General features: G+C 38.5%; 5 protein-coding genes across 16 annotated transcripts; 1 reads left to right on the top strand and 4 right to left on the bottom strand.

Moving 5' to 3' along the window:
* Positions 1 to 37,271: 37,271 nt before the first annotated feature.
* Positions 37,272 to 59,877, bottom strand: suclg1 (succinate-CoA ligase GDP/ADP-forming subunit alph). Its single transcript, XM_040146201.1, has 9 exons — positions 59,752 to 59,877; positions 57,207 to 57,307; positions 53,904 to 54,020; positions 53,447 to 53,659; positions 52,972 to 53,029; positions 52,335 to 52,418; positions 49,329 to 49,480; positions 42,422 to 42,610; positions 37,272 to 37,699 (listed from the first exon to the last, which is right to left on the bottom strand). The coding sequence occupies exons 1-9, from the start codon at positions 59,783 to 59,785 to the stop codon at positions 37,673 to 37,675; spliced, it is 975 nt and encodes a 324-aa protein (XP_040002135.1). The 5' UTR covers positions 59,786 to 59,877; the 3' UTR covers positions 37,272 to 37,672.
* Positions 59,878 to 62,634: 2,757 nt separating this feature from the next.
* cisd2 (CDGSH iron sulfur domain 2) lies at positions 62,635 to 66,037 on the top strand. Of its 3 annotated transcripts, none has more exons than XM_040146204.1 (4): positions 62,635 to 62,881; positions 63,298 to 63,369; positions 65,382 to 65,596; positions 65,738 to 66,037. In XM_040146204.1, the coding sequence occupies exons 1-4, from the start codon at positions 62,779 to 62,781 to the stop codon at positions 65,825 to 65,827; spliced, it is 480 nt and encodes a 159-aa protein (XP_040002138.1). In that variant the 5' UTR covers positions 62,635 to 62,778; the 3' UTR covers positions 65,828 to 66,037. The 3 variants fall into 3 exon arrangements, with proteins under 3 accessions (XP_040002138.1, XP_040002139.1, XP_040002140.1); XM_040146206.1 differs by lacking the exon at positions 62,635 to 62,881 and adding an exon at positions 62,893 to 63,009; XM_040146205.1 differs by lacking the exon at positions 63,298 to 63,369.
* Positions 66,038 to 67,361: 1,324 nt separating this feature from the next.
* On the bottom strand, positions 67,362 to 79,953 carry si:dkey-162b23.4 (sodium/hydrogen exchanger 9B2). 9 transcript variants are annotated; one of them, XM_040146193.1, is made up of 14 exons: positions 78,830 to 79,717; positions 78,606 to 78,647; positions 78,215 to 78,494; positions 76,972 to 77,173; positions 76,213 to 76,383; positions 74,166 to 74,308; positions 73,657 to 73,784; positions 72,195 to 72,370; positions 71,690 to 71,796; positions 71,062 to 71,211; positions 70,691 to 70,799; positions 69,785 to 69,921; positions 69,286 to 69,508; positions 67,362 to 68,908 (listed from the first exon to the last, which is right to left on the bottom strand). In XM_040146193.1, the coding sequence occupies exons 3-14, from the start codon at positions 78,347 to 78,349 to the stop codon at positions 68,847 to 68,849; spliced, it is 1,743 nt and encodes a 580-aa protein (XP_040002127.1). In that variant the 5' UTR covers positions 78,350 to 78,494; positions 78,606 to 78,647; positions 78,830 to 79,717; the 3' UTR covers positions 67,362 to 68,846. The 9 variants fall into 9 exon arrangements, with proteins under 9 accessions (XP_040002127.1, XP_040002131.1, XP_040002130.1 ...); XM_040146197.1 differs by having other exon boundaries at positions 79,429 to 79,717; XM_040146196.1 differs by lacking the exons at positions 78,606 to 78,647; positions 78,830 to 79,717 and adding an exon at positions 79,825 to 79,953.
* A 51-nt stretch (positions 79,954 to 80,004) lies between these two features.
* bdh2 (3-hydroxybutyrate dehydrogenase, type 2) lies at positions 80,005 to 90,180 on the bottom strand. 2 transcript variants are annotated; one of them, XM_040146203.1, is made up of 10 exons: positions 90,071 to 90,180; positions 85,006 to 85,093; positions 83,852 to 83,930; positions 82,639 to 82,735; positions 82,040 to 82,148; positions 81,611 to 81,671; positions 81,322 to 81,435; positions 80,873 to 80,931; positions 80,620 to 80,712; positions 80,005 to 80,432 (listed from the first exon to the last, which is right to left on the bottom strand). In XM_040146203.1, the coding sequence occupies exons 1-10, from the start codon at positions 90,088 to 90,090 to the stop codon at positions 80,379 to 80,381; spliced, it is 774 nt and encodes a 257-aa protein (XP_040002137.1). In that variant the 5' UTR covers positions 90,091 to 90,180; the 3' UTR covers positions 80,005 to 80,378. The 2 variants fall into 2 exon arrangements, with proteins under 2 accessions (XP_040002137.1, XP_040002136.1); XM_040146202.1 differs by having other exon boundaries at positions 85,006 to 85,096; positions 90,071 to 90,156.
* Positions 90,181 to 109,676: 19,496 nt separating this feature from the next.
* Positions 109,677 to 137,212, bottom strand: tacr3a (tachykinin receptor 3a). The gene is made up of 5 exons (XM_040147236.1): positions 136,658 to 137,212; positions 132,366 to 132,554; positions 131,570 to 131,720; positions 115,622 to 115,818; positions 109,677 to 114,566 (listed from the first exon to the last, which is right to left on the bottom strand). The coding sequence occupies exons 1-5, from the start codon at positions 137,023 to 137,025 to the stop codon at positions 114,233 to 114,235; spliced, it is 1,239 nt and encodes a 412-aa protein (XP_040003170.1). The 5' UTR covers positions 137,026 to 137,212; the 3' UTR covers positions 109,677 to 114,232.
* Between the last annotated feature and the right edge of the window lie 6,967 nt (positions 137,213 to 144,179).

The raw sequence follows: 144,179 nt of genomic DNA, 5'->3' as shown, positions 1-144,179 counted from the left end.
AGTTTTGTCTTCAGAAAGTGAAAAGCATGCTCAAATGGGCTGAGGTCAGGTGACTGGCTGTTCACTGATGAATATTCAGTTTCTTTGCCTTGAGAAGCTCTTGGGTTGCTTTAGCAGTATGTTTTGGGTTATTATCCATCCGTACTGTGTATTGACATGGAACAGTGTGTTTGGTTGTCTGATAAAATTTGCATTTCCTGGATAAATATAACGGATATACACAGAGTAGTCAGTTTATTAGATGCACCTCTACACCTGATGAAAATGTCCCTACAATAAATCCTACCTTTGTAAAGAATATGATCTTATCATGAGTATTTTTTAGTCTCTCAGGGGTGGTGATTCAACACTATGGTAATTCTGCCATTAGTAGTGATGTTGGATTGCATAATAATACTGAGACGTTAATATTCTGTCCCTCTCATGTATGTAAATGAAGGTGGACCAAAAACTGCATCAGAGTCTACAAGTGTACTTACAGTATTATGTGGTATCTCTTGTTCTCCACAGCTCTAATGTTAGTTTTGGCCATTTTGGCATCTAGCTACCTGCCAGAAGGAACAATGTTGTACAATAATATCAGTATTTAAGCAGAGAACCTAGCACCTTTAACCTCACTCAGGTACAGTCCCACAGCTGGTAATGTTGCTAAAAGAAAATGTGTGTATTCAAACTAATATTATGTAAATAAAGCCACTTAATTGCAAGCATTAAAAAAAAAACATTTTTTTCCAACCGTACAACATGCCGCGTAACATAAACTTTTTGCTAATCCTGCTCGCTTAATCTGCCGATACATCATGGATATGAATACTTCTTTGTTGGGAGTAAGAAGTTTGAGTTGAAGTCTTTGTGACTTATCAGTTTAGCAAAGCCCTCTTTGGTGAAAATGAGCAGCTGAAATTCACAACTAGGAAATTCAACTTTGGCTAATGTGGTAACACGAAAATAAGCCATGTTGCCAAATGTTGCCATTTTGTGTGCCAGTCAATAAAAAGACTACCACACACCTCCGACACAGTGTCACCTCTCAAAAAGAGTTGGACAGGGCTGGCGGAGGGGAGCAAGTACAGCTGGACTTTACCCAAAAAGACATACCTTCAAGGGTGAATATCTCACAAGACAGGAGACCTTCTGCTTTCAGATATGCTGTATTTCTTGAAAACAAAGAAAATCTAAATTTGAGTATTAGAACAATTACATAAAATAATTTATAATAGAACTCACTTATGTTTATACTTAATTGAATTCTATTATATTTGCTGTGTTGGAGTAAAAATGTTGTTTGTTATAACCACATGTATTTTTTTTCAGCCAAAACACTAAATAAACCTTAAGGTCAATAATTCATTATTAAAAGATAGAAGTAATATTAAAACACAGTATATTGTGTAGGGCAAGATACGAGTTTCATTTTCTTTAATGGTCAAATAAGGAAGCTTGAAATACAGAGAGTTGGACTAACTACTGTATGTGTCAGTCACTAAAACAAGCCTCTCACTTTCCCTTTTACCAGCTTGGCAAATGACAAAAGGATGCTACAGAACGTCATATTAACACGACTAGGTCAATACAGAACACAGTACCCCACTACTGCTGCTACTGTCAAACAAAAATGTATAAGATGCAGCACACACGTCTCCATATTGAGTACCGACAGAAGGACACCCGGACTCACAATATATAAACGCAGCCATGCACCAGAGACTGGGTTTACATTAATTCTGCAAGCTAACAGCAGAAATCTGGCGCACATTTCCTCTCAGACCAGCTACAGAACATGCATCAGCAACAGCAGGCGAAACCACCCTAACCCTTCAAGGGCTTTCCCGTTGCAACGATTAGTATGGTTAAAGAAAATTAATTAATTAATAACTGATTAATCGTTTCCCTCACTTTTGAAGCTGAAATGTCAAACATTTGCTGATTTAAACTTCTCAAACGTGAGAATTTGCTCCTTTACATTGTCACGTGTGATAGTTTATGAAGTATCTTTGAGACTTGGACTGATGGACAGACATATCGAGCCATCTGAAGTATCACCGTAGGCTGTGGAAAAATGTTGACATTTAATAAAGTAAATGAGTAATTGATCAATGGAGAAAATAACTGGCAGGTTATTTTCTTTAACGAAAATAATCGGTTGTTGTAGCCCTACATTCCTTCGTAACAACAAAATTTATCAGACCACCCCCAATTCATGCAAATTCAGCATAAACTGACACTCAAATTAAGCAGTTTATGCTAAATCTATGAAATGCAAGCATCAAACTATAGCAATACCGGGAAAAATACTGAATGTTCTTACCCTCTGAAGTTATTCTGTCTTGTTTTCCTCTCAGAAAAGTCTTTAATTTTACAGTGGATAAATCCGTTTGTGCAGGAGATTACTTTTCAGGGGACATTAGTCACTGTTCATCTCAGTCGATTTCAATCAGTAGAAATCTGGAACAGAGTGCTGCCAGCGGATACAGTTAAGGAACAGTTGGAGGGCGACAGCAATATATTGGAAACACTGGCTGCAGTTTCTTACTGCTTACGGACTGTTGTTGAGACATCGTTGGTGTTCAACAGGCTAAATCCAAACTTCAGCCATTAACTTAGCTAAGTCCTGCTACCTTTAGCTTCTTGTTGCTTGGTCTGAGCGGGAGTTGCTGTGGTTGCGGCGCCGGGTTCCTGTACCCTGTTTTTGGCTGCGGTTATCGACTTCTATACCAATTCCCCTGCGGTAACAGGTGAAGGTTTGGCAGCGGCCTGGGTGGAGCCTAATAGGCTGGCTCTGCCTTTAACTGGTGGTTTTTCAATTTATTTACCCGTAGACGCTAGCTGGACATGGTCAGCTGGGGTGGTGCCTCCATATAAACAACAGCTATAACTTATTATCTTGTCGTAATGGTCGCACTAACCCTCGGGGTCCTCCTGTAGTGACTCCAAATTATCTGACCCCACGGACATCCACCAAATTTGAAACATCCCGCCAACGCAGGTACCCTCACTTCAGGTGGAAGTCGGGGCGGGGCTACTGCACCCTATCTAAAACCAGCAAATATTTTACATTTTTGCTTGAAACGTGACAGAAATTATTAATCGATTATCAAAATACTTCATGATGATTAATTGATTAATTTTCTTTCGATTGACTTATTGACTAACAAACTAATCGTTCTAGCTCTAAACACATCTATAGCTAAAATATTTACAAATATCTAAAGTATTCTCAGATCTTACTTTGATGCATCAAAATCACTGACCAGATCACATTAAGACCTAAACATTAACTTGTAACCATATCACTCTGTGATTAATATATAGTTGACAATAAAGAGATAGATCCAAATTGTGGGGAAAAATAATAATAATTAATTAATTAATAAGTTTAACTTCATTTGGGACTACAAATCTTCAAGTATGCTAATAGATAGCCTATTAGCTTCCTTTATTATGGTCAGGGTTGAAACAACATTTTTTTTACCATAGTGTTTGGTTATAAAAGTCAGTTGTAATGATCTAGTTTTCTACCTTCCACTGTGAGGAAATGCACCTCAGAACACTAAAGACCAAGATTAAATGTTTTAATCCTTTTTTTTATTTTGAACAAGAAATGGCAAAAGAGCATGTTTCAGTAAAATCAGTCAGTCATGACTGCATTACATTGCAAGTTGTTTATAGTATTTTGTCCATACTATTTGCATACATGAGAGCAAAACGTTTACTGATACAATACAATGCGGTCCGCTCCAATAACACCACAAACTAAAGTCATAAAAGTTGTCATAAAGATAGATCAACACCTCTCTGACAGTACCAGCAGTTATAAATTATTCATTTCATAAATGTGGCAATTACTGTAGGAGGTTTGTATTGGACTGCACTGCATTAAAAGGGGGTTTCTAGATATATATACATAGATATTACAGGTTCAATTGACTAAATGATGACTAGCTATGAAAAGCAGGAACATTTTTATCCTTATACCTTTGTAGCTGAGGATTGCGTTTGTGATTGAACTGATAACGGCCTTAAAACAAGATAAGGAACAGCTATCTGAACTCATGTTACTGTCGGCGCTTGCCCTGATCAATTGTGATGCAGTTAGCCAGCAATATCCAGCCTAATGTTTCTCATGAAAATGATGCAATGCCATCGTAAAGACTAATGATTCTGTTGCTAGTCACAGATTTCTTCTTCAGCCACTGCAGAAGCAACAGAATGGGAGAATTCAGTAGTGAAACACTTCCAGCTACTGTGTACAGGAGGATCTGCATCACCCTCACAACAAAAGATGCCAGTCATTCTTGCACTCACTCATTTCAATTTCTCAATCCCTGCATTTAAATAATTTTCTATTAATGTATTCAACATTATTTACGTCGATATTTGGGTTACATCTGGTTTTAGTTGTTCACCATAAAAATGTGAAATAACATAGTTCTCAAAGGCAATTAACCTCAAAATATTCAATTTGCGAATATGGAAACAGACTCATCTCCGTGTCAAGTTTACATTACCACTTGAGGACATGTGGGAAAGCAGGATAGGTGGAAAGTAACTAAGTACATTTACTCAAGTATGGTACTTAAGCATCAAGGTACTTGTACTTTACTTGTACTTTAGAAATATATATACTTTTTAATCCACTACATTTATCTGACAACTACAATTTCTTTTCAGTTTTTACATAGTATATTTTTGCTATTTGAAGTAAATTTTTGGAAAGTACATCTTGACCAGTAGGATTTTTTATGCATGACTTTTACTTGTAATAAAGTATTTTTACATTGTTGTATTGGTAATTAAACGGATGTGGATGCTTCCTCCACCACTGGCAACAAGGGCGTTCATGGTTTTGAATCTGCTGTCTGACTGGGATATTCCTGTGTGGAGTCTGCATGTTCTCCCCCTGTCTGTGTGTCACGGAAATCCTTTGGGTGCTCCGGTTTCTGCCAGCAAACCCTACTACTCACTCCAGATTCCAAATTGGTATGAACAGTGTGTCTCTGACCGCAGCTGTTAAATACTCTTTAGAGAGATCTCGAGGCATTTTAGAAAACATTTATTCCTCCATGGGATTTCAAAGATGCTGCAGATAATGTAATTGACGACCCACCTCCAGAAATCATAAAAATAAGTCAATTATAATGAAGCAATGCACTACTCATTTAGAAAATGCCAAAAGCTGCTTCTCTCACCACAACATTCCATCAAGTACACCTGAGTCTGCTGAGTCTGATCTCACCTTCATTTTCACCAAGTGGAATAAATCAGTAAGAGGTATTTATTCTTCCTGGCCTTCATTCACAAGAAGCAGCTGTCACTGGGAATAGTATAGTATAATTAAATCTGCTAAAACACACAAAAAGAGTGCCACCGTCCTTTACACACAAAGCAGATGAATGCTGGGCTGCTTTATCAATTTAAAAGTACCATATTTCCTTCTTCTACTACGGATATTGTATTTTGATATGGTAGTAGTAGTAGTAGTGTGGACTGCAGTTGTATCCATTAAAAACACAAAAGCAGAATTTTACGATTAGGTGTCTCACTTCTTTAGGGACTTGCTTGTCTCAAAGCAGCAAGGCATAGGCTTAGTTGCTTTTAGACAAGCAATAAAACACTGCAAAATAAGGAAATTAAACCACCACATTATGATGCCGGGGTTTTGTTGTGCTATTGTGAAAGCTCATCAGTGTCAGAAGCCAGAAAATGAATTATTTTAATGTTTCAGCATTTCCCCACTGCTCTCATCGATGCTAATATTCATGGCTACAAATGCTGTCCTCAGAATGTCAAAAATGAAAATAAACAAAACAAAAATAAACAAAACAACAAAGTGACTCACACTATTTCCCTTTTATTCCAAGTAATCTGGATGCCATTCTTCACAAAGTGGAAAGCTGCTGTGGGCTCACATTTAGATCATATGATTATATTCATGGATGGCAGATCATTTAAAGGGGCTATAATCAATATTGTTATTGTCATATTGTATCAAATCACAATGTGAAAAAAATGTCACAGTGTGAAAGGGGTTGCTCATGGTTATGATCCTACAGAGAATTTTCACCTGGATCTGCAGCTCCACTCAGCTTTACGGAGCCTTATAGTGATCTTCAGCTCATTGTTCAGCAATCTGGTCCTCCACTTTACTGTTTTGGTTCACTCTCACCACTGTCAAAGTGTTGATTTTCTCCACAGCAGGTGGCTGTTTTCACCTATAAATCTCAGCCAGTGAACACCGTCTGGCATTAAGCAACTAAAGAGGCAGCCATTTCCCCCAGAAAGTGGTAAAGACCAAAAACAGAGCTAAAAGATTAAATTCACCAGGTGGCCAGAAATACAACTCTGGCTCAGAGCTAGTGTCGCCCCATAACTGCCGGAAATAAGCAACTGTTTGACAGATCAAAGGGGATATGTCAGCGTTGTGTTCAGAATGTGTTTTCACTGCTAAGCAGGTTTAAGGAGAAGCCCATATTTACTCTGCCATGTTATTTCAAACTACACCAAGGCAGACTGAGGTAGCGAAAGTAATCTCCTACATGTGTGAATACTTCAATCCTGCAGACTCCGATTTTTCATGTAGCTGTCAGACAACATTGCAAAGCTTTTATGGTGCGGATTTGAATTTGGCATGAATCCTATGTCTTGTGTCTGGTTGACACATGACCACCCACTGCAGCACCAACAGCTCTCCAGCCAAGAGCACAGAAGTCATTAGAAATTCTGTGTATTATTCATGCACACACTTGCAGCATCTGGCCAAATACACATTATCCGGCGAGTGTTTTGAAAAACTGTCTGTCCACTAGATGCTTGGCGTGGAGCCTGATTTAAGATAGCATCGAGACTTAATTTAACATTCACAGTGGGACTCACAGCATCATCCAGGAACACTTACTGTAGGATTAAATCATCATTCGGGGCTCTGTATTCACATTTACTTAACGGGATTTACATTGATAATACAGCAGTAGAGACCATAGATGACAAAAAACGTTTCTGTCCAACTCAAACCAACCTTAAGTCAACGTAGCCCAAAACTATAAACTTTGTCCTGAGATCCCATTATGTCAGGTTAATTCACATGTGCCTCCTGACTGAATAAGTATGCAAACTCTTTTGAACCACTACACACTGTTTGTTGCATAATAAAAGATCTTCTGTAACGTCATTGTCAAGGATGTTGAACTGCTTTCAAATCAAACACCAAATTAGTTTGAAAACAGCTCTAGCTACTTACTTTTTTATGAACTACAGCCATTTCATTTTATACATATCCTTGTTTTTACTTACAAAAATGCTCTGATTGCCCTTTTGAAGCTGCAGTACACACATATTTGACAATCAATAGCAAGAAAAGTATCAGCAAAATTTAAAGATAAGCAGCCAAAGCCCCTGAAAAACATGGGAAAATACAGGAAATAAAATATGTATCATTCCACGTGCGCCTTGGCTTTTTTTAACATCTGTTGTTGTCTTTTGCAGATGCTGGTTACCTCAGCCCCAGGCTAAATGCTGTTACAAGGCAAGTCATCAAGATGAGTGGCAACGTAGGGATGCCTCACCAGAATAGGGAGTAGGAGGGAAGACCTAGTACCTTACAATAAAAAAATAACTTAAAGAAGATACTTATCTTTCTAAGAGTTCAATACATAAGTCAAATTTTAAATTATACAATATATTTGCCCAAATATAACCACAGATTTTTTTTTTTGTTTGTTTGTTTTTTCAGATGACTGGAAAAGGTTTGTCCATTTGCTTTGTTTTTGAGTTATAAAAGCTATTTCACGAGGCAAATAAGAAAAGGATGTTTAGAATAGAATAAGGGAAGAAAGCATCACAATGGAGCCGATTTAGGCAGCAAAAAAAACACTCTCAGAAAACTGCGTTCCACCCTCTGTGTGCAGATAGTCCAATAAAATTATTTTAAGGCTGCTATTGTGAGAGTTCTTGTGAATGTAACCAGCACCTTTGGGCTGTTATCAGTGGAGCCACGTGCCTTCACTGCAGTATTTCTCTGTAGTGCACTTATTCAGGCAGACTGGAAGTACATTTTCTCTGCTTAGCAGTTACACACATCCTCCTTTAAAATAAACAGTAAATAACTGCTAAGTAGTTATGCAGCAGTTGAATGCATGCAAATTGTGAGAATGCTGGGTGATACTTTTTTTTTTTCTATGATCAATATACAAACACAAAACAAAACTTTGATGCATAGCCACTGTAAGAAGTTAAAGTCTCACAATATGTCCCACTGACACGGATGGAAGGCAGAAAGGTTTCAGAATTTTCTAACTGTATGGGTGAGCCGACCTGCCAGGAGAGCGAGTCAGGCTTGGTGTTGACAGAACCTGGAATATAGGACAACATAAAGTTAAAGTGGTTGACTGCATGACCAGTCCAGTCCAGAGAAGTCTATTTATGCTGCTCGGGATGGCTGCCACATTTTATATAGGTGAGACAGGTGAAGGACTAGCAAATGGTCTCAGGCAGGCAGAGAAAAAAAGTTAAAGAGAGAAGACCCACATAAAGTATCTGACAAACTAACTGAGGAAACCAGCGTCTGTACGAATGGACAGCAAGTTGTTAGCATTTGAGGAACAAATCAGATATTTTAGCTGTCTCCCAATTCTTTTCTACATTCTAATTCTAAGCATGTTTTGAGCAGGGGGTGTATTTACACAAGGGCGTGAAAACTAAAAAGAGTGTGCTCTTGATGCACACTATTGTCCCACTATGCAGGTTTAATTCAAAAAGTAGTAAATTTTTGTAAAAGCATTCTGCCTTCTCTTTTTGAAGTTGAATTTGCGGAAACAGTATACCATAAAGATTAGTATATAATAGTTAGTATACAGTATGGAAATGGGAGAAAGCTTTTGATTTTGAGCTATACATCTATTCTGAAAAACCCCATGGGTAATTAGCTTGGTGTCACGATATTTTTTGAAGATCAAGCAGAAACACAAGCGATGTGTGAATTTGATATGTGCTTGGCTTCCTGTCGATACGAATGGAAACCTGCGTCCTGTGGTTTACTATGAGTGAATGTTATGTTGTTTGTTGTGTGCAGAAGCCGTCGATCTGTTTCAAATCCCAGTAGGTTTTCTTTGCTTAGAGAATGATACCCTCAGGCTACATGTCCCGCTTAATGCCTTATGTTTTCAGAGGAGCTGTCCTTGATTTGGCTTTCTCAAAACTTCCTGGACCACCTCACAATTCCACCCATTTGACCAATCAAAGCTGTTGCAAATATTGTGATTAAAAAAAAAAAAAAAAGACAACGTAAGAGAAACCCTGATTTGCAAGCTGACTTCAAGAGCAGTCGGGAAGCACATGCTAGTTTTGCAGCCTTGACACATGGTTCTAATTTCTAAGCATGTGGTGGGCACAAAGTAAACCCCCTTTGTGCCTTCTGCATAACCTAGCATTTGTAGGAGCAAACCTGTGTGGTGTCAATCACACAAACGCCCTGCATTAGATTAGATCTTGCCAGACATCAATCACAGGAGTACAACTGGAAGCAGCAACAGTATTCTCTCCAGGATTAAGCTGCTTTTAAATTGGCTGCAGTGAACAAGATGAGCTGTGGAGCAGAAAAGTAAAGTAAGCCAGAGGACGGTGGAGAAGAAAGGGAGGAGGAGAAAGCAGTGGATAATGAGCTTTGTTAGGGAGAGGGGGGAAACCTGTGACGCTGTGTATAACTTTGAGAATTATGGCCCTGGTTGTGTGAAATGAGGAAAACTTGAAGAAATTATTCACTGAGTGGTAATTAAATTCACTATGAAACTTTAAATCTACTAAATAAATTGCTTTTCTCAATTAGCTTCCCTTGATTCCTCCTTGAAGCAGCTTTCAGGATCTTATTATTTGTTTTCTCTAAATCAATTTAGCAAAATAGGATGTTGTACGTTACTTTCAGAAACTGTTTTCGCAAGCCATTGATTCTTTTTCGGGTGAAAAAGCATCTGCATCTAATAACTGGATATATTAAAGCATAATTAGATCATGTTTTAGGATATGTTATGTTTTTTTAATGCATGCTAACACTCGTGAGTTATTATGCTTAATCTACATAGACTACATTTAGGTGATAAGATTAAACATGTACAGTAGTATATAAGGTACATATCATGTACCTTATGACCAAGGTAAAGGATCGGCCAGATACAGAAAATACAGATCCAGATGTAAAGAGCATTGCCATATTTGCAATTAAGCTTCAGTGACTTCTTTTTTATTAATTTTCTGTAATATTTAAAGTTCTTCAAATCTATCATTTAAATGTATTTGTTTAATATTTTAAAACTGATCTGCTGTAATTTTGCCAAAAGATATATTAACATTTTCTCTCCGATTATATCTGAATATGTCAAAGTCGCATCTTGACTTAAAGATTTAAAGGGGCCCTTTGCTTTTATACAAACAACAGTTATGTTTGCATGCAGTGTTTGTCACCACAATGCACCACATCTAACCTTGAAGTTTAGCAGACTTGTTGAATTGCATTTCCTTCCTCATAAAACATCTGCATGCATTGCTACGTTTCTTGTAAAGGAACGTAAAAGTGTACTCCAGCGTGTGTCGGTACAATGTGGCATCACTGTTTGGTATGGTTAGGTGCAAAGGAGCACACTTCTGACCCCACTCAGCCTGAAAGAGACTTGAAACTTAAAGCTGGTTACTCATGGTAACCAGGATCTACTGTGCATATGAATGAAGACTAGATACATGACTAAATATTGTATATACCCACTGTGCTCTATATTAATTACTACAGACCTGCTCCTGTCGCCTCCACCGCTGCCTTTTATGTTACTTGAAAAAAAAAGACTGTGGAATTTACAGAGTCAAGACACACCGCTACTTTTAAAGTAGAGCAATAAAGAAAGAACTGTCATTAGTCTGAAAGGCTGCAAAAAAGACAGATATATACTGTATATAATATTGTGTTTAAGATTCCATTGCAACTACAGAGATTTTGTTTGATTGAAATATCATTAAAAATCATTAAAGGTAGACAGATCACCCTCTTGTAAACGGGTGTACCGGGTTCCCCCTGCATTGTCTTTGAGATGTAGCAGTATGTGCGCCATGTTTTCACTCCTCTCTTTTCATAATTATTTTAAAGGGCACTAGCAAGATCAAAGGCCCGTTGTTGGAAGATGTTGCCTCTCCCTACTGTTGCATCTCCTGTCCAAATACTTTCTTTGACACAAATGGAATTAAATTAATTGCTAAGGAGACTGGCAGCTGGTAGGAAGTGGCTCAGGCAAGAAACAACTCCCATTAATATGGAACAGATCATTTACACCAGAGGATTTACTAGTAGAGCGAGAAGTTATCAGGTACCTCAACAGCTTTACTTGAATTTTCGTGTATGTGTGTGTATTTGTGTGTGTGTGTATATATATATATATATATACACACACACACACACACACACACACACACACACACACACACACACACACATATATATATATATATGTATATATATATTTTTATATAATTTCCAGTCGTTAGTGAAATTTATATAGCAATGTCTCAGTGTACTCTGAAATAAAAACATAGAACAAATAAACATAAAGATTTATTTTTAAAAAAAACAAAAAGCATTCTCTCTACAATGGAATTGACACATTGTTTGGAAAGTTCATCCCGACACTGTTGCAGAGGTTCCCATAAAACGTGTTGCACTTCTAGGTTGCTTTGCTTTCACCTTGTGTCCAGTTCATCCCATGCCAGCTCCATTGGGTTTAATGCAGTTCCAACCCTGCCTTTGTAAAGAAAGGGGGTGTGATAAATATGGAATCAGCTTTTGTCTGTCTCCTGGCTCATTGAGCCTTTATTATTGTATAGCAGGAGTGCCAATATGCAGACTTTGCTGATTAAGTTTTTGTAGGTTTGTCAATAGGCGGGTCTCAGATTCCAGCTAATATCTCTCTTTCCCTGATGTAAAAATATTGCAAAGTCTGAGGTTTTATTGAGCTGTTGACGTCATTTTAATGGATAGACATCTCTTTAATTCAGCAAAATGTAACTTTATTTCGGAAGCCTACCTGTATGCATGCATGTTGTGGCAAAATATAATCTGACTGTTGGTAATGTGCATTTAGGATGCTGTCAGCATCTTACTGTATGTTTCACTTAAACCATATTAAACGCTCTACCCTGGCCAGTATAGATCATAAAATATTTCTCTGATTTCTTTCTGTCATTTTTTTAATAGTGTTTATGGTGCTTGTCATTTTAGAATATCTGCTTGCTTAAATAGTTATTCCATTAAATATTCTTAATGTTGTTTTGACAGTAAAAATAACATAAGTTGGATACAGATCATCAGATGGGTTATTTACTTACACAAAATGTTATAGATCAACACTGCTACGACACAAAAGCATCTTTTAAATGTAAAGCACAGTACATCATTTCTTCAGACATCAAAAACCCTCCCCAGATTTTCTTTATACTTTATACTGCATAGTTTCTACTTCGTGTGAAATCCATTAACGCTCCGCACACATACAGTCCCAAATCACATGCACACACACATTGAAGAAGTCCTCTCTCTGTATGTGCTTGGCATCTTGAGGTTTAATGAGTGGGGAGAGTCTTTCACAGTGCTCAGTGCTGCACTGTTTGGCAACCCCAACAAAATGATTGTCAAGCATGAGAGAATAAAAATAAATTGCTGGAGAGAAAGGAGATAATATTCCATTATAGTGGGGGATATTGCCACCTGCGCACCTTCCTCTGATGTGTGGGTAAGCTATTTCCTGGCACATGTAATGCCTGGACAAATGTTAAATAACATATAACCATAGTCAGCACATCATGTTACACAGGCTGTCTGAGCGGAAAACCACGTAATTGCAATTATCAACCCAACCTCATCCTCTTTCAGTGTTATTCCTGCCAAGAAACGTAAGACTTGTGCTGTTGGTCGCAGGTAAATCTGGTCAAAGTCAGAGGCAGGGATACAGTTTAATGCCAAAGTCTTTTTCTGTTGTGAAAGTACAATGCTCATAATCCTACAGTTCTACAAATTATTCACTATCTAAAGCCGTAGTTATTTTGGCTTCATTATATTTGCTTCATTTCAGTTTATCACACTATCGCATTTGGCATGGTAGTGCTATGAATTTGTGATTAATTATTTTTTACCCCTTTGCAAACTGTTAACACATTTCCACCACTGATTTTACTGTTAGTTTACTGTCACAACACGTCATGCTGATAATCCTTATATCAGCTACCACCACAGATAAATCCCCTCTTTCATTTCACAAAATGCTGTTCCTCTCTTATTCTTTGGTTACGGCAAATGGAGGAAAAACTAAGATGAATGTGTTCGTCAGTGGGGATCACCGCTCCAGATATGCCTGAATTTTTAAAAATCCTCAGAACTAAATATTTGTAATTAACTTCTAATTAACTTGCCGGCGAAAGGGTTAGCTGACTCCCAGTAACTTATTTGATGTGATTAGTCAGTGCTACCGTTCTTAAATGTGTCAACACAATTATTTGTTACAGTGAAACAAATGTCAGAGGAACTCTGCAGTAGAACACCATCACTAAATATGCTTTTTCTCTCCTGACACACATTAAATGAGACTTAGATGAAAAATAATGTGATGCAGCAGGTAAACAGTCTTCAATTTACTTATGTCCTTAAAGGATCAGGCTGGTGATATTCTATTTTTGTTACAACAAACCCCATGAAAACACCATAATCAACAATGAATTGATCCTACTAACAATTACTGTCTGTGCAGCCAAAGCCAGATATATCTTCTTCTGCTGTGACACTGATTTCCATCGCTGTCCTGAAACTATTAGAAACACATACATCAGACGATTGCACTGGGTGCGTCTTCCTTCATTACAATGAACGTGAACACTGTAGTTTATTTTAAGTCAATCCCATTCACAATTCTGCTGCCATAAATGCTCACTAGCAAAACAAATGAGTATTCATCCACAGCTGAAAATAGTCCAACAAATGCGTTATTTAATCTTATTTGAGTAAAATGTGCTAAAAACTGCATTGCCCAGCTGTTTTAGGACATTGTTTCGTCTTTTTTTAAAATGAAATTATACATGTCTTTGTAGTCGTTTTGTCTATCTGTGGTCATTCGTTTCTCTTTTTGTTTGTTTTTAATCTCTTTTTGGTGGTTTTGTGTCTTGGCCCCTGGGCCTGTGCCCAGTTCACCCATTCAGTGATCTATTCATGATTTAATGGACAGAAAGTACTGAGAGACGCATTGTTATTTTGGCCCTTTGATGGGATTTGTTGACAATAAGAAAAATATGGAATCCCACAAGCCTTCTTTAAGTCTAATGTTACATAGTCACCAAAGTCGATTCAGATCCAAATCACAAATAAGCCACCAGTTTAGTTTGCAGCAAGTTAGATCAAATTAAATAAAGTTCAAGTGCAGCTCTTAATCACTTTATTTAAAATATTCACAATTATAGTATTTGAATTAATACATAAGGACAACAAATTACCAACATTAAAGGGTTGCCAACATGAGATCATCAAAAAGAATGAGAAAAAAAGGTTATTAAGGAGCAAACATGGAAAAAACTGCAGAAAGGACCTACAGAGAAAAAAACATCCTTCAGGACAGTCAGGTATAGAACAGGCACAGAGAGGGGGTAAAGGGAGGTAAAATACTGGTAAAAACTTGGGATGCATTGACAACAAACATAATAAACGGTAGGACCCTGGGGTGAATATGTTGATGATTTAAAAGGAATATGTACTCACAAATGCCATTTTTGCATTTATACATTTACAGATGATGTATACACATTATATATGTCAGGTCATCAAACCACCTTAAAGAAAACTTTCACTTTGTATGTTTATGCAGTGTGCATGAGTAGCCATGTAATCGGGGTTTTAGTTGATACTGACGTTTTAAACTGTTAAATGCTATGGATGGTATTTGGTACATGCTTTCATTATTAAGCTAATGAAGTTCCAATATGTAGAAGCAACACTGCTAAAACTGTCTTGGTTTTCTGATAACAGCACAGGCAGGGAGGACCCAAACGCAGACACATATACAGGCAGATTCAGTGGGGATACTTTGATTGAAGATAAACAGGCTTACAGGCAGATGGGTGCATATTGTGGCAGGTGAGTTGACAGGCAAGCAAGCAGGAACAGACAACAGGATTCTACACCCAGGTAGCTGGTAGACATGGAAAAACAAGGGAACATAAACAGACGAACTGACATGGAACATGTGAAAAAGGCAGATTTAAATACAGGCTTGGGTGATGAGTGAACTGGGATCAGGTGTGTCAGTGGGGAGGGAAACTTAGGTGATTACAAATGTGGAAAACGTGAGCAAGTGTGCTTGTAGACTGGAAAAAAATCAGAGGACATTTATTGGATGGATGGAGAAAGGCAGATCCGGGGAGATGAAGTGGAGAAACTGGCTGGGGAGAAGTGAGCAGGGGCTGAAGACAGGGGCCAAGGGGAACTGGGAAGCAGACTGTGACAAAAAAAAGTTACACAGTACATTTAATTTAGAAGGTTTTTAAATAATTGTGTCAGTGCTTCAGGGTGAAAATATTGTTCTGTGTCCAGCTATTAACGGACAACTCATTGTTGGCTGCTTGCCCCCTCACCACCACCACCAGGGGGATTACTAAGCTATTTAATTTTTGTCTGCTATGCAAGTATTTTGAGCTGGTGAACTCTGCCAAAAGCTATGACTACAGAGGAATTCCTTTTCCAAAAATGTAACTGAAAAACCATATTTTGTTGGTGTCTACACCTCAGCCTTGGATGAACCATTACCTGCGACCAACAGAATGCCCTGATGAGGAGGATGGACAGAATAGCTGGAAAGCCCTAGCAAAGACTGGTAGTGTACACCAGAAACGATAGAGACGTTTCTACTTTTGTCACCAGAGCAACCCAAGATTAAGACTGCTGCTGAGGACTTACTCACCTTTGATGGCCGCATGAGGATGTTTCTTTTCTTGTGCTCCTCAAAGCTCATCATATGGTACTTCTTATGCTGAGATCAGACTAGATAGGAGTTTTAACTTTTGAGATAGTCACTGTGTTAGAGTAGAGGATCACAGATTCAGAAGTCATAGAGTCAAAGCAATGGCAGACTACAAGCTAAACCTCTACTAATCATAGCCTGCTGTTTCTTAAGACTTTGTGTGCATAGGCAATGAAGCAGGTGGTGCGAGGGATTGACTTCACTGTCTTAACTGACAACACCAACAGCAGCATTCCTCTGTTGCGCCAACATGTTTAGAATTGTATGTAGAGGAGCGCTCTGTGCTTCGTTGAGTTAACTTAAGAACATGTCGTAGAAGTTGTCAAACTAAGCAAGAGAAAGAAAAAAAATATTGGGACTTTGTGACACATCCGAGATGTTGCATCAGTTATCTTTCACTAAGATGCACTACACAGGTAAAAACACACACTCGTCACACCCTCACTCATTTTTGTTCCTGACAACTCATGTCTGTTGGGTCGAGCCATTATCAGGTTTGTTATTTTTGTTTTTGTTTATTGACAACATTCTTATGTATTTCTAAAGACACACCATATCAGACTTGTCAGTGACAACAACAAACTCCCGCATTTATTTCCATTTGTGTCCCTGGTGTTTACACAGTCCACCAACCATGTCAGGTATTCAGCAAGTACTCAGTGTCTCAAGATATATTGAAAAAAAAACCAAACAAAACAATGAAGAGCTCAAAAACTAAATCATACGAACAAACAATTGCTAGAATCTCTTCAGAAACCTGACTAGGTATAAATTTGGGAAACAAGTTCAAGATGCAAATATCAATCAAGCACACAGTAGAATATAAAACATTTTCAGCTGATATGGTAAAGTATAATAAAAGGAAAGGAAAGGAAAGGAAAGACAAATACTTTTACCATGATTTGTTTCCAAAACAATGAAAAGATATAAAATATAAAACTTCTAATAATTCTCGGGTCTATGCAGACTGTGAATTAAGAGTGATACTGTCCTACAGTTTAAAGTTATAAAGGTACGGTACAAAAATTCTGCAGCTGATGAGACTACAAGCACATGTTATGCTTCCTTCGGCTATAACTTAATTACAGCTACAACACCTTAAATCAGTCTTCTTCACTGCTCCGTCTCTCTCAAAAAGCTGAAAAATACCTCAAGGACCCAAAAGAGAGGAGTGGTCTTTCACCCTTCAACTTCAATCAAAGGTTGTTAAGCCAATGGAGCATGAGAGGAGCTTTTGAAGTATTTTTCTGAGAGTGTAGCGGCAAAGAATTGACCACAGAAAACCTGTCATAGTAAATCATCAGGCATGTAAATCACATATTCTAGCCAGTGAAGTTTACCTTTTCCCCGGGGACGCTACAGTCTGATGTGGTTAGTGTATCGCAAGATGACATCTTCCAGTATAATCCCAAGGAATTGTTGAGGGCTCTGAATATGAAAGTCCCTTTGGTGTATATTGTCAGAACAATAGAGTTAGTGCAGTGGAAATTCTGACTGACTGCAAGGATGACATTAAGTATGGAAGGTCCAAAAACTTTCTGCTTCTCAATATCTTTTATTTTATTTCATTTTACGTTGCACGTGCATTGGTGTCCGCTGTATTAGATTATTGAAAGGCCCTCCTCTCTGGTCTCCCCCAGAAGACTGTGGGGCTGCTGCACAGAACACAACGTCAAGTGCTGAACACACCACTCCTGTGCTTAGACTTTTTACGTTGGCTCCTTTTAAGCTTCCTGAATTTACTTTAAGATTGCAGTTCGGGTGTACAAAGCACCAAATGACCTGGCTCCACAATACTTCTCTGACTGACTAACTGTTTATCAGCTGCAGACCTCTCTGATCGTCTGGTAGGGGGGAGGGGGGTTTCGTTGTTCCAAGAATGGAATCAAAATCTGGTGAAGCTGCTTTTAGTCACTCTGCCCTGAAACCGTGGAACAGCCTGCCAAATGACCTGAGAAGTGCCCCTCTTATCACTTTTAAAGAGTAGACGCAAAACATTCCTCTTCTGCCAGGTTTTTTTTTATTAGTTTCCGAAGCGCTTGCGTATGTGCGTGTGTAAGTGCATACATGTCTGTGAACTCTGTTGTTGTTGTTACTGGGGGTGGTGGTGTGTGTTTGTGTGTGTGTGTGTGTGTGTGTGTGTGTGTGTGTGTGTGTGTGTGTGTGTGTGTGTGTGTGTGTGTGTGTGTGTGTGTGTGTGTGTGTGTGTGTGTGTGTGTGTTTTGGCAGCTGGGAAGAATCTGGTTTAATCTTGTGTCATGCATTTAGGGCTCAGTATTTTACATTGGTAGTGTTGTTATTCATGTGAATCATGATGAATCTACGCACAGGGTAGACAACATAAACGGGACAACTGACAGTAGAATGCAAGTAGCCTTGTAATAAATACAACACTTTTGAATCTTACAACTGCAATAACTGATTTTTTTTGGTCATTTTGGAGCAGCGGAAATGTTAAGTTGACATGGCAAAGCTGTTAGCAAACAGTTGCTTGTTTACTCATCCAGCAGACATGGAGAAACATTAGCATTAATTTAGAGTCATGTTTCTGTCCACCTGATATATCTCCAGTGTACAAGTCCATATCGTCAATGTCCTTTAAGCTCTGTTTTGGTCTCAAATAACTGCTGTCATATAGACGGGTGAGACACAATGGCTTTGAAAATGAGGGGAAATGATTTTGCCCATCAAACAAATCACACAATTGAGGTAAAAGCCAAGAATATTATTTTATATAATGAAAACAAGAAGCAGAAAATATATAACTACAGTGTATTTTTTTTATGTTTTTTTACAGTGATGTTTTGTTACTCCTGCTCTATGCATAACATGTTCCAGTAAAGTTTCGGACAGTCTCTCCTCGAACGCATTCATGGTGTTGCACTCAGCCGTACACTCAAAAAGTGATTTGTGTGAAGAATGAAAAACGAGTTTAAATCCTGCAATCACTGTGTGAAAGGGGTATGCCTGTTGGATTGTCACTTTTAGAAAGTTTCAAAAAACTAATAATCCCCAGATTCTGATATTGGAAATGTGTGGAGAAATGGGCTTTCATTTTCATTTAATATTTTTAAGGCTATTATTTTTGCTGTTGTTTCTTTGAATTATTTTATAGAGTGAGGTGTTGTTTTGTCCATCACCAGTATGTGCACAGACTGTGCTGCGGGTACACAGGAATTATAAAGGTGTTATTCCCTATTTTGAAAACACCGTCAGCTGCTGAAGCTTTGTTGCTGTGAGTAATTTGATTTTTTTGATAGCTCCACTTGTAAACAGTAGATGCTGTATATATATACAGCAAGTGCAGTCAACTGAAGTGTAGTGTTCACAGTAGAGAGCATCTCATTTAGAAGATGTCTTAGTGAATTGTCGCGTAATGACAATGGAGCTGATTTACACTAATTCTGAGATAGGGATCCAGAGATCAAATAGAAATGCTCATAAACAAAGACAAGTTGTCAGGCACAAAAGCATTTGGTTCTGCTTTACATCTACATTTACACAGAGTAATTCCTGACTATTTGCGTTTTTTAGCTGATGTTGGAAACCTGATGGACGATGAGGATGGCAGGGCCAAAATGAAGACGAATTTTTTTTGGGAAACATCTGCTGGGTCTTGATTGATCCCCAGGATCAGCTAAACTATAATGAGATCCCTTCCATCTCCCATCTGATTGATTTAACCAATACTGTCAAACGCTTCCTTCCTGTTCAGTCCTAATTTAAAACAGATGGTATCGCCCTTTTTTTTGGCAGGCACCTAGGAACAGGCCAGGCCATTAAACAAGTGAAAGTATGTATACATTATCATGCTCTACTGGGACTGTTTTTGTCCTCACAAGGACCCATTGATTACTTGTCAAATGACAGCAGAGGATATAGTAGATGTCTAGAGGTCATCTGCTCTGAGAGAGCAAAGCACTGATCTTTCCTGGAAACTTTAAATACAGCAGAATGATACTTAAAGGTGATTATATCATGTTCATATTTGGACTAATTGGCAGGTGTATCACAATCAAACAAGGACCACAGTACATGAATGAGGGACTAACTGCTAATGACAGAGATAAAAGATGCCAAAAGATTAAAATATAAAGCAGTTTCACAGAACTGGAATCAATTTTGTGAAGTTTTCAGTCACAGCAAACAGAATATGTGAAGTGTCAGGACAAGTTTGAAAACACTCACTTCTGTGGCGTAATTATCACTAATTAAGCCATGAGGGGGAGAAAATCACTTTGAACATTATCTCCTTTTTAACATAAAAGTCTGCGCAAGCACTATGCCATTAGGAAATGCGCAGATAAAGGCACTTGAGCAGTCAGCAAGACGCCTTACAGAGTCTGCCAGTATCTCCCTCTGGGTACAAGCTATCTTGTAGTGCTGCAGCCAAAGCAGTGTGATTGAGCAGGGCAGCTCAATGAATGCAGATATATTTACTCAGAGTGTTGCTCTGGGAAACATCAATCAATAGGCGTGATTTCTCCAAAGTTGGGGGATCATTGATCCACAAAACGTGCTAAATGATTTCAGAGCAAGCATTTCGCCAGCAGCACTTATGTATAAAGCCAAGCTTGTTAAGAAGGAAGTAAGTTTATATATATTTGCAAAGGAAAAAGAAGACCAGCTCTACTAGCTGCAAAACAGAAATAGAATAGAAATGCATGCTGCTCAGCCATTTGAAGCTTCGTGGCAAACTTACCCTTAAATAATCCTGCTGAGATCATGAAAAGTCATGAGTAAGCTGTGAATAATGTGTCAAGTCTTGCTACTTTACGTGATTACCTTAGCCAATCTAGTGTGACCTTGAGCGGAAACTCTTAGTATTAGCTCAACATCATAATAAGTGCATTCTTATGAAAAGGGGTCATATAGAGGCTGCTTTAGGCTGAAAGACTGAAATAAAAACAGCGGCATCTGTGCGATATATGTATAAGCATGTGATGTAAAATCAATGTAAAGCACATGCCTAACGTTTCAAAGAGTTTTTAGTAGTATTTCCTACACTGCTGAAGGCACTTAAACTGATTACTTGCTTTATTAAAACACCCAGAGACAGGACAGGTAAAGGGGACACGCAGAGACATTTCTGCAGCCGCCCTTCACGCATGAGCTGCCGTGTTGCAGCCAACTGCGACACGGTGATACATTTGCTCCAGTGTTTTCAGGTTGTTAGTTCAGTGCCTGGCAGGTATTCTTGAGGGACTCAAGTGATTCAAACTGGCCCAGCAGGAAACATGTGCGTTCTTTGCTGTCTGACTTGGAAACGCTCACTGGACTGACATGTCGCGTGTTGTGCTGTGTTTTCATTTATTTATTTTTCATTATTTAAGGTATTTTTGTCTCAGTACACAACTAAACATTTATTTAGGTGCTGTGATATGTGCGGCTGAAGGTTGACTTGTGCGAGGTTATTATTATTACTAATACTAACGGGCTGACTGATTGACGGGTCGATTGATTGCTTTCATTTGAAGATAAAACACAATATAAAACTCTAGGCTCTGCTCTGTTCTATTTTTGCTGGTTAAACCATAGAACATCACAGAAGATGACTGGCATGTTTTCTATTTTCCTACAAATCATCAGCTTTGTTTGAATTATGCTGTACACTGTCTAACCAAAACGCATGGTGCTTTTTATCGATTGACTGGATGATGTTCTTGATTAACTCCAAAGTGAACATTTCGCGTGATCATGCAGTCCTCTACCGTGACTGGTAAGCTGTGTTGCTATAAGGAGTATTGCTGCCCCCTACAGTTGATGCCTCACAGTTCATTTTGAATGGAAAACTGGCATCATCTCAGAACACACTTTGCATGCTCAGCATTCACAACAGGCTATGCAAAATCCACTGGAGTATTAACAAACACTCGGCAGGACATAACAAGACAAGGCTAAGCTGAAAGGAAGGGGAGCAGTTAGAAGTAGGTTGCTTTTACTCACAATTAAAGGGATGCTCCCTGAATTTTACAAATGAAGTTCAGGTTACCTGTCTGGAGGAGTACAACTCAGCCTGTGAAAACAGCTGTATAAGATCTGCTGAGGCTCTGGTGGGAGCTTTCTAAAGTTGGAAAAAATAACCTTAATTGTGTCATCTGTGTTTCCTTGGCGTGGGCTGAGGCTACGAAGTCATAACAGAAAAGCTACAGGAAACTTAAAAGACATTTATCAGTCGCGGAGTGTCTAATGAAAGAGCTGCGTACCGAGTTGCATTATGGGAAGCGTAGTATTCAGTGTATTTGGAGCTTTGCCCATACTAGGGACTAAAAGGCAGATTATTTCAGCCTCTGCTGCTTCAATTTTGACCATTCTTTTTTCAAATCTGTCTCATATGAGTTTCCCAACTTTACTGGGTCACTGAATTATCCCCGTAAGAACACCGAGTTCTTAAAACCTAATTAACACAACTACAGAAAGTGTTTCCAGTTTCCTTCCTGGCTGAACTACCACGGATCTAAATTTAGTGCCAGGAACACTGTCCTATACAAACCCTCAGTGCTGAGATATTGTGGACGTCAGCCCTTTAACCTTCTCTCTGATATATGTAGTATTTTGTATACTGTCAAGAACTGCATTAGCACTACAGCTTTAGAGGACACTGGTATATACTGTACCTATCACAGTTCATTCCCTTGTAGAGCTTAAATCCGCTAATGATTTGACATATAAAGCGTATTGTTCCTTTTCCTAATTGTATCAAATGAATGATTTCATTTAACTAGAATACAAAATGAATTGATCACATCCCATTTCTGCCTTTAGCTCTGCTTTAAGTTTATTATTTCCACAGAAAAAAAACGATGCACAGTAATGGAAACAGTAAGAATGGTTCAGTTTTTAATGGTAAATTAGCAGGATGATGAAGTCTGTATGAAGTGACACTACAGCACTTCACTCTGCAGTTCTCCTGCATCAGTTCTCATTCCCCAGGCTGCTGCTGAAAACAGGTAATCTGCTAAGTCAGTTTAGCTAAATAGCCTCATAAACATCTGTAAAACTAAAAAAGAATATAATATCAGAGATCTCAAATGTTCCCAAACGTTTAGAGAATTGTACTCATAAAAAACATTCAGTAATTTATGAATAACCTTAATAAAGCATAAGCATGCCGAGAAGTTCTCATCCTTTAATCTGAACAAGACGTCGAGATGTCTTCAAAACACCCATTGCATCCCTTTCAGTTTAAGCGAACCGGATTTCTCTGTTAGCTAAGTTGTTATTCAAGTGTTCAGCTCAGACACTTGCTCATTCACAATTCATGCTCATTACTCATACACCCTCATGCCAAAACCTCTTCACTACCTCCCTTTTGTTTTTCTCCCCCCTTGTTCCCCCAAACTGTAATTTTGGAGTCCCACAACAAAAAATAAGTCATCGTCGTTCCATTTTGCACTCGCCAATGGTTCATGCCTCCTGGATGTGTGAAGCTCCATGTCACTTCCAGGGCAGGCTGTCATTTATTCAGGACAAGACATTTCGTATGCTCTTTGCTACATTGTTCTTCTTATCTTGTTCTCCTCCTCCCCTACTGGAATAAGAGGAAACCAGTAATGCTGCTAGCTGTTCTAATACGTGTCAACATATTATAGTAGGGTAACTGGAAATAATATTAGCAGTGTGTAAGTCGAGTGTTTCACAGCCATTTATATAATGGTAGTAGTTATCTTATCAGTTACTGCTCTCCAGTCACTGTCTGATTGCCTTCAAATTTCTCCAGCAGAGTGTTGCATAGAACACAGTATGTACAATTTGAATGCCATTATTTAGATGTCTTTGCACAGGGTAACAGAAGTGATATCCTTATTAATGTCCCTATCTGATGCCAGCATTTTAGTCTGTTCCCACACATTGGTAGTCAACAAACTGTAAAGCGAAACAGATCCACCGCACTGTGAGAAGCTATTTAAAACGCAGTGTGAGTGGTAGCCAGCCATCCTAATTAGCCCATTTTGTTCAACACGCCTGCAAACGATGCTCAAATTCCCTTTCGTGGTGAAAATGCAACTTTTCAGAGAGGGAATATCCAGAAAAATTCAACACCTGGCGAGTCATGCTGGGTCAAAACTGTTGTTACACAGGAGAGAAGTTTGTCGTCACTCAGGAAAGAGTGAGAAAACACACAAAAAAGAAGGCTCAAAGACCAAGAGATGTACCTTGGGGAAGAGAAGTTGTCTTTTGATGTCAGTGTTAAGAGGTGCGGAGATAATAATCCACTTTGGGACTTGGGAGCAGCTAAACATTTTCTCCGACATCATTATGATATAAAAAGTGCCAGGTGATGGGTAGAGCAGAAGCTGAAAAAACATGTTGTTTAGGTCCTTCAGTTCTGCAGGATTACACAGAAAAGATAAAAATGATTAGGATTTATTTCACCATGAATATTACAGGATATGTACAGATGCTTATTTCTGCCAAGAAAAGAAAAAAAAAAATACATGAAAAGTTAGGTATGATGAAAAATAAAATTACTCATGATAACTTGCTAAATCAAAATAATGAGATAATAGGTCAGAATATCAAAATTGACCTTCGCAAAGCCCTGCTCTCTTTGTTTACTCTTGCTATGACCGTCAAGCTTTCTGTTCCAGCACAATACATGTGTAGTTTACACCGATAACTGGGGAAGATTTACCCTCAAAAATGTTAGTAATATTTGAAACAGTGGCTCCCTGTTTAAAGACAAAGTTAGATAAAGCAAGCTTCTCCTTTGCAGTTGGTTACCGCTGATTTCGCTGATGGAAATGACAAATGTAAGCAGCAGATTTTATCAACTGTAGCCAGCTATAAATCATTGCTAACTCCGTGAGTTGGTTGAAAATACTGTCTTCAGCTGACTCATTTTAAAAGAAGAAGGGCCCTACTCACACAGTTGATCATTTACTTTGGATGATTAAAGCTCCTGTTAGGATAGTCTGGGAGTGTTCAGACTGTGTTTGATTGACGTCCCCCTCACTCCCCTTTTGCACTTTGTTGCACCTGCCGGGTTGGGACAAATTATACCTTTGTCAGTCTTATTTGCACATGGGGTACGGAGAGCGCATGTAAGGCCGAGAACCCACCTTCAACATGAGCAGAGGTCCAGTCTGCTACGATAAGTGAAATTACCTTCAGAGACTACATATACACGCAATACATAATGTCATTGTTATTTTCATAATGAAATAAATCACTGAACAGCATTGTCTTTTATTAAAACATAAAGCTAGCCAGCCCTAGTCTTACAGTGCATTTTTTATAAAGAAATAAAGAACAAACACATTATTTTGTTCTAATGTAATCCCTGTATAATCCCTGATTTATGCAACTATGACCATGAGTTTCACAAATTGACATAGATAATCACAGGTAAAGAGCTTTGCTGGAGTTCGTGGCGCATCAACTTCCCCAAATTCCCAAATTACTATGTTAGCATTACTACTGTAGGTATTAAGATAGTAAGCTGGACGTGCGATTGTTTGAAGCTGAAGTTACAGAAGATAAGCACACTGTTTATTCCACTGCTTACATTTTTGCTGTTGTCTTTTGGGTCTTGGAAAGGTGATTAAATGATGAGATCCTACGATTTGACAATCACTATTCAGGGGAGGGGTTCAGCAAATGGTATATTATGGCTTACTAAATCAAAATTATGAGATAGTAAGTCAAAAAAACGTGACCTACTGCTGATAAGTATAATTTAGTATTTCATAATTCTGACTTGAGTATTTTTATATTTTTCGTATTTGACAACTTTTTCTGGCATAAATTGGGCTTCCCTATTTTTGATTCAATTACACGGAGGAAAGCTTCGCCTGTCCACACAGTATCTGACCCTAGCCACTTTAACACGAACTCTGCAGGCACCCGGCTGCTTCACACTATTCTGCTCAATCCTTGGATTTTCATTTCATTTGTCCAGAGAGGTCCCAAGGCAGCTATGGCCCTATTGACTGATCCCCAGGCTGCGACCTTTAAGTCAGACCTGCAGCACTAATTAATCTTAGCAGAGTGATACATTCAGAGGTTCGACCAACACGTAACACAAGCAGCCCTCTGCTCACATTTCCTGTAGACGATTACATTTCACACAAGGAGGAAGCACTGAAGGCCTATGCATATATTCCGACAGCAAATGCATGAATGCAATACTCCTTGAGCTAAGAGCTTTAAGGAGAGGTTGAACTGATAATAAAGATTTAAATAAATGTGGAGGAGAACCTGTGTACTATCTTGGGGATATAATATCTCTGGGAACAGTTGCCAGAGAAATTCATGAGACAAATATTTGCACCAAAAGATAAAAGTAAAGAGCCAGGGATTTGAGTCCCACACCTCACTGAGCACTGCTGGTTTGGTATTCATTTCCCAGCTGAATGAAAGCAGAATTTAGTGGACACATAGATTATTCATCTGTGACTCCAGCACAGTCACTTACAGCCCTATATCTTGACAACAGACCAGACTGTAAAACTGACTACAACCAGCTCGATGATTGATGGTGAGGGTGAGATATTTATGAAGAAAATGTCCTAAAACATGACGGCACATCTACGTCAGACCAGAACATTTATTTTCCCCCTAACTGCTATTGACAAAAACAGGCTTGTTTGGAAGACAAGCGGCACTGCCTCTCCTTTCAGACATGAAGAAGTTGGACATGTTGTTGGAATGGATTATTTTTGACAGCACAACTAGATTTTTTTTTTTCTCTTTTTTATTTAAAGAGAAGGTTTGGCAGAAAAAATAGCATTCACCCAATTCCATTTTTGATGTGATCTGGGGATTCTTAAGTGAGTGAGTGAACATGATGGACTTAAAACATGGATGAATAACTGATGGCTGGAAAACAGCTGAAAATGACATGAAAAGCTCAGTCTGTCTCGCTCTCCCACTCGCTTGTGTCCTCTCTGCTTTGACTGCAGCAAAGCATTTTCAATGAGTTACCATAGAGATGATTATTGCAGTTGCTGTTGTGAAAAAAAAAAATTGGCATAAAACCTTAGGGGACAATACCAGCACGGCAGATATGCAAAGCAAAGAAAAAAAGATAAATAAACAGACATGCTTGAGAAAGACTATCTGGATGCAGCATTTTTTTAGAATTCATTTTGCTTTTCATTTTACGGGGTGGAGAATGTTCACTCTATTTGTCTATTTATTTTACAAGACACCAGATCAAATAAAAGTAAACAGGCGAGGCTCTTGTCGGGCCATATAGGACTTGTCACTACTTTCGTCCAGGTGCCCTTGAGTAAGACACTTAACCTCAGTTGCTCCACTGGAGCCTCTCAGTGGTCAACCGCTAAAGACTGCGGCAGCAGTGAGCTGATCCCAGTCATGAATGTGTGCAACTGCACCATGAATGTTAAGCTGCGCATAGGTGGAAAAAAAGCTAGCATGCTCAGCTGACTTTTTCCTGGGATAAATAAAAGTAAAGAAAGAGAAAATCCGAAGATGTTTATTTTTAAGATATGTCAGTTTTAACACTGAACAGTGAATTGTGAGTCAACGGTTATGACTTACAAAACCATTCAGAATATGGAGAAAAAGATTAAGAGAAATGAAAACCAAATGTGAAATGAGAAGGTCTTGACTTGACTGTTCTGCAATGAGAATCTTGCAATTGCTAAGGTTTTGGTGGTGCATAGGCTTAAATCAATTTATGCAGCAGCAGCACGTCCACTGATACAACAAGAATCTTTTGTCGGGTGTTATAACCATTGACGGGGCCCCGGGGCAAAAATAAGTTGCCGGGCCCCTACTAGCTCTGTATAACCTGGTTCCAGACCTTTGACACACCACCTACATTTCCGGTCTGTTGAGTGATTCAAATGTGCCAATTCAAGGCTGTTTTCACTGAAACAGTCAAACAATCAGAACTTGGCAGGTTTTAGGAATGGGGACATGCTTCATACATGCTAGCTAGCCACCTAGCTTTATCCCGGAAAGACAAATTGTGTCTTCAGTGGATGACATTGATGCAGCACTAAAGGTCGTTGTAAGTGAACATACAGAAAAAAACAGCTCTTAAATCATAAGCGAAAAATTCTCAACTGCTCCTAGAAACCGCTATCACGGCCTACAGAGTCCAATGAAAATATCTTCGGATTGATAAATATTTATTTATAAATCATAGGAAATCCAGTCTCATTATCAGGCTAAATTCCTGGAATATTACATGGCCCAAGTTTTCTGTCTGGTAATTTGATTAAGTGCAAATGAATTTAGGAATGTTTACCATGTAAGCACAATTTGACCTGAAATAATGAAGGTTAGTTTAACATTTTTGGGATATATACTCATTCAGTTCCTTTCTGAGAGTTAAGTCACTGCTCTTTACCGATACATATGCGTAGACAGTGGCTTCATAGCCAACGTCATTGTTCACATGCTTGCCTGTGTATTTTTTTTTATGTATCTGGAGTATTAAAAAGTACATCCCCCAGGAGGCATCATTCCTGGCCAAAAAACAGAATATCTCCCTTCTGAACTGCTTTTGCCAAATGAAAATAGGAACCCTGGCGACACTTGAGGAGATTCCACTAGTGCTGATGCTGAGATCACGGCAGAGAAAATGGCAGCAGCAACATCGTAGATGGTATGTCAGGTGGACAAGCTCTGAAGGTTGAGTTTTTCTACAAAACCTTCCGCCATTGTTTTGGTGATCCAAAACTACTACTACTCACTTTCTGATACTGTAACCACCAGTCACGTGCCTAAGTGCATCTTACAGACACTTTGCATTTATTTCGGAGAATGTGCATAACCACTGCGCCTGAGGAATGTAGGACATGCGAGGTAGCCACGATACACATGCAAAAGCTTAGTTGAATGCAAGTGTGCTGGTGGCCTTAGATGAGAAGATTGATACCACTTTTATTTCTGTTTCTGAAGTATGGAGCTAGAGCCAGGTGGTAAGCCTAACTCAGCATAAAGACTGGAAGCAGGGGGAACAAGCTATCCTGGGGGTTAAAGTTCAAAATACGGCTACCAGCACCTCTAAAGCTCAGTAACACCCGGCCCATCACCGGGGGGGGGGGGGCAATGCCTGCCGAAGACCCAGTTAAAATTCAATCAAATGTGAGAATGTTTTTGAATGGGAATCAACTCTGCTTGTCTATAGTAATTGTTGGAGGTTTAGGAGCAGCAAACCCCCATTTTTTTTTTTTTTTTCCATACCCTGAGACACACACATAATACTCATGAGCAGACTGCATTTTACCAGAATTCCAGTCTGCTGTGTCAGTCATTGTTCAGGTATACTTCACCAGTAGGCTGGGGTTGTATAAAACTCTCTATAGGATTTAAGGCCAGTGAAGGTGCTCTCATTTTCTTCTTTTGCAGGCATCATACCTTTGATCTTTAAATCGCAGGAGATTCTCCCTCAGCCTTTTTCCAAAGTGCTGTTATACAGGAGCTGTTTCCTCTTAGGATTTTTGTCTACCTATCAACCTGCCCATGGAGATTCCCTAACGTACCTTCACTGCCCCTAAATTTAATAAAGCCACAGCACAGAGACAAGCTTAAATTGTGTTATGTCTAGCATTACTGGATCTGTTATGTTCACTCCAGGTATGATGGATAGGCAGCAGTGAAGAGGTACTCTACAGCAGTCTGCTATAAGGGACTGAATGAGCTGCAGGAGGAGATCATCGCTTTTCTGATGATCCTCTGAGCTGTTAGGATGCTGTTATGTGGCCAAATGCAATGTTCTTCAATCTTCCTCTTATCAAAAGCACAGGTAAACTTACCCCTATGCTGAGAAGAACTCCGCGGCTGCGATCGATACATCAATCAGGAGACGTTCCCGGCTTGAGGCAGCTCTTGCCAGTAATCATCTTCTTCAGTCATCTTGTTGGTAAAATAGAAGTTATGATATCTTTATCATTAGTGGGACTGTGTTTATGAAGGCCAAGAGGGCCTTTAAAGAGGACAACAGGCGCAAGGGTGGAACCTAACAATAAATGTCCACAAAACAACAACAAGGGGATCCATCAAACTGAAATCTGCATAAACATTAAAGGATCTGAGGAACTTATACTTAATATACATCCCGCTGTAACTAAATGCTTTTAAGCATGAGTATGAGGAGTCCCGTGTCTCATGCTGGAGTTTTTTTGGCCAATTGGAGAAAAAAAAAAATGAATAAATGTTAGCATTAATAAAGATGATGGAACAGGGTAATGTTGGGGGCAGATTTTTCATGAAATGCTGCTGAGATAAACATGATAGGAATTGTAATGGTTTCGTCAAGGCCCAACACTGCTTTTTAGATTTCATATTCTAGTCAGTCCTGTTCCTATTTTTGCAAACACCATTTGTGGCTGACGACCAAACTAAAGGCCAACCGTGTTCATATCACAAAATATACCCCTGCACATCAAAAACCATCTCTCCTTGGGATTAGCCACCACTGCTGCCATTCCCGCTGGGAGGAATCCTGATGAGGAGCCACAGCACCAACTGGTCGAGCATGATAACCCAGCATGTGAGCTCACCATTACAGTCATCATATGGCCACCAACTCATTCCTCCTTTTTCCACATCCACACCTTTTCTCTACTGCAAAGTAAGAAGACAGTGCCACTTTCTGATAGAGTTTATGAGTTGTGTATAATGCTTTTACCTCATTTACTAGTGTTTTACAGACGAGTTATAAGCCACTGATAAGTAATTTTGCAAGTCTATTTGTGTAGCCCTTTAAGCAACAAGGACATTCTAAGTACTTTGCAAAAGACATAAAAAGGCATTAAGACGAGAAAGCGCAAAGGCACAAATCAATATATAAAGATACATATAAATAGATTTTTTTAAAAATGATAGAAATCTCTTTGGCGTTTATCCTCCACACTTTTCTCACTTTCTAATTAATAAACACGTTTCCTAGTCCTATAAACCATTAGCAGAAGTTATGTGCAAAGTTAATGCTAGCTGGTTCCTCTTGTTTCCCGTCTTTGTGCTAAGCTAAGCTAACTAAAGCAGCCTCTGGCTGCAGCCTTATATTTAGAAGTAGCCCACAGGTAAGTCATTGAACAGATGCTAATAATATGAATTAATGCATCAAATCATCAGTTATGAATAGGCAGCAGCATACTCTCTGTATGAAACATTGCCATGTGTCTTTCTATCATTGTAAGCCAAACAAATAAAACCTTTCCTCTGTCCGAAGAAGAAGCCAATCCAAAGCTGACTTGAAAAAAGAATGGGGCTCTGTTCCAGGATCCCTATATAACCGCTCCTCTGTCCTCATTCTTGCCCTCAATTCCCAAAGCAATCTCAAGTCAGTGGTTCTATTAAAACAATACTGCCTCATGCAAATTGCTACTGTCAAGCTCCTTGGTTTTATTTCTCGTCGTTACCGCTGCTCTCTAATGCTTTAATGGAAATTGTGCCAGACAGACTTTGCAGCATCTGGTAGGATCAATGGTATCAATAAAACAATCTGACAATGATCGCTAGCACTTTCAGGCTAAAAAGAGCTAAATGTGACACTGAATGGATGAGCACTTCATTGTGGGCTGCTGCCAACAAACCAGGTACTTACAGACAGGGGCAACCAATCTAACCTGTACAGCTTCCAGATCGCACAACTTTTTGGTTAAAGAAACATACTTTTCCTAATTGGCAGGTAGCAGCATGTGCTATTGTTACATTTCAACTGTTACGTTAATGACCCACCATATGCACCATGTTAGCTTCTACTCATCCCTGAACACAGTGTGGAAATTTGAAAAAAAAAGTGCTTTTACCTCTTAACATAAGATTTATCTTGTCTGTTTCATTAGCAACCATTCAATTAAATGACCGATTCACATGCGGGGCACTTTAGCACTGTTCAACTTCTGCTCACATACATTAGTCATAAGATGTTGCTGTGTGTGCAAGGGCACTTGCAGATAGCCTGTTGAGTTCATTAGGACTGCCGTCTGCTGCGTGGAATATTCTTGCTCCTTCAACTCAGGCGACTGACTCGGCTGAGAGCTACACTCTCATGGTAATGAGGCCCTTGCTGTAGCTCTGTGGGTGGGTCTCAGTCAGCCATCCATGGTTTTATTAATAAAGTGAATGCTCTGGACTGAGAATAAATTGTCAGCTCCTCTGGCCTAAAGAATGACATCAAAATTGAACACAGCCGTCACCAGTGCTGGTTTTTTAGTGAAATGGAAGGTTGAAAGTGGTTATGTGAATTTTGTTCCAAAAAACGACTTTCATTGATAATCAAAGGTGAATTAACCAAGATCTAAATGCTGTCTCGGAATAAAGTGAGCGCAACCAACTCTAGAACAACGTAAATTTACACACTCAAAATAAATTCATCAAAAGCACAAACTTTGGTCTTACTGAGGGGGATGCGTAGGTATTTGTTGATAGGTTCCCACTGAAGTACACTGATCTTTTTAAACCAGTAACATTGATCTGACGTTTTCCTACAAATTACCAGTATGTATACCATTCTCCATATGAACTTGGTTAACCTACAACCACCAAACAGGCCTTTTTTGAATAATCCCACTAACCCTGTTGCCACTTTAATGTCATAACAGAGATAACATAATTTACTGTATCCGACTTGTAAACATACATACAGCCATCTTGAGTTGTCCAATGATCTCAGTGCTCGCATTACAGAAACATGGGTACCTTTTTCATCTCTATCTACCATCCATCTCATATGATGTGAACAAAGCATTTGTCCCAATTTCATAGTACATAATAATAGGGTATGGCATGAAATAAATACAAATTTTCACAGTATGTAGTTTTTGCAGTACAAGAAATCAGTTTACTTTGCCATTATTTACTTACATGATTTGTACCTCTGGATGACAGTCAAACTGCAACCTTGGAATGACACCATCAATGAAACTTCACAAAGTTTTAAGGCTGTATTTTTGTTTTCTGATGTGCTCCTGGAGGTGTTTCCCCAACCGTCCACAATTTGCATTAATGCTTTTGTACAACCTCCACTTCTTTTGTGCATTAATTGCATTGTGGGTCAATAGTGTGCTTAAACAGCACTTTCACAATTTAAGCCAATTTAGTATACCTACCAACTTTTTTAATTTTGTCACTTTTCCAGTGTGAACACATGACTAACAGTTTGTAGCACTGAATTGTGACACAGTATATTGCTTGAACGATCCAATAAAAATATACAGGATATTCCCAAACCTTTATAGACGAGGCACTGCATTTTTAGAAAGTTTTGGCTGATAAATGCCATGAGAAATGTTGTCATGATTGGATTTAGCAAGGTGGAGTATCACCAACTGTGGGATGCCTCAAGCCAGTGATTTAAAGACCTAAGTGACCAATGTTAATCAGGTAATTCACAGTTAATATGTGTTTTCTTGAATTGAATTCATATGTTTTCTGTGACTCATAGTTTGCTAAGAACTCTGAATTAATCACTTTTTTGGCTGGGGTCACATAGTGCAGCTTCAAACTAACTTCATTTTTGTGCAATCTCGGTAGAGGAGTTCTTTAAAAGTACCATCACCAACAATGAAAACTGATTTTCTTTTCAAATTTTTGAGGATGGTGACACAATTAAAGTTTCATTTTGAATTTGCACTTAATTGCACTAAAGTTGTATAAAGCCAAGGGGGAAAAAAAGAAAGAAAAAAAACATTAGCTAAACACCACCAGAAGGCAAACTTTGGCCTCTTTTACATCTTACATGAGACCAAACAAAGCAGAATACAGCTTGGCAACTTCAGTACAAGAAAGAAGTTCTGAGCCTCTAAACAAATAAGCTTTCAGTTCCACTGTCAGCCGTTATGTTAATTCACTAATGCAGATTAAAAAGTAATTGTTAACAATGTGTACACAGAATAATCTGCCTTGGCTGACTGCTGTGGAGCAGATAAGAATGTGCTGTAGAGATGTCCAGTGTAAGGCATTATATGCTTCATTACACCCTTTTGTTCCTGGTTTGTTAATTTAAAAAGATTCTGTGGGAGCAGAACCAACTAACTTTATCTTCCCCTTTCATTTTCCTCCGCTCGGTCTACCTTCACTTTGTGTACAGTAATGAGGTATTAATTTGACCTATAGCTTTTTCATGGAACTTCCATTCCACAAATTTCCATTGTTATTTGTCAATATTTACTAGATTAATTGATTGGTTTATCATAATTTTTCAGAGCCCAAGTTAACACGAAGACAAAGAAAAGCATTGCATCTTTACATTTGAGACACTCCAACAAATTGTTTTGGATTTTTTTTCTTACAACTATCTAATGACTAAAATTATTTTTATTAAAAAAAGCCTTTGAAGGTTAATGATACAGTGACGAGCCACAGGGCTATTTACTGAACTACTGTAGTTTAGCCTAAAATGAACAAGCTAATCTCTTCTACTGGTATTGTCGCAAAGTTGATTCCAATCGAGTTTACACTGGTAGGCACTCGCTCTAGGAAACAAAAGCTGCGCTTTGCTGCTGAGACGTTCAGTACAACAAACCCATGCAAACCCATATTCTCCACTCCACTGAGCTTGGCTGCTGGTGATACCAGTCCACGGCACTTCCCATACATGCTGAACTGCAGCCCGCACTCCGAAGAATGCTAGAGAGACTGACCAGGGACGTTAGGGCGCGCCAGATTCGTTCATGTAAGTCAGACAGTAGACTCAATGCTTGTTGGCCTATGGCCTGTGGATATTATGCCTGATTCCTGCCGCTTGCGGACTTGAGGCTTGCCACTGCAGTTTGGTTAGGTTACATAAATTTTAGCACCTGGTAGTATTAATAATTGTTTAGCATTTTGATTTAAATACTTTATTGTCTCCAGATTATCTCTGATTTCTGCTACTGTCATGATACAACATATGTATGAGTTGGTAGAGTTTTCTTTATTCAGCACACATGTAGCATCAACATAAAATTATCACAGTAAGCTGAGTAAAGACGTGTCTTCCTTTCATAATTCATCTGCTTTGTGTAGCCTACAACTTCATATTTTGGGAGGATAATGATATTGTTTTACTTCCACTCGATACCGACATGTTATGTCAGTGTGTCCTGCAGTCTTTAGCCTTTAAGATGTGCAACGCTCAATACTCGATTCATTTAGACGTCTACACCCCTAGGGAGTATAAATTGAGGGAAAATTACAATTGAACATCTCCAGCAATACTGTAGCTGTCAAGCTGACTGCTTGACAGCTACATTAATGGCTCCCCTACCATCTTCCTAGTTTTTCCTGTACTGCTCCGTTTACCTCTCCCTGGCATTTTGTTCTCAGGATTTACATCATTTCATCCAATAAAAAGTTATTGAAGGGGAATAAAATCTCTCAAAGGTAGTGGCCTTGCTAAATGACAGCAAGCTAACAGAGACAATAAGTTCACACAGTTTATTCAAGAAACCTGTTTGTGCCATTGACCCTCTTATAACTGTCACGAAATCATGCCTTTTTAGTGTATCAGTTTATTCCAGGTTAAATAAAAATGGATGGTGCCACACAGCTAATAAGCTACAATAGCTTCCTCCATTTTGGACTCTCCAGCTTTACTGCTTTCCCTCACAGGAGCTATGGTTGAGGCTGTGTTCCAGGATGAGAACATGTTAATGTTAACCTAATTAGTATGCAAAAGATCACAACGTGATTCATTCTACACATAATAAATACGCGTTTCCGTTTCATCTGACAATGGTGGGATATTTGAAAATAGCAGAAAAGAAAAAGAAAAGCGTTACCTAGTGAACTACTACAGATGTTGTGAACCTTTGGTTTTAAACACTATATATTTCATTTTGATAATGAGTTGTCGCTTAATTTCTGCTTTATTCTGCTACGGAAACGATCGTGTCAGTCGATTGTGATGATTTAATTGACAGGAGCATGGGGTTTAAACTGTAAAAGTAACCCTAACTCTAACGTTAACTGTAATGCCTGATATGGGAAGCCGGGTGTCTAGGTAGCGGTGGCTTGTCCAGGTTTGGTCTTGAGTTGACGAAGAGAGAGGTAGGCTGTCCACCATCTCATGTGAAATAGAAAACACATAGCAATATGCAGGCACAAACAGTGCACCAATGAATGAGCTCCATTCTTACCGCGTTCTTGGTAACCTGACATACATCCCTCAAAGATCAGCAGTGACAAGACAGCTTGCTAGCACTCAACTGCACAAATTTTCATATCAAATGTCACCAAAGTTTAATTCATTTCAATAGACTCTCTGCAAACTTCCGACTTTTTTGAATGCTGGTGTGACCAGGTGTTCAATCGACGATTCAGATATGTTTCCAATAAATCTTTAGATCAACCAATTTTCTAGTAATTGTTTCTGGTCTCCCTTAAACTTTTGAAAGTATCGAGGCATGACTAAACCCAGATGCTATGATTTTACATGTCAGGCTACACAAATGAGAAAAAGGGAATTTTCAGAAAATCTCAACCTTAAGATGTAAAGCCTGAAAGCACCTTCATCTTAACCCCTCACCTGGTAATTGATGCTGTACATGCAATATGTAACGGGCACAGGTTGCTCTGGAAAGCTTGTAAACATAACACCCACTCAATATCTGAGATCCTTTGTATCCCCATCTGTTCTCTTACGAATGTGGAGTTAGGGATGTGCGTGATTAGTCGACTAAACGATTAAACGTTGTTAACCTCACTTGTTGGCACCAGAAATACTAGTCGGTTAAACCAATTATTAATATTTTATTAATGTACAACGCTAGTTGCCTTGTGTATTAGATGTTATGCAGCCTCCTGCCCACTAACCGGGGCTGCAACCACGGTGTCGGTAAGCCCCCTCTGCCTGGGCTAATGCCTGGATGTTGTAAACAAGCACGGTTGAAATTGGGACAGATGACATCTCGTAAAACCAGCGCGGTGTGGCAGTATTTTGATTAGAAAATGAAAATAAGGTTGTATGTAGGCTCTGCAAGGAAAGAAGGCTGCTGGTGCTAGCACTACTAACATTAGCCACACTTGGTAAACCAATATGATATTGTTTACCCGCACACGCTCTATTTTCAGATGTGCTTGGTCTGAAAAGTTAATGCAGCTCATCACAGCAATTTTGACTGTTTTCTGAGTGTTTTCGTACTTTTAGACTAGTCAGCTAGTCTAAATTTAAAAGGAAATTAGTCATTTGGAAGATTCCTTTGTGGAGTTTTATGCTCCTTATGTTACTTCAAAAAGCTAGAAACCTGGAGACAGATGAGCTCGTGCTATAATGAGACCACACCAGTTTTTCAAAAAAGTGCCAGGTGAAAAAATTGTAGACACAACACAGCAAGGAAATGATATGAGAAATATTTCTTATTCAGGTGGACAGCCAGTGAAATAAATGATGGAATACATCTTACAGAAAGAGTAGAACAGAATGAAACAGATCACCAAGGTTACCATGGCATCCTTCCTTCAGCTGTCGACATTGTTTGGAGGAAGAAAAAACATCTATAAAGCTTTGACATTGTGTACAATGAATTCTTTAGGATACCATTAAGACACTATGTTTTATTCTTTCATTATGTGCAAGGTACAAGTTCATGGCAGAAATTACTATCTAAAGACTGTATGTGCGCATTGCAGTTGAAATACTCGGGGTTTACAGATACTGTAGGGCATTTCCACCTCCAGAATCAGGCTGTTCATCTCAATTTTGGGGCGGGGGTAAAAGGTCGGGTGCCTTCTCGCACAATTTACAACATCTTCCTCTTCTCAAACTCCTACAGAGATGGACAACAGAGAGGAAGAAGAAAAGAAACAACATTAAATGAAGTGCGATAGACAGAAGTGAATGATTTATTCATGCAGAATTCACACAGCTCTGTTTTGATCCCATGTATCAGATCAGCTGTTGAGGGTGGGAAGCAGAGGCGGCTAGAGCTTTGGAGAGCCTTCTTGTTTTTCCTGGAGAGTGCAAATCATGTAGCAAGTACCTGTCAGTAAATTCCAGTTGTCACCATTAAAAAGGTTCACTTCCTGTGATTGTGATTGATAACTGCTACACATCTGCAAAAATCTGATTTATGTGAGATTATAGTTGCTGTGTTTATCAGCACAGTCCAACTGTGTGACTATAAATGAGAAAGCATTATGTTAGCCATTAAAGAGGATGTAGCTATTTACATATTCAATTTTGAAAATATCACACAAACCGCAGGATGATAGACTATGTCGTTCCGCGAGAATTTTCCATTCCACAGGGGGAAAGTAACTTAATGCAAATGTAATTTATCAGGTCTACAGAACACACAAGTACTCATGCACATTCCTCTTTGGCTTGTGGATACTTGAAGGTCTACTGCCACCATGAGGAGAAAATATTTTCTTTTCTTGTTTCTGAAATCTGAAATGCTTGGGAGGCAACCTTGGCCTCTCTAAGCCTGTATTTCTGGGAAGGACGAGATGAGCATGAGACGTTTGGTTAGATTGGAGAGTTGAGGGCTAGTTCACTAAATTTTCCGCATTATAGATGTATAGCTGGGGTAAAGGAGGGAGTGGCAAAGGGATTCAGAAATTAGGGACAAAGCGGTAGAGGAAGTGTGAGGACAAAGAAAGAGGAATAGGATGGAAAGAGTGACATGAAAAAAAATGAGGGTGGTGTCTGTGCCATAAGCAGACCGATGCTTTGTTGGCCCAAGGCAGCAGAACGGTAGCTCAAGAGTACAAGACAGGAATCTTAGCACCAGGGTAAGAGTAAAGTTGTTTGTGACAGAAAGGCAAAAAAAAAAAAAAAAAACAAACGACTTTTTTGTGAGACAGACTCAGACATTTGACAAGACAACTCAAGAGCAAGAGGGGAAGTAAAATGAGAAAAATAGAGGTTGCCACTCAAAAGGGACGGGTGAAAATACATCTGGCTCAAACTGAGGAGAGCGAAGGAAAACATGACGTGAACGAACAGCAAAGACATTTACAAGCTAGCAATGACAACAGCTTTGACACACCTGAGGCCAGATGTATGAGGAGTGCAGGCATCATAAATATGGTCTGTGAGCTGCCTTCGATTTTTTGGAGTTGGAAATTTATTGAAGCAACAGAAACTGGAGATTAATGCTTCTGTTTGTGTGCACACATCTGTATACAGGTGCAAGCATGAATATTGCGCGGGCTAGGATAATGCTATCTGCTGTTGTGATTATGAGTTCCAGATAATATGTATACAAGTAAAAAGTAATAATTATTCCACCTTACATTTGGATTAGGTCCTTCACAGATAAACATAAGTTTTCTGGTATCTTGTCTTTTCATGAGTGGCGGTGAAAATTCCTTTGGATATCACCATTGCATATTTAATTTTGTTCCAAAATTATATATATCGTTTATAAAGTGTTAAAGGCCCAGAACTCATATTTTCTCAGTAGATATCTTTCTGTGAGCGATGGGGACCTACAGGAGCTTTTATTGTATTTAGACATTTCTGTATTTGTTTTTTTATCTTTGCTTTTGTGACTGGCTTGAAGTGGTCAGGGCTCAGTTGGAGAAAGATTATGTCATGGACTTCCATTGTTAAGTAATAATAAAACCAGAATCTGATGACAGGTGTAATATAAGCAAACAACTCAAAAACTCTTGACAGGACTTCTTGAGTGTTAAACTCTTAATTATAAGGGTGTTTTTTAACTTTAACTTTTGCTTAATCAATCATGACTATTTAATGTTATAAAAGGACTACTTAATATACTTAGGGGCTTTAAGTGAATAAGAGCCTGTAAAAAATACATGTGAATAAGAATAACTAATCATATTTTGTGAAGCAAAAATAGAAACAAATGGTTTGCAAAGAAAAGAAAAAAAAGGAGCAAAAGAAATGGTTGAAATCTTGTGTAGGGTCTTGTTAGAAATACAACGTTTCAGTCATGGACCAGCATCAGGTACCAAATTCAGAAATATCTGAACAACAGTATCTTTATAATACAGCCACAAAAAAGCATGCACTAACCAATCAAAGAGAAGCCATATCACAACCACCGGAGAAAATTATAACATCAATAATTGAATAAACATCCTTAAAATGAGATTTTAAAAAAAATGTCAAGATCAATAGAAAATACAATTGAAAAAAGTGAATTGGGAAAAAAATAGATGGGCAATGAAAAATATCTTTATGACCAAACTTCACAACTTTTACTGTTACAAATATATTTTCATGTTAGATATCAGACATGAACTGGTTGTTGTCTGATCTTCTTCCCTAAATCCCATTCTATTTCATGGTTTTATTTTCCTATGTACCTGTCTGCTAGATGTGCATTAGACAACACTTAGTTTGGATAAAGCAAAAAGGTTTCACGTAAAAATATCATTTGGCCTGCCATATTTTACTTTAACCCAACTGTCAAATGTCTAGAAATAAAAATGTTATTATTTTAACAGAGACAGTGGTAATGATATCAGCATGCTGTATCCTGTTTACGCTACAACTGAATTGGCAGTGTGTATCTGTAATTATTATTATGACGAATAGTGTGCCAGGACGTGTTTATGTAACTCTGAGGACAAAAGCATCTTCAGAAGTGTTTGTTCCATTTGATGATGTACCACTTGGAAATAAGAGCATTGTTACTGCAACCAGACACTCCAGTTTACTGAAAACACCTTAAAAATACAGCATATACCTTTTTGATTCTAAAAATACATGCATAAATTTGATGCATAAACGTGCTGTTGACAGAATGTACAGTCTAGACAAGGAGGTGATCGTGTTCAGCTTATCATGTTTTAAGAATAAAAAACATCTGCTGTTGCAATATGCATAATTCATAAACCTCTAATTAAATATACTGACCACGTATCCACTTCTGCAAATTCATGTTTACAACACTCATGTCGAGGCTCATGCAGGCCAGTAGCAGCGGAGATGCTCTCCACCACCTGAACAGCTGTGATTGGGGTTGTGTCCCACACCCAAAGCATTATGCCTACTTCCTTCTGTTACGTGTTATTACTTCGATTACAGCGGTCAATGAGATTAACAGAGATGTATGAACACAACGTGCAGAAAAATGAGCAACAATATAGCACGTTTTTCATCATTACACACAATGATTATGAATTAAACTTGGGGGGGGGGGCGCGCGTGCAAATCTATATTCGCGTGCAGTTGCACCAGCAGTGGTAATGAAAGTGTAAGATGATGAATGGGTGTAATACATGCTTTCACTTTTTATACATCTTGTTAACAGTGCTTCCCTAAAGATAAATTGAAACAAAGAGGCAGTGGAGCCTACTCAGCCACTGTCAACACGCGTTTATTAATTTCTGCCCTTCTCTTCTGACTCTCTTTAGGTTAGAGTAAAAGTTCAATCTCAACCTCGCTACTCCCAGAAAAAAATTAAATTCCTGTTCCCAGTAAACCTTCACGCATTTGTTACTGCTAGGTGATAAATAATGGCACTAAGAGTGACCAGCATCACAAGGTATTTTGTTCTGGAGCCAAAAGACAAGTATTATTACAGTGTTATTACAATGTGATTATATTACCTCATTAGTTATGCTGGACATCAGCTTTTATTAGCTTGCTTATTTATCTGTATAACTGAAACATGATCTCAGTATTTGTTTCTTTGTTTTTAAAGCTAAAGTAAACACATTTTCTATAGTTTATCCATTTCGGCAGTTCTGAGTAAAACACTGGAGAACGGAAATGTATATTTGGCTATTTGTTTTGTTATCAACTTTTTTTTTTCTAATTATCTCTCATAGCCATCATTGTGTTAAAATTTGAATTTGACAGCAACAATACTGAAAATGAAGACTGAAGCCAGAGTCAAGAAAAGAGATGCGAGACAGAAAGAGATGAATGATGAACTGATGAATGAGGCAGAAAAAGCAACAAGCGGGACTTCTGAATCTAATATATTTGGAATTAAAACATTATGTTTTATAAGGAGTTGAAATATTATTTTGAGAACGTTAGCTTGTGGCTGAGCATTTTCAAAATGCCTGTAATGCCTGTAATGCTGAGATTCTAAACACATTGAATAATTCAGGTGTGACATGAATAATTCCAGTCTCTTTCCAAAAAAAAAAGAGGGAAATGCATAACTTTGCTGGCTTTATCTATCTGTCAAAGTAATGGCTTTTTATCATTCATCCAAAGGTGTATGTTACGTACGTCTTTGTTACTGTTTTATTCAGATTTGACGGAATTACCATGGAAACAGGAATTATTACAACAGTTAAACCCAAACTCTTATTCAGACCTGAAAATGACATATAAAACTACCATCAAACTTAAATTGAGAAAGCTTTTGCTATTAATAATAATTCATTTTTTGGCTAGTCTTTTAAAGATTATATACTATAATTATACTATACTATAAACTTGAATATGTGGTCCTGTCCTCTTGCACACCCCATCAAAACAGTACAATAGTCACATTATCATAATTCCTATTGCTATCCTTGTCCATGATAATGTCTGGTTGAGAGAAAGGACTCACCTTGAACATGGTGCTGCCCAGCTGGGCAGGGGACATGCTGACTACTACTCCAGCTGACTGGAGGGCTGCAATCTTCTCCTTGGCTCCACCCTTTCCCCCAGCGATGATGGCGCCGGCGTGGCCCATTCTACGGCCTGGAGGAGCAGTTAGCCCCGCGATGAAGGACACCACAGGTTTTGAATTAGCACCCTGGACGCAGAAGAGGCAGAGAAAGACAAATATGAATGTAAAATTAGGTGAAAATGGATTTAAAAGAAGAATAAGCTCAAGGGAGAATGTGAGGATGTGAGTACAGTTAGCAAAGCAACAAAGTAGATGAGGAGGAAGGAAGGAAGCAAAACAACGTTTGGGGATTTGCAAAAATAGAGAGAATACATTTTGTGCACCTGTATTTTATTCATTCATTAGAAATGAGCCCCATGATAAAAGGCTTGTCTAACCAGCCATCTCTGTCTCAGCCTGCATTATTAAAACAAAGGGTCAATCAAGCCATTTAATTGCATGGGCCGGTGTATGACCAGATAGGGGCTCAGGCTCCTGTCATTTCATATCATCTCATTTCTGAGATGGTACTTAGTCATGCAGGCACTGATTAGCTCAGCGCCTGTCTATGCTGCTTGCTCATTGATGGATGTTACATTCAACAGTTAAGATCATTTCCAAGGTGAAGAGAGCTAATATTTCATCTTCAGCAATAACATCATTACCAGCAAGAGGGACGGAGTGTGTGCGTGCGTGTGTGCACGCGTAAAGCAGCTAATATGAAATATTAGCTGCTGTACATTAGGAATAACAATATAATTGTAGAGGATGGCTTTATGCACACACGCACACACACACACACACACACACACACACACACGCACGCACGCACACACACACACACACACACACACACACACACACACACACACCTGGACTACGCGCTTAGTCCAGGGCTTTCAACAGAGGCTGTGGCTCATCTGGCAGACTGCTTTCAGAGAGTGAACGTGGCATGCTCAACAGCCAAAGCAATACAGCAAGGTCCTTCAAAGGCACCCACTTCTACTACCATTTCAGCTCCAAATTCAAACCGGACACTGGCAGGAACAAGATGGCAGCCACTAATATGAAATAGAGATAATTCTGATAATTAAGACTCGCAGGATGTATATAAGCCAGGGAAATGTTGAGGACCTTGGCTAGAAATGCACTGTTAAGAAGACATTATTACTTGTACAGTTCACAGGGAAATGGAGAGACAGAAGGAATATCACTTTAAAGTGCTCTAAATGTGTTAGTAGCATCTGTTCAATGCTTTGAAAAATGTAAGCACAAAACAAACCACCACCAAACCCGACTCAGTATTCAAAAGTCAAATCACGTTCAGAATAAACAAACCACCTTCATGTGAATCAAGTCTTAAATCTACCTCACATGAAAGGGGTTTAATTACTCTATTAATCCCTGCCTCCCTGGATACCAAGTACTAACAATACATACAGGGAGGGGAGTCATACTACCATTCACTTTACCCGTCTTTTGTCTTCCACTGTTAGCAGTTCAGATATATTACCTTAATTATGCGACCAATAGGGTAGTTCCCCCACCTCTGTGGGCTCACATGACTGGTGGTGGGCTTCGTTCTATAAACATAAAAACAGCCTGCTCCAAAGTAAGGAATTGTATTCACAAGCTTAAAAAGCCGAAGTGATACAATTATATGCCCTTATAAACATGACAGGTAGGCATGAATAAAACTGGAGCCAACTGACACTTTTCTAACCTCAGGCTTCCTCCAGACTACAACCTGCATTAGTTTTCTATGTTTTTTCCATAGAATTACAAGGGGTTTAGTTAAGCTCAATGGAGACAGGTTGGGCTAAAAGTCAAGAGGCTGAAATAGAAGAAGGGAAAAAAAAAAAAAAATTCAGTAAATCTCTGCGGTAGCTTACGTGCCAAATACTCCGACCTACTTGATATGCATGAAGCAAATTGTAATATGTTTTTTCTGTGTAAAATCTATTTCTGACTTCAGAAAGCCTGTGAACCTCTGGTAATGATAGACATACCTTTGATATAGGTGACTTCTTAAGACCATATTATGTTGGCAAGCATCGCAGACACTGATGAAGACTGAACCCTGAAATATGCCCTGCATCATAAAATCTGACAGCAGAGCCTGCTGGGAAGTATAAGCTTGTTTTCTCCAATTTTACAGAATTAAGGTGTCGGTAGATAAACAGTCTGCAGTAACTCAACTGTAACATTGATGGATACTGAAATCAATACTTCTTCACCTTTCTGTTATAATGTGTCTTTCTCAAATGGGATTTCAATATTTTAATGTTGCATGACACAAACCAATTACGACACTGGACCTTTAATTTGAATAAGCATGTGATATAAAATGTGTCCAGTGTGGCAGAATTTGTCAAGTTAATGTCAAGCGTTAAGTGTCTTAAAAAAAGCAAAAAACAAAAAAACAACCTATTTTCTCAATTAACTTTTTACGATGAGTGATGTGGTCCTACATGAACACACATTTTCTGCCAAGACAGTTTTGTCTATTTCCCATGAGATATTAATTTGCTGTAGTGTCTGTGTTCTTCTCACTGTTTTTAAGTGGTTCAGTTGGAAAAAAGGGGACGTTACATACACAGTTTTTTTTTTTAAGTAAACCTAACTAAAATTAGTGTAGTCTACTACAACAGTCCTGCAATAAATCCTCCCTTCAAGAAGATTAGAATGTTCATTTTTCGTTAAAAAATGTTTTAGAGAGGTGCTGATTCAACTGTCTGATCATTTTGGAGGATGTAATTTGTGGGGCTGTTGCTTTGCGTTATACAGAGAGTTGTTTCTGTTGTTTAGCCTACCCTTGTTGTTCACATCAATGAAGTGGACAAAATAATAGAAATATCTGAATCAAAATCGGATGATGGTTGGTAGCCTGATAATCAAACAGAATTGTCATTTCATTTCACTTCAACTAACTTTGTGTTCATGTTGGTCGATTTCTTCTTGGGAAGGGAGGCTTTTTTGTTTTGATTTGTCCTAACCAGTCAGTAGTGACTGTCGTGATGTATCCATCCCACCAAAGTCATTTTCAGTCACCATGGAAGCTTTGGCAGCTGTTGCTAGGGATCACTCAACTTGTGTTGTTTTACAAATGTTGAAGAAATAAGTTGATTTTAAAGTTATTTCTATAAGTCAACTTATAACAACCTGTGCAGCTGTTGCAATATCATGCTCGTCACCTTTTCTGTAGACATTTTTCATGGATGTAGCCAAGTAAGCAGCTAGCTATAAAGGGAGATGGCGTCACAATTGTAATCGCACCAACAAAGCTTTGATTGGTTGGTTATTCCTCCTACTGGCAAAAATAGCGTTCAGTGGGCACAACAGGGGCCTATTTCAATCACTGAATCACTCTGAAGTCTAGAACCAGCTAGTTGGTGGGCTGCTTGCTTATGTGGACCAGGCCACTGTCAATCAGATGTGATTAGTTCACACCTACACAGTCCTGAAGAAGCAGATTGGCTCACTTTTTGAGAGTTAAAGTCTCAATAAATAATGCCTAAGACTGTTTTTTTTCCAAAAAAACAAAAAAACAACCTATTTTCTCAATTAACTTTTTACGATGAGTGATGTGGTCCTACATGAACACACATTTTCTGCCAAGACAGTTTTGTCTATTTCCCATGAGGTATTAATTTGCTGTAGTGTCTGTGTTCTTCTCACTGTTTTTAAGTGGTTCAGTTGGAAAAAAGGGGACGTTACATACACAGTTTTTTTTTTTAAGTAAACCTAACTAAAATTAGTGTAGTCTACTACAACAGTCCTGCAATAAATCCTCCCTTCAAGAAGATTAGAATGTTCATTTTTCGTTAAAAAATGTTTTAGAGAGGTGCTGATTCAACTGTCTGATCATTTTGGAGGATGTAATTTGTGGGGCTGTTGCTTTTGCGTTATACAGAGACTTGTTTCTGTTGTTTAGCCTACCCTTGTTGTTCACATCAATGAAGTGGACAAAATAATAGAAATATCTGAATCAAAATCGGATGATGGTTGGTAGCCTGATAATCAAACAGATTTGTCATTTCATTTCACTTCAACTAACTTTGTGTTCATGTTGGTCGATTTCTTCTTGGGAAGGGAGGCTTTTTTGTTTTGATTTGTCCTAACCAGTCAGTAGTGACTGTCGTGATGTATCCATCCCACCAAAGTCATTTTCAGTCACCTTGGAAGCTTTGGCAGCTGTTGCTAGGGATCACTCAACTTGTGTTGTTTTACAAATGTTGAAGAAATAAGTTGATTTTAAAGTTATTTCTATAAGTCAACTTATAACAACCTGTGCAGCTGTTGCAATATCATGCTCGTCACCTTTTCTGTAGACATTTTTCATGGATGTAGCCAAGTAAGCAGCTAGCTATAAAGGGAGATGGCGTCACAATTGTAATCGCACCAACAAAGCTTTGATTGGTTGGTTATTCCTCCTACTGGCAAAAATAGCGTTCAGTGGGCACAACCGGGGCCTATTTCAATCACTGAATCACTCTGAAGTCTAGAACCAGCTAGTTGGTGGGCTGCTTGCTTATGTGGACCAGGCCACTGTCAATCAGATGTGATTAGTTCACACCTACACAGTCCTGAAGAAGCAGATTGGCTCACTTTTTGAGAGTTAAAGTCTCAATAAATAATGCCTAAGACTGTTTTTTTCCAAAAAAAAACAAAAAAAACCAAAACAAACAAAAACAAGAAAAAAAAAGCGAGGGAGGGAGGGAGTAAAAGCCACTCCTCCTTCATGTCGAAAGGAGCTAGTTTAGACGGTTTGGTCATCTGATTAGGATGCCCCCTGGGCGCCTTCCATAAAAGGTCTTCCGGGCAGGTCCAGTTGGTAGGAGACCCCTGGGTAGACCCAGAAAATGCTGAAGAGATCACATCTGGCCTCGAAACTCCCAGGAGGAGCTGGATAATGTTACTAGGGAGAGGGACGTCTGTGCTGCCGTGCTTTACCTGCTGCCACCGTGACCCGACCTCGGATAAGTGGCAGAAAATGGACGGATTGATGGATGGATGGTTTTTCCCCAAAACTTTAACTTTGGTTTTTGTACATTTTTAAGGCTGCAGCTAACTCATTATCAGTGAATCTGCCAATTATTTTTTCAATTAATCATTCTGTCTATAAAATGGTGATAAATGTTGTTCAAATATCCTACAGACCAGGTTGACTTCTTATTAATTCTGAGTATGTAAAGGTTTGTCTAACCCAAAGATATTCAGTTTACTATTGTGTGACAAAGAAAAGCATCAAGTCCCATTTAGAGATGAAGCTAGCTAGAGAAGTTAGAAACTGCAAAAATTCTGACAATGATTAAAGTGATTATTTGATTATCAAAATAGCTGCCAATTAATTTTCTGTTGATCAACTTATCGATTAACTGACTAATTATTGCAGCTATTTAGTCTTGAATATTTAAGGTTATAGGGAAACATTTAGGATTTAAAAACAAGTTTTCAGGGGATTCAAAAGACCCAGCGACATGAAAGATGGCCAGGTTATTCAGCAATTGTTATTAATAAGGCACTACAAGGTGATAATACTGACCATAAAAGTCTAATTGAGAATTTGTTATTATAACAACCCAGAGTAAACTTTTAATTTTATCATATATGAGTGTGCAGCATGTTGACTGATTTCTCCTGTTAGCTCAAGGCTACAAATTAATATCACAAGTAAAATAAGGAAAGGTTTATCTTGACAACAATTCAATGTGCTGAAGATTTTATAAAGAAACTCATGAATCAGCTAAATATTCTTGATTGTCAAGGTACAGAAAGAATCTATCATCAAGTTGAAGTATTCATTGTTTTGTAATATTTATTTATTTTGAGAGATTTGCCTGAGCTCACCTGCTGCTAATTTCCAGCAACACTGTGCTTCACATTAATACAATATTCACATATGGTAGCTGCCCAAGGTTAGTGTATTGGTGACTTGAATTCAAATGTATTCAAATCAAGGAAAGTTAAGTTTTCTCCAAAGTAAAACCAATGCCTCCAGACTTGTTATGAGCTTTCTCTATTAAAAATAAGGTCCAACGACACTATTTGATGTATGATGTTCTACATAGTTGACTTTCAATGGAAGATCTGCAGCTTACTCCCACATTCTGCTAGCCTTTTTCATGCATGTGTTTCATTTTAACTGTCTCTTGCTGTCAACACTCTGGGTGTTTGGGTGGGTGGGGGTAGGTGTTTGTTCTTTATTTGTCAAGTGAGAGAAGTTATTCTCCTGAGACGCTACTGGGAGATTTGCATGCATTAAAACAGCCGAGGGCAAATCAAATCCATTTCTCAGCTCAAACGCACTATAAGCACATGCATAACACAGAAACAAACCCATATACACTGAAAAATTAACACATTAAAAGTCATCTGAAAGGAGCAAAATGCCAAGTACAGGCCTGGTGAAGTTAAAATGTCAGTTACAAGTTCTCAGCCACTTGCCTCCATAAGCCAATCATCACCGTACTGCTCTTTATCACATGCAGGCATCACAAAAGGCTCGCTGCTCATAAACACTGCAGATTTATAGAACATGCCCTGTGAATCATACCTCCTCCCTATCTGTCACTCCTTATCTTTATCACACAAATCACACAGACACCGAAAACAAAGAGGGAAAGCCTGAGGCTGTGATCAAAAAGAAAGGACACTTTCATAGTTCCACCTTGTTCTCGTTGTACGACGGTTTCAGGTGTTCACTACAGCTGATAGATTTGAAAGGGCATGACAAACAGCTAATTCACAAAAGGATACATTTTTTATACGAACAGATATATCTCCTGAGGTGACGTGTTGTAGCAGAGGATATTACAAGGAGAGTGAAGTGAAATAATCGGTGTCCAGTGTGTTATTTCCTTACAGAGTTGTGCTGTTTAAGGTACTCTGCTGCATTCTCCTCTGCATTGCCTCCAATTTCTCCAATAAGGATGATGCCCTCTGTCTTGGGATCCTGCAGGAACACCTCCAGACAGTCTATGAAGTTTGTACCGTTGAATGGATCACCACCAATACCTTGCAGGAGACAAAGTAAACACTTGTTGTATACTCAAGACTCTCAAAGGATAATTCCTTTGAACATCTGAGTATCTCATGCCTATTCAGCCTGAGAGTGGAATAAGAAGCAGGTGGAACCCAACTTTATGTTGACATAGTCTGATAATCAACAATGAGATTGTTCACAGTTGGGCCCTGAACAAACAGTATACTTCTGCACAACATCCTACGAACAGATTTTTTTTTTTTTTTTTTTTAATACAGTTGCAAACAAAAATCTGAAAATGTGTTTTTTTTGGTCATTATTGGTTAATGTATGTGTGATGATTTTCCCTAAAAACTCTAAATCAATTTGAAATGTGCAGTAACTCATTTTTTGACCACTTGGGAGCAACAGACAAAAGCTTTAGGCAATACATTGATATATTATCACATTTTAAGCTGATACATTTGAAGGTGAACTTGTTAGCAAACAGTTGCCTATTTCCACATCCAGCACACATGGAGCAACATTTGGATTTATTTGAAGTAATGTCTCTGGTATCCTGGCAAATGCAAGTCCAATATTTACTGTCCTTTTACCTCCGTTTTGGTCTTCACCAACTCCTGAGAGAAATATCTGGCTCCTTAGTTGGCAGTTTGGTGCTGAGCAGGTAGTGTACAGTAGCAGTGTTATCAGAGCTTTTTTGCTGTGTAACAGCTGCATCTGGAAAGAACTCTATGAGTGAGGTGAAAGTGAATCAGGATAGAAAAGCTATGGGCCATGCGACCAAAAAAATGAGCTGAACGCACCTTCCATAGAAGTGAGGGGAACTACAGAGGTGATAATTCTCTGTGTTTCACATAAAAGTAGTCATGATTTAATGTTAATATAAATTTATTGATTACTACTTTAAAGTTACTTTAAAGTTAATCTCTAACACACTAAAATGTGCAAAAAAGTGAAGGACTTTGAGTACATTCCAAAGTCACTGTAGATTAGCAACTTTTATGAGAAATAAAGTTAAATTGGACTGAGGTTAAATGAACACCAATATTCAATTTTACTTCAAAGTCACTTCAAAAGTTTGTTTAATGGTAATAACTGTCCCAAACCAACTTAATCTCTGCATGGTAGTTTAATTATGCCCTTACTTTAATACCCAAGGAACATGACTTATGAAGCTTTTCCAAATCACAAGAGCTCAAAAATATATATTTTTAAAAACATTTTTTCACAGGAAATTACACCAGGATCTATAAAAGCTTGGGCAAAACTCCACAAGACAAATCTACACAGACAAAATGTCACTTAAAGTTATATTCATACCATTAAAAAAAAAAAAAAAAAAAAAAACTGGCAACACAAAGAAAAAACATTACATGAATAATAATCAAGAGAACCACACTACCAGCAACAAAGATGACAGTGATATTAAATATTGTACTAGCTGTAATTTGCTGTAGCCCCTAGGTCATACTCGGACTTAATAAGTTGCCAGCAGAACCACCAATAAACCTCCTTAATGAACACTACAGTATTTAATACTGTTGTGGCACTAGCTAGAGGACATCCAATAATTAAAATGTCTAAACAATAATGAAGCCAAGTTATATTTCAGGTAATTTGGGTATCCAACCAGGCCTTTAATATAAATTTACTGGTGGCAAATAAGTTGGCCAAAATCATTTTTCTTCTAAAAAAAAAAAAAAAAAAAAAGGTTAAATCTTATTTACTGTGTTGCCAAGAAATAACAGAGTTGAGTATAATGCTTCTTACAGTATGGTTACATGTTCTAATGAAATTAAAACTATATCTATCTATGTATATATACATAATTTACCAGCTTTTAAAACATTTCAAAAATATTCCCCAGTATTTCATTATATTAAGGCATTGTTTGCAGTATCACTGACACCATCTAAATAAGCTGCCTCATGAAGTTCACATTCAATTGCATCAAAATGGAACATGAATTGGAAAACGAGGCAGCACAAAAAACATTTATTTAGGGTATATAATACTTTGTTGTAATACTCATATAATACTTTATTAGTAGCAAGGTCATTCAGTTTTGAATCCTTGTTTCAATTATGTGACATAGAAAAACAACTTTTACTCCTCTGGTTTGTGCAGGAAAAAAAAAAGAAAATTTGCCTGGCCGTGGATCAGAGATGAAACTCACTTTTCTCATGAGTTTGAGGTCAAAGACAGTTTGAAAAGAAAGTTTTTACTCGCATCTGCGCCACTCAATGTGCCTGTTCAATCTCAATACAGCCCTTCAAAGAAAGCAGCAATTTCAATGCTCAGATCTGAGGGGGATATTCTAAGCGATGATCAGAAAGTTGGTAAGTGCCTTTTAAATACAAAACATCTGTGCTGAAATGCATCGGCATCAGCATCTGATGATTTTTAGTGAAAGGTGAACATGGTAGATCGTATTCGTATTCCTAGTAAGTCCAGTAAGATTTTCATACAGGTTTGTGTGTCTAGAGTAATTATTGAAGACAAAGGTATAGAAAGATTACAACACTGATCTTTTGGTACAATGTCCCTTTTTATGTCTTGTAACTCAGGCTTTAGTTCTTGCCAACATTCACAATTATGTTCAAATTGAATGCAGGGATGTAATCCTGAGAACCTGGTATCAAATGACTATCCAGTCTTCAGGCCAAATGCAGCAGAAACTTTAATAAAATTTTCTATATTATTCTCTGTAAAAATGTCCTCAGTCATCTTCCAACAACCCATGAAGCCATACACAGTTTCATGATAAGTTTCTATTATTCCAATATAAGTACTTGTTTTAATAACTTCCGGATGTAAAACTAAATGCTGTGTTACCTGGTGCTAAATTTAAATTCAATACGCCACAGGTTATTGCAAGCTTACCAACGCAGAGAGACTGGCCCAGGCCGACTTGTGTAGTCTGGTGCACGGCCTCATATGTCAGGGTCCCCGATCTAGACACAATGCCTGAAAGACAGATTAGAAAGATATTTTGTGATGTTATTATTTTCTGGTTAAAACCCTTCTATCCAGCTGTCTTTTTCAGTCAAATGTTGACTGAATTGTTGTTAACATGACAGCAGAAAGAAAAAAGATCACCCTCATAACAGAGCTCTGTAAAATCAGTTGTGTGTATGCTTTGGGAATGATGGCAGTTGATTTACTTTAAAAACAGACTTCCTGTAAAAGGTTCAATGGCCAGTAGCAGCACTCACTGCTGATCAAGCAGAAGCTCAATCTAGGATTTAAGTACTGTGCTGGAAAAAGAAATTAATTTGGGAAGAAAGGTATTAGTATGAATAAGATTTTTTTTTTTCCCCCTCTCTTTTCCATCTGTTTTTGTTGGACAACACTCAGTCAGAATCTAAGGAACCTGTAAGCTGTCACTCAGCAAATATTATTAAATAACCTCTAGCATTTAAAAGGTCATTTATATTTTCATGTATAAATTAAATGCTTAAAAGATCCAAACAAAGAATTTAAATTGTGTGATTTCATAGACAAAATGAGGAAATCTCACCAATTCTTCCTTTCTTGTGAATGTGGCCTGGCATGATCCCAATCTTGCATTCTCCAGGCTGCAAATAAATACATTTGAAATTTTAATTAGAGCAAAGACCATTTACTGTGACATACATGAGATAGGATAACTTCTTTAACTGTTCTTTGTCCAAATGAAAATGTTGCTTTACCTTAAAATCCTGACTGTGTCATTCAACCCAAATACCTGACATTATTAATGCTATCCACCAACACAGAAACAAACACAACCAATAGTATAACAAAATCATGCTCCTTTAAAAGCTTTTAGTTTGTGCAGAATATTAATGCATTAAATATGACCTTAGAGAGGGAGCTTGTGCTTTCAGCCCTCTCAGCCACAAAAAAAAAAAAGTGTGAAAAAACAGTGTGTGTGTGTGTGTGTGTGTGTGTGTGTGTGTGTGTGTGTGTGTGTGTGTGTGTGTGTGTGTGTGTGTGAGAATCTGTGAGCTTACATTGATGACTCCTGGGCAGTTGGGGCCTATGAGGCGGGTGTTGCTCTGGCGTAGGAGTTTATGTTTGACTCGCACCATGTCCTGCTGGGGAATGCCCTCAGTGATGCACACCACCAGGGGTATCTCTGCGTCGATGGCCTCGATGATGGCTGCTGCCGCAAATGGAGGAGGTACATAAATCACAGTGGCATCTGCCCCTGTGCCCTCCTTTGCCTGAGATGAGGAATAAAAGGTATTGGTGGTTTATTAGAATAATGGAAATTCTAAAGCTATGAAATAGTGCCACCTAATGTTCCTTTAAAAATCATCTGCAAAGCTTCACAGTCCTTCACTGGATATTAGCTGCAAATCTGTCAGCTCCATAGTACATACTTAAGTTTTTATCTTTTAATAAACATATATATTTACAACAGATTTTAAAAGGCACAACCACAGATGGATAAGAAGCCATACGTACCTCCTGGACTGAGTTGAAGACTGGCAGGCCGAGGTGCGTCTTACCACCCTTGCCGGGGGAAACACCTCCAACCAACTGGGAGCCATAGTCAAGAGACTGCTGACTGTGAAACGTTCCCTACAAGGAAAGAGGTTATGAGGAGTCAGTGTGCGTATGCGTGTGTAATGAAGTGGGGTACAGCCACTTCTGCAGCGTCAACCTTGAGATATCAGGGAGGAGGAAATACGCTGCCATTCAGGATTAATCACCTGTGCTTCCGAGTAAAGGAATGGATACAGAAGTGAGGCTGGGTTCTTCTAGGGTTGTAGCTACAACTTAAAATATTCAGTGAGAAGGAATCGAAATGTTCTTGACAGATAAATAATGATGTAATGCTAGTTTAATCTCCTCGCAGAACATCTGAAAAACAAATCAAAAGCGGCTTTGGATATTCTCCAATAGTTACTGTGAAATAACTCCCAAGAAAGATAGTTTACGAAAAAGTATTTCATATACTGTCACTTCCATGCAGGCTATAGGGAACCTGTCATGGCTGCCACAGTTGGAGGATTTCATTCCTGACAGTCATGAAGTTGATTCTTTTGCTTCAACCCCAACAGAAACACGTCTAATTTATTAATTAATTTTGCATTTCAAAAGTTTTTCTTAATTTGTCTGGGGAAACCTATCTAAAACTCAGAAATTCCTCATAGAAAGAGTATACAAATTATAATAATCATTATAATTTAACGGACATTACTAACACATATTGTCCATTTTTTGGTGACTTGGTTTCACACTGATCTGGTGAGTTTATGTTGTACTTTCGATAAAATCAGGAACTTCAAAATTTTGGTTGGCAGCAAGCATTTATGGATGTAATTAACCACACAGACACTATGAATGTATCCATGCTTGTAAAAGGTGCAGGACAGTGAAGTTTCACTTTATTCCAAACAGATTTCTCTTTACTACATAACACTACAACCCTGCCAATAATGAATTTGAGGATTTTGATTTTTTTTGTCCCCCATAACATAAACATGTTTGTTAAGAGAATTAAGAATTGTGAGCAAGGTAGATAGTGAGCAGAAACGTTTTAGAGTTGAAAAATAAATTTGTCAGTGCTCTCTGGGGACAACCTTTTATATCTCACAAATCAGTACAAACTCATGGTTTACAGCCAAAACCCACAGATACCAAATATGTCAGAAATACATACAAAATACATACGAAAAAATGCAGAAAACATCTGGAATATTTTAACCTGATAAAAAGGGGCAGTCATTAAAAAACATGGACTAGGCTTAGCTTGAATTTTCATTACTTACCTTGGAAAAAGCAGTTGGACAAAAAAATCTTGTCAAAATGCAGTTTAGGGGTTGAATATTTCAATCAGTGCTAACATCATAAAGCTTCAATGTGTTTTGTTTCCAAGTGTTGGAACAAGCCAACACAAAATGTATAAGTGACACTGTAAGACAGCATGGAATGAGCTGATCTTCCAACCTTAAAGTCACTTAAAGGAAAAATAAGATGAAAACTGGATTTTAAGAAGTTAACACTTACATAAAGTGTTAGTAAAGAGAGGCCAGCTGTTCGTATTTGCAGTCCATAGTGTTCTGCATTTTGGTACAACTATCACCATCAGGGCTCATTTGAAATGAAAATAAGCAATAACAATAAAGGGAGTCGAATGGATTTTGGGAGGTGAAATCATGTCGGTGAATCTCAGTTGTACTTTCCCAGAAAAATCAGTGCATCAAGAAGGTGTAAACTGATTTTCAGCTGCACAAATCAGTGTGCAGTCAAATACTTATTGCTGAATAGAAGCTGAAACAATGTAGATAAAGTAGCCAAAGGTCATAACTAAAAGTGCAAATAAATGACCTGAATTTAAAAATGATTACGAGCCTATTAAGAGGAATTAGAAGCTATGAATCAGCATTTTTTCCCCAAATGTACCCTGCTATCTTTGATGTTTTTGCCAGTCATTTTTATGGCAAATGTTGGGACAGTAAATTTGCAAAATGGCTTGCTTATAAAGCCAGAGAGACACAACTATGTGCACTCAATGGCACTTGCTTCATTTATCATCCTTTTCTAAGTACCCAGAGTGTTCACTATAACTATACTATATTTAATAACCTTTTATTATGTTATAAAGAAAATGGAAGATGAAAATTCAATGTGCACAAGGACAGAGGGGTGGGGATATATATAAAGGGGATATAAATCTGTGAAGTCCATGTTTCTGGCTTGTTGAACACACTTGCCAAGTTTTTTATTCTCCTTAACTTGATGTGGTTCAAAGTGAATCACCTGAGCTTTTCATGCTCTTGAATAACTAAAAGGATCAACAATCCGTCACAAAAAGTTATAATTGTTGCCTGAAACAATGACTATGGGTGGTCATGGGGAAAACACGGAAGTTTAAGTAAAAATGAAAGATCCTTTTCCTGCCCAAAAGAAAGTGAAATAAAACCGAGAACAAATCTGATTTACAGGACTTTAAAGCAAACAAACAAGTCTCAAAATAGTGATATATGGTACATTCCAACTCTATCAACTGATCCAAGGACATTTTTTTAGCTTTTACACAGATTAGGAATATAATCATTAATAATACTACAAATAAAAAAATAAATAAGGAAAAACTAAGTCTTTTCTCAGATCCAGTCTTGACGTTACTCCAAACACTTTTCACTTTGACTCAAATGCTTTAAATTATACTTGACATTTATTTTATTCTTAAAATCTTCAACTTAATTTTACTTTCTTGTAATTCTGTTTTTCTCTACTGTAATCCGACTAATGCTATTCTGTCTGTCATTACATGTTTGTCTGTCTACCCCGAGAGAAGGGACAAGAAAGCCCCTCAGGAATATCTTTAAGTTTTGAAAGAGTCCTGTAGGAATTGAGCAGGTGTTGTGCAGGACGATGAGCTGTCCTGCAGGACTTTTTGTTGCTCTTCCTGAGGCAACAGAGGAGTTTTTCCTTTTTTGAACTGAGGGTCTAAGGATGGAGAGTGTTGTATATCTGTACATATTTTAAAATGCTCTGAGACATACTTGTAACTTGAATCTACATAATTTCGATAGTTGAGTAAACACTTGGTGGAAAATCAATTTTGAAAATATTAACAAGTGATACAAATAATAAACTTTTAGAATCTCACTTCTCTTGTGATCTTAGTCATACAGATAGAATGACACAAAAAATGAGGAATTGTGTGTGTTTGTGAGATTTCGCAACAAGATTACAGAAACCTAATCCGATGTGAAGCAATAATAAAAAAATTCATGTCAAGTCGTCATTACAAACCTGCTTGCCTGTGAAACCTTGGCAGATGACCTTGGTGTTCTTGTTGATGTAGAGGTTCTTTCTTGTTCCTGTATAACAGTGCCTGACTCCACTCTGCTGCACTATTTAGTGAAAGAAAGGAGGTGAAACACAGACAGAGTTTAGGTGACAGATATAAATACACAGTTCAATATTAATCATCAAAACCTTATACAGTCAAGTCTTCCTATCCACTTGTTCAGCGAAAAGGACAATGCATGCGAAATATTTTTTGCATTAATTAAGGTGAGCAAGTACACATAAAGATAAGCTGTCAGTAAAAAAATGGTTTGAAGATGAAGAAAACTCAACAAAATTCAATAATATCAAGCCTTTTACTTTTCACAATGAATGATCTAAGCTTAAATAGAAATCTATTTACTTTTCTTCCAAGAAATTATCCTATTTACTTTTTTTGACCTCTCAGTGTCTTGGCAGCAATCTCTTTGCTCCTGCAACTATCATTTAATGTTGCTGAGCAAAATTTTCAGCCTTTCTTCAGACTTGAGTTTTAGTGCACCTGTGACAACAAACACTCTTGGTTTTTCCTTGTTGTGCAAAATTTTTAATCAAAGACGGTTGCTTTTGCTGTGGAGCTGTTATGGTTTCTACTACTGAAAGAAAATTGACACGAGAACTCATTATGTCTAGTTACACTGACTGATTGGGAGCATTGTGCTATAATTAAATGCAAAAGTTTCCCCAAGCTTCCTGAGTATGATAATGCTATGAGTTTTTTAAAAAGGATACTACTAGCATATTTTGAAGAGTGTAAAATAACATTTGCTGGGTATCTGCATTTCATTAAAACAATATTTTAGAAATGGAATAATACTGCCTCACTAGAGTGCAATGGTGCAGTTCAACATTCGTTAAAGATGCAGTAATCAGTATTTTATACACTGACTTGATATCAAATGACTACATGTTATGTGAGTCACAGGGACAAGCTCACAGAACTGTCACGCAGCTCTAAAGTTTTTTTTTTGTGTTTTTTGTTTTTACTCTTTAAGCTCACTGTTTCGCTTCTCCAGTCCGTACATTTACTGTACTGTTCAGTTCAGTATCACAGCTCTTATAAACTCTGTTTTCAGCAGCTGTAGACAACTGTTTTCAAATCCCAGGATTAGACACGGTAAGTAGCAAGATACATTCTGCTCAAAGTGCAATTGAGGAGGCTCCATCAAGTTTTAAGTCTACTGTGAGACAACTGATAAGACAACGACTTTAAGTTTTGTATAGCAACCTTACATTACAGGTAAAACTAGCAACATGCTGCACTGATCACAACATCACAGACAGACATAGTACATAGTAACTGGTTATACAGATGTTTCCACTGAGCCTTCAATGTGGTTTCATAGATCTTAAACCAAAGCTGTTTCTCTTTGAAATCACTGCCTCAGTGACCTTTTTAATGTGTGTGTGAGTGTGCACACATCACACTGAGGACAAAACTTGTCTTGTTCTAAAATTGGCTAATTCATTTGTTTTCCTTAAGCTAGCAAACACTTCAAAGTAAATTCATAGTATAAAGCTTCATTGTACATAAAGCTATTTTCTTACATTTTATCAAGCATCGATCATTAACCACCCCTGCAAGAAAAAGGCATCAAACATAAGCTACCTGCAAGCATTAAAATTAAAACAAGAAAGTGTCTAATGACTACCCATGACCATCTGTATTATCTTACAGCCAAATAACTTCTTTCAGAAGACTCAACTTTATGAAAAGATTTGACCAAGTAACCTATTTTGGTTTCACGTGTGTGCAGACTGACAAAAGCGCCTGACTAGGCTAACATGTACCGACAGTATTCCCCTTGAATGAACTTTGGTCTTCTTACAGTGCCTCAGTCAGAGACAACTTATCAACGATTTTGTGCAAAGTTCAGTTGCCCACTAAAGCTCAGCGTACTAACAAAGTGACTGTTACTTAACAAACGTTGTCTCTTGATATAAACCAGTGACACCAGCTGTACTCCTGTCAAAGCTCCATTTTAATAAACTTATATGTCAAATCTCTGTAATGCACCGAGTTGTGACCATGAAGGCTGCAGACTGCCCCAACAGCCAATTTGGCTGCTTACAATCACAGCTGGGTGAAAGCTGAACAAGAGTTCAACTGATAAAAACAACTCGAGCAGATCGAATGGTCACGGCACATTTAGTCGAGAGAGAGTGCAAGGTCAAAGATCACCACTTGTCCTGGCCTGGCTGCAGGCTGGCAGGGGGTTAAAGCCTAGGTTTCAGTTGCACGTTAGCCTAAAGCCAGATACTTAGCATGCTGGCTAACTGTCACTGAGCTTTTCCAGTAGATACGGCTGGCAGGCTAACGTGGCTAAGTAGTCTGGAAGCTAACTGACAGCCGACCCAGGGGAGCTTGGCTAGCCAGTGTGAGACTGTGCGAGCGGGCAAAGCTCAGCAAATGTACAACAAAGAGCCAACCAGAATACGCTTCTGTCACAGGAACCGAACTGGCAAACATTTCAAGTGATTAAAACTATAATTTGTTAAAAATACTTACAAAGCAGCCTGGCAAACAACCTGCTGTGCGACATCTTCGGTCATTCACCAATGACACCGGTGGCTGAGGACCTGACACTCGGATTTTAGCTGACTACAAATACCCCCGTGGATTTTTGAATCAGCTTTAAAACGAGTTTGTTTAAAAAACGAGCCGTTTCATATTTATAACTGAGTGACCACGGTTTTTTTTTTTGTGAGCTGTGAATTTGGGGCATAAGACAAATACCGACATTGAAATTATTCCAGGCGATAAAGTAGGCTGCATCGAGTCACATTGACTTCTGGGTAGTGAAGTTCTCCACGGAGCACTTGACAGAAACCTTTGTCAGCACTTGAGGGCGCATCAGTCACAAGGATAATTTAAGTAAATGTCCCCCTGAATATCCATAGCTATGAATAAGAATAAGAATAAGAATAACATATTTAATAAAATTCATTCTTGACCTTGGATACAGTCATTTGGAAAAAAGAATTCTGAACCCAAGGTCCACTAACAAGCTTACTATACTGTAAATTTTAATGAAATATATTTAGTTGTCCATTTCCGTTCAATTTAAGATTAAAATTTTTCACATGCACCCAAGAGTGAGGAATCTCAAGGAATCTTTGCTTCATTGCTTAATTTAAATTTTCACTCTCCGTAATGTCATAATGGTGATTTTGCTCAAAATTGCCCCAAGTCCATTTCTACATTCCTGAATTTATGTCAAAATCCAGCTCAGTGAACGTGATTTTTTTTTTCCAGGATGTCTATGTTGTAAACACAATATTTTTCAAAGGAAATTTTATGTTTATTATTTATTTTTATTTTTTTACGTTTGAGATATAATCAGATTTTATATGACACATTAATCTGTTTGAAAGATTAGTTTTTGTGGGTGGTGTTAACTGAAGAGTCACTGTCACTTTTTATGTTACTTCCTCTTGCAGCCAAGTTATGACATGTAAGGATGGTGAGTTTAACGAAAGAACGGGATTTTCTGCAGTTTGCCAGGAATTTATTTTGCCACTTATGTTGTGTGTGTAATTATAATTATTATGTAAGAGTCAGCGCTTGATAGTGGCTAACTGCAGTTATTCACATTCTGTAATTACGGTTAATAAAAGAGTTTTTATGTACTGGAACTTTGCTTGAGTAATTCTGTTTTGTGAGTTTTTATTTTAAAATATTGTACTTTTTACTTTACTAAATTTAAACTTTTATTTAGATTCTGCTTTTATCAGTGTGTTTATAATACAACATATTGCTGTAGTCAGACTTAACTCTAACCTGACCAGTAAGTACTTTTACTCCACACTACATTTTGCTTTTTAAGATTTGACAAATAAAAATGTACCCTTACTTGTAATAATTGTAATTGGAGTATTTTTCTAATAAGATATTACACATTTCTGAAGTGTCTGAGAAGCTGGCTTATTTCTCTGCTCCTAAAAGTCTCTCTCAATCCTTTTTACTTGAACTCAGTGAAAACCATGGTGTCCCCTGGTCCTGGTCCTTGAGTCCAGAGACTGACTGGTTTTCTATATCAGCTCATCAGCTGCATTCATTGGTTGCCGCCTTGTTCCTGGAGGCCAGATAGTGGCAATATACTGAGTTTTTCCTTTTTTTCCCTTTGGATATTCAATTTCATCTACAGCAAAGTTAAATTTATCGTGTTGAAGACTTACTCATAACACCCACCAACTATCAGCGTACATAATTACATGTACAGTTATTAATAGGCCCATATAAATGAAGCCAAGCACCTTTATAATGCTATTTTAAGGAGAGGAAAATTAAGTCTAAATCTATAATTGCAGCAACATTCAATTTTACAAAAGTATTTTGAAAATGTTTTCCCTAATAAACTATTTGTCTGCGGAGCATCTGTCAATGTTCATGGTTTGTTGTCACACTGTGCTGGGTAAAACCACTCATGTTACTACACTGCACGTTTAGACACCAGAGTACAGTGTACCTAACTGTACTGTATGACAAACCGGGATCCTCAGGCTTAAGAGTCCATTTGGTTTTTATCCTAGATAACAGGAGTAGGTGATATGGATAAAATCCTGTATCACTGCACCTGCATTTTTACAGTATGTCCCAATATTGATATATATATAATGGAACACAGATTTTATGGCTGTGTAAGCACAAAGTACCCAGACATTAATAACTAATCAATCAGTCCTGCTTTGCAATATTGCCAGCAACAGCCTCATACAACCACAGATATTAGGGGATAGTTTCCATAGTATGAACAACATGGTGACACTTGACCAGTGTATATTATCTCACAGTATATATGTTGTCATGTAGCCCAACACTATGAGATAACCGGGACATGAGTTGATACTGTATATTACCAGTCTGGGATCCCAGGGCCATGAGTGACAAGCAGTGTTGTAAAGCATCTAAGATGAAATAAATATTATGTACTTGTATCAAACAAGCTAGACTGTATGTACCCCGCTGAATTTGCAGATCTGTAGGTTTTTAACATTTCAGAAGTCAGTTTCAAAAGTCTCTGCAACCACAGTTAAAGGTTGTGTCAAAAAGACCAAACGAGATGATCCACAATAATGCCCCCATGCCCAGCACGTCTCTCATTCTGTCAATGCATTTTTATTAAAACATTAAATACACGCCAGCATATTTATGCTATTTACGACCAATGTCACAGTCTGATTTGGTCCTAAGATACTATATTTTATTATTGTGTTGTTCGGTTTACTTTACGTCTTTAAAATAGGACTTTTCCAACTTTGAAGTAGGAAAAACCCACCTCTGTCACGCCGTATTCAAGTTGTCCAATCAGGAGCCACCAACTCCTCCAACGCTGATTGGTTACATTCTCCACCGTCATGGGTCGCTGCTGCTCGTATTCACGAACTCATCTACGCTTTTTTTTCCGGCCGTCCTCTGGTTTCACGGCAGGGGTGTACGTACCGGTGACAATCTGCGCTCGAAAAATGAGCGCAGTGACATGAACGAACTCCAGGAACTATCCAAGTCAAACCTGCCCATTTGAGCAAATTCAAGATGGTTTTGGAAAGCGTTTCCAGGATAATCAAAGTCCAGCTGCCGGCCTACCTCAAGAAGCTTCCGCTACCGGAGACGATCGGTGGATTTGCAAGGTTAACAGGTAAATTCGCAGCAGCTGTGTTGCACTTCCGACTGTCCTGTAAATACCACTTCCGAACTCGTCTGAGACTCTTTTCGGCACAGAGACCGTAGTTAGCCTGCAAGCGAAAACACAGTCATAGTCGTGCTGTAAGTGTGTGTCCCTTACCCAACCTGTGTTAGGTCCTAAACTGCTGCTTAGCTCCTGCCAAACTCTTAATCATCGTTTTATTTTGTGGTTCTGTCCAGCAACATCAACTTTGTAGTGACCTTAAGGTCGTACCTGCTTAAAAACAGCAGTGCCTTGCACAGCTAAGTTTGCTTGTGTTTTTTAAATGTGGAAACAATAATGACCTTAACCATTGAGTGTCCTCTGCTGTGTCTGTGAGATCCTGTTAACCCCAGCAATATGAAATCCGATGCTTGTGTGCCCTATAGCACAACATGCAACCGCCTCAGTCTGTCCTAACCACCAAGTGATGCACAGGCATGACAGTCCTGGGCTAGAAGGTACAGTACGTGCAGTCTCAAAACGCAGCCTGCTTCAAGATCCCTGTTTTGCAACCTTTTTGGGGCCTGTGACCCCATCCTAGTTCCCAAGAACCTCACGATCCCTGCAAAGCAGAAAATTTCCATGTAATAATGTGAGGTAAGGCAGAGCTGCAACAAGTAGCTAATTCATTGATTAGCTGATCTATAAACATTTAATTGATTAATGATTATTATATTAAAATATTCTCAGATGCTTTACAGACCAAATGGGTAATTGAGAAATTAATCATCAGATGAATGCATAAAGAAAAAATCATTAGTTGCAGTCCTAAATGAAAACATGGTAAGCTGTTGCCATGTTTTCATTTAAATAAAATGTATTCACATCTTCACAGTTTAAGCAAAGGAGAGCGAGTGGATACGGCAGTGAAAGTCCACCTTGACGCTGATCGGCCGCTTCAGCTTGACCTCTCACCGACCTTTTGGCGAGTGTCGAATTTAGCCTAAAAATAAACCCAAAAAGGCATAAAGCAGAGCTATGCTAAAACATTTTTGTGACAAATGACATGTTAGAATCATCTGTGTAGCGCTTCTCTGAGAAGGCCATACACCCAAAGAACACAGAGAAGGCAAGATTTTAGTGATTGTGGTACTTCCCGCCATGTGATTAGGATTTGCTGAAGTCAGTATGGGCTTCGGTTTTAAGTTCGGTGTCTCCAGATGTTTGCCTGCAGATAAAACCCATTACGGTTATTGTCATAAATTAGCAGTTTAGTCAGTTCAGATTAGAAGTTAAAAGATTTATTAAGTGCTCCTACATGTAAAATGAACTGAATATAATTCCCTAAAGAGATTAAGGATTAGCAATGTCCCATTAGGCTCCAAAATCCATTTATTGAAAGTATTTTAATTGCCATAAGAGTATTATCAAAAGTTCCAGGAGCCGGGGTGTAACTCCCAGCTAATATTAAAATTATGTAACTGTGGTTAATCCGCACTTTGCTTCACTTCTCTGTTTTCTCCATGTATGGTGGACTGTACGATGGGCTCAGTGTGGCATTTCCCCTGGCAGCTGGTAGTCTCCCCCGGTGTGAGATAGCAGAGTAGAAATGCGGAGAAGAGGTGAACTGGTTCTCCGTAGCCGGTCCAGCAGATACAGTGTGCGACCTTGCAGTCGGCTCACTGGGATTGGGAGGAAAATAGAAACAGGTGGATCAGAGGTTAGACTCACCTAAATCTGTTTACATACCCACCTGTTTGCAAAATTGAGTGTGTTCACATTTCCACCATCAAACACATCATCATGGGGAAAGGTTTATATGTATAGAATTACACCAAACGTACGTGAGCACAGCAATATTTGAAGATATCTTCTGTCAGATCATACCTAGTGCATGGCAGGAAACAAATGTGAATACAGTGTGTAGATAGTGTGAGCAATGTTTCTCACATGTACACTGCATTTGAGCGGTCCACCCAGACATGTTGGCCCCCACCAGAAAAGACGTGTGTGGATTTATTTGACGTTCCTTTACAAATCCCAATGAACTAACTGTTGTGTGTGGCTTGATTGAAGTCTGCCAGGTTGGTGCAGGCCGCAAAAATTTGAAGTTAGCTTATGGATCGAGGTAGAGCCACAGCTAACAATCTTTGATCGACGTAACAATTTCTTGTTTGAGTTGTTTAATCGTTTTGTTTTATAAAATGTCAGTTGATATGATAATGGTGATAATGTCATTGTGATAAATGCAATCAGTGTTTCCCGTAGCCCATAGCGATTTCTTCAAATTGCATGTTTTTCTCCAACCAACCTTCCAAAGTAAATGAAAAGAAAAGCAGCAAATCTTAACATTTGAGAGGCCGGAAACCGTGTTTGTTGTTTTTCCTTCAAAACGACCCAAATAGGCAATCAATAACCAAAATGGTTGCCAATCAGTGTTCTACTAATCGTGTCAGTTCGTGTCGGATTTCAGATGTTCCCACGTGCACCTCCTCGTATTTTGGCTAATGTGTGTATGATGTGTCTGCAGTGTCAGAGTGGCTCCGGTTGCTGCCTCTCCTGGGAATCTTGGCTTTGCTGGGCTATCTGACCATTCGCCCATTCCTGCCTAAGAAGAAGAAGCAGAGAGACAGCCTGATCAACCTGAAGATCCAGAAAGAGAGCTGCAGAGTGGTCAATGAGATAGACATCGAGGACCTCAACAGCGCTAATATGTGTTACTGTCGCTGCTGGCGTTCCAAAACTGTAAGTTGACAGGTTATTTTTCTGATTTTTTTTCTATTAATTTATGTTTTTGTTTTTTTTCTTTTAAACTTCTGGATAAGTAAGAGTTTATGCTTCTGTATCTCACTGATCAGCTAATATTAAGTTGTTTTCCTGTTTTAGTTTCCAGTTTGTGACAACTCACACTTGTTGCACAATAGGCTAACTGGAGACAACGTGGGACCGCTCATACTCAAAAAGAAGATACTATAATTGACCGCAAATGGGAGTTGACCTCTCCCTTTCCCATCTTTAGTTTTCAATTCTTAACAGTTTGTAATTTTGTCCATTTTTTTTTTTTAAGTTTTTTTTTTTAAATTTTGATCTTGCCTTGGTGTCATGTTTATGTTGGTCAGAAAAAGTAACTTCCAGAGTCTTTTATCTGAAGTGGTCCTAACACATAAAAACATGAATTTCCACAATCTGAAAACTGTATCTTGGGTTCTTTAATGGCATTGTGCAGTTAGGAAGGGGTTTCTATTTGGTTTTTTTATGGCCATTACTCATTTTTGTTGGTTAACAGGACAACCTATTTATATGACTCAATTCAATTTTAGTCATGTCTGTCTTTCTGGAATCGGTTACAAATCATTAGGACCACTTCGAGGGGAAAACTTGAAACATAATTTCAGTGATGTTATGATTTTTAATTGTTTGGGTGTTTCCCCTGATGCCTTCATTCATAAATTGTTGTTTAAATTAAATAATTACTAGTCCAACTTGTAATCAACATTCGCACTCCGTTTCCATTTTGGACGCTTCTTTTGTATAATTGGACAAACAGCCTTTTTTTTTTTTAAGCTTTCTCTCTCCTGCTTCAGATTTCCTGTGTATGCCAAATATTAACATACTGTCATCTGTGAAATACTCTTATAAGTTATTGTGAATGGGAGGCTTCTTATTATTCTTCAAATGTATTTTGTTCATAGCCTTTAAACGTGAGTTTTGCATTTTGTATTCAACTCTGTTGTCTTTAAACATTTCATTTCACTGTACCGTTGAGTTATATACAGTTTTAACCTACTTCCCTATTAAGTAACTTATGCAGCATCATATTTTGCTGTGAACTTTTTTTTTTAGCTTCTGTACTGTCATAATGGCTGGTATATAGTTGACTTCCTGCTGTAGCTTTTTCTTTAGTTCATAGTAGTAATAGTTTATACATAAATAGTTTGCATTGTCAGATCTGTGCTTCTACGATGATGTCTATGAATGACTGTTTATAAACCCGTGTAAGGTTAGAATTCATTCACTCTGCATTTAAAATGTAAAAAGGAATAGTCAGGATGTTTAACTGAAGTTTTGGCAAACACCACTGCAGCTTTATTCCTTCTGTCACTACTACGACTGGGGAACACTTCACGTAACCTTGAGCTGAAATGAGTGTAAATGAATGACAAGGAAACGGAGTACACCCCCTTCAAAATGTGTGTTAACTCATTTTTTCCAGGTAAAAGCTACATTCAGGATCATATTTAGGTTTTCATTCTTATATGCAAGCTATCCACCAATACAGCATTCAGTTTTTCTCTTGTTCAAATATTTCATAAATATGAAGAAGTAAGCTGGTATTTTCAGTAAGTAATTCAAACAGGTTTGTAAATAGAATTTAACAATACAGTAATACCTACTAAATATTCCCAAAAAGGAACACTGTAAGTGATAATTACAACTGCCAAGGTGGTCATGTTTTCATCCAACATCTGCAGGACAGACATGGTTTTAGATGTGATGAGATGATGATCTGACCTGACAATTTGTGTATTTGTCATTTTTATTAACAGAAAGCGATGGGAATAGTTTGAGTCCAGCTACTGTTGTTTGCAGTAAAAAAAAAACAAAAAAATCAACTGAACTATTCACATGTATCATGTTTGTATGACATCATTTGATGAGTGCATCAGTATTGGTGTGTGTTTGCGCCAAGTTTTCTAGTTTATTAAAAAAAAAAAACTGAATTCTAAACTTCAAGGATTGCAGAGGTAAATTAAACTCATTACTAAACATACATCAAACTGTATAAATATACACTATGTTGCAAATTCACCACACAGAAGAAATGTATTTTACATATAGCCACAAAATTCAGAGATGGACAATTCTTGGTATTTTTTTAATTTGTTTTCATTATTTTTTTATATTAAAGTAATTATTTATGCTAAATACTGCAGAATTATCAAATAGTTGCTAATAATATATAAGAACCTTTTGAATGAGGTAAAATAAATAAATTTTAACGAATCAAAAACAACTTACACTGCATACTTCTGTAATTTAAAAAAAAAAATTCAGAAGTTATGTAACAAACATGATGAAAAAAATCTAAATCTACTTTCAATCATAATCAAACTATAAAAGGTTGGGTTTACATGAATGTTTTGGACATGGACATTATCACTGGTGAGCAATTCATAACATTGAAAGCAGACAAATTGCCATGTAGTAGATGATAGGAGTTTCAGCAGCTTTGTGTATAAACCAGGGGAATGTATTGTGGATTATTTCAGTTTTCCTGAGTACTTGTAAACAACACAAACCCTTCTCATCACCAAGACAAACAGCTAATACATAATTTATTAAAAAAATATACACAAACACATAGCTGGAAAAAATGTACTGAGTACAGAACACCTAAAGACTTAAATGTATGTCAACTGTCTACTCTAATTTTAAATAAAAAAAAAATAAAAATACTGCTACTGTCAGTACATTCAGTTAAGTAGCTCTCCAAAGGAAGATGTTTATAATAAAATACAGCATTATCGCCTTTTCAAGTCCAAATACAGGAAATGGCTTACAGATATGTAGTCATTAAAAATGGGCAAATAGTGGGTTGATTGAATGTGACAAGTGGGAAAAATAGCCTTACAAAACAAATAAACCACACATATGTACACACACAAACACACAGACAGTACTTTATATATAGGGTTGAACATTCATTTGAGACCAGAAACAAAACCACCTCTTGTACACTGTTCATACAGCACGACAGTGCAGAAGCTTGAATTTGGGTCATTTGTTTTGAGCCTGAGGCCCTGTAACACCAGAGGCTATAAATACAGGGTGATTCATGGGTTCACCTGCAGCACCGCAAACATCGGGAGCAGACCAGCAGATGGAGAGACAAAGAGCCACTCGGTGGCTGAAAGAAAGCTCAGATATCCGAGGTGTGAATGCACACCGGAAGTGTCATTAAATGTCCTCACTCACTGGATGAAGACAGGTGGTGTCAGAGTGTGCTTTCATAGGTGACAGGAGTTTCATTATCATCTTCACCTTCTGCTGCAGTGCCTGCAAGATGGAAAGAGACAGAGGTAGAAAATTTAACGAGAAAAGCTTCAGTAAAAGGCTGATTACATGCATACAGGAACTACTAAAGACTAGTCTTCATTCATGAGTTGCACTTGTGCGCTGTGGTTAATCGAATACTCTCACACTGTAACAGCAACAATGCCACTGTTGTGAGGATGAAGGCTTGAATGACAGGGTAAACAGCCAACCTTAAAGCTATGCAAATCTTGTGTGAGTGGACGCAGCTATCGCAAAGGTGAGGTAGGGAAAAGTTTGCAGGGAAATGATATTCACTACTGGAACAACTACACCTACAAAGTGAGGTTGGACGGGGGTATTGAGCTGAGCTGAATTGTTGAACACAGGACTTCACCTACCTAAGAAAAAAGCTGATAAATTGGGTTTGACTCGCTCACCACAGGCTGAGTTCTTCGGCCTCTGTAACAGGCGAGGTCCAGAGAGCCCTATAATAAGAGCTCCTACGGGGGCTGTGACAAGGATGGCCAGCACAGCCACTGTCAGCACAGCCATGCCGTACTTCTGCAGCTGCTTGTCGTCTTTTGTTCTGGCCATGTCTAAAGCTGTGGAGCCTATAGCTGCCTGATGAGGAAAAAGACAATAACAGTGTTTCCTCAGTGCTCACTCACACAAAGACATTTACCATCACCACGACAGAATACTTGAAACTTAAATGATATTTCAGTGTATGTACTTTTAATTCAGATGTTCGCAAAAGAAAACATATCCTCCCGTGTACTACAAAAAAGAAATTACCTGGCAAAGAGAGTCTCCTTAAATTCAGACCCTCAAATGAGCACAAAAAATAATTCCAGAGAGAGGAGTTTACTGCTGACAAATATTTCAGCACTGACATACCTGTACTGTGGCTTTGGGCATCCAAGCAAGGGCTATGAACACTTTTTCCCTCATGTTAAAGCCCGCACACAACACACACACAAAGGTGAAGAGGACTCGAACCAGGAGGGCAATGAGCAGAGTTGCTATGCCCAGACCTAGACAGACATATAGACAAGAGTCATGCAGAGATGTCACAAGTAATTTTTGAACCTTTTTTTTTTTTATTTTTTTTTAAACCAGAAATCTGGGTGCAACCTTCAAACAGTATAGCGCCACCTGGAAAAGTCACTGAAGTAGGATGAACACATTTTTCAAAAGGACAAACAGCCTGCAGTCTGAACATTTGAGCTGAGGATTTAATAATGGCCGCAACATCTGCTCCTCTCATCTTTTTCAAAAGCAGCAGTTTTTTTTTGATGAAATATAATGTACTGTACGCCATTTCCAATAATTACAGTATATCAGCCTTACAAATATGCTCCTAAAGAAGATGATGCTCTGAAATAATTTCACAGTGAATTCTGGGTATTTAAGACAGTAAAGTTTCTGGCACGTTTTTGTCCTTAATATATTATTTTACAAGAAAATCTAAAATAAGTGCTGCCTAAATTGCAGCGACTTGTAGAAAACCAAAACTAAGTTATTTTTTGCCCTTTGTTCTAGCATGAATAAGGGTATTTTTCTGGAGAAAATCTAAATCTGTTTCCCAAGTAACTCCCATACTTGAACTACTATGGAAGTACAATATGAGTGCTAAAAGAGAATCATGTTTTAGTATTTACAGATAAAGAGATTAAACTCTCCCAGGGCTTCTTTTTTAGGCTATGCAAACATATTTACATCCATATAGTCACATTTGAATCCCTCACAATGATAACAGCCATCTCACTGTGTTATTTTGAAGTGTATGTGTGGCCGTCTCACCAACTGTGTGTCTCTCCAGCTCACACACTCGTATCTCTGCCCCTATGAGTCCAAAGAGTAGAGGCTGAAACACGTCCCACGCCCAGCCCACCACTTCTTCCACACGTGCCTTAAGACAAACAGAACACACAAAGAGTTTGGTACGGTTGTCTTTGACATGCAGCAGTGCAGACATTTGACCACTGGTGTACCGATGAAGAACTTACGGTACAACAACAGGTTTGAAAATGGTATGCCTTGACAATTCATTTCGCAATGTACCTTTCTGCCAGGTTAACCTTAAAAATTCATTTTCAGGGGTGGATGACTTTGAATAGAGGCCTGAAAAATATGCTGTACGTGCGACAGATATTATATGCATATGTTATCACCTTTTCCGTCCCCCAGCCAAGCCCAGCCAGAAATGCCAACACCAGGGTGCACAGGCCTCCAGAGCCAGGAAAGCCAGCCACACTGCTGCCGAACACGGCAAAGACGGACAGACCCAGCACCAAGAAGGAACGCTTCATCACTAAGTGTCTCTAGAAGAGAAAAACAGTCAGTGATTACACACAGAATATTTCAGTATAATGAAATCTATAAATACAAAATTCACACTTGTAATAGAGTTGGCAGATATCAAGTGGTTGAAGACATTTTATACATAGCGGTACTCGTCTTCATCCTATATGGATTCATACTGAGGAATTTCTTTAGAAGTCCTAAGTGTGACAAGTTATGAAGTTAATACATTTTCTGGAGTTGAGATGGTACAGTTATATCTGTTATGCATGGAAATTCTTGACCCTGTATACTTTCACACTTCCCGACTCTGAATCAAAAGTGTTCTCGTTAGACGTCCTCCAAGTTTTAAATCACAAGTGGTACACTTCACTGACTTTTTCCTCAAGCATCCGTTGGTTCATCTCCAGTTGTTTCATACAAAAGCTGTGGTGAAAGGATCACTTAGCAAGGGTAAAACTGGCCTATGTCATGGTAATGCTGAGGGACCATGCCTACCTGGTCAGCACTAGGAAAGTATTGGATCACGAAGCCAAGAAGAATCCCAGTGACCATCCCACCGGCCACCTCCAGTACACCTCTCAGGAGGTTGTACCAAGTGGAGCCTAGAAGGATCCGCAGAGAAAATATACTATTGGTACAATATGATTCAACAAATTAATTGTCCTGAAGGTGTGTGACAGTAGCTGGTTTAAAATTTGTGGTCTTAATTAGGGTTTTACATGCCGTTGTTTAAAATGCGCTGTGGTCTGGCACAAAAAAAAAAAAAAAACCTTTATTTTTTCACAAGAGCTCACTTACACCCTCTGCTGAGCTCCTGACAAACTACAGATAAAAGTTACTAATTTCAAACTGCTGTCCACTGCACTGGATGCCACTCCCCTGTAGATAAGTTAGTGTTGTACTTACAAAAAAAACAAAACAAAAAAAACCCCACTGAATTCGGTTCTTCTACTTTTCTTTCCCATCTCCATGCACGCAAACACATACATCCATGTGTTACCTTTGGCGAAGGCCATGCCCAAGCATGTGGTGAACCCAGTGATGGCAAGAATGTCGTCAAAACTGCCTGCAGCCATTAGCAAGGTGGGGATGCCCTGTTCCATGCCGTAACCGTCCTTCTGGAGCAGCAGCATGGAGGGAACCACCACTGCTGGAGACACAGCACCCAGCACAAATCTAGGATGCGGAGGAGATGTAGCGTTTATCAATTAATCACTCATACAAAGATGTAACACATAAAGAAGTGCCTTTCGAAAACATCAGCCTTTGAGTACACTTTGAGAGATACAAAAAGGAGACATTGAATCAGAGTGACATATACTTTATGAGATACTGGGCTCAAATTTGATAGGATGAATATTATGTTCTTGAATGATGCCTTGATCATGATAAGCTTATAGACCTTAACTGTGTTGTAAATATAAACTTGATTTTGATTTCTAAAAGTTCTTATTAAAATTCTGCTATGAATCCCAAAAAAGAACGAATAGAAAATTACTACACTGTTTTATGATGATAGCAATCTTCTTTATTGTTTCTAAAATGCCGCTAGCCTCATAAATGGACATTTGAGATGGGCAGTACAAAAATATTTGTTTTGGCTCCTATCCACGCGCCAACCGCTGATGAGCCAAACTTTCAGAGGTGGAACAGGCCATCAGTGAATAAAGCTTCATATGACAAGTTCCTTTTCAATTTCTGAGGCACACAAATGCTGACAGTTTTTGCAGGGACAAAAAAACAAAAAAACAAAAGCCAAAACCAAAAAAACACTGACACATCTTATCTTGTGACCTATAACTAACCCGGAAAGACATCACTCATTATCTGTGTGTAGATAAAAGGGTGCAATGTGATCTAGTGTTGCTTGGGGAGTAGTGTCTACTCTATTCTCTGCTTCATGGGAACATGGTCCTTGTAGGTACGGTGTGTTGTACAGTATTAATCAGCCTTCCATGTCTTATTTCTAAGGCTTGACTTGCTCACTTCGCGACTATCTACAAGAGGAAAATACTCCTGTATAGCAGAGGGTTGAACAGTCTGCTTACAGAGCAGATAATGGAAGTATGGACCAAATGCTAATTGGTTGTAAATTAAAAATGACATTAAAAAAAAATGCTTTTCTTTCTATTAGGAACAAACAATAAGTCTGCGTTTTTAATATACCTGTACCCTTGCTCTGCTTAAGAATACCGGAAGAATGTATCAATTTAAAGAGCTCCTGAAGGTTCCCTTGATTTACTGCATGCAAAACTTAAACGTGTGGCCTCTTGTCCTTACTGTCAAACTACTGAATTAAAAAAAAAAACAATTTAAAAAAAAAAAGTAAATATCTTTGATTCCTAAATATTAATGAAAGAATGGAACAGGTTCCTCAAAGCAACTGTGTCTGTCTGTCTCTCCTAATTAAGGAGAGAATGGAGACTGGAGACAGAATGGAGAGTGAGAAGTGTTATATTTACCCAAGGATGAAGCCCCACACCCAGGGAAAGCCCATGAGGAAGTGAGAGACCAGAGCTGTGGTGCAAGCCTCTATCACGCAGGGCCCAACTGCCACACGTATACACACAGACTTTAGTTTCCTCAGAGCCTGGAAGCACAAACACATACATGATTCAGGAGTTTGTAACAGTAGTTAATCAAATTTGGTACAGATACATGTATACAGTGTAGTGATGTTTAGCAGTACTAAAGGATTAGTTGAATGATTGACTGAAACGTGAAAACTGATGGAGAAAAAGACTTGACAGCATTTGCTGTCACAGCTTCACTGAGGCTCAGATTTGCTTGCTTCTCCTCATTTTATAAAAACTGGAAACTAAATACTTTGGATTTTTTGACTGCTGGCCAGATAAGTTAAACAATTTGCAGAAACCGGTAGAATCTGACTGGGATTTATCATTACTTTTGAGAATATCTAGGCTCAAGGATATAACAGTGATAAAAAAAAAAAATGGAGAATGAGGCATACTGTGGGATCCAATCCGAGACCGGCTCTAGCCAGAATGATAGCCAGAGCGATGTTCCTCAGTGACGTAGACCATCTGAAGTCGATGTACACTCCCTCTGTTATAACTGGGATGTTCCTCAGCAGGAAACCCATCAGCAGCATACCTACAACACAGCAGACGGCGTGAGAGGAAAGATGATCCTTTCCACCAAGGAATACTGTTTATTCTTTAGGACTGTCTCTCATGCAGCTACAGAACAAGAATAACGCTCACCTGGTGCTTTTTGAACTTCCGGCGCTCAAATTGGATACCTGAGACTATGAGGCTCAGTGTGGACTGTAAAATACTGTTACACAAAACTAATAATTCAAGTTTCACCAATATCCAAACCTACTCTAAAACTTCAGTCATCTGAACGTTGTTCTGCTAAAAACATACAACATGACTAGGAATATTACATTATGAGGAATTAACATATTATTAAGAATAACTAAATGCTGCAGAATGTAAGAGATTTTATGATTCTGGATGTAGAGCACGTGTCAAACAAAAGAATAGATACAGAGCAAATATATAAAACTGTCAATGAGTGGGGACAGACGACTGACCTCCTCAAATCTTTATAACCATAGCAATCCTCCTGGCAGTTCATGCCAAAAGATATTTCAAAATACAGAAATCAAAACTGAACTGATAAATTAGGCTACTCTTTTGAGGACATGACCAAAAAGAAAAGAAAAACAGGAAAGTGAGGTTTAGAGAAAAATAAACTTTTAAGTTGTACTTCACTCTACCTTTTGATGTTATTTGCGAATGAGGAGTGGCTCAAGTTTCCTGGATTTTTATCTTGTTAGGGGTGCAGTTAGAGACTTTTTCCATTTCCCAATTCACAAAACTAGGAATTCACATTATATTACATTTAAACCATTCTCAAATGCTAAGAAAGAACACATTTACGTTATCTTCTGATCAATGCTGTGATTTATATCAAGCCAGCATTGTTGCTATAAAATAACAGCACTCCCTTGGGTAAACCGGGCTGATTTGACGAGAACCTGATCAAAGCTCATATCGCGTGTGTTTCGTAATTAGTGACAACATCAAAAAGCCTTTTTCCCCTGACATCTCTGGATAAATCGGGGGATCACTGATATGCCTTTTCAAGTTAACAGGACCATAATCATGTAGGCTAATAATACAACAAACAGAAGCAAAACACAAAATAACAAAACAGACAAAAATGTAGCGCACCAGCAGCTATTGGGTATTTGATTAAGAAATGAGCAAGTGAGTCGATTGTACAGTTAAATCAGAACCCCCTTTTGTCCCTATGCTTTTTTTCCCCCCATCAGTGACAAAGTTGAACATTAATATTTGGTTGACCACCTCATATAAATCAACAGCTTCTCAAAGACATCTGAGTTTAGTTTTAGATTATTTCGAGCGTGGCCACTGTGATGCATGAAACTTGCATTAAGATCTGAGTCGTCTTTGAAAAGCATTTATTAAAAAAAAGTTGCTCTAACACTGACATAAATGAACCATAACAAATACAATTCTTTGTACTTTACATACCGAACACTCATGTTAGGGCTGTTACCCATTTGTAGGTATCTGGACTCAGTTGAAGTAGCCTGTCAGCTAATGCTAGCTGCTCTGGCTTGTGCTTGTGTGGAAAATTTATGAGAAAGTAAGAGATTGGGATCACTAAGGGTAATGTCATGACAGCACAGTGCACCCATTACCAAATCAACCTGCCATTTGCTAACCTCCTTGAAGTACTCCATGACTGATTCATCTGCTAGAACTGAAATTATGGACTGTAACTAAGACTATGGTGGTAAATAATGATTCCACAGTTGAGCTTTTATGTAATCTGTGTAGTTGGTCTGAACAGAAAAATGGCAGGCATTTCCCTTGTCAAATAGGCAATTTTAAACTAACACTGGAATAAAATGTATTGTGTTACTAGATATCACCCTGGTGGAGGCATCTCTGTAACTAAACATGAAATAAAGGCTTGTATAAACCCACCCATACATAAAGCCACTGAGTTCTCTGCCTTACCGAGGAGTGGTGGGAATGGTGGAAGCTTGGGCAGATGGATGAGAGCCACCAATTTGCCACCAATGAGTGCAGAGATGAAGAGTATTGTGATGCCAAACAGGTTTCCCCCTGGAAGACATTCGTCCTCTGTGATGGACCAAACCACTCCGAAGAGCACAGCTGCCAAAAGGACTGGAGGGGACAGAGGAGAATGACATTAGATTTATAGTGTGTTACTGTCAACAATATGATCATTCCTTTATACACCTTAGGAGAAGAAAGAAGTGGAGGGAGTAGGAGAGTGTGGGATAAATTAATTACTACAGATATTTTTGCTGCATTACAATTATCAACCTCAAAAACTTCCTCAAATGTAATTTAAAAGAAAATGCTAACAAAGCTACTAAGAATTCAGTGTTGTACTATCTGTACATTAAAAAAAGCTGTTGTGAACATAAATTTAGTAGTAGTGTCTGGGTTAGCAGAGCAGCACTCGGCTCAACACCTTACTAAGAGAGTATGTCGGTTTCATCTGTCATTTTTCCTCCATTTTTATATGTGTGTGTATGTATGCATGCATTAACGTAAAGGTAAGTAGATTAATTGTGTTTTATTCTATATTTACAAAATGGCTTCATTTATTAGATGTTCACAGCATAAAAGCAAGGCATGTCAGGTCTTCAGTTTTTCCTGATCTTGAGTGACAGAAGGGACAACCATGCAACAAGTTTGCAGGTAGGAACCCACGGAGCCAGCAGGAGACCCCGACAGCTTTATTACCTTTGGTAATGAGAGAGGCCAGGAGGCCTCTTGGTGGACATGGACAAAATCTGTGGAGCAAAGGGCAGCAGACCACTGGTGGGTCTGTGTTTGTGCCTGCATCCACCACAGGGTTTCGAGGAATAAAGTAGGTCGTCTCCTCTGTAACATTTGGACTGGAGCAGCGCCGTACCACCACCTGGATTTGGTTCACATTTAGGTGCTGGAGAAAAAGAATCAGGACATGGAGAGGGACAGGTCAGTGATAACATGTTTTATTAGTTGCCCAAACACCAAGTCTGTAAAGGCAATAAAGGCAATTTATAACAGCCTACAATGTTTTTCATAAACATATGAGGTGTGTGATGTCCCACTTCTTTGCACTTGCTGAAAGAATAAGCAGATTTAAAAAAAAAAAAAAAAAGGCTTTTGGTTCGTTAAAATTATTATTGTCATCAATATTCACCACAGTTCATTTATTAATATCTGGATCTTACACAAGTAACTGGGCAGTCAAACTAGTCTAAATAAATGAGGTATCTCACACGGAACATAAAACCTGAGGTGTCACACCGACACAAATATGAATGCAGTGCTTATGGAAAGATGAGAAAACTGGTAAATGTCCTTTGGATTATTAATTGCAAAACCTTTATTAACAGTAGTACTATCAGTAGTATTAACACAGAGGTACGTCATACCAGCAGATTACAAGCTACTGTTTCTTGGCAAATAATAGGGTGAAGATATGAACTTGCCCACGAAGCTGATAACTGTGACTCCCAGAACACCCTCTTTGTAAAAGGTAAGTAGATTAATTGTGTTTTATAATATATATACGAAATATAGAATTGCTCAGGTGGGTACATTGGCTCAAAGTTTTGACTTTGCCTCTGGCTACATTTCAGTTAATTCTGACAAATGATGAACAAATGCCAGACAATTAATTTAAGTGTTAGAGAACAGTATATTAAAAATTGCAAGCTTTAAAATGACAAACAGCAGACTAATGCCAGGCACAAAGAAGCAGAGGAACATGACAGTAACCACATCATTTATATGTGACTTAAAATGTCTTATTTAGTGAATAGAAAAAAAAAACAACAACCCATAAAGCCTATGTAATTTGAGAACTTACCAAAAACCAATTGTTATCGGGCTTATAACTACACTTTTCTGTTTTGTTAAAGCAGTAAAAACTGAATAAAACTAGGTTAGACCAGAGGGAATAGTGTAAGAGATTCATATTAGTAATATACTTTACCTCCACGTGGTTTGCTGCAGGTAAAGCAATTTTGTCAAGCAGTGGGCTGGGTACTGGACTGGGTGCTGGACTAGGAGCAGGACTGGGCGCAGGGCTCGGCTCCCGGGCAGCAGGTTTGGGCTGAGCGTCTTCCATGGCAACTGACTACAGTACTTCTGGTCCCTTCACTTCTCTGTTACAGTGCATGAAGCTGAAGGGTGGAGTGGGCTATTTGTGGGCAGTTCCTTCCCCCCTCGCTTCTGTACGTCCAGCTCTCACCTCAGGCTCCTATTCATACAGCCTGGTTTTATCAATAGAAAAACAAGTTTTTGTTTACTTAATATTGCAGAACAGTGGCGTTGGCGCAGGTGTGGAAATTAGCATGACATGCAATGAGTTTAATCTCACGCACTGGTCTGCCTCCCCACACATACGGGCTTTACAGTAAAGATGCCTGTTTAAAAGACACGGTTTCACTAAATTGTACGAACACTGCACTGGCTCTGTCCACGAGGTGTTAATGATGAAGGAAAAAAATAATTAATTAATTAATTTAAAAAAAAGAACCACATGACTAAAGCCTAAATGAAGAGCTATGTGGGTGATAGTACATGCTGCCTGCTGTGTTTACTTAACATGTCAACTCGTCGCACAGAGGAACAGGGCTGTAAGTTAACTTCTTAAATCGGAAAAGTCAATTCTCTGCTCCACTCTTAACAGCTTTTAGTTGAAGCTATGTTACACACAAACGTTGGAAAATTATCTACACTAAGCTAACGCTACTACAATGTTTTGACAGCTGGCTGTGGCGACAGACGCTGGTTAATCCAATTGTGAACAGACCACACTAATCAATGCTTACAGGTTCGACCATATGGCACATCTAGCTACGTTAGCTCAAGTAGGTTGGAGTTAACTAGCAACTTGCCAGCAGCAAAGCTCGGTAGCCATCTAGCTAGCCGCCTAAGCAAACTACATGTCTGAGAACGGGTTGACTTAGCGCTTTAGTTCGCTTTATTTGTGAAGCTGCGTACACACACGCGTAGGAACAGAGACAACCGAAACCACAACTAACTTTACATTAATTAGCCGGCGAGGAGGCAAATCCACGCCTAGTGATTAACCATGTCAATAGATCCATTGTCGGACACCGGCCTGTGGCCACAACAACGCTAGCAACAACGCATTTCCTCAAAGTGTTAGACTGTCTTTTAACTGCCAGTCCTTTTACAAACCAACGTTAAGTTAGAGACAGCGGTGGCTTGGCACACGACGCACTACTGCCCTCATGGTGAACTCAGTGAAGTCCCTGTAACGTAAGCTAACGTTACACAAAAGTAACGCCAACGGTAAATAAAGCGAAGGTCATGTTGACTTCCCACTCCGACACACGTTGCGTACAGCTAATTTTCAAATTCGGCGAGATGAGTGTTGTCCGATAGCGGATGCATCGCCAGTAGCTGCCCGTGTGCTGCCTACCGACAGCTGTCAGTGAACTGTCCACTCCCATTTAAAAGCACAGTAGCTAGCGACAGCTACCGCTCCCGACCCCTCTGACGGGATTCCCGTAGATATGTAAGGTTATTTTTTAAAAAAACAAAAAAAAACAAAACAGGAAAAAAAACCCTCACCTCATATCATACACATTGTCATCTCTTGTGAACTATACGCGGCAGCGTTTCTGGCAGTCCTGTGGCAGATAGACCAGCTGGGAAATCGGAATGAGGCGGATTAGCGATGGCCAGGCATGTATGTACCCAGCACAGGAGTGCGCGGTTAGATTAAATGGAAGAGTCACACAAGTGCATTGCTGGAGAAACTTTAATAGATGTTTAGACACATTTAGTTGTTAATCGCATCGAGATTCACTCAGATCGCTTTGTAAAGTATTAAAACATCGACAAGTTTATTTAAAAAGGTGTTTACATCGACATGCTGTACCTGTGAGATAGCCAGTTTATGACAAGGCCTTATCAACATCTGCCAATATGTCAATATTTTGGCACTACGTGGACACATTTGCAGCGTAGACTGAAGTTGGACACTGGGACAATTCTCTCACCGAATCCGCAAGCATTACATGCAACATCAAAATATGGTCATCGTGTTGTGCACGCTTTACTTGGGTGTAGGGGTCTGTTTCAGAAAACACGCAACTGTCTCCACTACGGCCACGATGAGCTTCTCAGAGTCTCCACCCTCCATCGATGATTTGCTCAGTCCCTGTCACATAGGCTGACTGTGGGGGACCCAAGGTGCGTATCAGGTGAATTATTTCACTACTGACAAATTAGCTGCAGCTTTGACTGAACTGATATCTTTGCTATATTAAAAGTTTAAGCTTACATACTGTTCATACCCTCCTCGACTGTCAACATTGCCACATACATGCATGACATTCTTGCTCCAACTCTGCCAGCACTCACCTCATCCGAGGCCAGGTACACACACAGGTGCGCCACCTCTTCAGCTGTACACATTCTGCCAGTTTTCTGTCTTGCCATGAAATCCTTATAGGCCTGTGGAGAGGGGTTACAGTTGTAGCATTCATTATCTTCAATAGCCAGCCATCAAGATTTCTTCTAGTAGAAAGCAAGATAAGATGTGCGTGTTATATGACTCATGCAAGCATTACTGTCAGATTAAGAATGGAGAAAATGACGTCAGAGCCAACGGTACCTGTTCTGGGTCAGGTTGGGCCTGGATCCTACCCCTCAGTGATGGAGTATCCACAGTCCCTGGGGAAATGTAAAAGAGCGGCCCTGACTTTCCTCTGATACCCTCAGTATAACACAATACTGAATACAGATATATCGATAGGTTTTTACTAATTGGGGGATTATGATAACTACATAAGTATAGAGATAGGATTTAATTCAGGTGTCATTAGAAATAATATTTATAAAAAAGACCTTTATGTTTGAAAAAAAAAAAAAAAAACTCATAGCTTATATATCTTTGAAATACACAGTGTCCTCAAACATGACAAGCCCTTCAGGTTTTCTAAAAACATCAATTCAATTTGCTCTCAAGGATGTCTACATACGAGTAACCTTGAGTAATACCTGAGGAAGATTAAAAGGGCAGCTTTTTTTTTTTTTTTTTTAACATTGTGTTTTTAAACCTACCAGGACAAACACAATTACAGCGAATGCCTTGTTCAATGAAATCAGCCGCTATAGATTTGGTGAGCCCAATTACTGCAGCCTTGGAGGTACTATAGACACACCGGTTCACAACACCTGTGTCAAGGAAACACATGTCACTCACACATAGACACACATGCAAAGCAATTATCTAAGATAAGAGGATTACAATGAACATGGTCATACTTCAATGAGTTAATGCCCCTTTAATTGGGCATAACATTTGTTCTACAAACATCTATAGTGACAAGATCTGTGGAATATCCTATACCTTTTATGCTTGATGCAACAGAAGCCATGTTAATAATGTTTCCTGACTTCTTTGCCAACATCTAGAACAACAAAATAAATCAGATAGTTGGCATACAAACAGGTTGTAAAGGCAAAATTAAGATTAAAATTATGTAACAATTTTAGGATTTCATTTTTTTTATGTAACAGAGACTTGACAAATGTGCTATGATCCAAGCTAAAATTCCCCGTAGAGACAGTTTGGTTAGTTTGCAGCTAAAGCTGGATTAGTGATCGGGCAGTCGCCGCCCATCGTGGCACAGGCTCAGAGTAATACAGCTAATCCCAGCAAAAAAAGGATGAGAACAAAATAAAAGCATATGTCACTCAATCTACAACGTCACCTAATTCATTCTCTCAACAACGGGATAAACTGTTGTAAGCGTTTGGTAAACTGGGCAAAGGTCACCTTAGGCAGGAAAGCCTTGCACATGAGATACATGCTCCGGACGTTCACGTTCATTGTGAAGTCCCAGTCAGCCTCCTCACAGTCCAAGATGGAGCCGTGGTGCACAAACCTGTATACCGTAGATAACAAATAAACCCAAAAATAGCTAAAATGGTCTCACACTATTATATAGGACAGTGTTACATACATCATCTATACATATGTCTTAAGATAAAAATGTAAACTACCTAATCTGTCAATCAGAATCAAAACATATACGTAAATTATTGAACCATTCCAATAAATGCTGGTTGAAATGCTGCATTAGCCCTCTCATTTTACTGAGCCTTGAAGGGGGCAATTTACAGAACTTTGCTAAGGAGATTGACAAAAGGTCAAGTGGAGGTTAAACCTTATGTTACAGGGACTTTGGAAATGTAGTTAAACAGCAGATGGATAAATGTGCTAAATGTGGAGACAGCATGTAGGCGGTACAAGTAGAACTGATTTTGTAATTACATTTTTTGCTATGAATTAACTGTATGCTAAGTAGAGTTAATATGTATTACTTCTTCAGTAATTTAGGTCAACATTAAGTATTAAAAGGAATGAAAAGGCACCCAGCAACGTTGAACAGCACATCTACATGGTCATGCTGCTTGGCCAGTGCTTCCACTTGGTCCTTCTTAGTCACATCCACCACCTTGGTCTTGATCCCTGTTGATGGTGAGGAAAAAGGTCCCAATCAGTTATGAGAACATCTGCTGTGCTTTCATAATAATAAAAGCAGATTTTTCTTGTAGCACCCTAACCTAGCCCAAACCCTAACATTTCTGTTATGTTCCCCCACTTTCTTATACTGAGTGACTTGAGTAAATGGTCTGTTGAACCAAAATTGACAAACCAGAGGATCTGCTATAGACATTCACACAATTACACACATTCACACCTGGCTGCTACCTTTCAGCCTCTGGCTTTTCCTGCTGACCACTCAACAGCTCCACAGAGAGCAGCTGGAGGTGAAGTGCTTTGGTTGTGAGCTACCTGAAAGGAGGTGTTGTTTCTTCAAGCCTGGTCCCAGCAGGGATTAGAAGAGACAATTTTCTGAAATAAACCTGATCCTCCAATTAATGGCCTACAAAAAAATCAAATACTATGAGTATGTTTTTTCTGCTAAATAAGTTGTCACGTCGACATTTGATTTAATGGTTAAATAGTTATCAGTTTACTGTTTGCCGACTAAATATAGATAAATAGGGTAGCATCAGTGTATTTTTGGGATCAGTGAGCAGTAATTCATTTGAATAACCAAACTGCAAGCCAAAAACACTTTATAGCCATTGCATTTAAAATATGTCATGCATCATCTTTAGTAAATATTGTCATATTTGTAGGCAAATCCTGCTAAACGGAAACTTTACTCATAAAATTTTAGAACTAAAGTTATTAGTCAATTAGATTAATTGATCGACAGAAAATTAAGTAGATTATCAAAATAGTTTACTAATCAATCAAGTGCATTTTAAAGCAAAAATCAAAAAAAGTAAAATATAAAATATTTACTGACTTTCTTAGTTTTCTATAATAGTAAACTGTATATCGCTGGTGTTTGTACCATTTTATAGACCAAACCATTAACCAAGAAAGTGCATTGTCCAAATGAACTGTATCAAATGTATCTTGTTAAAAGCTACCAAATTACACAGGTCAGTACATGATCGTGATGGAGTTTTGAAAGAACTTGAGAAAAGGGGAAAACCATTTTTGGCTCAGCCGTCTTAGCTGCATCACACTGGTTACCCAGCAGATGGCAGCTGCAGAAATGAATCTTACCAGGAATACTGTCCAGTTCCCTCAGCTTTTCTCCATTGATGTCTGTGGCCATGACCTGTGCTCCCTCCTTAGCGAATGCCTACAGTTGAAAAACTTCAGTCAGTTACAGGTGGTTCCACAATGTCTGTTCATAATTTTTAAGAAATTTGCAGATGAGTGTTCCCTTGTTGAGGAAAAAAAAAGCACATGTGATTATTAATTTTGATTATGAAAAATGAGGGACAGGTAATTTTTTCTACCTATCAAATTTGCCTTGCTGCCTGAAGGGACATGGTCACCCCTCTGACTCCTGACTTGAGGCAATAATTGAAGTCACGGTGCTGACACCAAGATCTTGTTACCAAGTATTTATAGACACAGAATGTCAATTTCTAACCCTGATCCTTCTGATCTCTATCCATTCAACCTCCAGTCAGGTAATAGCTGATGGAGTGACTGCATCATTAACCACAGAGCAGACCACAGCAACAAAGGGCACCTTAAAAGTCTAAATGGAAAATCCTTAATATACACTTTACACCATATGCAACCTTTAATACTATGTGATTTGAACCTAATGATCTGGGACAGTGTAAATAGGCCTCTCTATATCTGGATTCCTCCACACCACACATAACTCCAGTCCCTGTAACATAAGGCAAAGTTTAGCACACTTAAAGACATTACTAGAAGACAATTGAAGTGATTGATGATGACCCAATCTTGACAAGTATGTGTATGAGATTTTCAAGTGTTTTGTTTGCTATCTCTTTGGCGAGAATAATCATCAGAGGTTTGTGCAAGAGGATAGCCTTGAACCGGTGTTTGCATCATCTCAAGAATCACTGTTACAGCACATGCATGTGGAGTGGTTGCATATTGTAAAAATAATTGACAAAAAATCTCCAGTCTTCATGCAAGGTTTTTTTGGCACAGTCATTTGGAAGAAAAAAGGCTTGTTGCAGCATGGCTGGTACAGAAGATATAACGTATCATGAAATGTCAGCAACATTAAAACCTTCCCTTTGCATGCACAAAAAAAAGATTGAACTATGTAATGAAGTAGAAATATATACTGCTTTGAGTTTGTACACAACAAGCTATTAAATACACAATTTTCCTTTGTGATTTGGTATGAAATATATCAGAGAGAAGTACTTATTAAAGCTCATTACTATTGCTGCAGCCCGTCCAATCCCCTGTGCGGCAGCTGACAACACAATCACTTTCCCCTCCAGGCGGCCCATAGTGCTCCTTTCAATGCTGCTTTGATCAAAAACATGAACATGAACAATAACAACAGGTTCATTTTGATGATAAAAGCTCTTTTCTAAAAATGACAAAGTCCTTCTTAGAATTCAATAGATGCTTACAAATGTGATTATGAAGGTTTATTTCAGCTGAATGAAGTGAGAAATGTTCACAAACAATTCATTGATTCAAACACAGGAAGTTATATGTAAAAAAAATTAAATAAGATATCAGGGTTTACATACAAGGACAGTTACATAATGTATGTGAATGAACAACCAAAGCCACTACCACCTTCAGAAAAGTCAAACTTTATATGGTTTGAAAATGGTTTGACAGTAGGCTGCTAGATTCGACGCCTTATAGCTTCAGAGAGAAATCATAAGTGACCACCCATACATCATCATGCAATATGAAACCTCTAATGCAGATTACATATTACCAGATCTTATGAATCTGAATTCATAAGGCAGCTGTCCATAATGACTCTGTATTTCATAGAACAACTGACAGCTGCAAAGTCTTATTTTGCAATAATAAACCTTAAACAGAACAAAACTCCTTGCAACCAGCCAACCCCAAGCTGAACTGACTACACACTGTAGTTTGGAACAGCGCATGTATTTAAGGTCCCACAATTCACGCCTCGTCGGGAAAAAAAAAAACAAGCCCTGGGGTCCAAGGAACTCCCTGTAGACCTCTGAGATAAATTTTGTTGGAGAGACACAGATCAGGGTATAAAACCGAGTGTTCCCAGGAGTCAGCAGCCTCAGTATATGTGAAAAGGAAGAAGTTTTGTAGCACCCTCTTCCTAGAGTTGGCCGTCCGGCCAAATTAAGTAACCGGGGCAAGAAGGGCCTTGGTCGGGGAAGTGACCAAGAACCGAAGGGTCACTCTAACAGAGCCTCGGCGGTCCTCTGCAGAGATGGGAGAACCCGTCGGAAGGACGACCATGTCAGCAGCACTCCATCAATCAGGACTTTACAGTAGAGTGGCTAGTCACGATCCACTTTGAGTAAAAGTTATAGCCTGCTTGAAGTTTTCAAAAGGAGATTTTAAGGACTCTGAGAACATGAGGGAAAAAGATTCTCATGTCTGATGAGACAAAAGTTGAACTCTTTGATCCGAACTCCAAACACTATGTACAGTAAACACCAGGCACCGCTCATCACCTGGCTAATACCATTCTAACGGTGAAGCGTGGTGGTGCTATGGCGGTGCTCTGTTCTCATTCCCCCTGGTCTCTCTCTCTTTCGGTCCCCTTCCCTCCCCCCTTTCTCTCTGCCCCTTACCTCCCCTCCTGTCTCCTCCTCCCTTCCCTTCTGCCCCTTCTGCTCCCTCCCCTCCCTCCCTCCCCTTTCCTTCCCGTCCCCCCTTTCCCCCTCCTCCGTCCACTCTCTCCCCCTCTTCCTCTCTCTCTCTCTAAACCTAGCCGATCGAGGCAGATGGCCGCCCACAATGAGCCAGGTTCTGTTCAAGGTTTCTACCTGTTAAAAGGGAGTTTTTCTTGCCACTATCACCAAGTGGTTGCTCGTGGGGGAATGTTGGGTCTCTGTATAAAATATTGTAAAGAGTACGGTCTACACCTGCTCTATGTAAAAAGTGCCCTGAGATAATTTCTGTTACAATTTGGTGCTAAATAAATAAAACTGACATGATTTGATTTAGAGGCTGTTAGTAGACTGTTGTTTGTGAGCCAGTCAGACTGCACAGGATCCATGCCCAATGATTTAAATTATATTTAAACTTTTTTAACTACTACTTCAAAGAAGCTTTGTAATAAATGTTTTTATTACAACCAAATGAAAGACTTTGTGCTATTGTACTGTGTTCCACGCTGCTCTTCCAAGGGTTAAAAAAAAAATAAAATGCTTGCTTGGAGTTTCTTCAAACTGCAAAAACCATAATTTTAACTATAACTTAAATAATTAACGTCATCTTAAGAAGCTGTTACAAGTGAGAGTTTAAGTTGGTGACTGTTGACCTCAACGGCTATAATGACAAGTGTTGCTGACAAATGTATAAACATTAATTCTGTGAGTTGGTGAAACAATAAAAAAGAAGCCTCATAATATAACTCTACCTTTGGATGGCATGGTTAAATGTGAACATTACTGAGTAATATTAATTATGCTGCTAATATTTTTAAATTCTAATAAGGTTATGCTATAGCTTCAGTTTCTCTAAAGAAAACGAGGAAAGTTCCATTTGAAATTGAATTTTCCCAGACTGACTGGTTTATCTTAACAAAAACTCAATAGTTGCATTATTTGATATGGATGTATTAATGCATGCAGAACATGAATTGCAACATTATAATTTCAAATATTTTCCTCAAATCCTTCAGCCCAAAATGACAGTAAGAGTAAGACTTGTCCACTGCTTAAATCAAAAATAACATCTGAAACATTGTGTGAAAAGGTGTTGTGTTTTTTCTTTAATTTACTCGGGACACTTTTTTCCACGTGGAGTTTGGTTCTCTATTATCTTCTCAGTATTTTTATTTTTTCAACATTAGTAAAGTGACACAATACAAAGACCTACAGTTAAGACAAATTATAATGAAAACCGCAAAACAAGAACAAACAAAAACACAAACAACAACAAAATAAAAAAAGGGAAAGTAAGCAATAGCAATGGTCACAACCAGGTGAGTTTACAACATGTGGATTGTATGTACTTTATTCTGTTATACTGTATCTCCTGTGGTGAAAATGCATTATTTATAAATGGCGAGTCCAAGAGAACAGGCTCATATCCAGTATCTACTGTGTGAAGCCCAGTGAAAGTTCATTATATTGGGAAGTGCTAATCCCCCTTTGTCCACACGTAACTGCAATTTCTCCGAATTAAGTCTGGGGCGCTTACACGTCCATACAAATTTACAAATCATACGATGTAGTGATTTAAAAAACTTCAGTGGGACATATATAAGCTACATCTGCACCGGATATAACAGCCTCAGTAAAACATTAACCTTTATAATGGCAACCCGTCCCAGTAATGATTGTGAAGGCATCACACCCGAATGCACTTATGTAGGACAGATGTAGGACGTGCCTCTGCTGGGAATATTCCTAACCACTGATTTCCCTGTCGATCAAACAGATTAACATTCTTCCAATCAAAGTGATGTGAATATCTGAAGTAAATACGAGGCTTCAGCAGTCCGAGTTACACAAATCAAGTGGATATCTTCCAAAGTTACGGTCATTTTAGCACAGAATTCCCCTTTTGCGTTTCCCCACATTATGTTTCAGTGTGGAGCTTTTTATTTATATCTGTTTTATTAGGTATGTGCAGGTAAAACGAATGCGGTCTAATACAACAGTCCTGCATCAAGATTATAATGCTCATGTTATCATTTATTAACTTATGTTCCCTTTGCTAAAATCGACATTTGTCCATTTTGAAATGATGACCTTCGTAGCTCTTGTAGCTGGTAGTAGGCAGAATCCCAAACCAGCCCCTATCCCCTCCACCTCTGTTTGCCCATTCACGTGGAAGTTCGCCATATTAAGGGCCGTCCCAAACAAGTTATCGAGTGTAAGTGGACTGTGAAATCCTGCATTGGTGCAGGCTCACGATCGTCCTGGCAGGAAGTGCATATGCAACAGGACAAAATGTAAGAGTTCTGTCTTTCCACTTTGTCAAGCATTTTAGATCAAGCACGTGCACCTTTGTTTTCCTCACGCTGACTTTAACAAAATCACAGAATGTGTGATGTTAAACGATAAAACAAAAACGAGGATGTCTTGTTAGAAAAAAAATTATGTCAACGCTTGAGAAGAATGTACTGTTATAATACCAGAACTGTTTTGGGGTGAAGGGTTATTTATTATTTTTATGTGTTTTTATATGTGTTCTTATTATGAGACTAAAAGAAAGCAGCTTATGGTGCTTATTAAACTCAGGTGCTGGTACTAAACAGAGGTGTTATTCTGAAAAGGATGCACCCAAAGATATATGGTTGTCTATATTTGAAAAACGACCCCTTATATGGAAACGGCATGACAATTTGAAAAACTGTCCTTGGGTGCTGTGGAGTGTCTTGTCTTTTTCTACAGACAAGCCGTTAAATGGGGAGAGTCAATCACGTCCAGAGTGAAATGTCCGTACGAGGGAGGCACATACCTGAGGAGTGACGGAGGTCTCCGCCAATAAGAAGATGACCGTGCCGACAATGTTATTTACAATGTTTAAACTTAATATCTGCTGGACCAGGGAGAGAATAGTCCCTCAGACTTTGCGAACTGATGTGAATGCTGTGTGCTCGTCAGGGATGCATAGTCTGGTCCAGAGCTCTGGAAGCAACCTCAATCTTTAAGACACTGCTGTATTTTAATAAATAGATGTGAATTTAACCTTTTGCGTCCTGCACACGTCACTAAACGACTGCGCGAGTCCTGATGTTTTGAAGGATGGACTCAACATTTGTTATCTTTTACCACCTCAAGGGGGCGCTAAGGTGTCTGCGGGGGGGGGTGCAATATGTAAAAGTGAAGTGCAATGGCTACAGACGCGCACTTAACTTGCTTGTGGTCAAAGGTAATGGTCCGGCATTACTGGAAAGGGACTGGATCAAGACATTCAAACCATAAACAGACTAGCAACTGAGAGTGTGGAGGATTAATGCTGAAACACCGCTGATAGAGACCCTGTTTTTAATGTCACGCATTAATCCAGAATTAGATGATCATTGTTCTACGAATTACGGAAAGCGGCCGGATAAAATAGTTTTAAAAGTGGGTTTAAATCGTGGGGAATATGTGGGGTTAGCCCCTCAATGTCAAGTCAAGTACCCCGAGTGTGGGAAAACAACAACAATAGGCATTCAACGTGGTTACTACGACACGGGTGAACAGGCAGGTTGCAGATTGTCATTATCACGGGTAAAAGGCCTCACGACTACTGTGCAACTTGTACATATACTGTTCATAGGCTCTAGAGTCAAGTACCAACTTAGAAAAACTCCTTTTGGAAACTCACCCTCTGTTCAGGTCCGACATGGTGAACGTCAAAGAGCAGAGGAGTCCAACATGTGACCCTCTGCCTACACTGCTATTGGCTCCCGATCAGGAAGTGTGCATGACAGCAGACTGTAAATTGAGAAGATGAAAGAGAGAGCAAGACAGTGCGGTGGAAGATTGCGCTCCCCACTTTGTTGTTTGCTGGGAAGACGCTAACTTTTTTTAGTTGAGACGCTGAATCATGTTCTGTCAAATAAATGTATTTTTCTGCAAGAAGGTATATCCCTTTTTAGCGTTGTATTAAGTGTTTAAGCTGCCGTTTCAAATCTCTTAAATTCAGTTTTAGATACTCCTGCTTGATACTATTGCATTGAACTATAAATTACAATAGCCATGCTGTATGCATTGTCTGTGTTGTTTTCTTGTCTTTTCTTTTAGCAACGGCAGCTGCTTAAAACCACTTAAAAACAAGCATCAAGTGATTTTGGTCTTTTCACTCCTTTGGTGTGTGAACTTTCTTGATAATGATAATGAAATCCACCATCTTTGGAAGTTGACCTCTGAGATCTGCACAAAGTTCTCCAAGGGCTCAATTTTATAACTATAACTAAGAGTTAACTGTTTGTGAAAAGAATATTAAAATGGAGCTTAATAATTGGCTGTAAACTGCAAATTATCCAGCATTTGTGATTGGAAAATGCAGTCTTTTTGATACAAGTCTGACAATCATTAATAAGTTGTACAATAAAAGAAAAAAAACTTCTGAGGTGATCTGAGATTTGATTTTCAAAATTTCATTTAATTATTTTGGTCTTTTTGTTATACAAAATGAAGAAAAATAACGAAGAAAAAAAATTAACAGTACATTTACACACACAACATGCAGAGCATATATTTAGGTACACATACTGAAAACATAATAACTGAGGCCGATAATACACCTGAGAGCTAAACCAGCTCCAAAATAATGAATATGCAAAACACAACAAACACAAAAAAAAATCTGTTGATGAAGATCGGGTGACATAATCAAAAGTTCCAGAACAGCTACTAAATGGACGTTGAGATGAGACTTTTTTCCTCTGCTGTTTCCAAGGTCAAGAATTAACTTACAAACTCTTTCTCTAGTTTCCATTCTAAACACAAGTGAGCCACATTATGAATCTAAATCAAAATGTCATTGCTTGTGGTGATTCAGCGTATCCTCTGCATTTTTAAAGTCTCCGTACCAATTATTTTTCCACTGCTGTCCTTCATTTGCATTTTGCTGGTTAAGGTTTATTATACAATCCTGCAATAAATCCTGCCTTCACAATTAAAATGTTCAGTTTGTGTTGCGACTGTTTTAGAGACGCGTTGATTCAGCTTCATGGTCATTTTGGAGGCTGCGGTTTGTGGTGCTGTTGACTTGTACTGTGGGACAGTACGGACAGGTGTTTCTATTATTTTGTCCCCTTCTACATCAGTGAGGTTAAGGTCAATAAATGCAACCTCCAACATTAAAATAAAGTTCTATCGACACCTCTGAAACAATTTAAAAGCCCCGAACATTATAACCTTCATGAAGGTACGATTTATTGTAGGACTGATGTATTAGACTGCCTTAGTTTTAGCTAGGTGTACCTAATAAAATGACTACTGAGTGTTAATTAGTTTCTATCAGGAGAGATGCAAATATTTAATATGACATGAAATTAGAGTACCCTTTTTAATTGTTATTTTCACCCTGCATAGGAATATTTTTATTTTTTATGTTTATTGACTTCCATTGACTTCCATTGCATTTTCTATATAAAGTGCAATTTTCAATAATAAGATTAGGAATAATCTTTTTTTATTTAATTAAAAGCTACTTAACATTACGGGTGCACGGAGCTACTCACACCAGACCAAGGCCAGAATGACCAGAGATAAGTAAAAGCTTGTGGATGTGGCTAATTGGTGACATGTCAGTTTCTGTAGTAAACACTAATGGTAAACACTCACTGAATCGTGAGTCAAATATATGACCTGTTGAAAGACTGCATGTGACTGTTGAATGATAAAATATGCATGAACAATTTTACATTTGCCACAGGCTTGACCAGCCCAGGAGCTGCCCTCGAATGAGGCCAAGTGAGAGTGAGGTCTCCCGTATTGTCCTCTCCACAGACACGGTACGTGGACTGAGAGCCAGGCCGGTACACAGATGAGGGACACACTTCAATCAGTTGACGATAACATGCATAGATGGAATGTTGGTTGTGTCTATACCACATCTAAAAGGCAAACAGGTTCATACCTGTTCCGAACGGCCACAATCAGAGGCAAGGTAAGCAGAGATACGAGGAATCATACGAATGGGAATAACGATGCACACCTCTGGACAATCACATCTTTGCACTCAGAGGTGTGATGTCATCAAGGCGATTTGAGCCTGGCAACGTTACAGATAACAGGAAGCTTCGTTATAAGGGACTGGTATGGAGTTTGAAATACATTGGCATTTACCAGGATGGTCCAACAGAAAGATGCTACTGGTTGTTTGACAAAAATCTCAACCCAAAGCTTGAGACAAATACCATGAGATGCAGTTGACAGTTGACTGGGAAAAGCTAGCCTGTAAACCTTCAGTTAACTTTTTTTTTTTTTTTTTTTTGGCAGACCAGTTTCCTAGAATAAACTTTCACGCTCGTGCCATGGTTAGATTACAGGAAACGCAGGCTAGGAGTGGACCCATGCTAGGGATTAAAAAATCAGAATATCTCGGCCTATTCTTTGTGTCTCTTATGGAGGTGCAAAACAAAATTACTAGGATGCCCCTTTAAGAATCTATGCATTAGCACAGAACCTGCGTTATAAGCGACTGGTAGCAAACCTTTAATGACTTATTGATTGAGAATGGAGGAGAAAATTAAAGCACTTTCCTCCTTAAGGCCATATATCCATTTAATTCAAGACAGTCTGTCAAGACCTTGTGCAAGATTTACATTATAGAACCATTACAGTACATAAACAGTGTTTAAACTACAGTGTTTGTCTTAAGAGAGCTTTTCAGTTTATACATCCAAACAATGGATCAAAGGTAATTTGCTGAATCCCGGAACCGTTTGTTCCTGAGAGTAAAACATGAGGAAGAGGGTCTGTTCAGACATAGGACACATATACATAGATAGGATATATAAGTATGTTTGAGTCTTTTGCATACTTGAAGCATTATAAATACCTGAACTGTATGAGTTAATAATGTATCTGTATTACACACAACAGAGAGGTATAAAAATTATTGCCTGCGGGTGGTTTTACGGGTTATAATTTCAGCTACCAGCCATGACCTCTTTGGCTGTGAAAGGCCACTTGAAGTGTTTACATCTGAAAGTTTGACTTCCTGCTGTTACTTTCCTTTCCTATAGGTGGCGCAGGCTGTCATGAGTAGAATAAGTCTGACCAAACAGTTCCCCCTTGTGGGGAATATAAACAATTTCATGAGATCCTTTGCATCTGGATATCGTGCAGTAAAATGCCGTATATGTAGAATACAAACCAATACAGTTGTATATTTGCATTTATGAATAAAGAGCAGTGGATAAAGGGATATGATACACAGTATATCCTAAATTAACGTCCCTTTGAGTTGTTGGTCAAGAAAATAAGAATTAAAGGACCTAGGACTCTATTGTGAAAAGGGAAAGACCTCAGAAGTCGCCCTTGAATGTAAATGTATAAACATTTAGAACTTTAATCACAATCATCTAATTTTGAAAAAAAAAGGGTTCGGCAGCAAAGACACAGCTGTGGTGCTGTTGGAAATGGGTTTGGTTTTGGAAGAATACGCAATTACTGTGCCCGGTTGGAGCTAGTATCAAACCATTCAAAATGGCCAGTCCCCCATGTCATAGTGACAGTTTACAGAATGGGAAAGAGTCCAGACTGGCCTCTGCCAAATATAAACTGACATAAACTTTGTCTGAAAGGTGCAGACACACAAGGCTGTGAATATACTGTACAGTGTGTATATACTAATGTAGAGGATACTACCCAGTTTTCTGTAGCAGCATGGGGGGCAATTAATGTTTAAATTGTTTATAATTGTGTATAAAAGCATTATAGAATCTGTCTGCGAAGATTCTCAGTCATCCAGGTCATGGTATTCTTCATTGGACTGTGTAAACTACATTGTTCTGCCCAGGCACAAGCAGAACACTGTAGTTTACAAAGTCCAATGCAGCGAGGAATGCACAGACCTGTAGATTGGGGAAACTAAACAACGGCTACATAAGCACATGGCACAACACAGGAGAGCCAGTTCCTCAGGTCGGGACTCAGCAGTCCACCGGCATCTTAGGGACAAAGGAAACTCTTTTCAGGACGGTGATGTACGCATTTTGGCCAGAACAACCCTCAAGGTGTTAGCACCCATCCAGACCTTGACCCATGTGATCCTAACGACTGACGTGATGACTGGGAGGGCCAACGACTCGTTTGACCTCAGAAGTGTTGCAGATCTCAACAGAAGTTAAATAGCTGGAACTCTCCACTAGTTAGGTAGAACTGAAGAAGCCTTTCGGACGAGAGGCGAAACGTCTCAAAGAACTTCAAGCAAGTCCAGTTGCCTTCGCATAGAAATTACACATTATAGAATGTCTATCAATATTTGAGACATATTGTCTGCAAGTAAATTAAATCCAAATACATAAACTGGGATGAAACTGATTGCGTAAGTGACCCGCACCTGATTCCTAAATTGTTATATGAAATATGGAAAGAGAGTAATATTTCCGTCTTTTTTGTTGCAAAATACACTGCACAGAAACCCAAATGTCCCCCTGCCTCTTTCTCATGCTGTGAATTGTTCTTGTAATTAATTTTTCTCTAAGAGCCTGTTAATACATCTCGATCCCATCAAGTCACATGACTGACGGCCCTCATTGTCTTTCTATAAGGTCTGAAATTGCTTAAAGAAAAAAGTGTTCTAAAGATAAAAAAGAAGATACCACTCATCAACTCTGATACAGCCCGTTTGGTCTTTTATATGAATAAATGGGGATGGAAAGTGAATGAATTAATAATTGTCTTTGGCTGCATACCTGCCTGATAATCAGACAAATCAGGAAAGACGAAGTTTCTGTGATTTCTGCCTGTAAGGAGGCTGTTAAAATCGATTTATCCTGGAGAATAATAAAAGGAAGAACAATTATGCTATAGATTTATGGTCAGGTACTGTATGAACAACACTGCATTACGCTACATTTAATCTTGTTTTAGTTGTTGGCTTGGTTCATATTTTGACCTCTGATGGGTGTTGCAACAGTTTTACTGCTCAGGTCAGGCCCCTTTAGAATCGAAAAACATTAACATTTAATTGCATATAAGGAGGCTATTACTGCTACTCGAAGTACATAAATAGCTTCCAGCACAGTCCAGAGTTTTTATAACAACAGACAATAATAATAATCATGCAATTACAATTATAATTGGAATAGACAAAATGATTATACTGAGGCCAACTTCGGTCTATAGTCAAGTGCAATTAGTCTTTTGGCAATATGGCATGCAACAAATCTAATTTAAAACCATTTTTATGGTGTGGTTAAACTTCCTGCATCTGGATTGACTTTAAACAAAAATGTAGAATTATTATGAATCCCTGATGCATTGCCTCTTTGCTCTGATATGAGACGTTAAAAAAATGAAAGAAAAGGAATGGAAAGGTCACTGGGGCTTTTGTAGTTGAATTTCCATCAGTTATTCAGTTAAGTTTTGTGCATAAGTGGATAAGTGTAGTTTTGATTTACCCTGAGTGGGAATATCAGTATTTCACTGAGTGCCTCAGTGGGAATTTCAGTAGAAGCATTCATATATCCCACAACATCTGCATGTAACCCTTCCAATCGGGGTAGCATTCCAACAGATCCCTATTCTCTGCCCTGCTCCATCTATATATTGTTCCAGTAGCCCATTTCTCATCAGGAGATCCTCGTTCCCCAACACCTGACGCGGACCTTGTTGACCCGGGCGACGTCCGAGCCACTGTGGCTCTCAAATTTGCGGTTTCATTCATACTCATGCTGCCTAATGGTCCACACTGGATACGTGTTGCCCTGACCTGAACCCCTGACCTTCTGTGCCAAAGTCAGCAGGGTTAACCACTGAGCTGCTATGTATGTATGTATGTATACATATACATATATATATATATACATATATATATATACATACATATATACATACATATATATACATACATACATATATATATACATACATATATATATACATACATACATATATATATATATATATATATATACATATACATACATATATATACATACATATATATACATACATATATACATACATATATATACATACATACATACATATATATATACATATATACATACATATACATACATATATATATATATACATACATATATACATATATATATATATATACATACATATATACATATACATACATATACATATATATATATACACATATACATACATATACATATATATATATACACATATACATACATATACATATATATATACACATATACATACATATACATATATATATACACATATACATACATATACATATATATATACACATATACATATACATATACATACACACATATACATACATATATATATACATACATATATATATATATATATATATATATATATATATATATATATATACAAACATATATGTTAATATATATACATACATATACATATATAAACAGTGCAAAGAACTACATATTTAACTGGAAAAATATACTCTAATCATGATAGTTTTTAAAACAGCACTGATATACAACACAGTATATTGTCCTTTCTCAGCTCTAAGTTGTAGTTAAATTTGCTCTGTGAGCTGTTTGTCTCTTTGGATCATTATCCATAACATTCCTTAGAGGGCTTTGAGGAAAAAGCTTAAATATTTGAGGCACCTGCAGTGGAGAGGCTATGATACTCGCTGAGTTGCATGTCCTTTAACAATAACATTTGTGTTTGAATCACTCAAGCTTGACAAATTCGATTTGAAATGAAAGCCAAAAGCCGGTTGCACCATTCTTGAAGGAAATGTGCAAACTCACAAAAATACAAGAATTGGAAAACTTAGGAAACAGCAGGGATGATTCCCCCCCCCCCTCAGTTCATCTTCCAAAGAGCTGGCAAACTAAAATAATAATAAAAAGACCATGACGCTTTAACCTTGTTGCGAAACGAAAATTATTGCACTTATATAGCACTTTTCTAGTCTATGGACCACTCAAAGCGCTTTACAATGTATGACTCATTCACCTATTCACACATGTTTTCATACTGATAGTGCAGCACCAGTAGCAGTTAGAGGTTCAGTGTCTTGCTCAGAGGACACTTCAACACGCTCTCTGGAGGAGCTGGGGATCGAACCTGGAACATTGCCATTAGCAGATGACTGCTCTCCCTCCTGAGCTACACCGCATGCATTGTATTTGTATTTTCATAGAAAAGAAATCTAGATAGTTGTTTTCATTTGGAAATTAAATTTATCTTAAGTTTATGCCTTTCTGAAAGCATAAAGGGCCATATTTTTATAATGGTAGACTGCCAAACATTTAAGCCTCCTGTTACATCCAAATGAATATGCATCAGATTTTTCTGTCATAAATTTGTGGCAAACAGATTTTACCACGGCACAAGAACAATGAGCCCTGGCACCATAACAACAACTCGTAATATGCCACAAAAAATGAGAACACAAGACAGAAAAACTTTAATGTTCTAGAAAGGGAGAGAATAGATAAAGCTTTATTACTCAAAACTAACGTGCAGCTTTGAATGCAGTGGATGGATTCCAAATTAAGATCATTGCCCTTGGAGTATATATATTTCAGGCTCTTTAAAATGGATGCCAGGGTAAGGAGCAACCAACAGAAAATTTGAATCCTATGTACAGTAGAAGGCTCTGAGACTCTGGCAATCACATTGTGTATGTTCTACTGACCCTCTTGCTTGCAGAACAGAAGAAACCAGAAGGGTGACTTATTGTACCCAGACTCAAGAGTTCACAAAGAGCTTAAACACCTCAGTATCTTCATGCCATGAGAAACTTAGCTGCTAATGAATTATTTGATAAAAGCGATGTAGCTGTTACAAAACAGCTGTGTACTCATCTGGAGATAATGCACACTTTGCCGACAATCAGGATCAAAGGTTTCTCTAAATTCTCAGGACAGGATGTCATATAGAGAGCTAAAGTGAAAACACAACCTTTGGGTGCTGTTTCAGAAGTACAGTTAAGACAAGCTCATTCAGAAACACACTCACATTTGTAATAATGCAAAAGACTAAACATCCAGCCTTGATACAGGTACAACAGTATGTCTTATGTTTCATTCCGGTTGTCTGGTAATTAAAAAAAAAAAAAAAAAAAAGTAATCTACTACTGTAGTTCATCCAGTAATTCTGTTGTTTCCAACCTTTAACAAACAGCATTTCCCATAAGCCCTTGATCAGTGTAGGTTAAAGGACTGAATGATGTAGACATTCTCACACAACAGAGATTACACCTAAAAATTTGTTAAAATCACATTAGGAGAGAGCATTGGTAGATATCATGAATGTGGAAGAAACCAAGCTGCAACATATGGGCTGTAAGCATGTACTCTTGTAAACTGGTGGTCTGGGGCTATATAAATAAAACCTGTCTGAACGTGGATGACTTGAAGGAGGCCATGGTAAAGAATTATGTTCTAAATATATCTTACATTGATCATTCACAGGGGAAGCAAAGAATTGATCCTACACCTTTAAAGTAACGGAGAATGCCGTAAACAATTCTGGGGCAGTAACATAAGAGTCACGTAACAAAAGCATAATGGATTATTTTTCCAAAAAATAAGATAAAACATATTATAAAAGTAACAAGATAGCTTTTTAAAATAAGTCATGTGTAATGAATAATGTTTTATTAGTGTTTTTGCAATACACCAAACAATTAATTCTTAATTTTTTTGGTCTAACCCTCTACCAATTCCCACACAGCAGCTGAATGTCTTGACACTGTATATAATTATAATTTATCTGTTATTTATTTGTTTTTTTAACACTTTTCCAGAAACGTTGATTTTTTGACAGAACACATGCCCATGACTAGAGGTTTTTGGGATGTTCTAAATAATTTATAACACAGATCACAGGTTTTCATATTCAAAAACAACATGTCTTCATTTGACCTTGGGTCAATGACAAGGTACCTTGAGTTTTTTGTTCAGTATTGCTTATTGTCATTCAATTCACTTGCCATGTCATCTCTTTTTTTCAAGCCGGGGACAAATGGCTGACGGAATGAAAACCAAGTTTTTTTGATCCTTCAGTGGGTAAGCAAAGTCTGATGGAAGAAGACAGGCTGCCTAATATCCTTAACATTCTCTGTAAGTGAATATGAATATGTTATCAGATAAGCATGTAATGGTGTAATTTATTTTCGTGTTGATTTCTTTTACGAGTTAAACCAGGATGATCATGTAAATAATGCAGCCTCATAAAAAAACCAAACACACATGGTTGTGGTTGCTACCATTCTGCACTATGGTGCATGTAGCACAATTTCACATCCATGCACTATATGTTCCATTCATAGGAGCTTAACACGTTAAGGTTGTGAAGTGGAGCCATGCAGTCATGTACAGCAGACGTCTATACCAAAAACTGAGATGTGTTAGCAGTTAACTATGAGTTCAACTTAGGCAAATTTATCTTGCAGAGTTTTCACCAGCACAGAGCTGTGCAAAGCTGTGCAGCTCTCTGAAAATCCTGCACACCTGCAGCAAAGCAGAATCCAGCATTTGGCTGAATTAGTAATTGTCTTCTAAGTTGAGGGCAAACACCTAACATTGCTTCATAGCATTAAAATCTAACACCAACTGCACCAGTTATCCAGATGTACCAGTGTTGTGTTTAAAAAGTCTGTAAACTCAAACTTGACTTGGCTTCATGATAAAGTGAATTGGGCCATGATTCTAGGCCCACATAGACCTACCTATATATGACTGAATGATAAGTTTATATGTTGGAGTACTGATATTTATTTGCAACACTAATGCAGCTTGAATGCATGTTAAACAGCTTTGAATTCACATCACACAGCTTTACGAAGTGTGACAGGAATTAGTGGCGTATCTACACCTGCATTTTGTGGGTGGTGTGTGTTCATGTTTGAGACTGTGAGAGAAATACAAGGTATGGCTATAAACCTTCAAATATTTGTACCTGTCTTTTAGTTCAACATCAAAAATTTCACCCATTTTGCATTTAAGCCACTTCTGAATTCCAAAACCATTCCAATTATGAAACCTCATCCCGCAGTAAATAACACTATTCATAAAGCCCATTTAGCAGTGTGTATTATATTGAGTTTTTGCTGAAAAGTGCACTGCTGATGAATATCCTTCTCTAATGTGATAACAGAATTGCATTTTCTTTATTAAATATTACAGTCACTATCTACAGCCATGCTTCTCCTCAGTAGAACAAATTTCTCTCCTCCTTCTACTGCCAACACTTGCATTAATAACGCTATAGGGAAGTCTGCATTATCTTGTCTACTTAATGAATGAACTTGAAAATCACACTTTAAAAAGGCAGCACCCAGCGAGGAACAGTAGTCCATATTTGGAAACCTTCGCGCATAGTGATACAGAGCTGAGATACTTCCCATTCCTTTCAGTTCTATGAAAACATAAACTGAAAAAAACGGCATGCTGGAGTTGACACTACTTTGAATTGATTGATTGAAAACAACTAGCACCAAATTCATGAAAAATGCATACACTGAATTCAGGAAGTATTCAGACCCCTTCACTTTCTTCACATTTTGTTACGTTGAACCCTTATACTAAAATCATTTAAATACAGGGAAATTCTTTTTCCCTTCATCAATCTACACTTAATACCCCCAAAAGAGGAAGCAAAAACAGAATTTTAGAATTTCTTTGCATTTTTTTTAGAAGGAAAAACTGAAATATCACATTGACATAAGTATTCAGACCCAAAGTACTTAGCTGAAGAACTTTGGCAACGTTTACAGCCTTGAGTCTACTTGGGTATGACGTGACAAGCTTTGCACACCTGGATTTGGGGATTTTCTGCCCTTCTTCTCAACAGATCTTCTCAAACTTTGTCTGGTTGGATGGGGACTGTCATTGGTAAGCCATTTTCAGGTGTCTCCAGAGATGTTCGATTGGGTTCAAATCAGGGCTCTGGCTGGGCCACTCAAGGACATTCACAGAGTGGTTCCTAAGCCACTCTTGCATTGTCTTGGCTGTGTGCTTAGGGTCTTTGTCCTGTTGGAAGGTGAACCTTCAGACCAGTCCGAGGTCCTGAGCGATCTGGACCAGGTTTTCATCAAGGATGTCTTTGTAATTTGCTCCGTTGACCTTTCCATCAACCCTGACCAGTCTCTCTGTCCCCATCCTTGATAAATACCTACACAGCATAATGCTGCCACCACAATGCTTCACCATTGGGATGGTATTGGGCAGGTGATGAGCTGTGCCTGGTTTCCGCCAGACATGATGCTCACAATTGAGGCCAAACAGGCCTATCTTGGTTTCATCAAACCAGAGAATGTTGTTTCTCAAGCTGAGAGTCCTTTAGGTTCTTTTTTGCTAACTCTAAGCAGTTTTCATGTGTATCACTGAATAGAGGCTTCCGTCTTCCATGATGGTTGTCTTTCTGGAAGTTTTTTTCACACAGAACCATCAGGCTCTTAGTCACCTCTCTTACCAAGGCCCTTATCGCTGATTGCTCAGTCTGGCTGGGCGGCCATCTCTAGGAAGAGTCTGGGATGTTCCATGATTCTCCCATTGAAGAATTATGGAGGCCACTGTGCTCTAGGGAACCTTCAACGCAGCAGAATTTTTTTTTTGTATCCTCCCCAGATCAGTGCCTCAGTTCTGCAGGCAGTTCCCTCAGAAGTTGACTAAATAATTATTGTTCTCATTATAGATAACATTCTGATTAAGTATTTCACAGTGTGTTTTAAGCTACAATAATTGATTTATTGACCACTAAAAGGCAGCAAAACTTATAACAAGCTGACATTCAAAACTACCACCAAATCACCAGCTTATGTGTGATGTGTTAGCAAACAGCTGCCTAGTCACAGTATAAATCGAGAAGACTACTTCCTGATGAATGTTATTTTAATTTTTTGCTCTATTTTTAGCTCTGGCTGGGTCTTCACCAACTTATATAGATACATATGCTCAATGGTGTCCAACAGCCACTTATACCATTATTCTCTATAATAAAACAGAGCAGATTCAAGCAGGAATATTATGTCAATGAGCTCTGTTTTTTTCATACTATGAACCTTTCATTGCAAAGCAGATACAATTAGAATATACTGTAGATACTGACTCGTTGAAGTAGTATTTTCTTACCAAGACACAAAAAAGGTTAAAAGGGAGTAATGAGGTGGAAAGTGCTGTTAATGTCCTTTTGGCTTTTGTCAAATATTGACTCAGTTAAAAGAGTTTTTTAAATCTGAAATGGAGCTTTGCACTGAAGTGGAACTTTGATAAGTAACAGGTGACAGAACCAAACCCCAAAGCACTGCAAACATATAGCATGTATACCATGTCCGAGGCTCTCCTTTTGAAATGCCTTGGTGAATGAACTTAAAAATACTGGAAGAAGCATCTGACATAAAATGGACAGATGGGAACAATGTAGAATATGTAGCTAGAGTGCATGCAGTTATGCACACCCATCAAACTCAGTGCTCAGAAGCACTGGGCAGTTAAACGTCAAATACAGATGTGTTTTCTGTTGCCATGTCAGCAGAGGCAATTATTCCTGCAAGACCACTGAACTGAAACTGTGGACAGAAGCATAACACTTAAAGCCATGCCAGCACCATCTAAGCAACCTGTGAATTATATCAAAAGCCCCTTACCACACTACAGCATTTTCTTAATATGTAAAGTACAACTTTGTTCATTAAATAGCTAGTGATTGCCCTGAAACCACACATCAGCTGGTTAGTCCGTAATTTGAGTGTTCAAATTACGCCAAGGAGACGTGCTTGGGACCTGATAAAAAGATGCCACAAGACCTCCTGTAGAAATGCGTGCTAAGGGCAAGTCATGAAAGTAGATAGTGGAAAGCAGAAAGTGGACTTCATTTCTCTTGTTTTAATCTGAATTAGGCCCATTCTGAACGGTGTGCTGAGGAAGAAGTATGGGCACATCCTTTTTTCCTTTTAGTTTTTGCAGTTTCAGCCCTCAAGGAAGAAAAAGACTTCTGATGGTGATCTTGTAGAATAAACATTAAAGACGTTTGCAATGGACTTTGAGAGGCTTTATAGCACTTGATCAAAATGTCATTCGAAACGCATTTACCTGGCTCCTGTTAGCAGGTGACCATTGCTTGGTGCGCTACACCCAAAAAATAATTAAAACAGTAAAAGCTCCAAAAACGTTTCTAGAAAATGTACTGTAATAGTTTAGAAAAAAATTGCTCAAGAGATTATTACACTGAATGTACTGTGGATGCCTATCATTCATGTAGAGGCAAAAGTGTCCTCTATGGTGAGGAAGTAAAGACCACAATGAGTCTACTGCGATTCTAAGAATCTATTACAGACTATTAAATGAATTAAAGCGAAAAACCAGCAATAATCAGCAATGATCATCAAATAAAGACAGAGACGAGCTCTTCAATACTATTTGGCCAAATAGGGTGCAGTCTCTCTCCACCGCAGAGGTTTCCGAGTCTGGACGCTGTCAATAGGAGAATCCTGTCTTTATATACAGTTGTGGTCACGTAGGCACTGCATAATTTTAGACAAACAGTTGAATAATCAGCAAGTTCGGGCCTGCATCTGTTTGCCAGAATCAGTTCGTACAGTTCATTCAAACAACCTTAGCTCAAAAGATAGAACATCGGCCTCAGTTGACCGGACATTGCTCAACCGTTTACACAGGAAGGGGAAACAGACATTAAAAGGAAAAATAGAACATAATCAAATGAGAAACAAACATTTTGTCATCACAATTCATAATTAACTTGGTCTCAGAGAAGGATGTCTGTTTTACAGTAATTTCTTCAGCAATAAAATAATTAATTTGTAAAGGGGCTACACTGCACAAAGTTATGGCAACAGCACTGCACTGGAATTACACTGCAGTGTTGTTGCCTTTTGTTTTGGACAGAGCTCATAAAGCATATTCCTGCACCAACTAATATACTTATGTACACTGGCAACTCAGTGAGATTTTTTCAATTTCTTTATTTTTGGTGCTATCGAGTACAAAGCAAGTTGCCCAGCTTTAAAAACACACAGCACTCTATCAGTGCTGGCTTGTCAGACAACCTAAGATGTAATTATCCTTGACATGTTTAGCAAAGAAAAAAGTATTTTCTTGTGGTACAGACTCCATTTATTTGTCATGCATATATTTTTTCATAAGTAAAATTTGGGTTTAGAGTAAACGTTACTGCTGGCGAATGTAAAATATCAGTAACATTTTGACATTTATTTGTTACGAGGTAAAGGGATATATACCCAATCTTCCCCCTACAAGTGCTCCCTCAATCACATACTGGAAATCACATATTTTATGGTATCAGTTGCTCCATATGTAGATTACTGCACTACCATCCTACCACAGCAATATCCCCAATTATTATTAGGGACTAAAAAGGATATAGCTACTGTATATCGCTGATTTTGTTTTAAATAAAGGCAAAAGTTCAGGCTACAGGGGTTTCCTCCATAGCTCCATGCATCCCTACCAGAGTCCCATGTTCATTACTGTATATCAGGGTAGTGAAAGTATGGACCAATTGAGCTTTACAAAGTCTGTGTGGTGGTTTCCATCTTAAAGCATGATTATCTTTGCAGCAGTGAATGCTGGAAACAAGATACATTTTTTGTAAGGATGATAATTCTAGAGAGGATGACTCATTTCAAAGTAATACCTTGAAGGACATGTCATAACACAGAACAACATCTGTTCATGATGAGTACATTGTTTTCCCAGAAGAGCCTCACATATCTACTAGATAATCGCAGCACATTTTTTATGTATAAAAAGAACTAATGAGACAACCAGTAAACAAGCTTTGGGACAAGCATTTCATGGCAAAACTAGGTCAGTGCTATTCGTGAAAGGCTTTGGGAGGAACTAGTGTCCTAATAAACATTACCTTAAGTAGTCTTAAATGTGATTTGTTGTCTTAGGAGAGAGGTCAAAACAGACAACACTAATACAGTTAGTAGTCAAAAATATTTCAGTTATAACTATAAAAAAAAAAAAAAATATATATATATATATATAGGCAAAGAAATCAGGTTTCTGTGAAAAATCAGGTTAAGGATCATAGAATAACGAGTAATCACATCTGATGATCCATCAGTGGGCCACTTCCAACAGTCAGCAGAGAAATCAACAGGTTGGGTTTTAGGACTCAGTGCATGGTTTTCCAAAAACCCGCACAGTCTTAAAAAGGACATACATACTTTTAAAAGTATGTAAAACTCCCTCTGTTTCTTGGAGAGGGTTCCTTGAGCAGCGGGAGGTGGCTATGTCTAGGTACTAGCATGTTGGCGTGTTATGTCTGAGGATAACTTCATAGCCAGTATGGAGAGAAGGAATACAGCAACCATATAACTTTGAACTCTATTGTGTTCTGGAAGCATTAACACCTTTTCAGGAGAGATAACCAACTAAAATTGAAGGGAAATTTTGAGCCTTCAGAAGCCTACAACACCAAATTTGTCTCTTGGAAATTATGTTCTTACAGTATACAACTAATTCACAACAGAAAATACATTTTAAAAGAAATGTATAGGGGTTGGATCACGTTTGTGTGAACATGATTAGGAAATGTTTTTAATGAAACTAGTTGCAGACACAAAATAGTCGTACTGAATTTAATTGCAAAATGCTCACTAACAATGTATTTCATTTGTTTTCTCCCCATGGCAACCAAAACTATATTGAAGGAACTTCAAGCACTTGGTTAAGGCCTTGGGAAGGTCATGGTGTTGGTTAAGTAATGAAAATTCAATGAAACAAGACAGGATAGTGCTTTATTAATGTTTTACCTAAACAACAGCTTTTCCTTAACTTTCACTAAACTGTTCACATGTGGAATGACGTGAAACTACCTACCTATCACCAAATCTATAGTTAATGTCTTGGTTAGTGTAGAATTTCTGCACCCTTTGGTCTTCCTCAGTATACTGTGTTATAAGTTCTGTCGCTCTGTAATTACCTAATACAAAGGAGGTTATGTTTTCACCTGTGCCAGGCTGTTGGTTTGTCTGTCAGTAGCATTACGCAGAAATGAACCAATTGGCACCAAACCTGGTGGAGGGTTGGGGAATGGGCCAGGATAGAACCCATTTTGGGGCAGATCCGGATCTTTTACTCTAATTTAATTTTTTTTATGGAGTGTTTTGACACTGGCCTTGGCGGATTTCTGCGCCCCCCGAGTTCCCTTCTAGTTATCTCTCATATCACCAGAGTTTGAGGCCCCTGGTGGGTCACGCTAGACTCAACTCACACTGAAGTCTTAATTCTACATTCCTTCACTCAATTCAAGTGCTCTTACAGCTCCTTAATCTGATGCAGCTGATCTTAAACATCCTTCCTAGGGCTACAAACCATGAACAGACCCTCAAGTGCTTTTATCCAAACAATTTTTTGCAGACAGACAGAGACTAATTAAAGTTCTTCATCACTTGCTCTTTTTTGTTGAGCATACATAGACACAAATACAGTTTTAAATTGCCCATTAACAGCCTTTCTTGCAGGAGGAATTTTGTCTTGTCATAGCAGCAAAAGCACAGGTGTAACCAACAACATTAATGATGGCTCTGATCATATTAGGTGCATTGATCTGTGCTCGGAGCTATAATGCCTAAATGGAATGGAGCCATAATTTATGTTAATGTCGAAAGGTCTGTTGTGAGAAGTCTCACACTCATATCTAACGACACTGCCTTGGCAGCACAGTTTGGTTTTTACATAGAACTGTAAACCACAGGAGAACACACGCAGATTTATCAAGTTAAACTTTTCACTGGCCAGAAATACAGGACAATGCTAGACCTACCTACATGGAGGTATGGTTAACTCACACACAGGTGACGGCTCTGTACTTGAGACCTGTTCACCTTTATGCTGCCTGGCATCCCCCCGATGCAAATTTGTAGTCTCCGATCGACCAGCTTGGTCAGAGTCCATGTGTCTCCAGAGCATTTTTCACTTTCTCCTCCTGTCTCCTTAAGCCTTTTTCACAGAAGACATTTTGACTTGCTATAGCAGGAGAAAGCGGAGGTGTTGCTAATAACAATATACCCAAGTATGTAGCAACCTTCACTTTAAACAAAAATGGCCTCACCCCCAGGTGTTTCCCATCTCATTAACTGAGAGGGCCTTGATTAACTATGACCCTGACTTTCAACTGATTTGAATCTGCCTTTTTGAAATTCACGATGTACTTTAAGGAAAAAAAAACAAAAAAAAACCTTGACATTTCCTTATAAACATGTCTGAAATCAAAGTTAGCACAACAAAAGATGAAGTCAGTATTTCCCTATATTTGCTGGTGTTTATTGAGATCCATTACATTAAAATACACAAGTTTATTTGAAAAAAAAAGTAACTGTCAGGGTGAGCTCATCACTGGTTTAGGAGTGAACTGAAGCACTTCCACTGCCTTCACAGCAAGTCCACGTACCAGGGTCTCACAGCATGTTGATTCCTTTTTATTGTATGGATTTAACTGTTATTAATCTACGTAAGCCAAGTCATACCAAAAGTATTGTTTTAGTGTATGAAGTCAGTTGAAAGTGAGTATATAGGTTAAATATGTGAATATATTGGTTGGAGTATTGAGTTTTGGATTTGATTAACTGCACTACTTAAAGTGTTGGCTATTTACATAATAATGAAACTGTGAGATGCGATTTAACATGTTAAGGTTGTTTTTGATCATAAGCACACTTCTACTAAGAACTTAAAGTATTAGTTTAGCTAGTTTATAACATCTGAAAACTGCTCCGTGACACTGCCGATATGTGTTTCACTTGCATCGGTTAGGTTTCTAACTAATAGTTTTGTTACCTAGTATTAGTAGCAACTAACTAAGTAGTTGTATGTAGTTCTAGGTAACAGATCAGCTGATTAATGCTGGATTCATAATAATATTAATTCAATATGAACTGTGGGCAAAAGAGTGACAACAGAGCTTTCACACCAGCCATGCATATGCAGATGTTTACAAAGCAACTGAAGGCCACTGTGAATCATGCCATCATGTATGGTATGATATAATTTGCACTGTAGGTTAATGCAGAATGAACCCTGGTTGTAAATTCACAAAGCATAATAATGAGGTGGAGACAAAGAATAATTGATCACTATGGCTTTCTGTGGTGGTTATTGCTGCGAAGACAGTGCCTTGGTGTGACTAATAGACATTTTTAATAACGAACAACCTCTGTCGGTGGGAAAAGTCACATAATGGATTTCATGCCACTCTCCAGGGCCATAGCCATAAAATAGCCATAATACTAATAACATGTCAGATTCCAGACTACATAGCCTATCAAAGGGACAAATCAGGAGAAGAAATGTCAGTTTTAGTTCATTTACCACAGATTTACCTAGATTCTGAAAACCCGTGGCATGGTTGGTGATTGCAAGCACATACTCACACAGGGATCCAATTAACTTTTCAATTTTTCCCCAGTGACAAGTTGTAGTTTTAGATTAAGATCAGTGGCAAGTTGTCCATCACCATCCTCACCATCCTGGTCAAATGATCATCCGCCATTGTCAGATTTCCATGAAATTGATGTAGTTTGCTAACCTTGAGAAAAACATGTCTGTTTGAATATGTATTCAATATGATATGCAAATACAAAAGATTGCAGGGTTGAACTAAAAAAAAAACATGATGATCAGAGTAAAATAGCATGTATATGGAATACGTGGCAGATATAAAGAACAGATCATGATATCCTTTTCTCATTCTATGAAAAAAGCAATTCTCTGAGTTTTTCCTGACAGAACGAATAATGAACTATGATATAAAGTTGTTAATTCTGTAAATTCTTTCAAATTTGGATAGTAAGGAAAATATTTTGAGTTTTCTCACAGGCTATGTGCAGATGTTATGAATAGGCTGGCAAAATCCTAATGTTCTTTCATCTGTGAAGCAATGGATTAATGCAATTTGCTACAAAAGGCTATTAGGAAATTGATGTTATAGGGTTGTAATGGAGCTGCAGTTTTCACATGTCCACTCTGAGCAGTTTTACCCAAGGAAGAAGGAGCAAAAAGCTTTTGTCTATTAATTGTCGCCATCAGAGGATTTTGCTAATGTTATTAGCAATAACTAACAGACCCATTTTGTGTTAACATAAAAATCAGTGGCAACAACAATAAAAATGTTTATTTTGAGAAGGGCAGAAGCAGTAAGCAATTTTAACCACCAGGCGTTAAGCGTGTATTTTTGTAGCAAATTGTCAGCCTTATGTTACTTTCCTTCTCCACCACTGTGGCGGATAAGAGGCTTTTCTAAAAATGAATGACACACAGAGCAACAGACCAGCACTCTTAAATCCCATGCAGTACGGACTGCGTAACAATTGCCTTATGTAGTGCTGCAGATCCCTGCTTATTTATAGTGAAAAATAGCACTTGTCCTTTGGAAACACTGCTATTTTTCAGGACGTTGTGTCAAAAACTGGCATTATTTTTCGCCTCAACGTCTGATAGATTCAATATTTTCTGGGCCTCAACACAGTACTTCAACTGATCAAAAAAGCAAACCTGTGCTCGTATTCCTTTACTGGCAAACATCCCTGCACAAGTGATAAACCGTGACAGATATATGAGATATGAAGATGTGCTAGCATAGATTCAACACCGGTCTGGTGATCTATATTGAATATATATACGTTTCTGTTATATTGTTAGTTATACACACATTCATATAATTTAATTTTAAATACAACACTTGTTATCATAAAAACATGACTGGAATGCATTGTCACTGGCCAGCAGACTGCACTATACAGCAATGAGCAGCAGAGACAAGCTGCTACATACGTATTGCCTTATTAAATGGTTCTCACTGCAGAGTAAAATAATAGTTTAATACAACCATGATGAATAATTGAAAAACCTTACGTTGTATCTGCTTGTAAAATTAATATTCCTGCTCTATTTGCTGAAATGCTCCATTAGTTCAAACAAGTAGAAGCTGAAAGGACGAGGTCTGAACATCCCTTCATGTTCTATTATTTCACATTTACAAAAGAAATTGAATTTGATTGAATGTACTTTAAGGAAAATTAGCTGTACGGTTTTGAATATCTTGCATATCAAGAGGTTGTCGAATTTCCAGGACATATTCCTGCTGGTCTTCCATGTCAATTTATCCTCCTACACCCTCATATATTTACCTGCTATACATACTATCAGCCGTTGATAATAAATGCATTCTAGTGTGTGGGGTGTTTTTAATGTATCTTTTGATCTTGACCTTGTTCATATGCTTCAGCTTCGATTTGTCATTTCTTGCGTAATCCAGGCCTGCCTACTGTATAAACATCTTCCAGTTATTAAACTGTGATCTTCTAATACTAAGAGTGAAAAAAAAAGCTGTGCAACCAAACAGGGGCTATTTTCACTGATGACAGATTTGCTCATGGAAACAACACAACAACAGCTGCCTGCTGTGTTTTTGATCATTAACTTGATTTTGAGCTATTTTTGGGGAGAAGCTTGATTGATGAGTGTGAGACCGTAGCAACAGTTTGCTGCTTACCAAAAATACTCACAGATAAGTGGAAAGAAATAAGTATTTAACCTCAAAGGTTGTGGTTCGACTACTGTTGCCTGGTTCCATGCACTTCTGTCAACCAAAGCATTTGTTTATATTGCTGAGGCCAAAGAGTGCTTGGAAGCTAAAGTTTTCTGCTAAGCATATCATTTTCAAAGCATTTCTTAGCTTCGGGAAGCTGTGCGCTTGCTTACATGGCCTCTCACCAAGTGTCCACGCACTAAATGAAATGTAATCTCTTCTGTGAATTTGCAATACAGAGATGCTGAAGGTTTGTCTGTAGTTTAGACATATTTGTGAAAAAGTGCTCCTAAAAGGCGTGTTCGTCTTGCAACTCTACTCTTAAAATCTGTGTGAAAGTTATTTTGTTTGTGCAACTGTAAAACTTCAGACGGTTTCCCTGACCGCCCCTTCGGCTCCAGTGTTCACACTGTTACGGTGGATTTGTAATGGTTTCTCAACCAATTCCTTTATACAGAATTTTCTTTGTACAGAATAACAGAAAACAGAATAGAATTTCAGTGGGTGCAACGCAGACATCATGTCTACAGACAGAGTCATGTTTAAGATTATAAATATCAAACATATTTTGTCGTGTTTTAAATCTCGGAAAGGCAGTAGCGGTAATTAGTAAGCAGTAAGCCTGTTGCTTCTCCTAGCCAACAAGTGCTTCTTACATTTATTCCAATATAAGATTACTGTGTGTATGGCTGTGGGTTTTTTCCCAGGGACGAGCTTCCTGTTCACAGGTATTTATAACGGAAAATGTAAAAATGTACGGTAGAGGTTGATATGGAAGTATATTGTAATAACAATAATAAGATAAAAATGCTCAGATGTAATGATGAGATGTGTTAAATCTAATTGTAATAAAATATCTTTCTTTCATGACGGCAACTTTTCTTTCCATAGAGCTGAGATATTAAAAAGTTGTGGATTATTACATTACTCCGCATTGTCTCAGACAACTAGCACAAAAAAAAACAACAGTATTGCTCAGTATTTTTTCCCCATTGAAATTTAACTGCATTTGCAACAAGTCACAGCTACATTTCATCATAAGCATGTAATGTCACAAATAAACACTCATGAAACTGTAACAAAGACTGTTGCAATAAAGCTACATTAAGCAAACACATCAGCACTGACCAACGCTGAGCAATGAAAACCCTTTTGGAGGTCTTACAATGATAAAGAACTGTAAAGTCAGTTAGTATTGTCAAGATACATTTTTCATCTCAAACTACCAAAATAATTGTCGTTTCAGCAATAATAATTTTATAATATTTGTTTAAAGGATAATATTGGTTATTTTCAACTTGAGCCCTGTTCTGGAGTAAGATCAGTGAAAGCAGTACTAAGGGACAAAAATATGTAGTGAAGTAATGGCAACATCAGAATGGATTGCATCTGATAAGTACAAAGAAATGAGGCTCAGGTTGGTAATGAACTTATTATCCTAAATTATCCTAATTATCCTTTAAAGACACAACAGAGAATATAGTCATCACTTGACAAAGTTAGGCACACATTGTACTGTACATTCATACAAAATACATACATTTATACGGAGAAACACGAAAGATAGTTTGATTACCACATAGAGACCACAGCTTAAAATGACATGACACTGAAAAGCACAATAACTTTTTTTGTCTTCACATTCTTCAGTAAATACTTTCACAAAGTCTTCAAACATTCAAAACTGTTGGCAAGAATAATTAAGAACATTTATAATGAGTTTCTATGGTTCTGATTTGTGGTCAATTTAGAATATTTAAGCTTTAATTTTCTTTACTACATGACAAAATAAATGTTTTGGAACCTTTTGCCATATGTTCATCAACATGTAACAATAAAATGCCATCACAAACTGTCGAACCAATTCCGCTTTTACTGCAACTTGCAACAGCGCTCAATACATTATTTTTAAAAATATTTTGCTGGATCTTTAAATAAGGTCACAAAAAAAAAAAAAAAAGAAATTTAATTGTTTGCTTATTTAAACACATACAGTGAATGTTTTTCACCCTTATTGGTGGTCGCGTGTGCGTATTGTAAACCCAACAGGCTAGATTATTGCTTGGTGTAGTTCCAACACGTGATGCGCAGTCATGCAAGGTTAAATTAAATTAAGATGCAACCGGGGATAATAAATGATGGAAGGGACAGCAGCCAAAACTGTCCTGATTTCTCATTACTCAGGAACAAACGCATTAAAAAGAGCATTATAAAATGCCTAACTGCATTTCACTCTGCAGGTTCCTTTATTTTTTTCCTTAACTTAGCTGAAAATGTAAAATTGAGAGAGAGACACTGACCAACTAGTCTCTAGTTGTTTAGTTAGCTTTCAATCTGCTCATTCTCCCGCAGCTTGTTTATTGATGTGATACAAATGTATACTGGATTTCGCCTCTGGGTCGTTGCCAGTTTCCAGGAAACATGTTCCTTACTGCATTTACATAACCGAAAGCCAAACTCTATTTCAATACTTTGAGAGCCAAACTCAGAGCCTGATCTAGAGCCGCACAGAGTTCAATCAACAGCTATTCCATTGACAGCTCTCTGCAACCCCTCATTTGTGGCCTCAGGGAGAAATAGATGCGCAGCGGATCCTCTGAATCAAATCAAGTTCACAGTTAATACTTACAGTTGGAAATGAAAACTACGACATACATAATTACAATCACCGTGACGTATTTTCTGATTATCTCCAGTAGTGAGAGGGTCTTGCCATTCTAGCATAAATTTTAAAAGTGTATCTCTATGCAAAACACCAGTGCACTGTGTAAATGCTAATCACAACCAGAGCTGAATGTCTAGCTTGAGAAGAAGGAGCAGTTACTCAATTTATATATACAGAGGAACTCTGATTGGATAAGAGGAAAACTTCAACGTATAACTCCAAGGGAAAGCAGCTGAAATTTAGAGGATTCCAACAAAGCACTGTTCACCTGTATGTTGTTAAGAGTGTGGACGGATTATGAGACAATAGCCCCCTGGGCACAGACATTTAGAGGGTCCCCATCCTACCTACCAGAGCCCCCCTCAACCCTGGTTGAGCCCCTGGTCCTGTGTCCAGAAGGCCCATTCAGTAATCCATCCATGCTCCAGGGTATCTTAAAAGAAATCAATGCTATCCTTAATGCTAATATATTCAATACTCTCCAAATCAATTTGTTAAAGTAATCATGTCAACCTTGATACAGTTCTTCTATGTCCAAATTAAGCATGTGTATTATGCATGTGTATAAAATTCTCTACATGCACATGTGTGTGTGTATGTGTTATGTTGTGTGCATGTCTGTGGAAATGCTCCTCAAGAGAACTCCTCAGGTTTAGGGTTTGGAGGGCCGCCATTTTGTGTTTTCACACTACCACTCTTGCATCCAGTGATCTCAGTGTGGCGAGACGTGATGTAGCTTCTCTTCCTGGTGGACAGGTACTGCTTCCTCCCAGAGCCACCACATGCACTGCCATTGCCCTCGCCAGGGTTGTAAAATACCACCATGGTGGTATCCATTCGCGAGAGCGTGTACATGCTACTCTGGCGTGTTGGGTGCAGCCGTGTAGAGCGTAGTTCCAACTCATCGTAGCTGGACACATTGATGAATGGGCACCAACGAAACACTCGCTTGAATCCAGCTCGAAACCTGGTGCCACATTAAGAGAGAAGGAGGAAGAGTTGGCAAACAAAGGGCAGGCAGGGGTTTGGAAAGTGGAGAGAAAATAACATTTGGAAAATAAATACAAGTAAATCTGTCAAATGGGTACGTTTTAATTGGTAGACCTTTGATAATATTATATTTTCCAATAAATGCTGCATGGTTTCTTTTATAAGAAGCAGCATATACTATATACAGTTTTTACCAAAGGCTGGCTCTTCAGCTGAGAAAAAGATTGTTTTCAGGTGTCCCTGAAGCTTTTAAAAAGGCAAAGGTTAGTGAGACAAGTCGAAATGTTTCTGCAGAGATAAGGAAAAGAGTTCAATTGGTGTGGAAATGCGTTATTTATAGTGAAAGTACTCAACAGAAAAAAGAAAAAAAAAACAGTACTTGTGATCTTGTAAGAATCACTTTTTCTATGTGGGCTCGATACAGGCTGAGTAGAGTCAATATTCACTGAACAATGTTTCTACATTTTCTACAGTAACATTCAAAACTAATTAAATTTATAAAAAAAATATTTCTATCTGTCATATCTAAATATTATCAAAAACCATCTCATCATGTGAAAGACTGTATTCTTGGTCTAATAGATCCAAAGACAATGGATCACATGAACAAAGTATGGATGTATTTTAGGACTGAAAATCAGAGGGATACATGGAGAGCGTGCAACAAAACAACATAACAAAACATGTAACTGATATTGATAAACTGATCAGTTTTCTGTTGCCATGTCAGAAAATTGGATTTTCAATTGTTGATTTCTGCTTGGTTTTAAAGCACCCTGAACAATTTGGCCTTTCTCTTTACCATCAGGAGATAATTATAAAAGCACCGAGCCATTTTTTCTTCCAGACATTGTAAATAATTAATCCAAGCCTAACTGTTATCTTGTAACAAAACACATAAGGGTACTTAATTACACACAGTGGTGTGATGTAATAATACAATTAATTACACTTTTATTTTCTTATTCAGTAACAGTGCTTAAGTTGGGATGGTCCGTCTTAGTTTGTCAACACTGCCCTGTTGTTGCTCACCTGCTGTTGAGGCAGCAGTAGATGATGGGGTTGTACATGGTGGAGCTCATGGCCAGCCACATTACTGCGAGGTAAACCTGCTGGATGTACTTCCATTTGCTCAGACGCACGTTGAGACCCGTCACAATGAAGTAGACGTGATAGGGCAGCCAGCAGAGGGCAAAGGTCACCACAACAATGATCATCATCTTCACCACCTGAAAGGGAAACGAGAGTGAACAGTGATGAGAGACTGGTGATTAGCTGTGAATAGGATTCCTGGAAGCAATGACAGAGACAGAATGAAGGACTGCAGTGTGTAAACCAGAGAAGATAATATAGGAAAGAAAAAAAAAATCACTGACAACACACCATCACTCTCCCTGAAACTGATGAATATTGGGGGGGGGGTGCATGTAATTTCAGTCCATTTCTCAATTACAGCATTTTGGCAGCACCTGGCACTGCAGCCTAGAGACAGATGCATTATTACCTCCGTCAATGAGGTTTTCACCTTTCTCTGTTTGTGTGTTGGTTTGTTTGTTTAATCGTCAGAGATCCTGAACTCGTATTTAAGAGACACGGTTGTGGGAACACTTCATTATGTGTTTAATAGAATTAGAATCACAATCACAGATCATATTAGACAATGATTGCAGACGCGTTTTGAAAGTGGCATTTTTGACCATTAACTCTCATTTAAAATGCCATATAAACGAAATAATGTTGGTGAAATGAAAGTTATACTGTTACCATTTTATCAACCCTATCACCGGACAGCAACTATTACTTCAGTTCTCACTTTCTGCAATATCTACGGCATGGTTACGGTAGGGAAAGATTATGGTTATTGTTGGTAAAAATGCAAACATCAGTTGCAGGTTTTCTGACAAGATCTGAAAGCTGATCTGCTGCTCCACGCCCATCAATCACCCCGAGCTCAACACTCTAACTCTTTATCTCTCACATTGCTACCTGCATTGGCCTCGGATATAAGTTGTGAGGTGCAGAATCATCCAATATGGATGTAATTCCTACAGTAGTGGCCTGCTTGCTAAAAATATAAGATTTATGAGAAAGAAGAACTGTCTAAATGGCAATAAACAGTGTTTCCAGTATTGTCATTTAATGTCTTTTGAGTTATACCTGTAAACTAATTTTTATCATTTTTGAAAAGTCTATCCATTTATCTGTCTTTCCCCGAATTTTCCAATCACTGTTTCTTACTGCAGGTGAACTAAAGGAACGGCTCTGGCTTGTCCCTGGGTGGTAACTGGGAACACGATCCATGTTACTGTGTGACTCCTCAGAGGGAGGCTGGAGCAGCATGCTATCAGAGACAAAACAGACATCATTGTGTCCCTCCTGAAATGTAAACAGAATCCCTGACGACCCTTTTTTTTGAGTGCATGTTTAACACGTCTTGCTGTAAACTGTGCTAGGCGGCTGCTCCACAGTGGTGAACCATTCATTCAGTATTTTTCTGGGATGACAGCATGGACGTCAAATGAAGGCTCTGTCTCTCTCGAGACACGATTTGGGCTTGAAAATGATGTGAGAAGACTAACTGAAAGATGTAAAGAGCAAAGTAGTTGTTGTGGGTGTAGTGTAAATCTTTCCATCGCAAATCACGTACTCTTTTACCGAAGAATCCTCCAACAGTGTATTATAGTAATTAGGAGGAGAATTCTTAGAAGGACAGGTGAGGAGTCCACTTTGTTTGTCGTTGTAATTACTTGTTAATTCAATTAAGTTCATTTAATTCTTTAATGGCTGTCCCATCATTATGAAAGACGTTAAGTTTCTCAATAGTTTAAATATGTAAATAACCTTAAAGAGGAGACACACATTTGCTAAGTGGTCTGGGTCTTGTTTAAATAATCCGTATTTGTACTGCTTGGCAACTCAATACAATCCATTTAATTTATTATACAGTTTATATACACACAGGATATTTTATTCGGGGCTGGATTCTGAAAGATTTAAGGTATGTGTCTGCCTTACCACAGACCCTCCTGGAGACTTTCTGTTTTGACACACTGTATACTTTACCAACTTCATGTCCAATAATGGAACAAGTGAAATGATTGTACTGGTGTTATCAGCCAATCACTGCCATTTAAAACAGTTTAGAAGAGAACAATTAGATACTGCATTTCTTTAAGAGCTTTTAAACATACATTCAGTGGCACCTAAAATATTATTCATTATCCACAGGCAGTTAAATAATGATTTTTTTTAAAAAAATCACAGGGGAATCAGTGTAGCCTTGAAAATTTTAGAGCAAAGCAAGAACGTGCATCATTCCCCAAGTGCTTTACTGAAAAACCAAGTCCATCTTCGCAGAGATTTTGAAAGACAGAATTCGTAGTGTCTTCCTAACAGCTACATAAACAATATAGAAAGAATATCCTGTGAAGCACAGCAGGTTAAGTTGAGGTCATGCAATGGTTTATATAAACACCATTTGACCCTCTTTCAGGGTCTGAGCACATCTACACAGATACAGGCAAGTAGAAAAGTTCTGCCCCCCTGCTGTCCATTTTTCATCATGGGGGATAATGTGAATGTCAAAGCACATATTTCAAGCAATGTCTTGTGTTCATATTGTATAATATTGTTGATGTGTATAGCATGTTGTAAAGTTCTGACCTGTACTCAGCATGTGAGCAAAAATCATTAGTACAATTATATCTGTCAACTGGAAAGATTTTTAAAAATTTGACTGCTGTCATGTCAAACCATCTCAGAATGAGAATGAGAGTGGTAGAAAGCCTGACTTTTGCACAAATGCAGAGCCGAAGAACAAAGAAAATATGGCTACTTGGATTGTCAGAGGTACATTCTTACACGTACTGTTTGTGGCTATATAGTTAGAGTGCTTTATAATAGAGCAGGCAGATGAAAGAAATTTTAAAAACGAGAGGAAAATAGATGAAGGAACAGAATTCAACAATAAAAACAAAGAACATAAGAATTAAGGATCAAAGTTCAAATGGACTCTGCAAAACTCACCCATAGGGGGTCATATACAGCACCTAAAATGTAATGCCATAAAATTTATCAGCAATTCATCTTAAAATTGGCACAAAATCTCATAGAGAGCTAGTGAAAAGAGGCAAAAAGATGAGAGCTAGTCCTCAGGTGAATGACGCAAATTTGCACCGCCCTTGTCACTTGGTTTTTGAAACAAAGGAGCAGTCTACTATCAGGGCCTTACTTTATAATGGATGAAAAAACAACAAAATAACTACAGGAAGTTGTCACTGACAAGGAATGAACAAGAAGAAATAGGCAAATGGGTGGTAAACCAGTAATAGGTGCATTCTTAACACCAACCCATCATTCAGTTAAAATAGAAGGGTTGGCAAAAATGAAAGCAGAGCTTTAAGTAAGAAAAATTAAAATGGAACAGTAACCAGTTAGCTACAAACAGTAGTCACTGGTTACCATGATGAGGGCAGAAAAAATGAGAAGTAATGGATCAAGAGATGTTTTTTTTTCAGCAGAAGTTGCTTGAAACTGAATGTGAAAATGCGAGCAAACAAAGAACTGATTGACTATGGGGATATTATGGGGTCTTACAATGTGAAAAACAGTTTTTAAAGACAAGTGGGAATGTTGCCTGATGAGCAGGATGTGATGCCAGAAATGTTGGGAGATGTTTCAGAGATTTGAAGCCCTACCCCCTCAATCTTATCCATTGATTAAAAATGTCAGACATTTTGAGTGGATGGCTTTAAGAAATGCACTGATCACGAAAGTAATAGTTCACCTAAAAGCCTAGGAATGTTGTCATAAGAGCCGACCAAGAACAAGAGGAAAAGAAAAATATGAGCTTTATACTTGTTTACAGTGACAAGGCTGCGTATAAATAACCTGTGCAAAGATCCAGCGGGACATTTTCTTCTTACAGGCCTTGTAAAGGGTCTACAGGTCAGCTGCAGTACATTCAGTATCATTATGTTTTTTACACTCCTGTGAGCTGGAACTACCTGCCAGAGGATCTGAAATGGGCTCCTTCAATTTCCTTTCTGAAAATACAGCATGACATATGCCTGTTGACCAGAATTCCGGTCAATCATATCTGTTAATATATTTTGTGGGGTTTTTTCTCCTCACTTTATTTATTTTTAAATATTTATTTTGTTTACATTTTATGGCATTCTGATAAATTGGACTGTCTGAATTGAACAGTATATCTTAAACAAATATCTATGAGGTTACCATGGCTATTCTGATTGTACGTTACACACCAACAATAACATTCCCACTCCATATTGTAAGATTAATGAAAGAAATGGCTAATATGAGTAAGTCCTGGGAAAATTCAATTGATGGTCTGTAAGATAATCAAAAAACTTTTCCCCCAATGTCAAATGGTGCTTAATGTCTTTCAAATTAAGCTACTCTGACAAAAGCCTCAACCTGTGAGCAAGGAAAATTACATAAATAATAAAAAGAATCAATGTGCGACATGTCTACATTTGACATCTGCTGTTTTGGAGCACGCATTGCAGCATAGGTTTGTAATGAAAGGACAGATGGAAGAACATCATCCTGAATTTCTTAAATTTCTAGACTGCTAGTGCTCCCTTTTTATTGACACTGATGAAAAATATAACGCTGTTCATCTTCAGGATTTAGAGGTTGGCTTTTTTAAACACCTATCTCTAAAGTTTGTTTGGCAGTAGTACAACCTGATGTGCCAGGTAGGTGGTTTTGAAATTTAAAAATTTTTGCGTGAGCAGAGTATAATTTATTCTACTACATGTAATGACATTTATCATTTCATGTAAAAAAAAAAAAAAAATTAAAAAATTAAAATCAAAATCAAAATCAAAATAGTTGATGCCCACAAAGCAGGAGAAGAACGCTATAAGAAGATAGCAAAGTGTTTTCAGGCGTCTTATAAGCAGGACTAAACAAACACTGTAAACTTTATTGGTAAGTTTCACTTGTTCTAAGTTTGAAATTCAATGCAGAAATATGAGGCCTTTAAGGCAGCCAGTATGTAATAAAAACTGTTTTAACATGTGACATGTTTGCATATCTATGATTAAAAAGTATCTAAATCACCTTCGATAAAACTGAGGGATAGTTTAGGCTTGAGAGGCAAAATACCTCTCTCTATGTCTCAATGTTCTACTGTGTCTTTGTTCCTGATGCAGAGGTCATTGTCCAGAGGGTTTAACAACTGAGAGAACCATACTGTTGCACATCATGCGTCTCCAACAACCAGCAATGGTCTGCCGGTGAAAAGGAAATGGAGTTACTATAATTTTAGGAAAGAGGAGGAATGTCTTATCTCTTTTTACCACTCTGATGTGTCATGATTGCTGTTCTACGAATACCTGCGGCTACTATCGTCTAAGCCCCTCCATCAGGTCTGAGAGCAGAATCCCGAGTGCTTGTATTCAGTCCCACTTCTCAAATACAGAGGGTCAATTTACACCAAACTGGCCTATAGAAACATGTCTTTTGTAATCTAAAGGCTACTTCATATCAAGTCTCCAAAATGGAAAAGGGGGACGAAAAGGAGAACGGCATTTTCTCTCTAAATGTCAGAGTGCAAACCTGTTTGCAGGGATTTACTTGATCCCTTGTTGGTAGGAAGTTTGTGGGAAGAGAAAAATGTGCTATGGGTAGAAAATACTGCACGGACACCTATGAAGGCCAGCCGGGGAGCAGAATATCCCACCTGAAGTGTGACATCACATTAATCTGTTGTGTTTCCTGTTTTATTTTGAAGTGCTCACATGTCTTGTCCTTTCAGTTCCCACCCTCCTGTGTCTCCCTCTCCCTTGATCGACCACACCCGCTTCCAATAACGCACCTGGCCCTGGTTTTGCTATCCACCAACCCCGTACATATACTCCCCTGGTTTCCCTGTTCCCCTGCCAGATTATCTTTGTTCATCCTCCTGTGTTCATCACTTGGTTTTTGACTCAGCTTTGTTTTCTTTTTGCCTATTACCTACCTAGTTAGTTTGATTCAGACTGATTACCTGTGTATGACTGCCTGGCTTTCCAGCAAAAGACTTGGTCTTTATGAACTTTACCTCATGTCCTTTGTCTGAGCCTCCGATCTGCCCAGAAACATTACATGAAGAACACATGGTAGAAATCAAATGACGTACCATACAGAATCCACAAGCAGTGATCAACAGTAAACCACTCAGCCTCAGCTCTAACAGTCGATAGATTTGGATGTAAATAAGTTTATCATTAATCACCTGTTGTTTCAATCCTGTCTACTAGCTGTAGCGTTTAAACTGTATACTACTACTTCTTTCAAATGAAACATCAATGCTGCTGGATTATACGCAGCAAAGTGCTTTGTTCTTCCACTGCTCACAAGTCTTTGGGAGATTTTCAGCACGGATGGTAGGTTGTACAAATGCAGGACTTTGTAGACCAGAGACTGGAGGTTTGCCTCCTGAGTCCTGTGTGTGGTTAAGATTAGGCAACAACAAGCACTTTGGTTAATGTTGGGGGAAGATTGTGGTTTTGGTTGACTCTTAAGGTTTGCCTAAGGAGGCGATTTCAGCCGTGTTTTGCAGATATGCTTCTCTTTTAATCACTACACCTGTGTACACAAGCCAGGTAACAGCTTGTGCTTCTCTTTATGCGGGTAACCGTGACCTGATGCTTATTTTTACGCTTCAAGTCTTTTTTCCTTCTGTTTAATGCACGCAATTTGCAGTGATTGTGCGTTGGGCACTGAGAACTGATAAATTGCAACTGACCTACACTCAGTGCTGTGCCACCACAGATGGGAGGCTGAAGCTGCTGCCTTCAGCCTGCCATCTGCGGTGTTTGCTTCATTAAGGTTAATGAAGCCAACACTTCCTGTCTTGTGCGTAAGTCACTTTTGACTTTTCCTGTATTAAACTAAAACAACAATGCTTGCCTAAGCTTAACCAAGAACTGTTAGTGCCTAAACACACAGCCATTAAAAAATGTTGGTTCTGCTTTATTCACTACAAGCTGATATTATGTTGCAAGAGTGGATATTGTAGGTAACACAAATGAAATACTGTATGTTGTCAGTGGACAATTTAAAAATATGTTCTGTATGAACATTTTGTAGCTTGGCAGTTTATGATTTATGAATCGTAATTCGGGCGGCATTATGTTTCCTTCACAACGTATTTGCTCTTGCATATTAGTACTATATAAATATGACATTCCATAACATTTTTAGGAGCGTTGGTTGTTTAGTGAACAGTGAACCAGCTCTGTATTGCTTTGATATACACAGCTGGCTATAAGGCCCCAAATACTCCCACAGTTTGTTAATTTCGTTATCATGGTTATTATTAGTTATTTAAACTAATTACCACTCTACTTAGGCTGAAGGTTAAAGGTTGGCGGAGCTACACTGGGCATTACGTAGAGGTCTCCAGACCCTACTAATAGTGAGACGAAGGTGTGAGTTGTCCCTCCCTAACAGGTGTAACAACCAGTGGAGTTAGGCGGATGTCTGTTTACACCCACAAAGCCCTGACAAGGTGTAATCGGCCAAAATGAGTGAAAAAATCCAGTGGGTTTGGAATATTAGTGGGGCCTTTAAATGTTAAACCAGCAGCTCCATGGGCAGTTAGCTAATTCGTCATGCAGGCCTTCCAGTGGGCTTTATGAACCATTCCAGCTGTATTAGTAGTTGCTTTTGTTGAAGTTAAAGCATTAGTGGTAGCTTTCAAAGATTTTTTTTTTGTAAGGCTGGACGATTATTAAGTGTTAATAACGTTGCTACAAAGGAAATTACAAATGACTAGTGTAAAAATGATGAAAAGAAAAACTTTAAAGAAGCTGCAGTATAGACTTTATATTTACTCACTCACTGCGCCTTGCTATCACACATCTAAATTAAAGTGAGCAGTGGGAAACAAATGGGAGTGGATGAGGAAAACGTATTAGTTTGATGCTGATTTGATTTTGAGAGAAAAGAAATGAAACTCACATACTAATGAGCTTTTTCATGCACAAAATGGATATTAAGTTAGACTGCAGCCGACCAAACCGGTCTTGGGGCTTGCCCCAGCACTAGATTTATGTTCCTTCATTAATCCAGTAAATGACTACCCATTAGTTAGCTTCAAGCAAGAATGAGTCCCACCAACAATTTGAAACATGATACGATAAAGACAAACATCAGCAAGTTGTATGTCTGAATGCCTCTGAGACATTAAACAGAAGAGTAACTGATTCCGTAAAAACAAAAGAAAGAGTGAAGGAAAAAGAAAGAGAACAAATCAAAAGAGGAGTAATGGAGTGAGTCTTTACCTCACAAATAAAAACATTTTTAAACATCCCTCAGTTCCTGACAATATCCTCATGGCAACTAAAACTTAATATTTAGTTAGTTATGATTTAATAGTTATAGTAATAGTACAATGAAGGAAGAATGTGAATCCCATTCTCAGTGCTCAACCCTATCAGCAAATACGTTTTGTAAGAAAAGTAACTGTGACCGGATTACATTTTCTAATAATGTAATGAGGATGTGTTGTCAATTTAAGTGTTGATACTGAAAAAATCAGTAAAATGTTCACAGACAACATATTTGTTTTCTGCCAAAATGTGCAGTCTTGCAGTACAATATCCACTTGTAGTGACTACGTCCTTATTCAATTTAATTTATGGTTATATTTAGGCTCTCACAGCACCTGGTTAAGGTTAGGGAAATATCACAGTGAATTCAGACAGGAATTCAGACATGTTTATTAACATCTCTTTCTGCTTCTGTTTAAATCTCTAGGAGCCAGGGTGGCTGTGCTTTGGACTGTACGCCCACCGTTAGCCCCGATCACCTGCCCACAACTTCTGCGCAGTACAACGATGGACAGCAGTTCATGGACTAGAAACTGAGAGAAATGTTCTGTAATAACACGCCACTCAAGATTTTCATCAACATAATGAGGAAATGATTCCATGAATATATAAGTTGCAAAATGTTTATACTGAATGTATCTTCAAAACGTTCACTAACAATTTATCTCATTGTTTTCCTACAATATTCAATTGTAGCAAATACAACATGACAACATGACATGACTTTATGGTTATGTTTAGGAACTTGGGTAAACCTTGGCTAAACATTGAGTCAACCCTGTCTCCTAGAAATTACATTTCAAGACAACTAAACTGCAACAGCACATACATTGTGTAGGAAATGTAATCGCTGGCGGGATTATGTTAATGTTCATAAACACATTGTGTCTGAAGTCACTGTGAACTTTTTCTGTATTATAACAGACCACGATCTTTCCCTAACCTTAACCAAATGCTGTGAGAGTCTAAACATAGCCATTAAAAAAGTTTAATAAGTCACTATAAATTCATATTATACTGCAATATTGGATATTTTGGCAGAAAACAAATATTTTGTCTGGGATCATTTTACTGAAATGTTCAGAATCAATGTATCTATGACTTTCCGACTAAGTAAATTAACAACACATCCTCATTATGTTAATAGAAAACGTAATCTGGTTGCAATCATGTTTTCTAAAAAAATGTATTTGCTATTGAAGTTCAGCTGTATTGAAATGTACTTTAGATACAGTCAGGTAATTATGTCCAGATTAGTCACCAGATAAATCTGAGGGGTAGGGAGAATGGAGCAGCAACGAATTCAAAACAAAGTTCAGCTAAACAAATCTATATTAATTTTTCTGGACTTCTCTGCGATCCTTACTGTTTCTTTTTTTTTGTTTGTGAAGTACTGGATAATTTTACAGCTTTGGGCCTCAAACAATTATTTAAACCACCTGAGAAGTTCATAGAGGAAGTGTCTCTTCAGTGGAACTGCTAACGACTTATAGACATCTGAAAATGTGGCAAAGGGCCTCAACTAGTCACTGCTTTACTGTAAAGGGTCAGAAACCACAAAAGGTTAGCAACCACTGGTTTAATCTTTACAATGTGGTGCAGTTTATAGTATGTTATTTAATGTAAGTTTTTAATTTTCAGGCACTTTAATTTTTCAAGTACAGTTCTTGAGTAATTGTACATAGTTCATTTCCACCACTGACCACCTCCCTATGACTTCTGTGCAGTACAATAATGTAAGTTTTTTGACAGGGAAAAAAGTTTCAAGTGAACATAATTGAGGCAGCAATTACGTTTCCTCAAAAACATATTGGGGATGTACATTTAGTTGATATAAATGTGATTTTAGGAGGCTTGGTTGCTCAGCGAATTAAGGTAGTCTGGGGAGTCAGTAGTGATAAGCCATTGCAAGAGAGAAAGGGAGATCCAAGAAACTGGGGTGTTGAAGCAGGAGCCTTTGTCAGAGTGTGAAAAAGTCACAGATTCAAATTTTGTCTTGAACAGTCACTGGTGAGAAGAGCAAAGGAGGTTATGTGACTGTAGCCACAGTACTTCAGGCCGGCACTTACTCTCAAAAGAAAGCAGCCAACTCCTATTGTATTATAGTGTGGCTTGGTGAATGACCTTTAAAAACTGCTTCTACTGGGATTTTCATTATGTAACAAGTCTGGGATATTACCAGTGCACACCTAGGCTTGTCCCTCCAAAGAGAGAGAGAGTTACTGACAGCTGTCCAGTTGGGATTAGAACATCCCATTCTTGCTGCAGGTTAGCCTGAAACTCACATACACTGTGGCTTAACACTGTTGTACTTCATTTCTGGAAAAATCTGATTTTGTAGAGGTAATCCCAATCCTTACATCCACACACAAACACCCACACATAGCACTGTGTCTTCCGGCAGAAAGGAAGATGGACGATCAGTGGTGCTTACAACACCAGTTGAACACAGAATTATCTTGAAGACCTGTATGGCAGACTTATGACAGGTCATTAGTGTTACACACCAGAATGACATTTCAAACGCACAGCCCCAGGTATGATCTTAAAATAGAGCACCTGTGGCGTCGTGAATGCGGTAGAATGGATTAAATCCAAACAACGGACCGGTGAATCTTTCTCTCAATACAGATGATGAAAAACGATAGAAAGATAGAGCCCTTTATTGATTGCAAAAATACTTGAGAAATATCTTGAGAAATAATAACACTCTTCAGAGGATATTTTTTGTACAAAATTGCCTGCTTCACTACTTCAGTTCATATTAGTGACCTAAAATAAATGACTGTGTCAATCTCTTGAGTGGGTGTCAGCTGTTTTGAAGATGCAGTTGTCGCTTTTCAACACATACCATAGACAATTTTAGTCTTAGATGATGTCACTGAAAGGTTACAAAAGGGCCATACCTGGTCAAAAAAGGGGCAATCTAGGATGAGCCAGTGGCAGCCGACACAGCTGATTGTAATAGGCTAAGATACTTAGAAAAGATAACACTTCTCTATAAGCATTAACATGGCATGAACACCTTAGATGGCCTGTTCACCTAAATAATATGTCATCCCAGTACAATAAAGGTGAATGGAATTTTTTGCCATGCCAGCGGCTCTTTGGTCAAGCCTGTGATATCACAAAAATTGTTAGATGTATTTCCATGAAAATTCTGTACAAACGTTCATAGTCCTCAGAGGATGAATCCTACTGACTTTGGTGATCCCCATCATTTTCCACTGACTTTTCCATAAGGTTGATATTTTTTGTTTTTTGAGTGAAATACATCAACTATTGGATGGATTGCCATTAGATTTGTTACAAAAATCCATGTCCCCATCAGGATGAATTTTGTAATAACTTTTTATCCAGTGTCATCAAGTCAAAATTCTGATCTTTCCAATGCTGCCGCAGCTCTACTTTGTGTTTATTGCTAATCAACAAATGTTAGCATGCTAACACACTAAACTAATGGTGAACATGGGACTAAGTACAGTGTTACACAGACAATAGCATCATGTCTATGGTGTACTGTTAGCAGCATGTTAGCAGAGCAGCAGCAGCAGTGCCAGTGCTCCATCTGTGTCTATACAGGATGCATTCAGGCCCAATACTAAGCTGTAGGTCATCTGCGTATTAGAAGCACTCATAGCCCAATACACAATTACTGTAGATACGAGTGTGAATATGTTCCGTCTGACGTGTTTGAGAGGGACAACTGAAAAACATGGTTAAAACACTTTCCGTGCCGACATGTCATCAGTCTTGTTGAAGCACTGACAATATCATTTTTGATGAGGTTTTCATATTCTTTTTTGGATGTCAAAACTTAATCTTTTGAAAACGAGATTCACTTTCATTATATCTTGACGTCTAAAAACCTTTTGAGTGACTGTGCCTACTGAGATCCTGGGCGGGCGGGCGGACAGACAGATGCCAAAGTACTTTAACCACCTCTGAAGTAGTTCCCGCTACAGTAGGACCAAATTTTTCCATTATGACACACACACACACACACACACACACACACACACACAATCACACACACACACACACACACACACACACACAAGGAGGCTAGTGATCAAGGACACATGATCTATAGGATCAAGGCTACATGCTAAGGATCTATAGTATCCTTAAATCGCGTATATTGTATGTGCGATTTAAGGATAACTTTGTTTTCAATGTTCTTTAAAATTTGGATGTTTCTCCACACGTCCTGTATTCACCTTTGAACAAGACTTGATTAATCAAATTGATTCATTAGTAAAAGCAAGAATCAGTGACTAATCAGCTCTTCTGTTTAAACAACATTTCTGTCACAGTTGTAAATTCCTGTGCAGGTCACAAAGCCGATTTTTTTGTATATTCCTATGGTTTCACCTCATTGAGCTGATTATTTTATATTAAGTATTTTGATATCATTTAGTATTATTTTGTATTGTTAGTATGCTTTGCCAGGAGTCTGGGATACATTGAAAACATTAGGTTTTGAGCCAGCTAGTTCTGTGATGCTTGACAGTGTTGCCCTGGGCTGTATGCTCCTTTCGGTAACCCATTCTGACCAGAGCCTGCGAGCACTAAACTCTCAACCTGCATGACATTCATCCCAAAGAAGAAGACACTGTAAAATGTGACCAATGATGAGGACACAACAGAGGTTGAAAGATAAACATACATATAAAAACACTTTAACTAGAGAGTGATGTTTAAATGTCATAATTCAGACTTTATGAAAAAACACACAATGCAAACTGCTTTTGAAATGGGCACTAACATAAACAGTCTGGAATATAATACTGAAAACAGATGGTTAAAACATGATATACTCCTGTGCACAAAGAACAGCACACAAAGACCCAGACACACAAATATTCCTTTTCACTTATTGATCTGTGCAGTGATCTAGGCAGAGGTATAGTATACAAGCAAGGATCCGAAAACCAGGAGATAAACACTGGGGAATACACTTGAGGTCCAAAAACAAGCAGGGATACAAAAGCAATAATAAAGCAGGAAACTAGGAAAAAACAATGGAACTCTTGAGGCAAAGGTACAACGCTTGAGGCTAGGAACAATATGAAGAACGTGATGAACTGGCACTGAGGGAACAAAGACTAAATACTCTCGTGAGGGGACAATAATGAGACACTGATGAAGCTACTCATAAAGGCAGGAAGCAAAAAAACCAAATACACAACAGGTAAGTGATTTCAAAATGACACAAGAAGCACAGACAAAACAGAGAGGACAAGAAACATATTAAGAAATATTCTCAGGAGCATGGCAGGATGTAACAGGATTACTCTTTTGAACTGGAGCAGGATTAAAAGGCTTTGGTATTATGTTACATGGTTAACTGTGAATAGGTAAATTGAATAAATATGAAACATCAAATTAATCGTCCCTTCTCGATGATCTCAGTCTTTTCTGTGAAAGCTTTCCTTGCAAAAGGAGTTATTAAAAGCTGCTCCACAATAGACCCAAACTCCTCATCGTCACACATGTTGACCAATTTCATAAGTAAAGCAACTTATACTGATTTGAGATGGGACAGTGATACTCATTCATACAACATTAGGTCTATGGAACAGAATACTGTTGATTCATTAGTCGAGATGTTGGTAACTGGCAGCATGAATTTGTGATCTCAGATTCTGGGGCTGAAACGTGCACATACCTGTCTGTTGCTTGCTGCTTGTGTGCAAGCCTTGTCCGTAACATAATTCTATGAAATTTGATATCACAAGTGTGTGTATACATAGGCAGGCTTGTGAACCTTACATCCATATCCCTTAAGCTGAATACACATATAAGCCACAACATTAAAAACTGGTAAGTGGTTTTAATGTTGTGGCTGATCGGTGTATCTCGCCTTGCGTTTAACACAGAGTGACATTGTAACTGTTGAGGAGAGGTCACTGTGAACGTGTGTCGGGTGCATGCCTCCGCCAAAATGTTGTAAAAAGTCCTATCTGGCAATGTTATGGAAAGTGATTAAAAAAAAAAAAATCCTGGATCTACACCAAAATTTAAGGGTTTGTTCCATGGTCCATGCCCCATCTCTCCACCAAGTTTGGTGAAAATTGGTTTAGTACTCTTTGCGTAATCCTGCTGACCAACAAACAAACAAACAAACCTACCAACAGACACGGGTGAAAACAGAAGAGCACCCTAACTGACAAGTTGAGCAACCCCGTAGCACCGGCAAAAGAAAATCTCTGGCGCCGCCACTGGTAATAAGCTTCTGGCACAGACGGTCTGTGCGGCCGTTTTTATAGATGAGGAGAGTCTCATAAATTACCAGCTATGAAAGGCTGTAACACCACATGCTGTGACTGAGAGTGCATAAGAGTGCAATAAAAATAGTTAGCAAGCAAGCAGAAAAGTTTAGGGGGATAGCTAAAAGGAACTAGAAAAAATTGAAACGGCTAACACTCCAAATGGCGTTTCTGTAAACGCAAACTTAGTGAAAAAAGAGGCCAAGCCTAAACAATTCCAGAGTCACTATGTCTTGAATGATAAAACGACAATATCCACTTTTAGTGATTAATAGGTAATTAACATCCAGTTTAATATCAGTTTGAATGAACACATTTGGGACACGATGGATGGCATCAGTGAAAGAATACTTGAGATCATCTGATAGGGTTGTAGGGGTATGACAGTCTGATTTATCTAATATAGGAGGCTAAAGAATATTTCCATAAAAAAATACAGTACTGTACTATGAGTCATAAAGAGATCCCAGGTGTAACATCACATCTATTGTAATTAACTGAATCTGCCCATGCCAAATATAGTTTTATCTCCTTTATTCTCTTTTTATAAAATAAAATCTACTCAAAAGTTGGTCATTCTTCACTGTGGCTGTAAAAACACCCAGTGTAAAAACGTTTTGAACATGCTCCAGACTCCTGAGACATAAAGTTCTTTGCTTCAGATGTGTCTACCAAAGGGCAGACCAATTCATAATGCCTCAAGACACTGTCGGTTTTCAGAGCTCGAGCCTGTCTGGATACACGGAAAAGCAGTTGATTGAAGGCAAGTGACAACTAAAATGTCTTATGTGGAATCAAGGTTTTCTTCCCTGATATGTTCACATCGCAGTGTGCCTACCTGCCGCAAACACGTGCTCAAAAGGCATTATTTTTGGTCACCAGTATGCTGTAGCTGATGTCCTTACAGGCCAAGGAACACTCGTTAGATTTGGTGTTGGTCTGGGATTTCCCCCGTTGGACAATACATGTTTCTAGCCACAGTAACTAAATTAACAGAGACAGAGGCTTAAATTCAAATCCTAAAGGTAAATGTACTGCTACAGAGAACTGGAAAGTTGTTCCATGCCGATGGATGATTTTTGAATGCCTTCTAGTTGTAACAGAAGAGATCAGGAAAATGGAAACCTCTCAAATCTCTTTTCTTTTATGCCAAATAAGTGTCAAATTGGCATATTGCTTCAAATTGTCCTTCTGCTTTTTGGTTTAAGATTATGAAGTAGAATTGAGATAATAATTACCTTTATTTTTTATTATTCCTGGTTCTATGATTTCTAGCATTCAAAGATCATCACAATTACTAGTTCGACTGGCCAGGGTTTTATCTGCATTCTTGAATGAATGGAGCACTGTTTCCCCCTTACCTTCCTTTTAGCCCGGAGCTGCCCGTGATAGTTATCAGATGTGTCTCCAGGGATCTCCCCTCCCCACAGAGTCAATCCCACAATGGTGTAAGTGATGCCCATCACCACTAACGGCAGCACGTAGACAAGAACTGCCACTATGATATGATACCTGGGAAAAAACGAGAAAAAAGGCTGACAAGCATTCATATTTACATATTAAAAAAATTCACACTTGTAACATTTTTATAGTATAAATTAAAATGTGTAATAATATACATGTTTATACACTGGCTCTGTCAAACATAGCCCTGTATAATCATAAATTAGAACAACACCAACCCAAAGTCTGTGGAAAAAAATCCAGAATTTTCCATTACAAGCAACTCCCATCCTCATTTTATACAAATAACTGTAACTTTACAGCACAATACTGGGTGTGCATGTCACTGTCAACATAAATGAAAAGGGCTGTAGTCTGTCACAGGCAATGTGCTCCCAGTGGAAATACAAAAAAAAAAGAAATTCCTTTCGCTCTTCCAACATTAGTTTCTACCATTTTTATGACTGATCAGCTAAGACAACAATTAACAAAGAATGACTCAGTGGTTAAACCAGTGTGTAAAAGTGGAAGTTATATCTTAATTAAATTAATTACATTGTAACTAACCTGTATGGAGCAACCAGTTAAAACAAGCCACATTTGAATTCAGACAAAGCTGTAGCAGTTGACTGAAGTGGAAAGGACTGAGCTGCAAAGCCTGGTAACAAAGTAAATTCCAGTTTCTGTAAAAACAGTTTACTAAATATGTCTCACATGAAGTAGTCGTTGTCCATGCGGGGCCAGGCCACGTAGCAGACTGTCCTGCGGGGCAGCTCTTGGGTGTTCGAGAAGTAGCAGAGAGGGAAGGCCAGAACCACAGCCAGACTCCAGATACAGACGATAACTCCCGTGGTGGCTTTGGCTGACAGACGAGGCTTCAGAGGGTGGATGATGGCCATGTACCTACAGGGCGGATGTCAGTATGTTAAAAAAAAAAAAAAAATACTTGTTTAAAGCCTCAGCAACATGTTAATTGTTGATTGATTATTGATTTAATCTTTATTCAACTAGGAAGTGCCTTCAGATACATTTTCCAGTCCATATTTTCCTAGATTTCAGTGCGACTACATCCCCCACAATAGAAAGCTCTGAAAAGTTTTTCATTTTTGTTTCATATATACCCTATGACAGTGGCATTATGGCATTCTCAGACTTTTTGGGTTGTGACTTCTTAAAATTAAGTACTTGTGCAGGTTAGGGCATTACAGTGAATATGACTTGTGAGCTGTTCAAATAGTCATTTCACATTCATGGATTGTTTCCTCTAAACGACTGTCAGTGGCCTGGAGAGGTGAAAGTAAACAGTATTTCACAATAAAATAGCAAAGTCCCAAAGGTAAGCAAAATCTTGTGCAACAGAATTAGATATATTTTACATTTTATCCATTAGAATAATCTGGTTACCCCCTAGATTTATTTTGGGAACCACTACTGTATGTGATTAAGTTTGAATAGAAATTCTCTAACCTAAAAATCAATGGCAGATTCAGACGATTCAACTTATAATTCAAACAGTTTTTCTACATTAATATTATACTTGATGTTCTGCAAGGGAACCCGTAAAAATTCAAATTACACTGTGGTGTTTGATTTTCAGAGAAACTGATGGATGATTTATTCCAAAAACGTGTGATGAGAGTGTGTTTCAATGACACAGTGAAACAATCCAAACTGGCAGGACATTACCAGCTGAACACAAACCCGGCTCAGGAGGCTGCATGATTTTTGATAGCTGATATTGCAGACTTAGAGCCACTAATTTAGTCTTAATAAGATGGTTAAGAATAGGCTTTGTCCTGTCACCTCAGTGACTGGAACTCTCTGAGGGACAACAACAAAGAGGCCCTCTATATTCACAGGTAATTGCTTGGCATTCATTCTGAGAGTCTCACTGGCCCCTGTGGATGGCAGCGCTATAGATGTCCAATCAAGCCTGTGTCAGAGTAGTCTGAGTTATTCGGGATCCAACAAGCTTGCGCAATGGTGGTTGATTTCATAGACTTGTAACCACCGAACAATAACCGCTGTGCAACACCAGTAACACTTGAATAAGATACACAAGAATTCCAAATACAAACAAACACATATTCACACACACACACACACACACACACACACTCTTTTTTGGTATCCAACCACTCGCATGAAGCACATTCACGGAGGCATCAGCATCAACTGGAAATGAGACATTACCGCTGCAGCATGTTTTTTTTCAACCTGGAAGTCTGTTATGACTTAAACTGCACAGGAAAGCTTTCCCAACAATGGATTGTTTGGAAACCATTTCTCCATGGTGTGACATTGCCAACTAAATGCTTTCTTTATCACCACCTGGTGTTTAACTAGCAAAGATTGCCTTGGATGAGACTCCCAACACAGGAAGCCAAACATGCGCACAGCCAAATGTCAAGCATTGGCTCAAATGTCCTAAGATGATTAATGTTAAGCCACCACCACTTAACAGTATCACAGAAGTACTTCTGCTTACCAACAGTGGCATCTAGCAATCCAGATTGTTTGGTTTTATTTTTTCAGGTTTTGGAATATAACCCTTTGAGATTTCTGTTGTTACCTCAGTACAATAAAAGTGAACGGACCTTTGTCTGTGGGGCTGAAAGCTGACAACAAAGTAATTTTTCAATGCTGTGTAACCAACAAACAAAACTCCATTAACCTTCATTGTATTGGGGCGGAGGTAGAAATCTCAGAGATGGATATCTCAAAACCTGGCCAAATTAAATTACCTTAAGGGAGTCTAACCTTCACTTGTGACTAATAAAAGTGTGAGAGATACACATTTTTTAAATGAGACAACAGAAAAACTTACTGAGACAAAAAAATTTTTACAAGAAATTAGGACGTACATATGGATGAATGGTCCAAAAAAGATATTATGTATGTGCAAAGTGTCCATCTAGCAGATGGGTACTGTGGAAAGAGATACAGATTTTAAATGTATTCACTTTTTAAAAACATATTCCATATACAGTGCATTATGTGAATATTTTGATAGGCTGTTGTCCTAATCAGTGACTCAAGATAGTGATTGAAGTGCAGAGAAAGTGTCAGTGTGTACTAGTGTCCTCATTATCATGCAGGAAAACTGCACATAGGTTGTATAACACAATACTGCTGCAAATACACACGCTGAAACATTATAGTAAAAGCAAATGCTATATACAGGTTATCACTACAGGTGAAGTAATAGAATACTAGACACAGCGGGGACACTAATGATATGACTGTATTCTACATATTCAGCTTTAACACGAGAAAATAAATTTGTGAGAAAGGGAAAATGCCACCAGCTGTGTTAACATAAAAAGCCTTAAGGCTTTCCCAGTTACCTTTCACACAGCAACCTAAATTTATTTTTCTGCAGTGCCCAGGGAAACAGCACGGAGAGTAAGCAGGAAAGACGAATTCACAGATGAGCACGAACTGTGGCCTCATGCCATTTCAAGACATCAGAGCGGAGACAGCACCATACTGGGGTTACGAAAACGCATGACCGGAGGTTACATCTACATCATGTAGGTCATGGCGATGTTCTCTTTCTCAGTACACAGTTGACAGAATCGAATGGACACTGGGGACCAAAAATACAAACACATGGAAGTTGCTGTATAGGAGCCAAAATAAGCACGGCCTTAGGAAATGTGTTGTTCCCTTTGAGTGTCAAGGAGAAGTACTGGAGGAGGGAAACACCGCACACAATATTACAACACACTGTGACACATGTACTGGAGCAGCTCCTATGTGCTTTTTGTTTTCATTATGTACGCCCTTTGGCCGCTTCCTTCATCAGTCTGCTCCCTTTAATCAAACACTGATCAGCATCAAAGCCTGGTTGATACTGACGACTGCATCACCACATTACTGGAAACTACATGGGACAGAAAAAGCAAAAGAGATGGAGGAACAAAGAAAGAAAGAGAATGTGTGAAAAAGCAGAGATGATAAACATGAGTGCGTGTGACAGAGAGAGAGAAAGAGAGAGCCTGAAAGCATGGAGGAAATGGTGATCTTCTCTAGGGTGTTGGCACACATAGAGTCATTTGTTGCAGTGCAGACTCTTTGCAAGACAGCAGCTTCAGCCTATGATTCATCGGCAGCGAATTGTAATATAAATAAATGTGTGGAATAGGCCCATGGTGTTTGAGATGACAGTCACCCTGCTGGGCGACTAACGTTCCAGTATAATACTGCGAATCACAAAAAAGTCATTCCCCGCTCGTCCAAGAGGAGTGGAAATACGTATGTGCTTAAGTCAGCAGGGAGCACAAACTGATGAAATAATGTTGGGATGAAGCCTGTACCACCCTGAGTGGAATTTAAAGTCAACTGGTGGGGACTCCATGTAAGTACGTTCTTATGAGCATGAGGGCCCAAGTTAGTACATAAAACTAATCGAACTGCACAAGCCTTGCTAAATGGAATGCAGCTTGTCTTCAAGCAAGAGGGTTTTTTTTTTTTTGGTTTTTTTTTCCTTTTCATTCTTTAAGCAGAGGATTCAATTTTCCGCCACTGCTGGTGGAAGGCAGCATAGCCCAGTGGAATAACGGTGTCCAAAAATCATGCGTGAAACACTCGAGATGAAAGTGTTTGGGTTACAAGGACATTTTTTGTCATGCTGTACAGTGTAAAATATTCATATTCTGTGCAATAGCCCCGGATATTTATTTTTTTATTTAACGGAATATGGTGTGCTGAAGGTAGTCTGTATTAAAATGGAGTATATTCTACATCCGTGGCTAAATGGAGGCACAGAAATTACCTCAATACCACAGTGTGTGTATTTTTTTTTTTCTTCAACGCACACCCACTGATATTGACTGCTTATTTATTCCAACACAGAGACGCAGGTAAAAAGAATTTAAATCGAAATTATTATCTCTTAAAACAAAAAAAAATGTAGCTCAGAGTGACAGAGAGAGTTTGGCGAGGGGGAGATTTGGCACCAGCCATTCGTTAAATGTTTGTAAAACAGCATTTCAGAAGCCCACCTGTCCACAGCTATCGCGGTCATGGAGTAGATGCTCGCAAACACGGATGTGACCGGGAAGAAGTTGTGGAATTTGCAGTAAGCTTTCCCGAAGTACCACTCTCCATGAGCCGCGTAGATAAAGTTGATCAAAGTGTTGAACGCGGCCATCGACAAGTCCGAAAACGCCAAGTTTAGCAGAAAGTAGTTCGTCACCGTCCTCATTCGCTTGTGGGCAAGAATGATCCATATCACGATGAGGTTTCCAAACACCGCCACCGCCAGCACGGAGCTGTAGGCGATGGACCAGAGAGCGACGCGCCACGGCGGCTGCACATACTGGTTGCTGTAGTTCCCCGTCATGTTGGATCCGTTGCCTGGAGCTGCCATCCTCCTCTGCTTCCCCCCCGAATATGGTGAATGTCTTGGTTGCTCCACGAGTCCGAGCTACTTACTTGAGGCGCAAAGCTAGAGTGCTGGCTGAGCTTCTGCGTCTGGAGACCATGGCGCGCAACTTAAAACGCAACACCATCCCCAAAGAAGGCGCATCTCCCTCCTGCAGCGCTGTCTCCAACCGCCCCGCAGTGTTTCGGTGCAAGAGTGACCCTGATAAAAAACCGCACATGTAACAAGTATCCACCAGTGCCTGGTGAAATGTGGGTGTGAGCTGAGCGCGCAGCCTCTCCTCCTGCAGCAGCAGCAGCAACAGGCAGGGCGCCCTGCGCTCCCAGCGAGGCACAAGTGGCACTAATGGGGAAAGAGACTGATTGATTCTTGTAGCTGCTGTTTCAAACTTCATGAATAACAGATGGGCCGCGCCGTGGCACGCTGCGCCATATAATCAGCGCACACCGTGCAGCCTACCTTTATCTTCTCTGACCCATCAATTATTCTGTAGCATTTCAAAGGACTCACAAACAGGATATTGAAATATTGCAGGGACTGTGTGAAATTAAATCACCCTCACGTGGTAGCATAAGGAGTAGAAACGTACAACGCCGTATCCACGTGCCAGGAGGGCTGGGACTCTCCTCTTCTCTGTCAGACCAACATTCGCAGCTAACAGGGCCGAGGCCCCCTCTAGACATCCCACCGCTCGCGTTGGATAAACCTCCTTCATCTGCTTCCACAGCCTTTGGTGCCATGCTGACCTCTACGCGGGTTACATTGACATGTCTCCCGTGGCTGATCCGATCCAATCGATCAAGTAAAGCTTTTCAACACACAACCGTGTTTCTCACTGTACAATGGCAGGCACCCAGAATAATCGTGTTCTTTGAAGCGACGCGTCCCTAGTTATAATATAGGGAGGCTCCAATTCACGGTCAAGCTGAGTTTCCTCACAATTTACAATTTAACGTAGTTTTATAACAGCACTGTCAACTAAAAAAGGATCCGGAATAAATACTGAAACAGCAGAATATGTAATGCCACATTTTAATATCATATATATAAATATTATTCTCACTGTACTTCACTAGAGCACAATGCAGTATGCAATTGCAGTCTAGTCTAGGTCTCACTTGTGTTGTCATGCAGATGCATTATACACCGGAGCACAACAACAGCGAGGCCTACGTCTTCACGGCAGGAGAAAAAGAATCGTTCCGTTTTCACACTCTCTGAAACAAAACGTTATTTATAGCGTTTACAGAGAGATGTGCATACACATAAAGCTGCAAGAGGTAACGCATTCAGTCTGTAGACTACTGATACCACATTCTGATCTTGAACTCTATAGTTTTGTTCACAGTGTTTTCACGACGCTCCCTCATGCAGCTTACATTGGGGAAAAAAAAAAAAAAACCTATTTAAGAAATCACCGAATCATTACAACACGTTGTTATAACAATTGATGTTGTTGTGATTTAAAACAAGGGGTTTTTTGTGTTAGGCCCAGCCCACGTAAATCAAATGCGTTTTTTGTTCAGCTTTGCAATCCTTAATGCTGATTGAAATTCATATCAGACCTTCACAATTTTGAATTTTTTTGTGTGTGTGCAATATCAAAATAGGGCATACATATTCAGTGATTTAGTTCATGTGAATTTATGGATATTCATATAAATAAGAATATGGATATTATGTCAGCATGAAGTGTATTGTCGTGTTTTTCTTTTGTGAACTGTAAGAAAAACATTGTTTTTAAGACGTCAAAGTAAGCAATATTTAAACTATATTTTCCCCAAAGAGGAGTTCGTCCATTAATTGAAAAGGGAAATTATAGAAAAAAGCAGCCACTATGGTATATGGTGCCATTTATATTGAGGTAACCAGTTACAGAAGGCATGGACGTCATCTCTTTGGCTTTCACGTGGGTCCGTGATCACTATTAAAAACCCTGAGGGGCTCTCCAGTCGTGTACTGTACGATCTGAGCGACCTTTATTAAAGAGCAGTGGAAGTCTTGCTATTACGTTGTAATTGAAAGAATCCACCTAAATGGGCAACTCAATTTGCAGATATATGTTCATACAAGGAGGAAAAGAGTGAGTTGCATAAAAAACTAATCACCGACAAGTGATTGCTTTTAGAAGTATGGTTTGGTTTTGATAACAGGATGATGAGGAAAAAATATAAAAGACCAAATTTTAAGGTCTTTCAGGTCATAATTTTGCAGGTCCAGATTTTTATAGTTCCTGAGCCTTTCAGTTCCCTTGAAGGGTACTGATGGAAATAGTGAGCTCAGCTCTCTACTGCGGAATTATGTTTTTTTTTACATATAAATATACAACTCTATAAATATATTCTAGGTAGTTTGATAAATACTGCATAGAATCAAGGGGATATGACTGCTTATGATGGCCAGACTGACACTGTTTACAATTTAACAATGACAAGTCTAGATCCAGTGACATTTGAAAAGCTGTCAACAAGGTTTACATAAAATATTGTTGCTCTTTTTCCATTCCTTCTTTCATTTTGCTGACAATGCTCTGAAACTGACATTTGATATTCACCTAATGATAAACAACTTAACGCTTAGAAAAGAAATCATACTTTTTTTCCTGGCATTTTTAATATTCATTGACAGACTAGAGACAGACTGAAAAAAAAAGTGGGATGGGATGACATGCATTTACACTCGGGTGGCAGTTTATTAGTAACCCCCAGCTAAAGCAAAGGCAGTCTAATACAGAATTCCTGCAATAAATCCTACCTTCATGATGGTTATTATGTTTAGTTGGTTGGTTCGACCAACTAAACATGATAATTGTGTGATAATTTTGGAGGCAGCAGTTTTTGGTGCGGTTGAATTACATTAGGTTGTACGGACAGGTGTTTCTATTATTTTGTCCACCCCACTTCTATCAGTGAGGGTAGGCTAAATAACAGAAACATTTCTCTTTATAATGCAATACAGTTCAACGGCAGCACAAACTACATGCTCCTAAATAATCACACAGTTGAATCAACAGCTACCTAAAACAATTTCAATAAAATCTGAATAGAGACAGACACACGCACTCACACACACACACAAACACAAACACACACACACACACACACACACACACACACACGCACACACACACACGTGCATTGCATATTTTCACAGCATCCAGTGCCGACCCTGGCCTATTCTCTTCTCCTACTTAATGAGGCGCTGTGGGCTCATTGTCTGGCTGTGGCTTGGTTATTAGCGTGTTGATGGTCATTAGGTAATTACATTTTGCGACATAAATGTCATTCTTTGCACGTCTCTTATAGCATTTTTTGTCTCTTGTAAAAATATCAGGACAGCAGATACGTAGCTCCAGCGGCAGCGTTGTCGTCAGCTCTTTTCACAGCTGCCTCTGTGGTGTGTGAGAACGCGTGTCGGGGCTCGGGGCTATTTTCTTTAATCAATTCAAAATGTAACCAAGGACAGCAATTTATTTGCTAATCAAAGGGCATTGCTCCTCAGAAATGTCCTAATTAGTCCTTACCTCAGTCATTAACAGCTGAACATTGCATTCCTAAGAAGAATATCAGGTTCAGGCTTTACTTCATTGTACTTTAGTTTTTGTGTGCAAAGCAAGTGTGACTACTGACCAACAACAGACTGTCACACACTAATCAATTAAAGGTTATCACAGGTCATGCTTGTGCTGCTAAAACCTTTTGACACAAATTCAGGAGTCGGGCAGTTTTCTCAATGTAGCCTCCCCTAAAATGAACACTGACATGAAGATGTTTTACATGCAGATGGACAGACCTTTTGCTCCTCTAAAGGTATGCCTCCCACATGTTCAAGCAAGAAAGGACCAAGGACTAAATGTCACGTAGAGCTTTTAGAAATTATCTGTGAACACCGAGTGTTACTGTGATTAGCACTCTTGCTCCAGTCAATGATCCTAATGATAATGATACATTAAGATAAGCTATATTCAAAAATGTTAGAATGTCAGCAAGAAATGTGGTTCTCCTTCCCTCTGCTAATGCAGGATTTCTATAAGTTTGTCCCCCTGCTGTGCTGATATATGCTCTACTTTCGCACTGTGACACCAGTCAGTGGGCGGGACTTTCACCACGACATATTCATCCTTGTATTCCCCTGCATGCACCATTAGTGTCTTATGACCTGTGAGGACCCCGGGGTAGAAGGCTTGCCAGGGTATTGTCAGTTTAGGTCAATACAGTTCCATTAAACGAGTGACAGGAGTGAAGCTTTCATGTACTGGTTGTTGTTCTGGGTTGCACGGACCAGGAGGACTATACTCCAAAATATCTTTATGCCGTCAGAGATAGAGAATGGTGGAAGAAGTGCTAAGGTCAATCCTGTGCTTAAGTAAAAACAGCAAAACCCTAAATAAATCAAAAAACAACACTGCACAGAACACGGATGAGATCACAGACTGTAAACACCTCATCTTTTCTAGCCAAAATAAAATGTACTAGCTTGTAATAGACACAGTATTTTTGTTTACAATTTGCTGAGGGTTCGTTCAAACAATGCTCACTGTGGCTTCCACTTCTGAATTGGGATGACTACTGTAAGTGGAGCCATTTCTGCTTACCAGAAAGACGCCAAAGTTATTTTTGTGGAAAGGAATGATGGAACCTGTATGCGGTTGGTACACAGTATGCTGCATGTTCCTCTGTTGAAAAACAAAACCACCTGCATAGTCTTCAAAATCCTGTATACAGCAATTTTAAGAACACCATCCCCTCCACTGTCAAATCTCTAAAAAAGGCATAAAAATCAAGTCTGGTGATATTTTGTAATTTTCTTTAATTGGCAAATCCTATCAAAAGACCATAGCCAACAATCAGTTTATCCTACTAAAAAGTACTGGCTTTGTAACCAAAGCCGTATTTGGCATGTTCCTCTGTGACACAGACCTCCATTGTTTTCCAAGAACGATGAAAAATGCATAAATGAGCCCCATTGTTGCACTGGATAACATATTCCCTTATAATGAGGAACATGAACACTGCTGTTTCTTTTGAGTTGATCCTATGTGCACTGTCCTCCAGTAGTAAGTAATAGTGCACCAAATGTGGATTAATCCCCAACAAATTACTCCTTTTTTAAGAAACATTTGCTAATAACTACAGTGTCAGCTGTTTCAGGAAATTATTGAAAATGATCAAATATATTATTATTATTGTTATTATTATTATTATTATTATTATTAGTAGTAGTAGTAGTAGTATTATTAAAAATAAAAGTACGTATGCATGACAGTTTTTAAAAGATTTAAGTCTTCAGTAGAGACAAATGGGCTTTTGGCTGAGAGCCACAGAGAGAGTAGGGAAGCTGAAAAGTATTGGGACACAGACTAATTCATCTTTGGTTCTGGTCTTTATATGGGATTTGTTGACAGTAACAAAGATATAGAATAATGCCAGCCTTATCCTTTTAGATGCTTGTATATAGTAGGTGCAAATAAATAGTTTTACTAATGTACTTCATGTCTTCAACTGTAGCTAGTGTAAAATATAACCATTTACTCTACTTTTGATGATTGTTGTGCTAATGTTGTTCAATACAGTCAAGCCCCTGGGGCCCTGAATTGCACAGAGAAATATCTCCTTTGGGAAATCAACCTCATAGGCAGCAGTTTCCCCAGGGTAAATGACGTGCGCTCCATCACTCCGCCTTGCCTGGTTTGCAAAGATATTTTCATTGGCTATCACAATTGAGTTCATAACAACACAGAGAATGTGATATTGATATTTATACAACATAGGGTGTGCTGTTTAGTTCCAGATAAAAGCAAAAGGATTTAAAGGATCAGGTCTGGGGATGAGGAGGAAACCCGTTGCAAATACAGCGGCAATCTCCACCATTTAAAATAGACTTGGAATTAAATGTGTTATATGTAATGTGGTATATATAAGGTATATACAGTATATTCATGAAACAAATGTAACAGACATTTCCGTGGCAACTGAGCGAAATGATGAAGTCTGTGAGATGGGTTTAAAAGCTTCACAAAAGGCCAGTAAGTAGACGTTGAGTTAAGATTATTTTTGAGAATAAACTGTGGGCCCCATCTGACCCCGTTTTTAAATCATTTTGTTAAACCCAAATTTTTAAATTTTGACACAGGGCCCTGGGCTTGATTACGTCTTTTGTTTCCCTTTTTTTTTTAAATTTGTTTATTTATAGGGACAATGAGTGGAAATTGGGGTTAATGGGAAATGTTATGGTCACTTTTCACTGTTTTCTGACATTTTATTAACTAAATAATTAATCTATTAATGGAAAAAATGATCAACACATTGACGGTAGATAAGAAAAATTCTTCGTTATAACATGAAATCCACTTTTGTAATGACCCTGTGCCTCACTCCCCCTTTGCCCTTGCCTCCAGCTCATTTTCATTCCTCTCAAACCTCGCTTCTCCCCAGATCTGCCCTTCTCCTTCTGCCACACAAGATTCCCCTGGACTTTCTGCCTCCATATTCACCTACTCACGTGTTTCTCGTCTCCAGTCTACTTGACTTCCTTCGCCACTCACACACCTGGTCCCAGTTCCCTCATTACCTCAGCCAGTACTTATATCAGCTCTTTGTCCCCAGACATTGCTAGTTAACCTGTGTATGTTCCTGAACGTCTTCCTTGTGCATCTGCTTCTGTGCCTGTTGATGTTCCCTCTTGTGTTGAATCCTGTTGTTTCTTCCTGCCGGTTTGCCTGTCTAATGTGCTGCCTGTTTATCCACCTGTCTGCCTCAGCCTGCATCAGCCTGCCTCTGTGTCTGGATTTTGGTCTTCCCTGCTATTGCTGCTATCACTAGGAAAACTTTGACGTATGTCTCTTCTATTAAATGAAAAAACGCTTCGTTCTTTATTTATAAATTGCTACCATTTGCAGTACAGCAATACAAAACCATCTGCTGTCATTGTCTTTCATTAATTAACACAAAGACATTGTGACATTGTGACATTACTCCCAGAATGTACCACACTATCAGTTATAAGACAGAAAGGTGGTGCATGCAGCTACTCAAAGTGGGCAAAAAAAAATCATCTCTATCTCTGTCTGGTTGCTTTTTCTTCCTGGTTGGGCTTTATCAGCGCCTCGATTAATGTATTAGACCTTGTGAATGTGATTC

Source organism: Xiphias gladius, chromosome 15, assembly GCF_016859285.1.
Source record: "Xiphias gladius isolate SHS-SW01 ecotype Sanya breed wild chromosome 15, ASM1685928v1, whole genome shotgun sequence".
Lineage (NCBI taxonomy): Eukaryota > Metazoa > Chordata > Actinopteri > Istiophoriformes > Xiphiidae > Xiphias > Xiphias gladius.
Note: the sequence above shows the minus strand (reverse complement) of the source record. Positions and strands in the feature narration are given on the sequence as shown.

Bases quoted from the DNA above. Each gene is read 5' to 3' on its own strand.
- suclg1 (XM_040146201.1), bottom strand. From the start codon at position 59,785: ATGTCGCACAGCAGGTTGTTTGCCAGGCTGCTTT. The intron at 53,030-53,446 runs GTAAGCTCACAG...ATTTATTTGCAG, and splicing joins ACTGCCCAGGAGTCATCAAT to CCTGGAGAATGCAAGATTGG. The intron at 37,700-42,421 runs GTGAGTCCTTTC...CCATCTCTGTAG, and splicing joins TGGGCAGCACCATGTTCAAG to GAGTTTGAGAAGAGGAAGAT.
- cisd2 (XM_040146204.1), top strand. From the start codon at position 62,779: ATGGTTTTGGAAAGCGTTTCCAGGATAATCAAAGTCCAGCTGCCGGCC. The intron at 63,370-65,381 runs GTACAGTACGTG...ATGTGTCTGCAG, and splicing joins TGACAGTCCTGGGCTAGAAG to TGTCAGAGTGGCTCCGGTTG. The intron at 65,597-65,737 runs GTAAGTTGACAG...TTCCTGTTTTAG, and splicing joins GCTGCTGGCGTTCCAAAACT to TTTCCAGTTTGTGACAACTC.
- si:dkey-162b23.4 (XM_040146196.1), bottom strand. From the start codon at position 78,349: ATGGAAGACGCTCAGCCCAAACCTGCTGCCCGGGAGCCGAGCCCTGCG. The intron at 69,922-70,690 runs GTGAGACGGCCA...ATGTCTGTCTAG, and splicing joins GCTGGAGAGACACACAGTTG to GTCTGGGCATAGCAACTCTG. The intron at 69,509-69,784 runs GTATGTCAGTGC...TTTCCTCATCAG, and splicing joins TGCCCAAAGCCACAGTACAG to GCAGCTATAGGCTCCACAGC.
- bdh2 (XM_040146202.1), bottom strand. From the start codon at position 90,090: ATGTCGGACCTGAACAGAGG. The intron at 82,149-82,638 runs GTGCCTTTTCAT...TACGGTATACAG, and splicing joins GTGCTGTTCAACGTTGCTGG to GTTTGTGCACCACGGCTCCA. The intron at 81,672-82,039 runs GTGACCTTTGCC...TTGTTGTTCTAG, and splicing joins GCAAGGCTTTCCTGCCTAAG to ATGTTGGCAAAGAAGTCAGG.
- tacr3a (XM_040147236.1), bottom strand. From the start codon at position 137,025: ATGGCAGCTCCAGGCAACGGATCCAACATGACGGGGAACTACAGCAAC. The intron at 132,555-136,657 runs GTGGGCTTCTGA...TCCGCCCTGTAG, and splicing joins ACCGCGATAGCTGTGGACAG to GTACATGGCCATCATCCACC. The intron at 131,721-132,365 runs GTGAGACATATT...GTTTTTTCCCAG, and splicing joins ATGGACAACGACTACTTCAT to GTATCATATCATAGTGGCAG.